The following is a 135,806-nucleotide window of genomic DNA, read 5'->3' on the forward strand; positions in this document are numbered from 1 at the left end:
TCAGATGCTCAATTATGTCTTGTTTGCATTTCTCTAAGAAAAAAAAATTTCAAGAGATGTAGTTGTTTTGTAATATGCAGAATCTGAGCAGTTGAGTTTTTGATGAGACTGTGAGGGGCTTCCAACTCTCGCCTTCCTCTTGTGAGGGTCTAAACCCCACCCCTTTGAGCTTTAGTTTCTAATTTTCCCCAGGGACTGACAGGTCTGGAATGACCACTCCCCACCTCCTACCCCCTGCTACTCACTTTCTGGATTATTTTCCTCTTATTTCCTTTTGATGCCCTTTCTGCAGCCTCCTGTCCAGCAGACTGAGGCGCAGAACCTGGGGGTCCCCACATTCATTCATTCCAGAGTTTCAAGACTTCCTGAGGAGGGAGGAGAAGGCATGTGTGCAGGGTGAGGGGGTGAAGAGAAGGTCGGGGGTCTGTTTACTCAGAGTCCATGCTGACTGCAGAGGCACAGCCACTGGGACAGGGCCCAGCCCCCACCCTCACCTGCCCTGGGGGCCTTTTTCAGGGTGTGTCTGGCGGCGACTCCAGGAGACATGGCCAAGTTTGCCCTGAATCAGAATCTGCCTGGTGAGTGTGCAAAATGGAATATGTGTGTGTGCACAGATGCACACTTGGTGCCTGCACGTGGACAAAGCCCTGCGGTTTCCCCCTTTGCACAGCTGCCAGAGGCCCTTTCTAAATGTCCATGGGATAATGTCATGGTCCTGCCCTAACCCGCCTATGGAGTCCTAGCGTATGTGGATGTAATTGCCACTCCTCATAGCGATCCAGGAGGCCCCCCGAGTCCGGCCCTAGCTCACTTCTAATCTTAGCCCCTCTTCCTTCACCTTCCGGGGCACCTTCACCCCTGCCCTGCTGTTACCCCAGCCCATGCTGCACCCTACACCCCAGGGCCTTTGCATGGCTGATTTCTTGTAGGAACTTTCTGTCCCCGGCTGCCTCCTCCTCATTCGGGGCTCCATTTAGTGGTCCCCTCCGCAGGAAACCTGCCCTGACAGCCTGGGCCAAAGTCACGCCTTTTCTAGTTATTCTCTTTCATCTTATTATTATTGCCTTCAGCATCGTTTGGAATGATCATGTTTATTTATCTCTCTCCTACAACAAGGGGTGTTTGTGTCTTGTTCATGCTGTGTCCCAGCGCCTAGAAAAGTGCTTGGCACACAGTAAGCGCTTAGTAAAGGCGTGATTGCATGACTGGGTGCAGAGAAGAATCTGAGCTTTGGGAGTGCGTGTGCACTATTGCAGCTGTACAGGGTTTGGTGCAGGTGGAGCCAGGCAGGCCTGTCATGAGGCGGTGGGGGACGCGCTCTGTGGGTCCAGTCACTCCCAACCACACCTGACGCCCCCCACTTCCCTGTCATGCCTGCAGACCTGGGAGGCCCTCGCCTGTGCCCCGGCCTAACGGGGGGCGTCCGCAGCCCAAGCTCGCCCTACTCAGTGGAAACGCCCTATGGCTTCCATCTGGATCTGGACTTCCTCAAGTACGTGGAGGAGCTGGAGCGCGGCCCCGCCGCCCGCCGCGCCCCCGGCCCCTCGCCCGCGCGTCGCCCCCGCGTCCCCCGGGCCGGCCTCGCAGGCGCGCGCAGCCCCGGGGCCTGGACTTCCAGCGAGTCCCTGGCCAGTGACGACGGGGGAGCCTCGGGCGCACTGTCCCCGGGCGCGCCGCCTGGGTTCCTTCTGCTCCCGCCGTCGCCGCGCGCGCCTGTGCGCAACCCGCGCGTGGAGCACACGCTCCTGGAGACCAGCAGACGGCTGGAGCTGGCGCAGGCGCACGAGCGCGCGCCCAGCCCTGCCCGCGCGGTCACGCGCAGCCCGTGCGGGTCTGGCCGCAGCAGCCCCGCCCCCGGCTCGGCCCCCACCCCCGCCTCCCCTGGCCCTGCGCAACTGCAGCTGGTGCGCGAGCAGATGGCCGCGGCGCTCCGGCGCCTGCGCGAGCTCGAGAATCAGGCGCGCGCGCTGCCCGAGCTGCAGGAGCAGGTGCGTGCGCTGCGCGCCGAGAAGGCTCGGCTGCTGGCCGGGCGCGTGCAGCCGGAGCCCGACGCGGAGGCCGAGGCGCGCCCGGACAAGCTCGCTCAGCTGCGGCGGCTCACGGAGCGCCTGGCCGCCTCCGAGCGCGGCGTTCGCTCCAGGGTCAGCGCCTGGGCCGATGGCCCCGATGGGTTGGCTTCGAGGCGCAGCGAGAGCGCGCTGCACGTCCTCGATCGGGCGCCCCAGACGAGGGAGGTGGGCGCCCAGGCTTCGCCGGAGATCCAAGCTGCGGAGGCCCAGGTAGCGCCGGAGACCCGGGAGGCCGGTGCGGAGGCGGCCCCAGAGACCCTCGAGGCGGACGCATGGGTGACCGAGGCGCTGCTGGGGTTGCCCGCGGCCGCCGAGCGTGAGCTGGAGCTGCTGCGCACCAGCCTGGAGCACCAGCGCGGAGTGGGCGAGCTCCTGCGGGGCCGGCTGCGGGAACTGGAGGAGGCCCGTGAGGCCGCGGAGGAGGAGGCAGCGGCGGCCCGGCCCCAGCCGCGCGAGGCTGCCACCCAGACCCCGTGGGGCTGTGCGGAGAAGGCCACGCAGACCGAGCCCCCCGAGGAGGCTCCTTCCCTGACGCAGGAGAACCTGCCCGGGCCCACGGACGGGGACAGAGCCGTGGCCCCTGCGGGTGAGTCCGGACCCCTGTCTGAGCCCTGGCTGGCCCGCCGTCGGAGTCGAGCTCAGTACCTTTATCTGCTGCCCGCCAGGCATCCTCAAATCCATCATGAAGAAGAGAGACGGTACGCCTGGTGCCCAGCCCAGTCCCGGACCCAAGAGCCTGCAGTTTGTTGGGGTCCTCAATGGAGAGTGAGCACTTTGCCCCTCCCCGTGGCAGCCCCCGCGGGGACAGACCGGGGTTGGAATCCCAGATCTGCCCCCCGGCCCCCAGTGTGGTCTTGGCAAGCCTCCCTTTCCTCATCTGTAAAGGGGGACAGCTACCCCCACCTCGCGAGAGTCCAGAATGAGCCCACGGGGGGGGCTCAGCCGCCGCCTCCCGACCTGCCCCAGGTACGAGAGCTCATCCAGTGAGGACGACAGTGACAGTGACAGCGCGGACGGCGCTGCCGAGCCCCCGAAGAGCAGCTCCTCGGGCTCCGGGGATGACAGCGGCGGGGGCTCCGACTCCGGCACCCCCGGCCCTTCCAGTAGTGGCGATGTCCGGAACTCCGAGCCTGGTGCGCAGGGGAGGTGAGCGACGCCAGGGGCACCGGGTGGGGACGGCCGCTCTCTCGCGCCCCCGCAGGTCCCTGACCTCTCCCTGCTCCTCGGTAGGTGCGAAATGAGCCCGCGTTTGAGGGAGGCGTGCGCAGCCCTGTACCGGCAGCTGAGCCGACCCCGCGGAGTGGCCCGTGATGGCGTGAGTGTCTCAAGAGCCCTTCCCAGCTGGGGTCGTGGGCCCCATCGGGGTCCTCCTCTGACGCCCTCTTAGGCAAGCGCATTGCGTTTGCTAGACTTGGAGATCCCAAATTCCATCGCGCCGCGCGTGAGGCCCCACCGCTCCCAAGCTCTCCAAAGGGATCTCCGCCCCAGGACTCGCCGATCTTTCCCTGGTTCCCCAAAAGGGACCCGCCCCAAGCCCCAGCCCCACTCCGCACTCCCCAAAGACAAGCGGTTGCCGCCTTCCTCTACTCCAGGTTATCCCCCAGAGCCTGGGACCCACACTGACTGGCCTCCCTCCTTGAAAGGGGTGTGGCCCGATGGGTCCCCATGGCTCCCCTCAGACAACCAGTGACCGTCCTCTCTTGCCTGGACTCCCAGCCCTGCCCCCACACCCTCTCTGCTACCAGGATCTGGGCCACCTGGGCCACCGCTGCACCTTTCCCCCATCCCTGCAGGGCGCGGCGCGCCTGGTGGCCCAGGAGTGGTTTCGAGTGTCGAGCCAGCGGCGCTCGCAGGCGGAGCCAGTGGCCGGAGTGCTGGGTGCCCTGGCGCGCCTGGGACCCGAGCTCCTGGCACACGTGGTGAACCTGGCGGATGGCAACGGGAACACAGCCTTGCACTACAGCGTGTCCCACGGGAACCTGGCCATCTCGAGCTTGCTGCTGGACACTGGTCAGCGCCTTCCTCCAGGGTTATGGACTCCCTCTAGGATGGACTGCCAGGGCCTTTCGACCTCTCCCCTCTCAGCTCTGTCCCCATCTGTCTCTCACTTCGCAGGGGGCTTTGGGATTAGGTAGATGTCATCTTAGGGGGATCATGGACTCCCCAGCCTTAGCTCTCTCATCTAGGAAATGGGGGCGTACTGCCTCCCTCCCCGGGCAGCTGTGGTAAGACGTACAGAAGAGCATGAGGCCTGCAGTAGGGGGTCAGTCAGGGGTCGCCAGGCCTTCTGCCCCTGCATCTCCCGCCCTGGCTTCCACCTCGTCCCTGGGCCCCACCTCAGCCACCGGCCCCTCCGGCCTGGAGGGGAGGTCCTCACTGGTCAGGGGTCTCACTGCCCTCCACCCCAGGACTGGCCTGGGGTCCCTTTCCCACATTTCTATTACTTGCCTCTTACCTTCATTCCCTGCCCAACTCTTCCCCCTCTGGAGCACCAGATACACGTACCCGGGTGTTGCTGAGCCCACAGACATACTGGGACCCCAGGAGGAACCAGTGCGGTGCTCGTTCCCCGTACAGCTTCCTTCCCCATGGGACACACAGCAGAGGGGACGGTGGATAGTGGACTGCCCCCCACGAGCTGTCCTGCCTGGGTGTCCTTCATGCTCAGGGTCCTGGGGGCTGCCTGCAGAGGTGTTTTGCTCCTACTGCAGGCTGAGGAAGGTCCCCTTGTCCCCTCCTTCACCCCCCACTCCCAACAGAGATCCTCCCATTCTCTGCAGGTCCTGTTGACCTGGGGAAGCGGCACTGCTGCTCTGGGCCTGGCAGGGGGCTGGGGCTCGGGAGGACAAGGATGGGACAATGCATAAATTCAAAAGATGTCTCCTGGGCATCTCCTGCCTTCGAAGGGGCCGGGTTCTGGGGCTGTGGCAGGGAGTAAAGCCCTGGCCATGGGTCACAAGAGGCCGGAGGCTCCTGCGTTCAAACCTGATCCAGGTCCTTTCCTCAAAGTCCCCCACTTTGTGCCCCTCCTGCCCATTCATGCCCCCCAGACTGTTCCTAGCCTCGTGCAGTTTCCAGAACAGTGGGGAACATAAGCATGAAACAGTCACTCTGACAAATGTGGTCCCAACAGAGGTGGGTGCTGGGAGGGACACATGCCTGGGAGGCTAACAGAACCAACCCAGAAGCAGCAGAGCTGATGCTTGTGTTCAGCCAGGGATGGGCAGCAGCAGCGAGGCTGTGTCCCAGGGCTGCTGTTAACTGTATACACAATGGGTGGCTTAAAATAACAGCGATCCATTGCCTTGGGGTTCAGACCAGAAACGGTCAGTCAAGGTGTGGCAGGGCTGCTTCCTTTTGAGGGGCTCCAAGGGAGAATGTGCTCCATGCCTTTCCCCTGACTTCTGGAGGTTGCCAGGGACTCTCTTTGGTCCGTGGCTCAAGACAACTTCTCTCTTCCCTGCCTTCCATGTCAGTGTCCCCTTTGTCTCTGTGCCTCTCCTAAGGACAGCAGTCATAGGAAATCAGGGCCGACCGGTGACCTCATCTTAACTTGACTGTATTTGAAAAGACCCTATTCCCAATTAAGGTCACGTTCACAGGTACTGGGAGGGGGGTGAGGACTTTGACTTTTCTTCTTGGGAGACATGATTGAATCTGCGACACAGGCTTGGGGGAGAAAGGATTGCAGAGGAAGGAACAGAAGGTGGGTAGCGGAGGACCTCAGAGGCTGTGGCGGACAGCAGAAGCAATAGGGAGACACGGGAGGGTCTAAATCACATGTGACCGGGCCTGTGATTTTCTGATCTGCTGCGTGGAGCTGGGGCGGATTCAGACACCAGGGCGGACCGGGGGACACCGTTCTCCAGGGAAACGACAATGGTGGTTTGGTGGGTGGGAGCCACAGAAACAGGAACGTCCTTTCATTGAGTACCTACTATATGCCAGGTGTTGCTCTAGGTACTGGGGGACATGGCAGTGAGCCAAACCAAGTCCCCAGGCCAGCTTGAAATAGGGAGTGAGATCCGAGCAGAGGCCTGAAGGAGAGGGAAGCATGTGGCTCTAGGTGGGAGAGACTTCGAGGCAGAGGGAACAGTAAATTCCCTACCCCGTGACCTCCTGACATGATGAACCTGAGGCCTGGCAGGCGGTGACCAGGCTGGGTGGGGCTGGGAGTGTTGGCTTCTCTGTTAACTGACCACCCCCAACCCAGGGGTCTGCGAGGTTGACCGCCAGAATCGAGCCGGCTACTCGGCTCTCATGCTGGCTGCGCTCACTTCTGTGGGGAGAGAGGAGGACATGGCTGTGGTCCAGAGGCTCTTCCACACGGGCAACGTTAATGCCAAGGCCACCCAGGTGCGTGGACCCATCCTCTCTGGCTCCAGGTCCACTTTGAGGGCCAACCCGTCTCTGACCTCCCTTTCCCCGGCACCTTTCCCAGTCCTGTCTGCTTCCTTACTCCCCAGACAGGGCAGACAGCCCTCATGCTGGCCATCAGCCACGGCCGTCAAGACATGGTGGCAGCCCTGCTGGCCTGTGGGGCAGATGTGAACGCACAGGATGCAGATGGGGCCACAGCGCTCATGTGTGCCAGCGAGTACGGGCGCCTGGATACTGTTCGGTTGCTGCTGGCCCAGCCAGGCTGCGATCCCGCCCTCCTGGACAACGTGAGCCACCCTGTGGCTGGTATGGGGCGGCAGGGTATCCATGCCGTGGTCCAGGGACCTGACTGTCCCTATCATTCCTCAGGAGGGCACCAGTGCCCTGGCCATTGCCCTGGAGGCTGAGCAGGATGAGGTGGCTGCTCTGCTGCACGCCCACCTGAGTGCAGGCCAGCCCAGTCCCCCGGTGAGTGCACAGCTTCCTGGATGGTCTGGTTCAAGGAGGCCTCCCTGCTCCCCTTGGGGAGCACCAGGGGTGGGGAACTGGGTCTCAATTTCCCCATGTGGCTGGGACTTCATGTTCAACCTGCAAAATGCCCATGGGTCACACACCTCCACAGGTGAAATCTCCTAAGGGCAGAGTACAGCCATTAGACTTAGGTGAGACCTTCCCCGTTGGGGACTCCTATTACGTTGCAAATACGGGGCCTTGGTAGGAGGACTGACTGGGTTAGAGGATGCAGACTTTACAAGTCAGAGCTTCAGGACTTAAGACTGGAGACTTCCTGCCAGCAGCAGGAAGAGTCCCCAAGGGGAAGAGGCTTATATCCAACAGGAGAGTGCCGGGCTGGCTGTAGCACTGTCATGACTAAAGTCGCCCAATTGGCCTGCTGGTCCTGCACCCTCCCACAGATGTGGGAAAGGAGGCACGTTGGTCACATACCCCTTCCAGGTCAGATAGGGGTGAGATGAGATTCAAACCCAGGCAGCCTGGCTCCACTGTAAAGGGTGGGGTTCCTCCTTAGGCATGACCAGGGCAGACCTCCACTGGGTTAAGTACCCTTGAGTCTAAGGACTGAGACCAGGTGCCTTGCCCACAGGAGACCACGACAGGACACACACCCCCTCTCTCTCACCAGTCGCCCCCTGATTCCCCGATGGCTGTGGCTGGTGACGGATGCAGTGGCAATCGAGAGGACCCCCCATTTCAGTGAGCGGCCTGACATGCTGCACACCTCCACCTGAGGAGTGACCTTCCCCCACCCCTGCTCAGCCTCAGTGGCACAGAAGGGCCAGGGTCGCTGTCCAGATGCTATCCCTGGCCCAAGAGAAAGGCCTGGATCACTCAGTGTCCAACTGAGGTTCACCTTGGGCCAGCAGGCTGAGGTGGGGGCTGAAGAGTGACACAGACCCAGTCCACCCACTCCCCAAACCTTCTCTAATAAAACATTCCTAACTCAGTTTAGGTCTTATTTTGGGGACACAAACACACATAGATCTTCCTCCTCAAAAACAAAGTGCCTTGTGGGGAAAGACCCCACCCCCCACCCTACCCCACTACCACACACACCCAGGTTTCCAGAGTGCAAAGGGTCAGTGACTACCTGGGGCCCCACTGGAAAATTCTATAAACCCAGTGACAATCCACACAAGAACCTGAGTTTACATACAATAGAAATGCTTTATTAACAGTTGCAGAACATCCCGTGAGCCAAGTGGTCGACCTCCAGGACCCTGTAAACAGACGCAAGCACTTCATGCTGACAGGCTCCCCAGCAAATGGCAAACTCCCTCTGCCCCGTCTTGCCAATCTCAGCACACTTCCTACACTACCCACTCCAAGAGCCCCTCACCTCCGGGCTTGGCAAAGCCCTCCTTCCACCAGCCAAGGGTCTAATGGGGGTCCGCTCTGTCCCCCACTCTGGCCCTGGACTCACCAGCCACAAGATCAGCGCAGCCTCCGAGCCTCTCGTTCAGATTCCAGTAGGGTGAGCACGTCGCCCTCGCGCACGGGGCCTTTCACGTTGCGGATGATGGAACGGCTCGTATCGTCCATGAATTCCACGCGCACCTAAAGGAGCCCATCGCGTGGACGGGAAGGAGTCAGGGCCGGCCACTGATAGACACCGTGGCGTGAGCAGTCGACTGGGATTCAGGGAATGTGCCGGAGCCAGTCCAAGGATATTCAGAAAGGGGGCGCGGCTGGGAGGGGCTGGGCGGGGAGAAAAGATGAAAAGGAGGGACGAGACGCGGAGAACAGCTCTCGAGCGTCAAAAGCAGCCACCGAGGAGGGCAACTGCAACTCCGGGCGCCTTGGGGGCGGGAGCACACTTGGCAGAGCGTGAGCCAGCAAGCGGGCATTGAGCCCGGGCAATGAGGTCGATGGAGCTCAGACCTGGGCAGCGTCTTGGGGAGATTCGGACCCTCCGGGGGCCCTGCGATAAAGGCGGCGTCGGTTCTCGGGTCCCAGTCGGCAGGGCAGGCCTAGGGCACGAAAGGGTCATCAAGGCTCAGACCCCGGGGCGCCCCGACCCGTCCGCTCACCTGCGTGCACTGTCCCTGCGAGCCGGTCCTACCCAGCACCTTGGTGACCTGGAGGAACGAAGCTGGGGTCAGACCTCGCCTGCCCGCTCCCCCTACTCCCTCCTCCGGGCCCCCGCCTCACCCTGGCCAGCTTGATGGGCTGCACACGACTCGTGTCCATGATGGCGGCGCGGCGGCGGCCGGTCGGAGAGGAGTCACGTGCTCCGGGGTGGGCTTTTATAGAACGTCCAGCCCCCGCCTACTTTTCCTCTCGCGAGACTGTAGGCTCGCTTCCCAGCAGCCCTCGCGCCACAGACGGCGCTGGCGCCCTTCAGGGCGGTCGGAAGATGGCTTCCGCCACTCGTTTCATCCAGCGGCTGCGGAACTGGGCGTCAGGGGTGCGCAGGGCCGCCCTGGAGAGGCTGTGGGCTCGGGGCAGCCCCGACTCGCTTCTGCTGCTCCCTTCCCTCCTGCAACCTTGGGATTTGAGGCCTTTAGTGCCGAGACCCCCCTAGGCCGGGACCTCTCCCTCAGCCCGCCGCTCCCGACTGGTGACCCCTTCAGCCCCGGACACATCCACCTCCACCCCCAGCCCTTGACCCTCCCTTGGCCGGGAACCCCCTCACGCCTGAGATCTGCCTCGTCCCGGATCTCTCAGCCCTGGTTCCTGCGGCCCCAGCCCCCGGCTTGCCTCTCCACCGCCGGGGCCCATACCGCTGTACCCGACTGCCCATCTCTGGCCTTCCCTTCATCTGTCCATTCCCGGGATGCCCCTGTCCCCTCTCCCTCTCCTTTCCTGGGGTACCCTGCGTGCTGACCGTTCTCTCCTGCTCCCACAGCAAGACTTGCAGGCGAAGCTGCAGCTGCGCTACCAGGAGATCTCCAAGCGGTGAGCAGGCCCCGCTCGCTGCCCAGCCTCCAGCCCTGTCCTGTCCTTTCTCCATCAAAACCAAAATCCGTATTCCTCTAGACCCCTGGAGTGCCGGGCCGAAATCCTGCTTCCAGTCCTTGGCAGGCAGTGGAGGCAGGAGGCAGAGATTTGCTTTTAACTCTGCTGGACTCCCATCAGAGCCAGCTGCTCGTGGAACAGCCAATGTGGGCGCGAATTCGGAGTGGGAATCATGTAATTGTGGTCCTCAATGTGGTACTGCCAGTTAATGCTACATCCCCATGCTACACATGAAAGAATATGAGGCTCAGGGAGACTAAGTCATTTTGCTCAAAGTCACTCAGAAGCTAAGTGTCACAAAGTGACAGCTGGGATTTGAACCCACAAGTGTCTTGATTTCAAATTCATTTATATCCAACAATTACGTGACGTTTATAAAAGCCCCTGTTATGTCCTCAGCCTTGGGGATGCTAGTGCAAACAAGAGGAGTTCTTATCCTCATTCCCTTCATGGAGCTTATATCCTAGGGATAGAGAAACACAGTCAAGAAAAACGTTTCTGGGCAGAGGGGTCAGCGAGTGCCAAGGTCTGACAGAGCCAAAAGTTGGAAGGAGACCAGTGTGACTGAAATCCCCTGAGAAAAGGGGGAGAGGAAGTGAGAGTGGGAGGGGGCCAGGCAAAAGGAAGGCGACCATTAAGGGTTAGCACGAAAGGAAAAAAACATAGCACTAAAATAACCAGGTTTACGTGAATGCCTACATGTTGCAACCGGTTCCACGTATCAAAAGTTTTATATTGCCTTACCATCCGTAGTGGATGGGCCAGTTGAGCAAACAGTTCTATTAAATTTGAGTTCTTCGTGGTAACACTGCCCCCTAGTGATATGTTTGGGCCTTTCAGTTGGGCAGGGGTTCTTAATCTTTCTGTGCTGGGTTGACAAAAACACCTTGGCAGACGCTGCCGAAGGTCCTCTCTGCGCTCCAGGGGTTAAGCAGAAGCTAATTTCCACACAGCGTATTGTTTTCATGATCAGATTTTCAAACTTTGTTTTTATCTGTATTTCTCATTTTTAAGAATACAATGACTATCACTTGTTTTAAGAAAAACTTGAACCCTGGCAAAATGGTTCTCAGACAAAAAAGTTGTTTTAAAACATGGTTGAATGAAAACCCAGTCTTCTTAAGATTTTTCCTAGCTTTTCTGCCTTGCCTTTACGCTGTTTTTTCAAGGAAGCTCCTTTTTTTATTTTGAGGTTAGTTCCTTTTTGGGCCTCAAGCTTCTTTGTAAATGTACCCCGGGCTTTGGCCCAAGCCAGGACAGAACTCTGTTTAAGCACCCTCTGGCCGCTAAGACCAGGAGGTGCCAGGAAATGCAGAGACCTCTGAGGACAAGGTGCTCTTTGAGTAAAGAGGTTTGACTACAGCACGCTCCTCAGAGAGCTCCTGCGGTAACAGGAAATCCAGGGGTCCTGCAGTCTGGCCTCTGGGGACAGAGCTTCTCAGGACGAGCCAAGTCTGGGCTGTCACTGGGTAGGTGTTGGGCAGAGCCTCAGACTCCGGCCTTTTGAGTACCTGCAGATGCAGGTGAGGCCAGCTGCCAAGCTCTGGGTTGGGGGTGGGGGTGAGGGAACAGGCCTGGGTGTCCCGTCTGGGCCTCCTCCATCCCCACTGCATTTGGGACAGGCAGGAGACCCGATGGGGCACACCAGGCCTCGCCTTCCAGCACCTTCGCATCTGAAGCAGGAGCTGCCTGCTCCCTGCTTCTGGGCCCAGGGTGACCCCCCACATCCCCCAGTCATAAGTCCATGCCACTGCACCAAGGGAAGCCCCTGGTCTGCAGCCCGTCCCGGGGTCCTGTGACTAAGTGAAGGGCCATGTCAGCACAGCTAGGAAGTGACAGCGACTCACAGTTTGCTTCAATGCCAGTGTCCTCTTTCCCCTCAGAACGCAGCCTCCTCCCAAGCTGCCCGTGGGCCCCAGCCACAAGCTCTCCAACAACTACTACTGCATGCGTGATGGCCGCCGAGAGTCGGTGCCACCCTTGGTCCTTGTGTCCTCGCAGAAGGTGCTGGTGTCGGGCGAGCCAGCGGGCAGGTGAGGCCGCCACAGAGCCCCTCCTGCACCCAGACCTTTGTCCTGTGGGTGCTTTCCAGGGGCCCATTTATGGAGCATCGGCTGTGCCGGGAACTTGCCTTCTGAGAGTCATTTAATCCCCACTCAGCCCGGGGTGAGAGTTAGGGCCTCAGCAGGATACAGAGCTCCAGAGCCCCTCCAAGGGCCCTGGGATAAGACCTGGCACTTATTTTTGTTATTTTGGTTTTTTGAGATATAGTTGACATGCAACATATTAGTTTTGGGTGTGCAACCTAGATTCAATATGTGTATATATGGCACAGTGAGCATCCGAATACGTCTACTGAACGTACATAGTTAAATAGTTTTTCTTGTGATGAGAACTTTTGAGATCTACCCCCTTAGCGACCTGCAAACATACTGTGTAGTTAGAACTCAGCGAACGGGCAGTGTCACAGTCATCTTCCAACTCACCAGGGTCCGGAACCAGACTGTGGCAAGCTGCCCTCCTTCCCCACACCCTGGGCTGTCTTCACTTCATAAGGAGGCCGCCGCCTGCCTCTTCCAGCTCCTTCAGGCTTCTGGGAGGTGGAAGGGCCTGGAACCCCTGCTCTGGGCGGTCGGGCGGTGGGGGGCTCCTCTGCGATGAGAGCCTGCACGCCTGCCCCTCTCCTTCCTTGCGAGCATGCGCAAGCCTCTCAGGCCCCAGGCCCCAGGGACTCGGGTGTTGGGGAGGCCCTTGCCTCAGATTTTACAGTGTCTCCTCGGGGCTCACCCTGTGCCGACCCTGGGTGTTCCTCAATTGCACAGTGACCCTCAGCCCATTAGCCTGGGGCTGGGGCCTGGTCTTACTAGCGCTGTGCCCACAGGCAGGGCCTGCCACATAGCAGGTGCTCAGTACCTGAGAGAAGGAGGAGCAGTGGACACACATCACTGATTGCTTGGCCCTTTTGCCAGCATCCTGTTATGGGGTGACAGGAGTGGGGTGCCCATCCCGCCTGGGGCCTCCAGTCCGGGCCCAGGGGCTGGGCAGGCCAACTGGGGGCCGACACTGGGTGGGGAGACCCCTCTGAGGGGGTTGGGCATTCTGAAACACCCCAAACTCGGGCCTCTGGATCCACGGTCTCAGCAGGCGTGCTTGTGGGGGGCAGGAGCGGTCTCTCTTGGTCCCCTCCGCGCTGCTCTTTGGAAGCCTGGCCCTAAGCGACGTGCTGATCTTCCAGCTCCGCTGCAGCTGCTGTTGAGAGGGAGGCCGCTGAGAAGAAGGCAGTGACGCCGGCCCCTCCCATAAAGAAGTGGAAGCTGTCGGAGGACCAGCCTTACCTGTGACGCTGCCCTCGGCCACCTGCAGCCTTTGTCTCCTGGGATTCCCTCTGGGGACAACATGACCTAATTTATGACAAATAGATTGAGCTCTCCTGTATCACTTCCGTTTTTACCCCTGGAGCAACATCCAGCTGCTTGGACTTGGGGTGAAGCTGGTGCTGAGTCTCTTCTTCTGTCAGTGCTCCAGGAGCGGGGCAGGGCTAGTGGTTCTCAAGAGTGCAGGGTGACACGCTGTCACGGGCCCAGACGTGTCACCTTCCTTCCATCCCTCAGGGTGGCGGGGTGGGCCCCAGGGCCTCTGGGTGTTCGGGGACACTGGCTGAAGGACAGCGAGGCCGAGCACGACTGCTCCCTTAGGTCTCTCGTGAGCTCCCCCGCCACTGCCGCCCCACCTGACATCGACTGGCCTGCAGCTCAAGGCGGACGGCAGAGGACAGTGGGCAGCTGCCAGGGCAGGCCTGCCTAGAGCGGGTGAGGAGAGCTCCCCCTGAGCCACACCCTTTCAGCGATGCCTGGGGGACTAGAAGGTCATCCAGGAATGGAGGGCTGGCCCTGTGGAGGGAGGGGCAGGAGAGCAAACGCTGAAAAGGGCGAGGCTCGGGTCTGGGCACGGGAGCAGTGGGGACCTACGCAGTGGGGAGTATCGTGGTTGCCCTGTGGAGGAACCCCGCAGCCCATGAGTAGGGGAAGATGAGCTGTGCGCCAGGGGAGTGTTGAGACTGCCCTGCCCCCTGGAAGGGTAGAGTAAGGCAGGAAAGGTCACAGTACCAGGCCTGAGGTATAAGTGCCCTAGAGGGCTATCCACACGCTAAAGCTCATCAGAGAAAGCCCGGTGGGCTGAAGACCCTGGGAAGGCTTCCTGGAGAAGGTGGGATTCTGCCTGGAGCAAAGGATGAATCCGTTTCAGAAAGATTGGGAGGAGGAGGAAGGTGGGGCAGGGTGTGCAGAGGCCACAGGGAGGGCAACCAGGCAAGATGTACCTTTGAAAGTCACTGAATAGTTAGTTTTATGACCCAGAGTTGACATTTGGCAAGGGGGTGGGCTAACATCCCCCGAGCTCCTGTGTGCCCAGTGCTGAACTGAACACATTCTACCCATGATCTCAGCCCCACCTTGGAGCAATCCTTTGATGACTGCACACAACTGCTACAAATTCATGGCTTCTTCAGCCCTTATCCCTTGTCCCCAGGCGCCTCCCTCACCAAGGTGCGGCTTCACAGGCAGTGGCAGTCCCCTTTGCCACCCTTTCCATCTGCCTCTGCCCCTGTACACCTTTGCCTCTTGCACGGTTCCCCTGGGGATCTGGGAGATTTTGAAAAAACAAAACCCCCAAAGTAGCTATAACCTCCAACATTTTCAAATAGTGAAGCATGCCAGTCAGTTTGCAAGCAGAGCCCCTTCTGGGACAATCTGGACGCTTCAGTGTTGCTTCAGGAGGAACCTGGGAGGGCTGGGACACCGGCTTGCCTGGAGTCTGCTGGCAGTCAGATGCACTGCTTCCGAAGGCAGAGCTGAGGATAAATACTTTCTAGAAGAAAATAACAGCAAGCCGACTGGAAAGAAAGCTTGCCAAAGTTTGTATTTCATGCGCCTACTGGGTGCGCCTGAGAAGGGAAAACCGAAGATCTGCCTTCACATACCTCGTTTCCGAAGTGGAGACTAAAGCCCACCTCCCTCTGTGGGCCGGGAGGGGGCGGGAGCGCATCCGGGGGCGAGGGGCAGGGCCGGAGGGAAGCCTGGAACTGGAGAGGTCTTTGGTTTATCCACCAAATAGTTAAGAGCCTGCCACGCGAGGACACGTGTCCTGGACACGCTCCCTGTCCTGGAGCTGCAGTTCTGGGAGGAAGGCGGGTAATCGGGCATTAAAGCAAATTAATTAAAACTTGGAACCAGTCGGGTGCCGGCAAGTAGCGGGAGGAGGGGCGGTTGGGGGGAGCCTGTCTGAGGGGCGTGGCTGCCGTATTAAATAGCATGGCTGGGCAGTTCATTTGCTGCAGGATACCTGTGGAACGTTAAGTATTGTAAGTTGACATCGACAAATTCAGTTCATCCCCAGAAGTTTCTAACTTCAAGTGGCCCCCACACCTTTCAATATGCTTTGTCCTTGAGAATAAGACCTGCAAACTTGGGGATCCTCCGTATTCGAGCATTTACGGTAACCCTAGCCGCGGGCGCCGCGGATTCGCCAGGCTGGGGCCCCGGCCCCGCCCCGCCCCGTGTGCGCCGGCGCGGGGAGCAGAGCGAGTGGCCCGCGGCGTGTGGCCCGTGCCTCGGCGGGGACGCGCGACCAGCCGCTGGATGGCGCCGGACGGAGCGCGGTGCACGGCGGTCCTGGGATTGGCGCTGCGGCTGCTGCTCGGCTTCGGGATGGTCGCGGAGGCCGCCCCGACCCGGTCCTTGGCACACACCCCCGGTGAGTTAGCTCTGCGCAGCCCGCGCGCCGGCCCCCTGGCAGCCCATCCCCGCCCGGGCGCCGGCAGCGCCTCTCCATTGGTTGCACCGCGCGTCCGTCCCGGACACTCCCCCGGCACTTCTCCCCGGACTCAGCCGCGAGCCCGGCCTGGTGCGAGCCGCGTCCAGCGCGGGACCCTTGGTCTGGGTGGCTCTGCCTGCCTTTGGGCCCTGCTCCGTACCTCCTCACACCCCACACTCGCTTTGCTCGGTCGGGCCCCGTTGTCACCTCCCGGACACCTTTCTGCCCAGCGTAGGCGGGAAGGGTAGGTGCAGGCTCTGGCCGGCTGACCTTTAGCCGTGCGGGGCCGAACACCTGGTGCCTCCAGTAGCAGCTGCATCTTGCAAACCTTCGCGCCCGAGTTGGAGGCCATGTGGCTGAGTGTCCTCAGCGACGATCGCCAGCCCTCCCAATCTACACCTTCTCTCGCGGGCCCTTCGTGTGACCCCGGTTCCTCCGACACGTTTGCCCTGCCCTGAGTGATCTTGGTGGCCCTCCATGAGGTTCCCAGAGGCAGCTGGGCGGGTTAGAGTGCCCTGCCTGTGCGCACAGGTGCCCTGACTTTCAGCTGTGAGCTCAGGTTGACATCCTTAACCCGTTCCTCCGTGCGTTCCCTTCTCACCTAGCTCCCCGCCTCCCCATAAAACCCCTGCCTTTCCAGGAGCAAGGTTCCTGGTTCCTTCAAGGGGGCAGGACTTGCATTAACCAAGCACCAAACTCTTTACTCAGCAGCCTCCCCTCCCGAGGGCACTTAGGTGGGGACACTGAGGCCGGGAGGGGAAGTCACTGTTCGCTGCAACTCCTGTCCACTCCCCAGCCCTGTGAGGCCAGGTCTCCTCCGCTCTGCTGATTACTTTAAAGGGACACACACTTAGTAAACCAAGGAGGGAGTTCAGAGGTTGTCAGCCTTCAGATAGGCCTGGGAGGAAGCCACCCTTAGAGGGCAGGGAAGGAAGTCGGCTCCAGGTGGTCTACAGCTCTTCCTGGCTCCATGGATGTAGCTGGGCTTGGAGACTTTCAGAGGCTCTGGCTTTGGGGAGTAGGGGGTTGGGAGGCTCAGATCCCTGCGACTAAAGGTGGAAGGGGCGAGAAGAGGCCAGGACTGAATGGAGTGGGGTCAGGCGGGGGCCCAGCCAGGTGTTTGCCCCGCTGCACTCAGGATGCAGCCCTGAGGGTGCCGCCCCTTTCCTCCGTCCATCAGACCCCCGCCTACTTGCCCAGGTCCCAGCCCTGTGTGCCCCTCCGGGTCTGCGTGAGGCTGGAGGCTCTCTGCCCAGCCTTGTCCGTGAAGGCTCAGATCTTATCTGGACTTAGCCTAGACTCCCCTGTGATTTGTGTCCACTTATTGTCTGGCACCACCCTGGCCCTGCAGTCACAAGGTCACAGCTCTGGCCTGTTGGAGGACCATTGTTCTAAGTGGATGGCAGACCTTCAGGGCAGGAAATAAGCTGAGATCTGAGGGCCAAGGAGGAAACCACCAGGTGCTCAGCGGTGGGAGGCCAAGGCCGGAAAGTGGAGAAGAGCTAGGCCTCTAGGGGAAGCAGTGTGGAGGCCAGGAAAAACAGAGACGGAGGTGAGGTCCGGGAAGGGTTCATGGCCGGGCCAGGCCTTCCGGGCCACGCAGAGGGGGTAGGGTTTGGTTGTGAGAGGCTGGGGGTCAAGGGCAGGTTTTGAGCACAGAGGACCCAAGGGTGGGGGGACCCAATGATGTGACTGACTGGTCTCCAGTGCCTGGATGGAGATGGGTGGGGGCCTGGTGAGCAGGTGGCTCATTTAGGATGGGGGAAGAGGCCAGGTGTGGGAGGAATGCAGGAGGTGAATGGACGAGGCTGGGGGATGAAGCGGGTCCTCTCCCCAGGGCCACCCCTGCTGCCCTGACTGTGGGCCCTAATCCAGGACAGGTTCAGAGATGGTCCCTGTCCCGGTGTGTCTAACCATGGATCCTGGGGAGGCCATCTGGAGCCTTGTAAAGACCTCGAGCTCAGCGAGACCTGGGTTCGAATCCTGCGTCCGCTGATACCTCTGCAGCCGCGGCGTTTCCTTCTGTATATGGGGTCACAGTAGGGCTCAAAAGGGTAGCCACCAGTGTAGGTCAGCGCCCTGGGACCCAGCCTGTCTCCTGGTGGCGGCAGCCAGTGGCCACTCTGCTCCTGGACAAGAGTCCAGACTCAGGCCTGCGTGGCCTCACTTGTGTGCATCCTGCAGGCTCGTGCCCGCCCTCCCACTTCCAGTGCCGCACCCCTGGCTTCTGCGTGCCCCTGGCCTGGCGCTGTGACGGCGACCCGGACTGCCCCGAACACAGCGAGGAGGAGGAGTGTGGTGAGTGGCCTCCGGAGGAGTCTGAGGGTGCATGGGGGACGGGGTGGGTGTTAGGCTTGAGAAGAGGGTGGTCTCCAGGGAGGCGGAGTTAGTGGAAACTTGGGAAGAGGGGTTACAGGGAGGCAACTCCTTGGAAGGTGGCGCCCACATGCAGGGGGCTGGAGCCTTCAGGGTGGGCGGGCTTTATGGGGTCAGCTGTCCTTGGGAGGTGGGGCTTCATGGGGGGTGGGGAGTACCCTGGCCTTCCTGGTAGGCGATTGGGACCTGACTGATCCTGTACCGCAGGGACGGAACTGTGTGCTCAGGATGGGCTGTGCCCGCCACCCACTGGCAGCCCCTGCTCTTGTGACAGCATGGATGACTGCCCCGATGGCATCGACAAGAGCCTTTACAACTGCAGCAGTCGGCCCTGCCCGGCCGGAGAGCTCCGTTGCCCGCTGGGCACTGACTGCATCCCACACACGTGGTTCTGCGACGGCCACCCCGACTGCCCCTCCTCCAGCGACGAGCTGGGCTGTGGTGTGTGCCGTGGGACCTTGGCGTGCCTGTGGGGTGGGGGGCAGGGATGCCTCACATCTCCTGGTGTGTGACCAGGCGCATCCCTGTGAGGGCAGTCTGGGTCGGACGAGGGGCCCCACGAGGTCCCCCTGGGCATCCTTTCTCCCTCCATGCCCGGGGACCCGCTCCCCCAACTGCTGAACGCCTGGGCATTATCACAGGAACTGACACTGTCCAAGAAGAAAATGCCACGTCCATGGGGACCCCTGTGACCCTGGAGAACATCACCTATGCCACAGCCACCTCCCCCAAGGACCAGGACTCAGGGAACCCAAGTGCCCGTGCAGTGATGGCAGCTGCCGGTAAGCCAGGCAGGGAGCCAGGGCCGGGGAGGGCCGGGCTGCAGAGCCCCCTCCCGCACATGCTGGGCGGGCGTGGGGGCCCCCACTGACTCCTGCGTGTGCCCCACAGTGATGCTGAGTGCAGGCCTGGTTGCCGCCGCCCTGTTTGTGCTGTCCCGGCTCTGTGCTCAGGGGCGCCTGTACCCGCTGAGGCTGCTGATGAAGCGGTCCGTGCTGCTGTCAGCGAGGAGGACCTCGCTGCTCTGAGGATGAGGTGCCGCCACCATGTCCTGGGGCCCTGAGTGTGGCCGCTGTGAGGACTAGCCCGTGGACGTGGGTTCCTCCAGCCACGCAGCCGCTCGGACCTGAGCTCCTGCAGATGCAGCCCTGGCGGGCAGGGGCCTGGCCCCTACCCCTGGATACGAGGAGCCGGCGTGGGGAACAGGCCACAGCCAGGAGCGGCCGAGGCCACTTCGACACTCCTGCTGCCCCATCCGCGGGTGGAGATTAAAGCTGCTTCCCATCCTCTGCCTGCCTCTGGGCCTCTGCCTTCCTCTGCCCGGGCAAACCGTCCTCCGAGGTACAGCACCCAGCCAGAGATGGGGCAGCTCGGGCACATAGCCCTGGCTCCCTGGGACCCAGAGCTGGGCCTGGCAGCGTTAGTCTGCACTCCCCGCAGCCCTGGGCAGTGCCCCCTGCGTGCTGGGGGTGGGTTCCATCCCTGCGCGTCCTGGGGCGGTTCTTCGCTCTGCCCTGTTTTAAGATACAGGTTTCCTGTTCCTCAGGTGCGGTGAGGCCGCCCGTCCGTCCGAGGAGGACTGCCAGGCAAAGACAGTTTCTCACAGATCAGGAGGAGGGGGCACAGCGCGCCCCGGGGGGCGGCGCGGCATGGGGAGGCACCCGGCTCTGCCAGGAGGCAGGGAGCGAGGGCACACGTGGGAGGAGCCTGTACTGTGGTCTGCGTGGGAAGGTGGGGCCAGGCGGGGTAGGCGGGCTTCGGATTGGCTAGTGCGAGTGATTTCAGCGCGCGCTGTCCATGTGGGGCTCTGCGCTAGGAAGGCCTGGGACACTCCCCTGGGTCCGCGCTCCTCATGGGAGGCCCCCACTGACGTGGTCCCCACTGGAGCCGAAGTCGGGGCTGCACCGGCCCTCGTGGTTCTTACTAGGATCAGAGGGCGCACTGGCAAGAAACCATCAGGGCGCTTTGAGGAAAGAGGTACAGGCCCGGCGGGTCCGATGCTTTTCTTGTTTTGAGGTTCTTCTCCTTTGTGCTACAGCTAGGCCCGGCGCCGGAAGCAAGGGGCGGCGTGCACCTGGGGCTCTGACTGCCTTTATTAGGGACTGAGCGTGGGGTGCCCTGGGTGGGAATTAGGGCGCAGGCAGAAATGCAGCCCAAAGGTCAGCTATCTAGGTCGCCTGGGGCTTTCTGAGGGACCCTCGCCAGGCGGCATGGCCTAATTCCTCACCCGGCTCCTCCGCTGGTAGGAGTCGTGTCACACAGCTGGCAGTGTTTATTCAAGACGAATGTCCCCATCAAAGGGAACACCTGGGCCTCTACTGCGCTGTCCCTGGTTGTCTGGCCCAGGGCACAAGGGCAAGTATTCCCGGCTCCGAGGTGGGCTCTGGAGTTGATTTGCGTATGAAAGGCAGACTCCTCTGGTGAGTGGCTTGCAGTCTCCAGCCACCGTGAACCCCTGAGGGACAGTCCCTCCGGTCAGCCAGCAGGCCCCAGATGCCCCAGCGTCAAGAAGACAATGTATTTGATACACACCAGAATGGGGTGTGCAGGCCCCCGTGGTCTCCTGCTTGAAGGGGAATAACTTCCCTGACACCCCCCACCCCCTTGAAGGAGGTGGACCAGGTGTCTGCCACCAGCTGGGCCTATGCAGCCTTGTGCTGGCGGACACCCAGGGCCCCACTTGGGCTCTTGGGGCTCCAAGGCCTGGCAGGCAGGGAGCCGGCCCCTACTGGTGAGACACTAGGTGGGAAAAGAGTGAAGAATGGGTGTGCCAGGAGGCCTCCCTGGGGGTGGTGAAGGTCAGCTTCGGGACCCCACCTGCCGTGGGGAAGGTAGTTGAGGCAGGTGTTTTAGAGGCTGGGTCTAGAGCATGTGGGCAGCTGAGATCCAGTTGAGGCTTGGAATGTGGGCGCAGCCAGGACGGTGGAGCAGGTGCCCTGCCCCCTGGGGTGGGAGGCCTTCCCTGGGCACCTGGTGCAGGTCTCCGAATGCTTCCTGTCAGCAGGAAAGCGTTAGACCAGAGAATAGGATTTTCTTGTTCGGAGGTTTTTCTCCTTGGTGCTCAGGCATGGTCAGCCTCAGGAAGTCGGGCACAGGTGTCAAACACCACCGAAGCACAGGCCTGGGAACTGGGGCTCCCTGGTGTCACGGGGCTTCTCAGTTACCAGGGGAGCCAAGCGCCCCTGCCCAGGTCTCCAGACAACCCTCAGGCTGGTCGGTGGCCCATCTGTTCCGCATGGATGGTGGCTGCTGCCCTGTGAGGGCTGAGCTGGCTGGACATCAGGGTGCTGTGTCACACCAGGGCTTCGGAACAGCTGCGCCTCTCCCTTTTCCTGCGGCCTTCCCACATGGCCACCTCAGCAGGATGTCCCTGTTCCTTGCATGGCGACCAGGGCCCCCCAGGTGCATCGCCGAAGCCGTACAGCCCAGGACAGCCCACACCAGGCCCGTGCATCCTGTGCGTTTTGCGGAGTCCCCAGGCAGCCCAGGTGTGTGCGAGGGGTGGAGGTGGGGCCGGTTCTTGGGCAGGAACCAGGGACAGGCTGAGAGGGGGACTCCCGGTCCACCCTGGCCAGTGGGCAGGTGGCGTTCCTCACTCAGGCGACTTTTGTCATGGGCCCGCCAGGCAGTCACAGGTACAAATACCCATCATGTGAACCTGTGGCAGTTCTCTGTCCCCTCAGGCAGGGGACTCTGCCACCCACTGTCCATCTTGTCCCCGGCGGCAAGCCCAGGGAGTCACTTCTGGGAATGTTCCAGGAGGACATATGTTAAAAGGGAGGGATGTTGGGGGAGCCCAGAGGGAGGGGGACATGCATGGGGTGGTCCCAGTGCCTGGTGAAACTGGGGGCTGGGGGAGGGGGCTGGAGGGGACGGGGTGGCGCGGGGGCAGCAAGGCGAAGGCCAGGAAGGGGACAGAGGGGTGTGTGCACGTCTACCTTGTACACTTCTTGCTGTCCCTCCTTTTTATTGAAGAAAAACTCACAGAACGTGAAGTTAACCTTTAGCTACTTTAAGCAAGTGACTCACGCATGCCGGTTACATAGGCAGTGCTGTGGGACCTCCATCCCCGTTAGCTCCGGAATATTTCCATCCTCCCAGAGGGAAACCCGTCCTGTGAGCGGGCGCTCCCTGCCCCCTGTTCCCCAGCCTGACAGCCACGAACCCGCTTCCGTCTTTGTGGCTTTGCTGGGCATTTCGGATGAACGGAGTCCTGCCCTAGGAGGCCTCTGGGGTCTTCGTTCTTCCACTGAGCATCAGAATTTCAATGTTCCTCCTTAGAAGTTGCCTTGAGCTCCTTTGTATCCCCTGTTCCCCAATTACCTGGGTAACCACTGATTGTCTTCTGACCCTGTAGACCCATTACCCTTCTAGAATCGTAGCGTGTAACCTTTTGTATCTGGGTTTTTACTCGACACAATTATTTTGAAGATAGACACCTACTGCTGCACACCCTTGGAGTTCACTGGCTCTACTGCTGAGCTGTATTCCACCGTGTGGCTACCCCGCGCTTCACCTGTCCGTGGTATTTGGGTAGTTCCCAGCTCGAGGGTTATTACAAATCTGCTATGCACGTTTATGTATAAAGCTGTTCACAGGCCTTAATTTCTTTTGCATAAATGCCCGGGAAGAGAATGGTTGCATCATGTGCTAGGTATGTATTTAATTTTAAATTGCCAAAATGTTTTCCAAATGAGGTGTATCGTTACGTGGCCTCCCCCAGCAATGTATTTATTCTTAAAAAAATTTTTTTTAAATTCCAGAATAGTTGACATACAACAGTATATTAGTCTCAGGTGTGCAACACAATAATTCAGCAATTACTGTGCTGAGCATTCTATACTGTGTAAGTGTGATGACCACGTGGCACCCTACAAAGCTCCTACAACACTACTAACTCTTCCCCAAGGTGCACCTTGTATCCACTGGACGTCCGTACCTGCTTATCCCCTGCGCCTGTTTTGCCCCAGGAGATTTACCACAGTTAGTAACAGCTGCGTGCAGGTACAGTGCGTTCCACATAACATCAGGACACCTAGGTCAAACCTTAGAAGTTCTTCATGTATTGGAAACATGTCTGCTGCACACGAATGGTCGAATGGTCGAACGGTCGCAGCCACACCATGGTGACAGCCAAAGCGTGGAAGTAACCGGAAGGCCATGAACGGTTGGCTGGATCAACGAAACGTGGCGTTTTTCTCACACGCCCCAGTGTGGAGCCTTGAAAACATCCTGCCACAAAAGCAGCAGAAGTCAGAGTTGCCTGATTCGCTCATAGGAAATGTCCAGAGGGGGTGAATGTGCAGAGAGAGCAGATTAGGGGTTGCCAGGGGTGAGGTCTGCGGGGATAGGATAAGGGGTGAAGGCTGAAGGGGTACGGTTTCTCTTCGTGGCGATGAAATACTCTGTAATTGACCTTGGTGATGGTCGCCTGTACCTGGGAATACACTAAAAATCATAGAATCACATATTTTCAGGGGGGTGTGAATTCCATGGGGATGGGCTAAATTGTGCCCCCTCCAAATTCCCATGCCACAGCCCTAACCCCCATGACCTTAAAATGTAACTGTTTAGAGACAGGGTTTGGAGAGAGGTGATTAAGTTAAAATGAAGCCATTTGGGTGGGCCCAGCTCTAACCTGATTGCCGGGGATGCACACACAAAACACACCCCGTTTGTGAGACCCCGGGAGGAGGATACACCTAGAAGCTGGCATTCTTCAAGCTCAGGAGAGAGGCTCCCACAGGCACCAGCCTCACCAAGGACACCGTGATCTCGGACCTCCAGCCTCCAGAACCATGAGCCAATGTAATTCTGTTATTTAGCCCACCAAGGCAGGGAATTTTATTATGGCAGCCCTCGCAGAGTAAAGCATGCGTTGCATCTCAAAAGCTGTTTTTAAAAAAGGTTTGTTGACTGGCGCCATGTGTTAGGCATTCTTCTAGGTGCTCAGATTGCAGCTGTAAACAAGATTGGCCAAACAAGGTGGGGGGATCAGAGGCATGCAGAGGCGGAGCGCAATGGATGGTGGCCATGGCGGTGCAGGCCACAGGCTGGGCTGGGTTCTGGAAAGCCAGACCTGGAAGGAGACACGGACTTAATATCGTGTGGGTCCTTGGCGACAATGGTCCAGACAGTTGCATGTGGGGGTGACTCTGCTTTGGGGGCAAAGGCTGGAGGGAGAGGGACATTCAGAGAAATGCATGTCTTCCTTTTGGAGGGAAGATGCCCACTAGAATGGCTATAATACTGAAAAATACTTTGGCGAGGATGTGGAGAACATTTCTTATCCACCACTGGTGGGAACGTACGACAGTGCAGCCACTGTGGAAAACAATTCAGTGCTTCCTCAAGTTAGGCATAGAATTACCCTATGACATGGCCATTCCATGCCTACGGCGTGCCTCAGAAGAACTAAGGTATTTGAACGAATACTTGTACATGAATATGGTCATGGCAGCGTGATTCACAAACGCCAAAAGACGGGGGCAACCCAGGCATCCGCCAATGGGGGAATGGATACATAAGTGGTGGTCTGTCCGTATGCAGGAATATTATGTGGTCATAAACAGGACACCCTGACACCTGCTACAATGCAGATGAGCCTTGACATTGTGCTCAGTGAGAGAAGCCAGACACTAAGGGTGCATGGCGCGTGATTCCATTTTATGAAATATCCGCAGAGACAAAGCAGGCCCCTGGTTGTCGGGCTGGGGGAGGGGGAATGAGAAGCAGCTGCTTAGCGAGTAAAGGGTTTTATTTTGGGATGATGAAAACATTTTTTAATGACTCTTTTAAGATCACTTGTAGGTTCACAGCAACAAGAAAAGGAAAGTAGAGAGTTCCCATACACCTCCTACCCACATTATCAACATCCCCCCCACCCCCTGGAGGGGTCCTTCTGTTGCGCTTGATGAACCTATACAGACATCATCACCCCAAGCCCATGGAAGACATGAGGGCTCATCATTGACAGTGTACATTCTGTGAGTCTGGACAAATGAGTGGCATAGATCGCTCATAATGACATCATATACAGTATTTCCACTGCCCTAAAAATTCGCTGGGCTCCACCTATTCCCCACTCCCTCCCCAAGCCCCGGGTAGCCACTGTGCCCATAGTCTTGCCTTCCCCAGGGTGTCCCACAGTTGGGACCCTACAGCAGGTAGACTTCTCAGAGTGGCTTCTCTCACTCAGTAATAGGCTTTTAAGGGCCCTCGTCTTCTCAGGGCTTGAGAGCTCATTTCCTTTTTGCACCAAGTAAAATCCCACCGTCTGGATGTCCCACCGTTTATCCATTCACCTACTGAAGGACATCCGGGTTGCTTGCAAGTTTTGGCATTTGTGAATAAAGCTGCTGGAAACATCTGTGTGCAGGTTTTTGTGTGGACATAGCTTTCAATTCCTTGGTGTAAATACGCCAGGGTGCAATTGCTGCATCCTATGGTAAGAGTATGTTTAGCTTTGTAAGACATGGCCGAACTCCCTTCCAAAACGGCTGGACAGTTTGCGTTCCCCCCAGCGATGAACAGAGTCCCTGCTGCTCCCCATCCGTGCCCGCATTCGGTGGTGTCGGTGTCTGGCTTGGGGCCATTCCCATAGGTGTGTGATGGTCTCTCGTTGCTTCCGTTTGTATTTCCCGGATGATAACTGATGGGCAGCATCTTATCATACATGTATATGCAACGCCATCGAAGGTTACTTCTAAATAGTTCATTTTATGTTACGTGGACTTCACCTCAACGATAAAACCCAACCAAAAACCCAGATGGCAAATGAATCAGCATCTTTGCGTGCTGGTGGGAATAATCCAGTACAGGGAGAAAGGTGGGGCAGGAGCTGGGGGAGCGGTTTGCCTGCATTCACGGCAAGGGGTTTCCTCACCGCAGCAGGTAGGGAGGCTGGGCTGGCAGGTCGGCAGGTCGGGGGCGGTGGTGGCCGTGGAAGTGTTTCCGCCGGCTCCTGTTTTCTCGCTGATGCCCTCCGTTCTGCCAGGATGATTGGTAAACGGGAATGGAGGTATGTTTGAGGAAATGTGGCTCCCAGACTCCGGGGAATTTTCAGCCCCTTGAAAATGCAGAGAGCCACCAGTAGGTGGCGCTCTCCCTGCAACCTGATTCCCACCCAGCCCTGGGTTTCCGCCACCTGCTTGCTTGGCAGCGTTCCCAGCGTGTATCCATTTGCTCGCCTTCCACCAAGTGACCTTCACCTACGTGGTTTTTTAATTGCAAAATATACATAACATGAAATTTACCGTTTTGACCATGTCTAAGTGCGCAGCTCAGGGCATGAATCACTTTCACACGTCGTGCCGCCGTCTTCACCTCCCCCATCGGCAGAACTTTCCATCTCCCCAAACTGAAGCTATGCCCCCACGAAACACTCACTCCCCACCCCTCCCTTTCTTTCTCTGTGGATGTGGGTCCTCTAGGGACCTCCTGGGAGTGGGATCAGACGGGATCTGCCCTTTGTGTCCGGCTTACTTTACTTAGTGTAATGTCCTCAGTTTATTTACATCAAAGCATGTCACAATTTCCTTCCTTTTTAAGACTGAATAACAATCCGTTATGTTTTCCCACGTTTAAAAAACTTCACTCCAGTGATTTGCATGTTCAAATCCTGCAGGCCCCTTTCCTGCCCTTGTTCTCACTGAAATTTGGGATAAGATTCACTCTAAAAAAATACCTCCACCCATTAAACAATTATTCTCTATTCCTTCCTTCCTCCAGGACCCTGGCAGCTATCAATCTGCCTTCTATTTTTATAGGTTTAGCTATTCTAGATATTTCATATAAAAGGAGCCATGAAGTGTGTTTCTGCATCCTGTAATGTTTTTCAGGTTCACCTATGTTTGTAGTGTGTATCCATTATTTCCTTTTTCTGGCTAAATAGGATTCCTTTATATGGATAGACTGTGGTTTATTTACCCAGTCTCCCATTGCTGGACATTTAGGTTGTTTCCATCTTTTGGTTATTGCAAACAACGCTGCTATGAACATTCAATTCTTTGGGGTCTGTACCTAGGAATGGAACTGCTGGGTTGTATGGTTATTCTAGGTTTGGTTTTCTGAGGAATTGCCAAACCATGTCCTATACTGATCAGCCATTTCTACAAGCCCACCAGCAATGTACACTGGTTGTTAAAATTTTTCCACATCCTCACCAACACTGGGTTATATTTTTTTCCTGTACCCATCCTTATGGATGTGAAGTAGGATCTTAAGGTTTTGATTTACATTTTCCTAGGCCTAATGATGCTAAACATCCTTTCATGTGCTTTCCTGGCTATTTGTTACCTTCTTTGGAAACGTCTGTTCAAGTCCATTGCTGATCTATTACTTTGTGGTTGAGTTACAAGAGCTCTTTACATTTCTGGATACTAGACCCTTTTTGGGTATATGATCTGCAAATATTTTCTCCCATTCTGTAGGTGGTCTCATTGTGTGCCCCCTTTAAATTGTACTATTAATATGAATATTAATAGTATTAATATGAATATGCGTATCTGTCACAGCACCTCACAACTTCAAATGCTAGAATAGTGACCGTAATTTATTCTGACTACAATCTCATTGCTTTGCCTCCCAAATTAGAGGTAACATCACTCTTCTGAATTCTGTTTTTTAGAGAAAATACTTCTACTAGATGTATTGCTCAGGCATGAACGTCTGTCATTTTGTTTTGAGTTGCTTCTGAACTTTAAAGGATGGTCAGTGATTTTACACGATGCCGAGTGGTTTACCGAAATGACTGTACCAACGTACGCTTTCCCCCGGGAATACTTATTGAGCGAGATTCTTATTGAGCCTTATCTTCTCCAACACTTGCTTTGTCCCGTTTCATTTTTGCTAATCGAATGGGTCTCAAACGGTGTCTCAGTCTTGCTCTGCATTTCCCTGAGGATGGAGATCGTGTCTCTGTATGTTAATGAGCATCTTCTCTTCTGCAAATGTCCGATGTGTCTTTTGCTCCTATTTTAGGTCAGTTGTCCTTTTCCTACTGATTGTAGGCATGCTCGGAATATCTAGATTTGTCTTTAGGGGTAAAAAGGAGAAGTATTTGTATTTGTAGTTATTACCAGATTGACCTTTGGGGCGGGAGGGGCAGCATAAGAGGCCCACATTCCCTGCAAGTCTCACCAACAGAGTCGCGATGCTCTGTCCTTCCGCCAGGAAAGCAGGTGAGGACTGGTATTTCCACGTGGCCCGCCTTTGCACTTTGCTTGTGTGGGGCCAGATGGAGCATCCTTTCACCTGCTTCAAGGCCATCTGCGTCTTTCCTGTGGACCCGCATCCATGCCACGCCTCCCTTGAGTCGGCTTCTCTCTTCCTAAATTCTTTTCTCTTTCTCCCTTGGTCTCTCTCTCCTCTGCCCTCTTTTCATTTCCTGCCATCGCCGTCTCTCCCCAGGCCCTTTCTGCTCCCTCCTCCAGCCTCGTGCCCCTGCTGCCTGCACGCCGTCTGTTTCTCTGGCACCCATGCCATCACCCCTTGTGGAAACGGACAGACGGTGGCCCCGCCCCAACCCACCCCCTTCCTGACGCCGGTCTTCCCGCTGTTCCGGCTCCTCCTCCGTCTCTGCTTCCAGCCATTCCTCTTCTGACCTGCCCCTCTCAGCCCCGTTTTCTTCCTCCGCCGGGTGTCTTCCATCTGGGACGCACTGCCTCTTCCCTGCATCTCACCCTGTCCTCTGCCACCTACTGCTTTTGTCTATGACTCGCTTCCTCCTTGGTGACTCCCTGAAGGGTCTGCTGTGGGGCCTGGTGGCTGGGATTTCTGGGGCAGGGGACACAGGCCCCTCAGCCTGTCCCAAAGGGACGGGGTACCTCCCTGCAGGGCCCCCTGAGAGCCAGTGGTTGCGCCCAGGCAGACCCTTGGGGAGCCTGCAGGGATGCACCCCCCAGTCCCCACCTCCACTCCGGGGAGGCCCTAGGGACCACGAGGGAGTGCTTCTGCCAGCCTTGAGCAGGGGCTGTGGGACACCTGCCGGGCCTCGGACCCGTGTGACCCTTGGCAAAGGGCTGAGCCTCCTGAGTCATGGGCTGGCTCTGTGTGGCTGGCTGGACGCTCTTCCAGGGTTGAAGGGGGCGGCTTGGCTGGGAGTTGGGTGGTGGTGGTGGGGGGTCTCCATGAGCTGCTTGCTGTCTGGGCCCCTGGGAGAGGGCCTGTGTCTCAGGGTGACAGTGTGGGTCCCACCAGTGGGGCAAGTAGAATCGCAGGCTCTCTCGGAGCTTCCCGGAGTGCACAAGGTGCTATCTCAGGGACACAGGCTCCCAGGCAGAGAATCTGGCTCCGTTCAAGTTTTATTGGACCCCTTTTAACCTGGGGCTCTTCACAGTCCCCAGGTTGCAGCCTGGAGGGTGGCTCTGGCAGGTCACAGCGTCCAGCTGCCACCCCCACCCCCCAGCTCTGTCCGGTTGCCCAAGGGAAGGAGCGGGGGTGGGGCAGAAGGAAGGGGCTGCAGACAGATCATTAGCCCGGCCCCAGGCCCCCGGCCTCGGGTGGGGCCCTCCCTGTCTCTGCAGAGCTGGCCTAAGGGCCGCCCCTGGGCACATGGGGCGGCCCCTCACGGCCAGTCCGGGGCAGGCTACGTGGCCCGCGTGTGCCCGTTGGCTAGCCGCCCGACCGCCCGGCTCCGAGGCCCGTCGACGGCGGCAGCCCCGTTCTTCAGCTGAGGCCCCTCCGGGGCAGCCTCCCTGTCGCTCGGGTCTGACTCCTCCATGTCACTGCGAATGTCCTTTACCTGCGTACAGGGAGGGGGCGTGAGGCTCAGGGCGGGCTGGGCTGGGGCTGCAGGAGGGGCGCCTGTGAGCCATCTGGGCCCTCACCTGGCCTTTTATGGCGAAGTTGCAGATCATGCGAAGGACGAGGTAGGACCAGAAGACGTGCAGCAGCTGCAGCGTTGCCAAGAGTGCGTTGAAGAAGTAGTAGCCAAAGAAGGGGCCTGACTCAGCGATGGACTCGAAGAACGTGGTGTACAGGATCCTGTGGCAGGCGGGAGAGGGGGGCCTCGCCGGCTGCTGCAGCCCAGTCCCAGAATCTCTAGCCTGTATGACCATCCCTGCTGCAGAACCTTCTATGGCTCCCCAGTGCCCCCTTGTACCTGGTTTATTCAAGTAGTAGAATGCACAAGCTTACTAAATGTCCCAGTGTGGTCCTTTCACACCTTTCCTTCTTCTCAGAACCCCTCCCCACCCAGCTCCCTCACGCAGATCTGCTGCAGGGTCACTGGTGACTGGCCCTGCTCGGGCAGCAGGCACCCACACCCCCATCTCCCTGTGTCATGGCTGCTCCTTCTCCATCTCCTTTGCAAGTTCCTGCTGACCCTCCAAACACCAGGGGGGGGTGCCCAGGACTGGGCCCCAGGTGACACCATCCAGTCCTGTGGCTCCAGCAACTCTGAGCTCATTCCCATCTTCTGACCCTGGTGTCACCTTCCGCCCCGAGTTCACTCACTCCCCTCACCTGTCCCGGTCCAGCTCCGTCCCTGACCACCTGGAACCTCAGAGTGGTCTCTGCCCTGCCCCCAGCTCCAGTTCGGCCTCTCACCAACTGTTCTCCCCGCAGCCACCAGAGAGGGCCGGTGAGCACCCAAGTCAGGTGAATCCACAGCCATTCAGACTCCCACCTCCCTCTGGGTCAGAGCCCAGTCCTCCACAGGGCCCACGAGGTCCTACACCAGGGTGCTGCCCCAGGGCCTTTGCATATGCTGTGACCTGTGCTGGGGACACCCTTCCTTGCCTCCTCCTGGAAGCCTCCCAGCCAACAACCCCCAGTGCCCTGGGTGGCAGGGTAATGTTGTGAGTCAGGTCGGGATTTCAGGCAGGCCCTTCCACCCACCCCGACTCCCACGGCAGGGCTGACTCACTGGGTGGGGAAGAGCACGAGGCGAGTGTACAAGAACACCAAGGAGAAGATGACAAAGAGAGCGTCGCATATATGTCGCCGGTGCGTGTAATTGAACATCTTACAGGCCTGGGGAGGGAGGCAGAGAGAAATGGACTCTTGGTGGCAGGTAGCATGCAGGAAGGGTCCCATTTCAAGGGAAGGCCCCATGAGGCCGGGCCCCGTAAGTGGGGCAGAAACTTATCTCCAGGAACGGCCTAGAAAGGCAGAAAAGTCTGACTACGAGAAGCTTCATCTCCTTGGGAGCCAGGGGGCGGGGCCTCACCTCGCGGGAAGCGGAGGGGGCGGGGCCTCCCTCCCGGGAAGCGGAGGGGCAGGGCTGCTGGGAGGTGCCAGGGGCCAGCGCACCTCCAGCAGGTAGTCGGAGGAGTCGTGCAGCAGCAGAACCAGCGAGCCGATGCGCAGCAGGTTTGAGCAGTAGGAGAAGGTGATCAGGGTGATGGCCACGAAGTGGTGCACCAACTGCTCCCTGAAGTCCTGCGGGAGAAGCCGGCTCACAGCTCAGACCCGGCTGGGGCCCCGGCTGGCGTCCGGACCCCGTGGACTCCACGCCGCCTGCTCTGGGGCCCCAGCAGGACCCCAGCGTGGCCTCACCTTGCGCTTGATATCGAAGGGCAGTGTCATCAGCAGTGAGATGTAGAAACTCAACTCCAGGAGATAGTAGCAGTACAGGGCCGGCTTCAGGGGCTGCGGCGGGTGGGGAAAGGTTAGCTGTGGGCGGGGGAGGCTCCTCCGGGGCAGGGGAGTGGCTCGGGGCCCTTACTGATTGCCCCAAACCAGGACCTCTGAATCCCCCTGAGTGAAGGAGGCATGAGCTCCCCATCCCTGCAGGTAATCAAGGGCAGTGGTTTTGCAGCAGCTCCTGCTCCGGGTTCCCCAACTCCCGGCCCCTCCGCATCCCGCAGGGCAGGCAGAACTGGAGACGGGCTCGGAATGATGGCAAGTCGCCTGGGTCTGGCTGTCCCGCCTGTGGCCACGGGACCCCCGACCAGCCAACCCTCCCCCCAGCCTCCGGGCCCCCTGCCACTCACCTGCTTTGGGTAACTGTCCCAGCACAGTGCCGGCGTCCACAGCCATGACTCCTGCGGGGACACGGGAGTCTGAGGCTGCCGGAAGAGGGGAGCCCAGCCCCCACCCCAGGCCGGGGGCCTCTGGGGCAGCGCTCAGTCCGGCCAGTGGCTCTGGCGCACATCTGTCTTCCCTGGGCGTCCAGCCCTCTCCTCTCCCGTGTTTTCCCCTCCGCCCTCAACCCTCCACCTGCTGGACCCAGGCCGGTGCGCAGTGGGGGCCCGCAGAGTAGGTGGGACAGGGACACTCACGTGGTACAGCAGAGAGAGGCCGCAGAGGAAGGAGCACAGATAGAAGGCGAACCTCCAACTAGAGAAGGGGCGGGGCCCCGTGAGCGGCTGGCGAACAGGCAGACCCCCGCCGCCCGCCCCCAGACACCCGCTCCCGGCCCCACCCTGGGCTCACCTGGCCTCACAGAACTTCTTGGTCAGGCAGGGCCGGTCCAGGTTCCGGCGTCTCCGGAACCAGCGCTGTGTCTGCCGCAGCGTGAGGCCGCACTGGGCGGCTAGGAGGGCCATCTGGGGCTGGGGAGGGTCACGGGCGCCGGGGTCAGCGAGGTGGCTTCCTGCTCCGTCTCAGGACAGGACGGACCCCGGGCCCCCTCCCCCTGCAGCCCCATGCCTCACCTGCGGGGTTGCCTGCCTACGGATGGGGGTGGCGGGGTTCACGACCCCAGAGCAGGCCTTATGAGACCCCAGCTCAGCTCACGGGAGGGCCAAGCAGGCTGATGGGGGTGCGGGAGGGGCGCAGGGGGCTCTCACCTCCTCGGGTCTCCACCCTTCCTGGAGGAAGTGCTTCTCCAGGGTGGCGTTGGGCCTCACGGGCCTCCTGGCCTGACTCCGCACACCCAGCCACCGGCTGAGGGGCCGGCCCACAAACCTGGGTGCAGGGAGACACGGCCTGTCAGCCCCGGTGGGGAACCCGAGGCTCGCGGGCCAGCTCACATCCTGGGACCCTGACAGGCCAAACCTCAGACTGGCAGTTGGCCCGGTCTCCGGGGTGGGGTGTGAAGGTCAACTTGTGGGATACCCAGATACCTTCACTCAATCCGCTCACTGCCGGGGTGCTGGCCTGCCCCTCCGCGGGGGTGGGGCTCTCCATCAGGCCTCCCTCCTCCCAGCGTCCCCCATCCAGGGCTGCCGCATGGAGCCCAGCCCCAGGTCGGTGTCCATACTGCCCACTAGGGGGCCCCCAAGGCCAGGGTCAGGACTGGATTTCAGAGTTACGGTCCCAACGCCACCCTTAATTGGGGAAACTGAGGTTCAAGAGCTGATGGGGGTTGGGGAGCAGGGCACTGTTTACCAGGAGCTTTCGATCTACCACGCATGGGTCCAAGCCCACGTAATGTACTGGCTCACCTGACCCTATTATCACCATCCCCACTGCCCTGACAGGTAAACTAAGGCTCAGAGAGGTCAGAGATATACCCAAGGTGGCACGGCGAGTGAGTGGCAACCCAGAATTCAAACCCAGGATTCACTTTCCTTTAACAAAGGAAAAGCTCCGCCCACCCCCACTGGCCCTCTGAAGGGAATGCCTTTGGGACGTGGTGGCACCCCATCTCAGAGGAGGCCATCAGTTAAATAAATATGCCTGGTACTGAACCTGGGCACCGTCCCAGCCACCTGCAGGGAAAGAGCCTCACCCTTCAAGGCCTGGCGGAACTGGGCTTCCTGGAATCCCTCAGGCAAAGCCTCAGTCCCTGCTGACCTACCAGCTGTGTGACCTCAGGCAGGTCTCTTAACCTCTCTGTGCTTCCCTTTCCACTTCTGTAAAATGGGGATAATAACGGTACTGCACTGAGGGTTAAGACACATGAACTGCCGAGTACAACAGCTGGCAAGACTAGGCACTCAAACGGTGTTAAACACCTCAATGGGCACTGCCAGGTTCCTGGTATCCAGCCTGTGTCCGGGGGGAGCTCAGACAGCAGGAAGCTCCTCGTGGCTGGGGAAGAGACAAAGCCAAACGCAGAAATCTCCCAGGTCCCTGTGGTCAGGGTGGGACAGAGGGAGAGACCCTAAGTTGGGGCTGGAGGGGGTCAAGGGGCTTCGAGAGGGGTAGGGCAGGTCATGGGGGAGGGCGGGTGGGGGTCTGGCCAGAAAGGTAACTGGAACCACAGTGTCGGTCAACAGGGGCAAAGGCAAGACAGAGAGGGTATCCCAGGTGAGATGCCCAAGCCCAGAGACAGGCAGAGAGGGAAAGGGGAGGAAACCCAGTTCTGAGCAGTGGCCGGGTCTCAGGAGACAGGACAGGAAGTCCCCAGGGTCTGGCCGCCAGGAGGCGGCATGAGGCTGGAGTCCATGAGGCTGGAGTCCATGCCAGTTACTTTGATGGAGGGGGGACGGAGTGGGGACGGTGTCAGAGGGAGCCAGGAGTGGGGATGGGGAGGAGGGATGGGGTGGCATTTGTTCGCTCAGTGCCTGGCCCCCACAGACCTGTCCTTGGTCAGCAGAGCAGGCATATGCCCCCAGGGCCCACTGAAGGCACTGTTCTCACAGACCAGCCATCAGAGACGTACAAGCAGGGGTGGCGGCAGCTGGGGGCAGGATGGGGCCCGGAAAAGCACTTCGGCTCGTGCCAGACTCCATCCAGAGACAAAGGAGGACAAAGCCGTGCACACATCCACGTGCATGGCCCGGCACATACTCACCTCTCGAAGGTGAAGCGCACGGCCACCAGGGCCAGTGCCAGGGGCAGGGCCGCCAGCATATCCCGGGGGTGGGCGTACACCAGGCCATGCTGGTCCTCCAGGTCAGCCCACGAGCTGTTGGGTGGCAGCCAGAACCTGTCCTGCCAGAACCACTCGCTGATGCTGGACCACATCCTGGGGACACATTGCAGTCAGGGCAGAGCTCAGCCCACAGCGTGGGTGCAGAAGGGGACCCCTACCCCACCCTTGACCCCAAGCGCCTACAGCCTCCAGTTCTTTATAGCCTGTCAGGGACAGACTTAGCCTGTGTGTCCTCAGACAAATGACCTGACCTCTCTGAACCCCAATTTCATCTGTGAAAGGGATAGCCACCTCTCAGCCCAGGCTGGTAAGGCTCACCAACTGCTCTGCCCAGTCCCCGCTGCCCCTTAACAACACAGCACCTGGCAACGGTTATTACTTTGCACTTCACAGAAGCAAACACGATGGCCAGAAGTCAAGGGGTGGCTGACTGGGGTCTTCAACACCAGTTCTCAAATGTCTGGGAAGGTTTCCTGCCATTGCCGGAAGGTACAGCCCAAAGACAAAGAACCTATGGAAATCTGCAATTCCCTCACTGGCCCTTCCGCAGACTCGCTTTGAGGTGTGGATGTCGGCTCACTCGCTATCCCAGAGCCTGTCAAAAGAACCTACCAGGTGACTGAGCAACTGGCAAGGTGAGCTTTCTTTCCACCAGCCAACTTGGAGAGCTTAAACAGCATCCCCCTTTCCCAAGATCTTAAGCAAGTGGCCCAGACCCCCACACTAGACCCCACTTGGAATGTTTGTTCAGCCATTCACCCACCTATCCATTGCCCACTCACCTGTCATATCTGTCTCATCTACTCATCTGTCATCCATCCGTCTGTCCACCCACCCACCCACCCACCCATCTATCCATCCATCCACCCATCCATCCATCCACCCATCCACCCATGGGCCTACCTGTCCATTCATCTACTCATCCACATTTTCTCCATCTTATATATGCCAGCCTGGGGCTGGGTGTTGGGCACCCAGCAAAGAACCAGTAGACACATTCCTGTCCCCATGGACCTTACAGCCCAGCAGAGAAGGCAGCCAATTCACAAGTAAACAGATTCATAAATAAATGAGGTAACAGTGATGCAGCGCGATTGAAAATAAACAGGACGGTGTGATGTTAAATGAGGTGACCTGGGAGGGTCTCTCTAAGGAGATACCATCTGAGCTCAGACCTGAACACGAGGAGGGTTTATGCAGAAGCGCATAGTGGTGGTGGGGAGAGGCTTTCCAGAGAAATAAGCAGCAGATGCAAAGGCCCTGGGGCAGGACCGTGCCTGGCGTGTGGGAGGAGCTGCGAGGAGCACAGTCCGTGAGGAGAGGGACAGAGGAAGGAGCGGAGGGCAGGGAGGGGACGGGGCAGTCATAAAAGAGGCTGTAACTCAGGAACAGCCACACGGAAGAGGTGGTGCATGGGGGCCAGCAGTGGGGCAGGGGCTGGGGCTTCCTTGCCCTGCGGGCGCTCACCAACCCGGAAGCTCTCCGAACCCCCACCCTTTTGGGTTCCTATGGAAGCCTCAGTTCTCAGGAGGCTTGATTAAATAACTGCCCCCTGGTGATCACTTCCACCTCCAGCCCTTCTCCCCTCCCCAGAGGTCAAGGAATGGGGGGGGTGGGGGGGGACTGAAGCTCCAGCCCTCTAATCACAAGGTCCGGTCGGGGCCCCCAGCCCCCAGCCTCAGGCTACACAGACGCTTTCCTAAGTCACTTCACTGAAGTAACAAAAGACACCTTTATTGTTTTCAGCACAGAAAATTCCAACAGGTTTAGGAGCTCAGTGCCAGGAATGGGGACAAAGACCAAATATACATTTCTCGTTTTAGACCACAATATCACAAGTCAGAGAACAGAGGAAAATTCTCCGAGTCTGGGGAAACTGGGTCAACAGGCTTTCCGGGCGGAGTCGGCCTCCGTGTTGATCAAGACAAACGTCTGGGGACCTGCTTGTCTTTTTTTGGGGGAGATAAGTCAATTTTATTGTCCACCATTCTGTTATAGAAAAATCTAGAAAGGATTTGTAGAGGGGAATCAGGTGAAAAATAAGGGAGACAGAAATAACTTAAATTTGAATCGCCTTCCATGATACTAGAATGAACAATATTAGGATAATATTCTGGCTTCAGATTGGTTTTCGTGGAGCGGCTGAAGCCTGCCATAAAATGAAGGGATTCACGTCTTGTCTGCTCTCCCAGCTCTTGACAAAACCTCTGAGGTCTTGGAGAAATGGGATGTACCCCTCATGCTCCGGAGCTGGCCTGAGCAGGGATTCTTCTTCAAAAGTTTCGTCTACCCCTTGGTTCCCAAGGAACATTCCCAGGTGGTCGCGTAAGGACCAGTCCGGGGAATCTGCGTTGAGTGTCTAAGTCGTGTCCTTCCATGCAGACTCGAGTGCTGGGCTGAAGGCTCCCTCCTCAGATGTCCCGGTGGACACCTGGAGGAGGTGGAAGCTACTCAGGTGTCGGGCTGGGGTGAGGTGCGGGAAGACCCGGGCAGGACTCTTTGGGGTAGGGCTGAGGTCTGCACCCTGAGAGTGGATGAATCCTTCAGGAACCGTACAGAGGGAGGAACAGCCCTCGGACTACACCACGGCGCCCACAGCGTGCAGGTGTCAGGGAAGGGATGAGCAGCGGCCGCCCTCCCTGGACGCCGGTGGGAGAGGGCCTTTTGGGGTTTGACAAATAGATGTCACCCAATCGCTCCTTCTCGAGGATGTGAGTACAGACTGGTGAGGGCTTACGTGTTCTCTCGCTGAGTAGAAGCATTCCGATGTCGATGGGCTGTGGCCTCAGCAGCCACGGAAAGGCTTTTCGAAACAATTTTGCCGACATGAGGAAAGCCCGCTAGCCTCCGTGGCATCCGGGAAACCCACCGCACGGGACAGATTCCACAACAGGCATGTGAGGCTTGGCCCATGCTACATACTTCCATTATGCACATAGACCACAGTCCCCTGGCCTTGCAGAAGGGACAAAAGGGGTGACTGAAACTCCAGTAAAACTGTCCTTGGCAAACATGACTCGTCTCTCTTTGAAACCATTCCTGGTATACCTGTGAGTCTGGACAAAGAAATTTAAGAATCTGCCCTACTGAACAGAGACCTCCTGACCTATTGTGAAGAACTTATAAGAGCCCTTAAAAATAAGGCAAAGCTCGTCGAGACATCTTTTCACAGCACGCTGCTTGGAGGTGCCAGGTCTTCAACACCACAACCTGCAACCTGGAGATTTTGTTCATTGGAAACGTCACCTGCACAGAGGCGGCCTTCAGTCCTGTTGGAAAATCCATATCACTTACCATATTGCTGCGAATTGTAAAGGCATGACTGACTCATGGATTCCCATTTTTTATTTAAAGAAAAAGTCACCCTCCCCTGACTGGACCTCCCACCCCACTGCCGATCTCAGACGTCAAATACCCAGAGCCGACAGCCTGGGTGGGCAGCAGATGGCACCGGAAGCAGACAGCTCTCCCAAGAAGACACGCCCGCACGACCTCACCACAGACCCTCATGCCTGAAATACATGAAATATTTGGAACAATCCTCCTTGGCATAAGCATTTTAGCCACCTTGTTAATCCTATTTCTTATACCCAGTGATTTTGGCTGCCTGAGTTGAACTGGCTTTCAAACATGAAATACTTTCTGATCCTGTTTTTTATTACCAAGTTAGAGGGACTCAATGATGGGGAGACACCGCAAATAGAATATCCAAGCCAGAGAGAGCTCTGGCCACCTTGCTGACGGCTGGGGATACCGTTTTCAGCCCACTCCTGGCTGTGGGAGATCGGCTATGACTGCGTGGGGAGCAGCAGGACAGAACCTCTGAGGCCTCTAAATCCCCCTGTTCCTCTTACGTTAATTCCTAAGGAGACGGCTGGAGAACTAATCACAGAACAGAAAGCAGTCTCTGCATTATACGCGACTGTCCAGAAGATGGCCCCTCTAAAGATAAAGATAAAAAACCCGGCATTCTCAAGACTGTGACCTCCCGGGAGAAATCGACCCTAACCATGGGGAGTAGAGATGATGTGGAATGAATCCATGATCAGACATCTCTCCCGCACTGCCAGGAGACGCACCATGTCCACAGCCTGACCCACAGAGCCCAGAGCCCATCTCGGTATGCTTCAGCTCATGTTGTTCTTGATAACCGAATTGTGTGACACTAGATTGTCCGTTTGCTGTCCGACGTGGAGCCTGCACCACTGGTAGTACTTGCTGTGCGGGGATAAATACTTCCCATCAAACAGAATTAGAAATGGCTGAGGTTTTGAGGCTCGGCAAATCTCTAAAGGGAATCCCACCATCTGAGACTTTTGATTGGTTCAATAGCAGACTCCCAGATATTTTTAAGTTGACTCACGGGCAGAATCGGGACCAGTCTGAGATCTGCGCAGAAATGATCTGACTTATATTGTTCTAATCTGTTCTAGAGTCAGCACTGTCAACCTGCTGATGCTTCCCTTAACCCAATGCCTCACGTCTTCTGTCGGGACTCAGGGGACTGCCCAAAGACTAGGGGTGACGGACCACGCTTTCCATTTTGAATGAACGTCAGCTCGCTTCCGCTGAGATCCTCATTGAAGACACCTCTGTCCACCCCGCAGAATCCCCATTTCTCACATGTGGCTGCGGCCCGATGAACAGTACTCCTACTCAAATGACACCCTTTTCCCCATGACAGAGGATTTGACACCCCCAGAATGAGCCTTCCTGGTGAGAAGGCACCAAACATTCCTGACAACTCTAACCCTAAATAGTTGGTCTTTCCACAGAAAAGGTCTCAACCAAAAGGGGAAAATGTGAACAGCAACATCTGAAACGGGGTCAGGAACACCAGGGGGCCCTACAGTGAAGCCACTGGGGAAGTCGGTCTTACGCACGCCCACACCTAGATGGAGCGCGAACTTGTGGACACTGTCGGCCACAAACGCCCACATCTTGTTGCAGTTCTCAGAATGGGGCTTATTTCACTGACTCCCAGAGTAGCAACTAACATAGTAACCTATCCTATAAAGGCCCATGTGAGTTATTGCCTGTTAACCATAATTCTTTCCAAACAACTTAAGTGAGAGGCTGTGGCCTTTGCCTTTATAACCTGTGTCTTCCTCCCCTCCCCCGGGTTCTTCCTGGTATGTCTCCCGGGATCAAATTCCTGAACCCCCCAAATAAACTTCGGCTTTGCCTGGCAGCCTCGATTCTTTCTTGCTTGGCATGTTTATGGTGACAGAAGGGCACGGATCGGAAGCAAAGCAATACCCTGAAATACCCTGACCCCGGCGCCTCCCCCGGCTTCGGCACAGTTCCTGCTGTGAGCCCGGCTCCCCTGAAGGCCCTGGGTTCTGGGGGTGAGGCTCCTCGCTTCTGGACCTTCCTCTCTTAGGCTGAGGTTTGAAGCTAGTTTTCTTCAGGTGTCTTTCTGGTGCTGGATTCTGTCCACCTGTGCAAATTACTGAGAACTACAGTTTTCTGTCTGATGGGCACGCAGGGGTCTTTGGTTTCGAACCCTTCCTGAGAGTGGCCCCTGTCCCGGAACCCCAGCTGAGTTCCATGTGGGAACATGACAGGTCCAATTCTTATCAGTTTCTGTCTCCTTGGGACCCTGTGACCAAGCACAGCATGACCGGTCATCACTGCGGCCACTCTGAGATCCCCAGATCCGTTTGTTTGTGAGCATAACTGGAAACAGAAGGGTAAGCCAAGCAACCTGAATGGAAAGCACATTTCGGTTGGTGTTCGGAGGCCACCAAGATGCTCAAGGACTAGGACTCTAAGTTTGCTGCCTTATGAGAAAATGACTCAAAACTTTCTAACACTCACGCTGACCTCTCTTAGAGACTATGTGAACTAGAAAGACTTTCTGAGACTTCTGGGCTGCATACAGAGCTCCTGACCCTTCTCCGCCTTCCCTCCCTCCTCTCCACCTATGCATCCTCGTTTAGCTGAACTTCTGATCCGTAATGACAACCCAGAGGCTCCCCTGACCCTCCAGCCGCCCAGATCTGCTCCGTTACTTACACGCCTTGGACCAAGGACCTTTCCCAATGCCCTTAAAGACCCTCTAGGACTCACTAAGGAATTCACTTCAGTTATTCCAATCTGTGAGCCATTATTCTTATCCCTTATAAACTTATCCATGTCCGTCAGGCTCATGCAGGGAGTGGAAGGAGAAAGTGCGCCAGGCAAAGCCTTTTGGTGATTTTTCTGTGTGAAAAGCTATGGATCAAACCAAAGCCTTTAAGCTAGTCAAAGAATTCCATAAAACCATCCCTGAGGTTTTTCCAAAGACTAGGAATTGGAGGAAAATGCTATAATGTTCTCCACGGCCAAATAATGAAACTGTTTTTGTGTTAGGATAGGTCAGAAAAATCTTTTGACTGATACCCTGACACGGACAAAAATTAATCATGAAACTACCTTTTTAATTTAACTTCCTGGGGCCAAAACATTAACAATAGCCCTTATATGTTAGGCCCATGAGACTCTATTTTACTACCAAAATCATTAGCTAGAATTAACATTCCCAGCCACTCTGTAACAAGCACAGAGGAAAACGCAGGTGAGCACATGGCAGATGCGGCTGCGAAGGCTGCTGGTGCGACGAAGCCATTCCATCTTGAATTTAATGTTGACCACTAGTGGGGATGGTAAACAAATGACCAGGAACCCTCCACAGAAGGGCACCTTTAAGAAAAAGAAGGGATACATGGTCAGGATCAAATTGCAAATTTGACTCAAATATCCCTCTTTGCTGTGGCCAAATGGACTGACTGATGGTGCACAGAAAACTGGTTCTAGAATTTGTTCACAAAATGACCCACAGGGGGGCACAGACAAAATGATAGCTACCCTTGACATCCATCAGCCCAATCTGTCCAAACCGTCACCCCGGGAGCCCATGCCCAGCTCCACGGGGCCCTTCCAAGCGCCTCCAGGACCCGCCGAGCTGTGGCGGCTGGATGGAATCCGCTTCCACCCTCCCAGGGTTATGAATGTGCGTCAGTAGCGATGTAGTCCCGCTGGGTGGAAGCTTCCCCTTGCCTCGGGGCCACCGCATCAGAGGTAGCCAAGGGGAGATTTGAAAAAAATTATTCCCCACTGGAGAATCCCAGCTGTTGCACAGCAGCGAAGGGACTCATTTTACCAGGCACGGAATTAAGATAACCTGTCGTGGGGCCATTTTACAGCGATTCCATCGCGCCTGCCACCTGCAGTCATCAGGATGGGTAGAAAGAGTAAATGGTATAATTAAAACCCAATTAGCTAAATTGACAGAAGCCTTGAACTCAATTGAGCCTAAGGCACTAATGATCCTGTCGCTTAATTCCGGAAAATAAAGTGCTGTCTTTAGAGATCATACCCAGGAGGTCTTTATAAGACAAGTTCAGGAATACACAAACCTTCCCTAATTAAGGAAGGAGGAATGTTTGGATATGGCAGGGGAATAAGGATCTTAAAGAAAAACACAGGCCTGGGGGAGAAACCTTCCCACAGCACCCTCCGAAGACAAGGCACCCTAAGTCACGCTCTCCAACCTGGAGATTTTGCCTGTTGGAAAAGACGTCTTCTTACAGGTGCTTCGTGGACAGGACCTTCCCAGGGACTCGGGCCAAATCCTCCCACAGTTAAACTCAAAGGTGTGGCCTCTTGGCATCCTGTTTCTGATGTGAAGAAAGGTCTAATGCCTGCCTGGCAGTCTGTCCTTCCTGGAGAAGGACAACCAGACTGTTGGGTATGTGGAGAGCCTCTGTCCCTCGCTCGTGGGGATTAGCGGGGTGGGTGCCACCCCTCAGTGGGGACATGGAGGGCCCTGAGGCAGCACACTCAGGAAGGGCAAGCTGAGCGTGGCACCCTTAGTGCATCTGACATTGCGGACGTGACCCCGACACCTGGCCCGTGACACCCCCATGGGTGACATGGCGCCATCTTTTTCTGCCAACCAAACTACACAGGTAGCCCATCCACTTGTTAACCAAACATAAAGCAAATCTTAAAAACATCGCTGTCGGAGCCGTGGGTGGCGATCCCCAGATTCAGGAGGGATTCATGTGGTTTACCCGGGGCTGTGGGCCGTGGAGCCCCCAGGGCACCCCCATCTTGGAAATAAGGAGATCACTGTGAATAGAACCGACCCAGTTACACCTGGGACTTGGGGCGCATCTCCCTGGATCCGTGTGAGCATTCCGTGACACTAAAAGGAATGTGACTGGTTCGGTACCAATTGGTCGTGCCAGCCGGGTGTTTACCAGGCAGCCCCGAATGGGACTCAGGGGTGACGCAGCACCAATCTTTGCCCATTATTTCCCCCGGACGGTTAGGCCGTGGCACCCCGGGCTCTGCCTAGACACATGGGAAAGATCATTCTGTTTTCTGATGTAGGGCATGCAGAAGCCCTTCCTAAATTTAAAGGATAATCAGCAAAAGCCTGTCCCTGCTGAATGCTGAAAGGTCTCTAAGGAGAAAAGCTGTCCTCCAGACAGAATGGCCTTAGACGGTACCACTGCTTCACCGGGGGAACCCCAGCAGGATGCTGTGGCCTCACACCCAGGGCACCACGGCAGGGCACCCTGACTCCGCAGGAAACAGGTGGATGCCCCAGGCAACCGACCCCGGGGCCCAGGAGCCCTAATAACGGATTACGGGGTTCACTTTAAAACCGTCTTACTAATCAGGCGTATCACCCTGCTTTGTCATTATGCTTTATAATCTGGGCTTGTCACGTATCCCATTCTTACAGAATTGACATACCCTCGAACATCATGCTAGCCCGATGCTTTGACGTGATGTCTAAGGCTTATGATTTCGATAAAAATAAGCCTTGAACTGTTTTTTTCTTTAACTCATGAAGAGCTACGGTGCCGGCTGGCCTTACCGAGCCTCTCACAGCACCCCGCACTGAAACAATGTGCAAACCTGTTAATTCTGAATGTTTAACTGGGCCCACCTGGTCGCCACCGACCCTGCTTAAAGCTCCGTGGGCCCCAGGTTGATCTGTGCTGTTTTTTCCTTAAGAAAAAGAAGAAGATGAAGAAAGAAATCTCTATCCAAAGGGGACATTGTGGAATTGTGTAAGAATCCTGGACCTGAGGCTTCTTTGGGAGAAAAGCTGTTTTCCTCTCTGCAACAAATGGCTCATCAACTTCTGAATTGGGCAAAAAGGCCTTTGAAGTGGCAACTGCTTGACAAGCAGTTCCCTCTACATCATCAATGGGACAGCTGACGTCCGACCTTAGAACCCGCGGGGCGTCGTAACCAATGCCCGCCAGGAGTCGTCTTAATCACCCCCCCTTCCATCTTCTCATCAAAGCCCCTCACGCTCTCCCCACGTGTGGGACCCGTGCTCCCTGAATCGCAAATCTGAGACCCCAAATAAAGCCCTTTGTTCTTGCAAAGCAAATAAAAGCTTTGTCTCCTTTTCTCGGTTTATGTCATTTTCACTGACAGGAGAGGCTGGCTAGACCCCCTGCACCCACTGGGGCACTGGGGCACATGCCCAGCTTGGCATTCCTGGACCCACCCACCCACTGGCAGAGTTGCAGGCAGATTCCAGGAGGCTGGACTGCCGGCCCCACGTGCTCCCCCGACCTCTGAGGGCACCCACGTTGGGGTGCTTACAAGTCATGCTGAGCTCAGGAGATGAGGGAGAACATGCAAGAGCCAGACCTCTGCGATGCCCCAACCTCAACGTTCATTCACTGCCTGATGCTCTCCGCTCCCGCCCCACCATGTGATTTCACACACCCCAGTTTTTACGAATGCTGGCCTCTGCCTAGAATGTCCATCTGATACATGCTGCCTTGTGCTGGGTGCTGAGGACAGAAAATGGTGGGGAAAGCGGGCAAGGTATCTGCCCTCACAGGGCTTACACACCTTCTATGGCTGTCTGGAAAACTCCTATTCATCCTGCAAAATCCAGTTCAGTTGTCCCTTCCTCCTGAGGGCAGCTTCCCACCTTGGACCTTCCCCCAGCCCTGCCTCGCTCACCGTGGCACGGGAGCGAGCCACGTGGTCTTTTTGAACCTCAGTGGACAAGAAAGGAAGCATGACCAGCCTTGAACTCATCTCCTCAGCTGAAGAAGGCCCAGCCCTTCCTGGCCCCCAAGTCAGAAAGGGGAACAGAAACGCACTGTCCAAAGCAGCAGCCCTCCATGGAGGCTTCAGACAGACATGCCCTGATTGCAGAGGTCTCGGCCTCTCCCTTCAGCCTCTGTCTGGTTCCCTGCCTCCTATACCCTCTGAGACTGCGGCTTGAGAACAGAATAGGCTCTGGAGTCCCAGGCACAAGGCTCTCGAGCCCTGGGTTGCAGGTGCCCTCCTTGAAGGGTGGCCCAGCAGACCAGAGATGCCGCATGTGGAGCAAGCAGGCAGGGCTTGGAGCTGGAGCTCAGGTACAGCTGCAACCAGGTATCCACGGCCAACAAGGACAGACACCCTCTCCCTGCCGACAGACACCTTCTGCCTGAAGGAATGAGGCTCAGGGTAGCATGTCGCCTCTGTTCATGTTCTATTTGGGACCCCAGCCCCTCTGCTCATTCCCTGGGACACTGTCCACCTGGGCCTCAGCTGCCCCATCTGATAAATGGGCACAGCTAGCTGCCCTGCTTCTTTGGGCCGTGGTGGGGGCTCAGGAGCCTGGGCAGGTTGCAAATGCTCCATGCTGGCATGGCAACATTTCAGCTTCCTGCCCCACCCATTTTACCAGCTGTGCAACCTCTGGCAGGTGACTGCATTGCTCCATGCCTCGGTTTGCTCATCTGTAAAATTGGACTAAACCAGCCCCTCCGGCATGGGGTGGTTGCAGGTGACATCTGGAGCGGAGTGAACACTAAGGAGTTTAGTTACTCATTACCACGGTGGAGGGAAGCATGGTGGGTGGCAAGCAGCCTGGGAAGGGTGCTGTCCTGTAGCAGGTTTGGCGTGGTTCTTCCAGGGTCCCCCACCCAATCCACTGGCCTCTGCAGCCTTGTTTTTTTTTTTTTTTTGGTGTCATTAATCTACAATTACACAAAGAACATTATGCTTACTAGGCTCCCCCCTTCACCAAGTCCCCCCCCACATACCCCTTCACAGTCACTGTCCATCTGCGTAGTAAGATGCTGCAAAATCACTATTTGTCTTCTCTGTGTTGCGCAGCCCTCCCCGTGCCTCCCACGCACTACACATGCTAATCGTAATGCCCTCTTTCTTTTTCCCCACCCTTATCCCTCCCTTCCCACCCATCATCCCCAGTCCCTTTCCCTTTGGTAACTGCTGGTCCATTCTTGGGTTCTGTGATTGTGCTGCTGTTTTGTTCCTTCAGTTTTTCTTTATTCTTATACTCCACATATGAGTGAAATCATTTGGTACTTGTCTCTCTCTGACTGGCTTGTTTCACTGAGCATAATACCCTCTAGCTCCATCCATGTCGTTGCAAATGGTAGGATCTGTTTCTTTCTTATAGCTGAGTAATATTCCATTGTGTATATGTACCACATCTTCCTTATCCAGTCATCTACTGATGGACACTTAGGTTGCTTCCATATCTTGGCTATTGTAAATAGTGCTGCGATAAACATAGGGGTGCATGTGTCTTTTTCAAACTGGAGTTGCAGCCTTGCCTTAAAGCTGCAGCGAATGAGCTCAGGCTGGGCTCCGCCTGGGCCACCGAAGGGCCATGTGGGGAATCACCAAGTGGGTAGCTGGTCCAGCCCGACCGGCCTGTGCCTCTATCCCAGGCATCGCCCCCCCAGCCCTGCTCTCCCAGCCTGGCTACGTCTTGAAACCTCTCTGGACTCACTCACAGCCCTGTCCCTGCCACCTGGGAGCCAGGCTCTGATAATCCTCTTAGTGGCTAAAAATATCTCTGTATTGGAGGAAAGAGAGATTAGTTTTGTGCTGACATAGGGGTTTTGGAGGTGGGAAGGGCAGGATGAGCAGAGGATGAGCACGCCTGACTCCTACTGCCCCCCACAAGCCTCCAGACATTGCCCAGCAGAGCAGGCTTGTTTTGTTTACTTTAAGGCTAGCTGGAACCTGGAACTTGCCTGGGTTGTGAAAAAGGAAATCGGTGCAGACTCCAGATGTCTGGACCGCCCAGGGGACAGATGGACACACAAACACTCATGGGGCCCGCAGCCTGGCCTGCTGCCTGGGGTCGCCTGACTCCTGTGGCTGGAGGCCCAGGCAGAGAACACATGATATCCAAGAAGGGACTGTTTGCAGATACCACAGCCGCCCCTGCGCCAGTCCTGCGCTGTCTCCTCCACTCTGGGCCTCTCTGAGCAGGGCTCCTGCGGGGTGCTAATGACAAGAGATGCAGAGAGTCCAGGACACGCTGCCATGTTGCTCCCTGCAAAGACCCCGGGGGGCACCCCAAGCCTGGGGCTCTGCCTCAGCCCCTCACACTCAGACACTCCTGCCCTCCACACACTGGCTCTGTGGGTACACCCTTGCTTGCCCCACCAGTTCAACTGGCTGCAGTGGCTGCTTGCTTCCAATCCACCAAGCTCATTCCTGCCCCAGGGCCTTTGCATGAGCCATTCTCCTCCACATTTCCTTCTCAGATAAGCCTCCCTGGATCACTACCAGGGAAGCCACCATATTATTCCATCTCCTGACCCTGTTTTGTTCCCTCAGCCCTCCTGTCCCATGTGGTCTATTTTCTCATATACTTGTTTGTCTGCCTCATCGCAAAACAAGGGAGCCCTTTTAGTCACCGCTGTATCTTCACTGGGGCCTGGCACAGTGCTCAGGCCAACTAAATGCTGGGAAAGCGGATGAATCAGTGGGCAGAACAGACCCACGGACACATGGGCTGATGCAAGGACTTAAGCTCAGGTGGTCAAACTTTCTAGACAAAGAAGCCACCTGCTTTTCACAGGCAAGGTCAGTCTGATCCTCACACCAAGTAGGTCCACTGTCTCCCTCTTTCAGAACTAGAAAGCTTCAGCTCAAAGCAAGATGCCACCCAGCCACCAAGGGAAAGAAAGCACCAGGGCTGGAAGCTCCCCAGGGCGGGGGGCTGAGGGGGCTGGTCTGCACTGCCGGTGGGCTCAGGGCTCACAGGACTGTGAGGCTCCCCAGGCCTGCCCCTGCCCAGCAAGTTTCCCAAGGGAGCAGGCACCTACCCGCCTTCCCACTAAGCTTCCTGGGTTAGCCTGGCACACCACCTCTTAACTTCTACACCTCCCAGGCAGGCAGGGTGAGCCGTGGGGTCCCCAGCCCCTCTCCAGCACCCCCCGCCCCTCCCACTCTCCTGGCACCTACTCAGAATACCCCTTGTCCTCACCCCCCTCCCCACAAAATAGAACAATGAACAGAGGGTGGCTCTGCAGGTCGGGCGGGCTCCCAGGATCTGCCCCGCCCAGGACCTGGGTCAGATTAAATTCCCTACTTAAGAGGCCTTCCCACCCAGGGCAGGCCCCCTCCCAAGGCCACCCCACCCCTGGGCCTTTCTTCAGTCCTAGAGCTTAGCAAGCCAGCTGGCTCTGAGTCTAACCCCTCCAAACAGTAGGTCCAGGCCAGGGAGAGACCTGTGGGGTCCCCAGCACCACCTTGTGTGGGGTGTACACTGTGGGGTCCATCACGGAGGTTTCCAGAAGGATTGAGGAAGGTTGGGGGGCGGGATGAGCAGTCCCCACCCCAGAGGCAGCTGGGGCCAGGGGCTGGGGGAGAAGGGGTGGGGGTTAGTGTTTCATGCGGACAGAGCTTCAGTTTGGGAAGACGGCACGTTCTGGGGATGGGGGCTGGGGACGGCTGCACCATGATGTCAGCGGGATCAACATTACTGAACTGTGTGCTTCAAAACACTCAAGACGGAACATTGTATGTTACCTGTATTTTACCACAATTAAAAAAATGCTTTTAATCTAAAAAATTACAGAAGGGCGGAAAAAAAGAGGAAAAGCTACGCTCACTGACTTGGGAGGATTGTTGAGTTGAAAAATCATAAAAGCACAATGCAGAGAGACGCTGATGGCCTGACTCGTAATTTCTGGAACAGAAAGCCGCCCGAAGAGCTCAGCAGCTGTTAGCCGCATGTGGCTATTTCAATTTCAATTCATTAAAATTAAATGAAATTTCAAATTCACTTGCACCAGCAACATTTCTAGGACTCAACGGCCGCCTGGGGCTCTGGGGCTCCCCTCCTGGGCAATGCAGGTATGGAACATTTCCATCACTGCGGAAAATTCTGGAAGGTACTGGTCCAGAGAGGAACCCAAAATAGGTAGACTTTGGAGGGGAGCCTATACTTAGAAAAAAGGAACAGCATAGGGTGAGTTCCCCATTTTTAAAATCATTATCCACCATAATGTAAGTAACAGAAAACCATCAGAAGAGTTGTGGTCCAGGAGCCAGATCCCACGCCCAGCTGCTAGCAGTCCCCAGAGCCTCCCCACTGGTCTCCCCCGATGGCAGAAACTGGCTTGAAAAATGAGAGTCCAGAGAGATTGCCACAGCTCAAGAATGGAACAGACCAGGTAGGAAAGGTAACAGCCAGAAACAGGGAGTTTCCAATTCTGTAGGAGAGAACTCTGTGCAAGCCCCTTGCTAACCCACGCACCGTGCATGCGAGGGGAAGACGCCAACCAGCCCAGCTAGGGCGGAAAGAAAGAAACTGAGGTTTCACCTGCCACCCATCCCAAGGAAAATAAGACTTGGAGCTGGAGTTCAGACAGGTTCACTGCCTGACAAAAACAAAAATGAAACTTCACAGAAAAGAAAGCCATGCCCTTCAGAGGAACACAACAGAATTGAGTCTCTCCATCTTTCACAATGTTCAGACTACAATCCAAAATTACTTGACATATGAGGAAACAGGAAAACATGACTGGTACTTAAGAAGGAGGGAAATGAATGGGGCTGTCCTAGAGGGGATGTAAATGTTAGAGTGAGCCGGTAGGGATGCTGAAGCAGCTATTCACATTCAAGGGTGTAAAGAGAAATTAGCTCCTAATGAATGAACAAATGAAAAACCTCAGTGGAAAAGTAGGAAAATAAACCAAATGGAAATTCTAAAACTGAAAAATATCTGAAATTAAAAAGTCACGTGTGGGCTTGAGAGCCGATCTGAGATGACAGAAGAAAGGGTCAGTGAATTCGGAGAGAGACTGCAGCAAATCTCCAAACCGAAGGACAGGAAGAAAAAATAAAGATCGACTAGAAAAATGCATCTGGAAATGGATGGTGGTGATGGTTGCACAACGTGGTGAACATACTTAATGCTGCTGAATCGCACGCTTAAAATTGGAGAAACTGGTAAATTTCATGTTGTGTATGCTTTACCACGATTCTTGAAAATGTGCAGTCTCAGTGACCTTTAGGACAATATCAAAAAATTGTGCATGCAATTGGAGTCCCAGAAGGAGAAAGAGAATGAGGCAGGAAAAATACTTAAAAGAAACATGAAAAAAGCACCAAAGGATTTTTTATTTTTCCTTATGGTCACGTACATGTAGACTTGTAGAAAAAGGCTATAAGGCTGTAAAGATATAGTCCACGCTCAAGGGAGCTGTATCAGAAAGTCAGGGCAGCGGGGAGCTGTCAGCTTGTTTTGTGATTCACTGATTTTTATAAGAAGTGTGTTTCAGGGGGACTTAAAAATTGTGGTAAAATGCACATAACAAAAATTTACCATCTTCACCGATAAGTATCCAATTCCGTGGTATTAAGTATAGATATTGTTGGGTAACCATCACCCCATCTTCTTTCAGAACTCACCTTGCAAAATCAAAACTCTGTCCCCATTAAACACTAACTCTCCATCTCAGGCCCCAGTCCCTGGTGACCCCTATTTTCCTCTCTGTCTCTATGAATTGGACGATTCCAGGGACCTCCTAGGAGTGGAGTTACACAGGATCTGTCCTGTGTCAGGCTTATGTCCCTGAGCACAGTGTCCTCGAGGTCCCTCCACGCTGCAGCAGGGGTCAGGACGTCCTTCCTTTTTATGGCTGAGTAATAGTCCAGGACATGTACATATTAAGGGTGACTTTTTCAATAGAAAATTGTATTACTACAAGAGAAAAGAGAAGGTTTCCACTGAAGGGGTGGTTGGCAGAGGAGACAGGGGCTCAGAGGGGGCATTTCTAGCTGGCAGTGAGTTCCCCCCAGCCCCAGTTCACCATTTAAGAAATCAGTTTGCACAACAGCTACTCACAGACTCCACAAAGGGACTAACAATTACCAAAGGGAGGAGGGGTGGGGGTGGAGGGAGAAGGGGATTAAGGGACATTACAATTAGCACACATAATGTAGAGGGGGGCATGGGGAGGGCTGTACAACACAGAGAAGACAAGTAGTGACTCTACAGCATCTTACTACGCTGATGGACAGTGACTGCAATGGGGTGGGGGTGGGGGACCTGATAATGTGTGAATGTAATAACCACAATATTGCTCATGTGAAACCTCTGCAAGATTGCGTATCAACGATATCTTAGTAAAAGAGAATCGGTTTGCAGTCAACGTCAGTGCCTTTGGAAATGCCACTACCTACCTTCCAGGGTGGAGAGAACTGTGAGCTCCAGGTGGCACTCTGGTGGCATCTCTCCTCTGCCCAAGCAGGTCTAACATCTGTCCTGCTTCTCCCACCAGCTGCCCCCCTGGGGACGGCATTCACGGAGGCCAGCGGCACAAGCCAGCCTGTTCTCTGGGACGGCGGGCCTTGCCCACACCCACCAGGGACTGCCCACCGCACCTGGGCCACGTGGTAGCTTGCCAGGCGTCACTCACTGAGGCTGGCCTCAGGGCCCTGCCTCCCTACCATGGAAATGTTAGCCACATCCTGAGGAATATGCTGGTAGGGTGCCCATTTCACAGGTGAACTGAGTCTCAGAGACATGGATACACCCACCTGGGGTTAGATAGCTAGTAAATAGCTGGAATTTGGACTTTGCTCTGAAGCCCAGGCAGTCCAGATGGACACAGGTCCACAGAACCCCAACATGGCCACAGCAGCCAGCTGAGCATTCTCAGGACCTGCTGCTTGGAAGCCTGTCTTTCACTCCATCCCCACCCCCGACTTTGGACTTTGCCTGGGTCCCCAGTGACCCTCTTTCCAGCCCAGCCCAGTAGCCAAGTCCCTGTCCAGGTTTATGACCTCCCAGTGGTGTGCCTGACCCTGTCTGTCCCTCCTTCCGAGAACTGGCACCACAACCCCCCCACCTTTGCTGTTTTGTCCCCAATCCAGGCTGGCCCAGGTGGAGGCCGGTGCTGGGCCCTCCGGGGCCATGTGCTCCTTGGGAAATCTCACCCCTGGCAGCCACAATCCGCACACGCTTGCTGCCCGTTCCCAGACCCCTGCGGCTCCGAGGTTTCCCTGCCCGGTGTCGCACCTGCTAAGCCAAAACCACCCCTTGTCTGGACGCATCACCTTCAGGTCATTCCGCACCCAGTGTGCTTTCTTCCTCCCGAGGCTTCTCGGTCAGGATCCCACCTTCCACCCAGTCTCTGGGGACAGGAATCTGGGAGTTGGCACACACCCTGGATGCTAGCTACTCACCAGCTCCTTCATGGCATCCACACCCCTGTGACTGCCAAGCGACTCCCTTCTCTGCTGGTTGCCACGGCTGTGACCCTGTCCGTCATGGCAACCACTGTGGTCTGTGCCCGGGCCACCTCCCTCCCTCAGCATCCAGGCCACCCTTCTAACGTGCACATCAGAACCTTGGCTCTACACGAGGGTGCTCCCACCGACCCAGCCCTGCCCTCCCAGCAAACCCCTGGGGCCTTTGCACATGCTGTTCCCCCTACCGGTAATGTCTTCCGTTCTACCAGCCAGAGTCCTTCTGGTTAACCCCTCATGACTCCGCTCTACAGACACTACCTCCAGGAAGCTCTCCTGGGGCTGGGGTAGGGGCCCTCCCTCCATCCTTCCCACTTCAGCCGTTCCTCGCCCACCTACTATTTGGCACTTCCAGGCTGCTTCAAGAGGCTTCCTTTTCTCTTATGTATTTTTATTTTCAAAAGAAACTTTCTCTTCTGCCTGCCCCAAAGGAGAAAGCCAGCATCGGTGTCACGTGCAGATGGCGGCCCCGTAAGACACACACAGTGACACTCAGTTCCGGCCAGGACCTGGGAAGTGTCTGTCACATGGGCCTTAAAGACACAGCAGCAGCCAGGGGAGCCTGGGGCCTCTGTCACCGGTGGAGGTGATTCTGTGACCTCTCCGGGCACATGGCTGTCCCCGGGATGCCACGCCTAGGGAAGGGCCGTTCCAAGGGATCACCAATGGCTGGCATCTGGGAGGGGACAGGGGCTGGGACAGGACTGGGTGGCGATAGAGAATTCAGGGCAAGCAGTCTGATCTGGGAACTACTGCTTGGGCAGGAATTGGGGGGACCCATGGTCCCAGGGTGGGGAGGTGACGAGAACAGCCCTCCTGGGCACATTCCAGGGGTGGGACTTGGAGGATGTGCCTTCTGAGAGGAGCCACAATGTGGGGCGGGGGGAGAACAGCACCCCCAAGCTCTGCCTCTTCCCCCGCCCCGACTTGGCATGACATGTGGACCTGAGAGTCTGCAGACCTTGGGGGATGGCTCCTGCTGGGCGGCCTAGGGCCAGCAGCACTGCGTATGAGCCTGAGTCACCCTCCCAGCTCCGCCTGCCTGCTGAGGAGGGCGGGGAGCCCTGTGGCACTCCGGCTTGGGCTGGGGTGGCAAACCCCTCGGGCCAAGGCGGAGAGGGTCCCAGCTGGGGCTCTCAGGCTGTCTGTCCCTGGGCCCTTTAAGGACAGAGGCGTTTGTGTAACAGAAGGCAAAACACTTCCTCCCGATGACCTCGAGGGCAGCCCCTCCTCCGGGATGATGCCGGTGAAACAGCGGGAGGGAGGGTGGCTGGGGGCTCAGGCCAATGCATCCCTCGCCCCCCCAGGCTGGCTCTCACAGTACCAGCCTGTCCTTTGCCCCACTCGAGAGCGCCAGGAGGGCTTCCTGCAGCCACCCAGACCCTGTGGTTCTCAGCTCGGAGCCCGGGGCTGGATTCCCAGGGTCTGCTCCAATCTCAGAAACGTCCCCTCACCTAACACCTGGATGCCAGGCCTTGGGCCTGAGTCACTCACTATCCACCCCATTCCCCTACCAGGTCAAGTAAGCAGCTTTCTGTTGCTGCTTCCAGGAAGCCTTCCGGACATGCTGGCGGGGGTCAGGCGGCCTGTGGTCCCTCCTTTTGCCCTGGAGCTGCCCGGGGATGTGTCAAATAGGGGCTCTGGGAGGGCAGTCAGCAAGGTCCAGATCCTACCAGCGTCCAGCGCCAGCCACGACGCAGGCCCTGGCTTGAATATTACCTCCCCCCCAGGGACGCCAAGTCACAAACATGCGGGTAGAGCAATGCCAACGCCTTGGCAAAGCACAAATGTAATGTCGCTAAAATTCTCCAAGGGCGGTGACTGCAGATGACTTCAGTAACGACAGAGATTCAGCCTGTTTCTTAGCAAAGAACTATTTGGTGGCTACACCTGTAATACCTCTGCCCACGACCTGTGTTCTCTGGGATCACCCAGAGTCCTAAAGGCACGACCTTCTTACCCGTTTCCAAAATTTCACTTGGTTACGCCCATTCCAGCCCTGCATGAGTTCGGTCCCAGGCTGGAACAGGGGGACCCAGGTGAGCAGTTGTGGCCCTTTGGCTGGCTCGCGTCTCGACGCAGAAGTCACCACAAGAGACTTTTTTAATTTTGGCAACTCAAGCGCCAAGACTCTTGCTGGGTCCTGGGAAGACGCTGTGAGAACCTAACCCCTCAGGACCAACCTCACTAAATCTAGGACCAGCATTGGGCACACCCCTCTTCCCAGTGCTCACACAGGCCCCGGGGTGCAGTAAGCACGCCCCACGCCTACATCTCAGGACTTCGGCCAAATCAGGAGAATCCTGTGTGTAAAACAGCCTGTGCTTCAAAAATCCCAAACCGCTACTTGGCCAGTGAGAACCATGTGAGGGGAAGCTTGTGGGTGCCTGGGTGCGACCCGACCCCTTCTCCGAGAATCGCCATCTGAGCTGCAGGCCAGGATCGCCCTGAGCTCTCATTACACAGGAAAACATGACACTTGGCCGTGGAGGAGAAATCAGATTTTACTGTTAGAAGTTTGCCCTTTGGAAAATGGTACAGACAACAACATCTACCTTCTGGTCATGGCATTTGTCCTGGAAAATGGTCTATGGAAATCATTTTTGTATCCTAAAGGGAAAGATTCAAAGTCCATGAAGAGGATTAAAAAATAAAAATGACCTCTTCAGAGGTTCTGATGGCCCTCACTTTCCACACACTTCTAGAAAATTCTGGGAAGACATGGGAATATTTCAAGTGTCCCGTCCAGGGTCTAAAGTACCCCCAATGGCTTCTAGTCTCTGGCCAGACCCCCAGAAAGCTGTAACAGATGTCCAGTGCCATGTGCCGCTGTTGTCCATGTTTCGCAGCTGGAGAAACAGGCATAGTCGCCCGAGGGCACAAAGTGGGAAGTAGAGGGTTGGGATGTGGACCTAAGGCCGCCTGTCTTCACAGCTGACCACCCTGCCACGTCACAAACACTTACTGGGCACCTACCATATACCAGGTCAGAAGGGTCTCTCCCTACGAAGGTAATGTCGGAGGAAAAGGCTAAGAGAAGAAGCTGTGGGGACACAGCATTCTGGACAGAGGGAACAGTCCCTGCAAAGGCCCAGAGGTATGTGCCAGGGTGGTAGCTTCAAGACACAGAAAGGAAGCCCACGGGAACAGAGGGCTGCGGGGCAAAAGGGGAGGGCAGGGAGGTGCCTATCTAACCAGCATCTCAGGTACAGAAATGAGACCCAGAGGCAGACATGTGCAGCGCTACCTGCCTGCTCCCCCTTCCCGTCACTGTCCTGGTCCCTCCCCATCACCCAGTAGCTCAGTCCCACTCCCCGCCCAGCTGGGGCTCCCTCGCACCTGCCAGGATCATTACCATGCCTGAGTCAGGGCCAGCAGGAGCTGCCCTGAGGTGCACCCTCCCCTAGTTTGCACAGTATAGTCGTGGTCACAGTGTCTCGGCTGAGCAGCAACTCCCATCTAGGTCCTTGGGTCTGAGTGTACATCCCCTCAGGAGAGCCTCTGAAGCTGGAGAGGTCTGGGGCACAGCTGGGTCGGTGCGGGGGGACGGGAAGGACGTCCAGGCCCAGGCAACCAGGCCCTTGCCCACACGGGGCACAGGGAGGGAAAGCTGAGTCCTTTCTGCTCCATCTGGTGTTGGCCGGCTAGCCGAACCATCCTCAAAATACATCTGCTTTGGTTCCTGCTGCTCAACCCAAGGCCCAGCCAGCCGGGCCCCTGCCTGCCATTCCTGCGTCCCTTAGAGCTCTTGCCACGGAAGAATATCCTGCTGCAACACCCAGCTCTGTCCTGCCTCCTCCTCCAAACCTGCCATCAGCGCCCCCCCACCGCCCCGGCTACTTCCTGCCCCCAGCCGAGGGAGTCTCTCAGGCCAGCGGAGCCCACCAAGTGCAGGGTGAAGTGGAGAAGCCTTGCCCACCAGGAAAAAGGGGTGGTTTTCTCTTCTTCCTCCTGGCAGCCTCCTTGCCTTCAAGGTCACGGGATGACTGCTGCACACAGGGGACAAAGTACCAAAACAACCCCCCTGGAAGCCACAAAGCAGCAGGGCCCGACAACCCCTCACTCTTCCAGCAAGGACCCTCCTGAGGTCTGCTGCTGCTAGTCTGGGGGGCCCTAAGACCCTCGGTCTCTTTGTCTGCCCCTCCTCCCTCTATCCCGCCTCTGGCCCCACTCACTCTGCTCCAGCCATGCAGGCCTCCTTACTGCTGTTCCTCCAACATTGCCAGGCCCGGTCCTGTCCCAGGACCTTTGCACGTGCCAGTCCCTTTGCGTAGAATGCTCCTCCTCTAGATGTCCACCTGTCTGGCTCCTTCTCATCATTCAGGTCTCATCTCCATCCCCAAGTCCCTTCTCTGAGAACATCCGCAACATGGACGTTTTCTGGCAAGGGGCAGTGAAGCTTCTTTTTGTTCCCAGCTAGTTCCCAGCACTGCCCAGTCCAGGCACTTCATAAACATGTGCTCAATAAATAACTGACAGATATGGAAGGGAGGCAGGGCCAAGCACGAGGTAGAGGGGGCCTCTGGGAGCGTGCCTGGCAAGGGCTTCACCCTTCCTCAGACACACAAGTCGGTGGGACCCTGAGGCAAAATAGGGGGTTGGGAGCCCTAGAGGGGGAGGGGCGATAGCTGAGCACGTGCCAGTTGAGTGTGAGGAACTGGTTTGACAGCATCACATTAATGAAGGTATAAAGTCCAGATTGAGGGAGGAGAAAAGCTTCCTCTATGCCGCTCTGAGCAGGGCAGGGTCAGAGGGCCTATTCAGGGGCAGCAAAGTAAAAAAGCCCACTCTGAATGGCGTGAGGTAGGGGTGGGGGTAGGACAGCCAGATAAGGGAAGAACACCCCCTGCCTCCCCCTGAATTATCCCAGCAGGGGATCCAGAAACCAGCTGGGCTGACCATTTCCTTTTTTTTGAAGCTGTGGCTCCCGAGGCTTCTGTCTGGCCACCCCCTCCTGGTTTCCTTCCGCCCTGCCCGCTCCAACCCCCTGGGTGGGGAGGTGTCCCCAGCTCCAGGCTTTTCTTCAAGGTGTGCCCTGCACCCCACGCCCACCTGGGCATCTGGCAGCATCGCAGTTTCCAGATGCCAAGAACACTGCGGCCTTGCCCTGCATCCTGCCTGCCTTTCAGTGGCTCTTCAGCCGCCACACCCTCCTGCCCCACCTCCAACCTATGCGGGACCCATTTCTCTCGCATCCTCTCCTCCCCGGGGTCCAGCTTCCACAGTGCTCACCCCGCTTCTCCCAGGCGCCCTGCAGCTTCTCTTCTCCCCTCCACAGCTTCGCTTACTGGTCTCTCTGCCTAGTAACGCTTAATCATCCTTAGTAAAGTGCCCATGAGTGGCTCCCTCCTCCAAGAAGCCTTCCTTGACCTCTCCTGAGGCTGAATCAGATCACTCCTGACGGCCCCAGCCCTCCAGGCACGGGGCTCTGAAGGTGCTAACTAACTGCTGGGCATTGTGCTGAGGTAATGACTGCTGTTAGTCCCTTTTTACAGGGGAAGAAACAAGTGTGGAGGGCGTGATATCACTAGCCTAAGGACACTGAACTCCCAAACGTCAGGACAGGACCATATGGCCAGCGGAAACCGGCCAGTCTGCAGGGCCCAGATAAAAGAGAGGCACAAACCTGCAGAGTCTGGGCACGTGGCCCGGCGCCTGCTTTCCTGTGGGCATCCCGGGGGTGCTGGGAGGCCTGCTGCCTCCTGCCAACCAGTCACCCCAGGGGCTCCTGTGCTGGGTGATCACTCCACACGGGGCGCTGGGCCAAACACCTCACCCGCCCGACTCAGTCAAGCTGCAGAAGGCCCTGGGTCTGGCGCTCAGTTACGCAGGCCTCCCGCTGCTCAGAGCAGAAGAGGGAGGCTCAAGGAGCTGCGACCTCCTCCTCCTCCACTCCCCCAGGTGTGGGGTTTCTGCGGAGGGCAGCCAAGCCCTTTCCCAGCCCAGGCTTCCTCCGAGCTCAACATTCCTGGGGGCCGGTTTACTACCAACCCATTTTACAGATGAAAAACTGACGCTCAGGAAACTTCCCCCTGGGTCCACAAAGCCAGGTCAAGGACAAAGGCTGCAAGCTTTCTCCACCGCCTCTTCCCTCCCCACTCAAGACACCTCCACTGGCCGTAGGTAAACCAGAAGGGTGGGCAGGAAAGGTCCCAACTGCTCCTGCTGCTGCCTGGTGGGGCCTGTGGGGTCCCTGGGGTGCAGAGAGAGGCTCTGGGCAGCCCCCCTTCCACAGCTGTGTTTATGCCTGGCAGCTGCTCCTAGATGGGGGCTGACTTGAGTGTAGGGCCACTGGGGTCTTCAAAAATAGTCCCACACTTCCCGAATTTCTATCTTGGGACGGCCCCATGCAACAGAGCCAGGTTGCCCCAGCCCGGCCGGCTCGGCCCCTGTGCTCCACCGTGTGGGACCCCCACCTGGGCACAGAGTCCAGCTCCAGGTGGCATCTCACAGGTTTTTTTGCAAGTCAGACTCACTCACAGCACCAGCATCCCCAACCAGTTTCTCCCCCACGCTTTCCACCAAAGCAATGAAAGGCCCAGCGCACTCCAGCTGCCACACCCGACATCTCCCGCGTGCCTCGCTCCTGGGCAGGCAGCGAATGCACACAACGTTCTGCCGAAAGGAACCCCCGATTCCCCATTGCTCACCATCCCTTCCGTAGGGTCCAAACCAGCAGCCCCCCGCCGGTCTCCTGCCCAATGGAGCTACAGGATCTTCTGAAGACACAGCGGACCAGGTCACTCAGTTTGTTCTCAGCCTGCCTGGTCCCCGTGGACTTGAGAATGTAATCCACACCCTTCTCGCCATCTTCGAGGCCTGGGCCAGCCTCTCCCCACCTCTGACCCTCGCCCACAGTGCTTCAGCCACGCTGGCCTCCTTTTTGCTCTGCAAACACACCAGGCTGGGCCCTGCCTTAGAATCTTGCTGTTTCCTGGGCCTAAAAAGCCCTGGATAGCTCCGCTCAGGCCCAGGTGACACCTTCTCCGAGAAGCCCTCCCAGACTCTTACCCATCTGCCTAATGTGAGGTCTTCCCCGTGCCCAGCACCGGATGGAACGATCTGTTTATGCGGTTCCTAGCAGTCTACTCGGCCAGGCTGCGACTGCATCCCCGGCCCTGGCACGTAGGCCGCACCCGGTGGGCGCCCCGGATGCATTCGCTGAGGACCCGCCGACACCCCCGCCGCGCTCCTCGCGCTCACGCGCCCGGATTGCCCCGCGTCACCGTGCCAGGCTCGCCCCCACTCCCTCCTGCCCGGCCCGCAGCCGCGTCCTCCGGCGCTCGCGGCGCCCCGGCCCTCCGGGGAGCGCGGTCTCTCGGGGGAGGCGGCCTGGGCCAAGGTGGGAAGCCCCGAGAGGCCGTCCCTGGCGCGGCGACGGGGTCGGACAGGGGCCGCCATGGCCGTAGGGGCGGGGCGGGAGCTCGCCGCGCGGGTGGCGTTCCGGGCGGCGCGAGGGGCGCTCACTTACCTGGGGGCGCAGGCAGCCTGCTGCACCGGGCGCGGGCGGCAGCTGCGGACACCGCGGGGACGCGCACAGCCCGCACGAGTCAGCCGGACTCTGCTCCCTGCAAAGGCTGGGCGCGTGGCCCGGGCTCAGGGTGTGGGGGCGGGACTGGGGGCAAAGCCGGGGGACGTGGGGCGGAGCCTGCGTGGGCGGGGAAGTGGGCGGGGCTGCGGGCCTAGGGATGCGAGGCCGGAGCTGCGGGGGCGGGGCCTGAGGGCCGTGGGGCCAGCCGAGCTGGAGGGCGCGGGGCGGAGCCTGCGGGGCCTGGGGGCGCGGCGCGGGACGGGGCCTGCAGGGACGGGGCGTCCCCTCCGGGTTTTAGGCCGCTTCCCCGGCCCGCGCAGACTCACCGCCTCCTCCCCCACTACCCCGCTACTTCGGAGGCGCGCTCGGCCGGGATCCAGCCGCCAGCTTCGCCCGTGCCTGATCTGTGGCCTTTGAACCCGTCACTGTCCGCTGCGTATTCAGTCGGGCCCCGCTTCTCTGCTGGCCGCGCGGCCCCGGGCCCCGCCTCCCGGCTCGGCTCTGACCCGCGCCTTTGCCTACGCACTGAGGGCGCCCTGAGCCGCCGGAGCGCGCGTCTGGGCCTTCCCGGGGAGGCCCGCACTCCACCTCGGGCCTCAGAGGCCACCCCCAGGTGCCCCGAGTCTGGGAACTCGGTCCGGCTGGCCCGCCAAGCCCGCCCAGTACGTGGTGGTGGGGCAAGGCGCGCGCCAGCCAGGCGCAGAGCTGGGCGCCGTAGGGCCGCCCTGGAAGTTGGGAGGCATGGAGGGTAGCGGGCTCGGGCTCGGTGGGGTGCAAGGGTCCTGCGGCAGACCTGGTGGGATAGGGTTGGAGATAACCCAGTGAGGGTGGTGGCGCGGCCCCGGGACCTCCTGCCAGGTGGAACGGAAAGTGACCTGGAAGTAACCCGTGACCAGCAGCGGGTAGGATCAGGGAGGGGCCAGCCGGTAAACCGAGGGTGATTTCTGATCATCCAGGGCCTCACGGTCCAGGTGCCGTTTGAAGGGAGGGGAGGATTCTGGAGCTGCCGTCCAGCCACGTGTCATCCAGGCCGCTGGCTTCACCTTTGGACAATGAGCCTATCCCAGAAGCGGACCCAGGCCCAGGTGGGGGAAGTCTGGGGCCCTAAGTAGGTTGCCTCACACCGTAGGGATTTGATTTCCACAGCGGGAAGGGGTAGGGCTTCGAGAACCCGTCCCTCCCCGTCCAGGCTCCGGCTCTCTGCCCTTGCTGTTTGCTCGCCACTCTCCCTTTCCAAATGTGTGCATCCCTCTCACTCAGGCCTCAGCCCCCTCTCATGATGCCCTCCATCCATTGACCCTTTTATTCGCCCTACCGCCCCCCAAGGCCTCCTGGACACACAGGGAAAAAGAAGCTGATGCAGCCACTTTTCTCAGTTGTCACTAGTAGCTCCTTTTTACTATGCCTGGCACCCTGGGGTGCTCAGAACACGCCACTTATAGTAATAGAGACATAGGTGACGTGGCAGCATGTCATGCGGCGGTCCAGGTCCCAGGGGAGAAGCAGAAGCTCTCTGGGAGGGGGCGGCCCTCAAAAGAGGATTCGGCTGAGCCGAGGCCTGGGCCAGATTTCAGGTGGGAGATCCTGTGCGGGCAAAGGTGGGGAGGCTGGGGGAAGTAGTGAGCCTGGCAGAAGGGACACGGGCTGGATTTTCTGCAGTTGGACTGCTTCTTGCTACCCCACCATGTCTTCCTTCCCCTGGCCTCCTGCCACCCATCCGTATTCAGCTGGGGAACTGTGGAGGCAGAGCCCGGAGTCTTCAGGGCAGGCTTCCTGGAGGAGGTGACATCTGAACCCTGAGAGATGAGTGAGTCCAGGGGATTAAGCTGAGCCAGGTGGTGGCAGGGGTGAGCAAAGAGAGGACAGCAGGACTGGGAGGCTGACCAGCCCCCATCCAGGTGGAAGATGTTCTACTGCTGATTTTGAAGGAGGAGGAAGGGACCATGAGCCAAGGAACGTGGGCGGCCTCTAGAAGCTGGAAACGGTAAGGAAACCCACTCTCTCTAGAGCTGCAGAAGGAACGCAGACCTGCACACACCCCGATTTTAGCACAGGGACCCACGACAAGCTCTGAGCTCCAGAGCTATCAGATACCGAATGTGTGTTAAGTTTGCCATGATTCGTTACTGTGGCCCTGGGAGACTCATACAGACCCCCCGGCCTGCTAGGGTCCTGCCTGCGCTGCCATCCCCTCCCGTCTTGACCCCATCAAGCCCTCCCCACCAAAGTCATCTCGATCCTGTCCCCAAGTTGCTGCATCCGAACGTCCTGAGTCAGGGCTTGGGGAGGGGACAGGACAGGGAGGAGGGGCAGTGGAGAACCCTATGTTGTGCCCTCTGCCTGGAACGCCCTTCCTGTGTGTCCACAGGGCCACTTCTCTTGCCCTCTGGGGGCTTTAGAGAAAGCCCACCCTGCCCCAGCCATCCGACCATCCCCGCCCCAGCTCCGTATCCTCAGTCCTACCTGCTTTCGGCCCTGTATTTATCCTGATCACTGACTACCCCCGCCCCGGAGAGTGTCTCCCCGACCCCAAGGGCAGGGGGTCTGCTTTGATACCCCTGTGACCCTAACACAACAGGGCCTGGTACACAATGGGTGCCTGTGTGTGTGTCTGTCTGAGTGTCTATAGGTGTGTGTGTGTGTGTGGCTGTGTGGCTGTCTGTCTGTGGGGGTGTCTATGTATGTGTCTGAGTCTCCACGTCCTCTGCCGAGCAGGCGCTGAGTCTAAACTCTTCTCCCCAAGCAGCCCCACCTCTCCACCCTGCTGCTTCCCTCCTGCCAGCGCCTTCCGGCTGCCAGAGCAGCAGGCTAACTGGTTTGAGTGGGTGATGCCAGCCAACCAGCCAGCCTGCATTTCCTGGCCGCTGGGTGGGGGAAAAGCGTGACCAGGTTGGTGCCAGATGCTGTGCTGAGAGCATTGCAGACATAAGCTTGTCCAGTGGTGTCTGTGACGCAAATGCATTTGACAGTCCCATTTACTGGGTGAGCACACAAGCCCACAGTGGGGCAGGAAGCCACCCCAGGCCACACAGCCAGGGGAAGGAGGCCCCTTGCAACCCAGCCCCTCCTGAAGGCTTGTTCTCTGTCAGCCTCAGCTTTCTCTCCCTCTGCTGTGTTGGGGCTGTGGGGTACCAGGCTCGGGGCACAGAGGACCCCCACTCCTTACCTGCTCTCACCCGAGCAGACTCAGATCCCTGGCTTGCAACATCCACACTCATCCATCTGTGCAACAAATTAATAAATACCCCGGGCCAGGAGGTACTGTGACCACCAGTCCAGTGTGCCTGGGACTCCAGGCCTCCTGTTGCGCAGTCCTGAGCACACTGTGACAGTTTGCCATCCTGTGGGAGGTGAGGTGACTCACTGGGACACCGCTGGGACAGCAGCCTCCATGCCAATGACCCAAGACACCATCCCCAACCCTAGATTAGATTAGAAAAAATCTAGGGAGTTTTATCTTTAAGGGTTTTTAAAATAGGAGCTAATGTCTGATGCTCGTTGCAGTGTTTTGAAACAGTTCATACATAACATTCAAAAGCTGTTGTGAGGGTTTCAGGGTGGAGGGAAGATTCCCAGGCTGCAGCTTTACCCCCGGAGGCTCCATAAGTGGCTTCTTACACCTTACACATTCTTGTGCACCTTTTGTATGAGGTCCCTCATAGCAGTGGACTCATACACCATTTCTCCTTTTGTGCCCGGCTTACTTCACTTGGCACGTTTTTAAGGTTCATCCGCATTGTACCATGTATCAGAGCTTTGTTCTTTTCTATGGCTGAGTAATATTCCATGGAATGGACGGACCACATTTTATTTATCCTGTCATTTGTTGAGGGACACTTGGTTGCTTCCACTCTCTGGCTCGTGTGAATTGTGAACACGGATGCACAGATATTTCTTTGACACCCCGCTTCTAATTCTGTAGGGTACAGACCCAAAAGAGGAATCGCTGCCTGATATGGTAGTTCTCTATTGAGGAAGCCAGAATTTGTTTTTTAACTTAATATTCCAAGGAGCTCTGCTGTATTAACACATAAAAGAACCCCCCCTTTTTTTTTTTGAAAGGGAGAGTGTTTCATTTATTTATTTATTTTGGTAAAACCTTTAAGGATAGAATTCACACCTGCTGTCCAATTCCCCAATTTACAGTGTTCAAGCCAAGATGTTTTAATACAGTCACAGAGTTGGACAGCTTATCAACACCTTGTTCTTTTAAGGAAACCAGTCCCTTATCAATAGACAAGAAGGTTGCTTCTAATCTAAGCAACAATGTAATGAATAATCTGGTGCAGAGATAATGTCAAGACAGTGTGAATAGATCTCCATAAATTCCTAGAAGTAGAATTCTGGTCAGAGGGCATAAATGGGTATAATTTTGATAGCTATTGCCAAGTTCCCTACCCTTCACAGTAGCAGTGCTATCAAACTTTGCTCATCTGAGATGTTACAAATGATGCACCTCTACTTTGCATTTTTATGAAGCTGAACAACTCCCTAGTCTTTAAAGCGTGGATCTCATTTGTTTTCCCAGAAAAAAAAATTTCTTTTAGTTGTCAGACTTTTAAAAAAATGATCTATAGAGGCTCTTTTAAAAAATATTTTGATGAAATACACCTAGAAGTTCTTTTTAACACTAAGAAAATTACTTCTTATTCTCTGATACAAGCTGCAATACCACCCCCCACATACTTGTTGTATTTTTATCTTGTTTCTATCTTTTTTTCCCACGTGTCTATTTGGATCTTTAGAAAGTTGGACTTACCTATTTCTTGTGTGGCTTTTATGTTTTTTTTTTCTTAGAAAGGCTTTACCTACTTCTCAAATTATTATTTTTAAAAGGCCTCTCATGTTTGTTTCCTAGTACTTTTATGATTTCATTTTTCTCATCTACCAGAAATTTATGAGGTTAGGTGTGAGGTAGGGAATCCACCTTTAACTCTACTAGTTAGGTGAACAGCCTACACTGCATTACCCAACTTTTAGTGGTGCAGTTTGGGGAGCTCCCTAAGGCTGTCAGGTCCCCAAGAAGGGTCGTCTTCAGGTACAAAAGGAAGCTGCATTGTCAGTGCGATGATTTAGGAAGTCAGTCCCCACCTGAACCCTCCAGGTTTGTCTGCCACTGCACCCAGGGAGTGTGGCTTTTTTCTTTCTTCTTTCTGTTTGGATCAGTCATTCTCTGGTTGTGAGATGTTGCAAACATCCTTCCCACCCCGTACCCCCCACCCCCACCCCTGCCAAAACAATGTTAACACAATGCAAGTTGATTGCAAAATTATACCACATGTCTTGCAACTTGGAGGGACCGAAAACACAGCCAAGCTATGGACCAAGGAAGACTGCGTGGTCAGGTGGAGGAATAAGTAAACATTGAGAAAGTGGCGGTTGGTAAAGGCAAGACAGGCTGCTCCAGGGAGAGTGACCTGACCTTCGGGTAAGCCAGAGCAAAACCCAGGTGTGTCTCCCTGGGGCTGCCGTACCAAAGCCCCGCCAGCTGCGTGGCTTCACCACCGGAGATGTATTCTCACATTCTGAAAGTGTGAAGTCCAAAGTCAGGGTGTCCGCAGGGCCATGCTGCCTCCGAAGGCTCCAGGGAGGGATCTTCCGTGCCTCTTTCCAGCCTCTGTGGCTGCCGGCAATCCGCGCTGCTTCCCTGCTTGTAGACCCGCACCCCTGACTGCCCCCGTCTTCGTACAGCCGCCCCCTCTGCGTGTCTGTGCCTCTCTGTCCAAGGGTCTCTTGTAAGGTCACTGATCACTGAATTTAAGGCCCTTGCTACTCCAGTAGGACCCCACCTTGATCTGAGCCTGGCTGCAAAGGCCCTACTTCCAAATAGGGTCACAGGCCCAGGTCCTGGGGGGAGGACTTCACCGATTCAATATTCTCCAAGCATTTTGTGTTTTGTTTCCTTTGTGTGTGTGTATCTGTTTTCCCCAAAAATGACTCTTTCCAGAATCCCATTAAAATATTACATGTGAATTATTAAACACAAATGGGAGCGGGCATGCCCCCCCTCCAAAAAACCCTCGATGAATTCTTCTCTTTTGTTCGTTGCGAGAATTGGCCTGTAATTTCGGTCATCGCTCACGTGGTGTTAGCTGTGAAGTAGGATGAACTCCTTGTCATAATCCGTGCTCTGTTTTTCAAAGAAACAGTTCCTCGCAATGAAGGCTTTGGTTCCTGCTCCGGGCTTTTGGTGCCCATGCTAATTGGAGGGGCTTTTCTCTGGGACCAGTGAGCTGCAGCTAACCAGGAGGCCCCTCGGTAATTCCGGGCCAGTGTGTGGGTGAGAACAGGATGTTCAAGGCATGGGTAGGGGATTCGGGTGACCTTCCCAAGGGGCGAATGCCCCTCAGCTGAAGGGGCAGGGGGCAGGGGTGCGGCCGGGGCAGACAGGGGGTTCACTGAAACAGAAGCACAGAGTGACCTGAGGGGGCAGCCTGAGGGAGACTGTCCGTCTGTCTGTCCGTTCAGGCCTGGGGGCCTGCGGCTCAGACTTCACGGAGCCACATTCGGGTTTTTGGGGGACAGTGCCACGCTCTGATTTGCAATCAAAAGGCTCACCAGGGATGCAGTGTGGGAGGTGCACGGAGAAAACAGTGAAAGGGGTCTCTGTCCCAGATGACGGGGACTGGGGGTACAGGGGGGGAAACAGGGAGGTAGGAGGGAGGTCCCCGGTGGGCCTGGGCTGTGCACCTAGCGTGATGTCCCTCTCTGGTTAGGTGGCCGGAGGTGCATGGCACATTTGGAGGGAAGGGGCTGGGTCGGACCGGAGAAGTCCAGATGTCTGTGGAAGGCATGCACCGGCAGGCAGCTCGGTGTGTCTGTCTGAGCTGGAGGGGCAGTGCCCCCGCTGTCAGCTCAGGGGACAGGCGTGGGATGGTAGGAGGGCCCATGGGTGAGAGCCCCCGTGCCTGAGGACAGAGGAGGGGTCATGGGAGGAGCCTGGGCCGCTGCCCTGGCCCCCCATTGCAGTCGGAGCAGGGGAGGCCCCTGAGCTGCTTTGCTGGATGGGTGGGACTGAAGGGCAGCAGTTGGAAGGTGGACTCGGACCTAGAACTTGGCCTCTAGAGACCATCCTGGGGCAGGGACAGCGTGGGGGCCATCAGGGAGGGGGAGCGAGGAGGAGAGAACGCTGGAGATGAGCCATTTCTCCAACACAGGGCATGTCCTCCCGTGTCGCTTCTTAAAAATGACAGTAGTCACAAACTGTCACAGGGCACATGTGTGCCGAACGGCTTTAGATGAACTCATCGGATCTCTCAACAGCCCTGTGAGCATATGCTGCGCATCCTGTCACGGGTGAGGACGCCGAGGCACAGGGCACTGGCCAAGGTCGCACAGCCTGTGAGCGGCCGAGCTGGCACTGGAACCACGGTGCCTGCTTCCACTCTCCGGACAGTGGATGGGTGGCTGCAGGAGCCCCGCGTCTGTGCGAGTCTAGTGACCCTGAAGGGAGCCGCCTGGTGTCTGTTCCAGCGGGGATATGGGAGGCGGAGTCTCCCAGACGTGTGCAGGAGCTCTGGGGGTGTGAGCCGGTGATGGGACTCGCTCAGGCCCCCATCCCTGGGACCTCCCCACCTGCCCGGACTTGCGCTCCCACAGCCGCTGCGGAATGGGGGCGGGGGACAGTCGTCTGGAGGTGGGTGGTGGGCGGCGGGGGTCAACTGGACAGGCAGAGCTGGGGGGAGAGGGGTGGGGGTGCGGGGCGGGTTGGGGGACGGGGCTGGGGGGCGGGCGGGGGGTGGGGAGCGGGCGCGGGGTGCAGACACTGGCGGAAAGAGGCAGGCAGTCACGCTCAGGACCTTTGGGGGCCCTGCCTTCCTCTCCACTGGGGGAGGCGGCGGCGGCCTTTGTGGAAGCCTGGGGTTTCTTCTTTTCCCAGCCCAGGAATCCCCTGGATTGGCTCTGAGGGTCGGGGCTTCCCTGGAGGACAGGACCCTGGGGTCAGCACCTAAGCATGTTTGCATATTACTCAAAGCCTTTCCTTTTGTCTTTTACATGAAAAAAATCAACCATGGGCTAAAAGCCCCCTAGACCCGAGTGGGAGCGAAGGGAAGGATCTGAGGTCGGGGAGCCCTCCTGCGCAGAGGCCCTGGAGCGGAACCGCGGAGGCCAGAGCGTGTCAGGGTGGTCAGGCCGGGGACAGCGGGCGCAGAAGCCTCGAGGGTTGAACCCGCATGTTTTGGACTGAAGGTCAACTGAATGGTGCAAGGGCAGCGAGGGTGGGCAGAGACGACACTGCATAAGAAGCAGGGTTGGTGCCAAGAAAGTCCTTAAAGACTTGGGATTTATCTGGGGGCAATAGGGAGCCTGGAAGGGTTTAGGTCAGGGAGGGACACGGAGTTATTTCTGTTTCAGAGATCCCCTGGGTGCTGGCCGGAGGACGGGCTGGGGAGAGGGGAGAGAGACAGGGGCAGAGCTAAGTAGGCCTAAAGAGGGCACTGGGGTGGAAGGAAGGGGGGAGAGTTTTAACTTTCAGAACATTTATTCAAATCTAGCACACGTACGGAAAAGCATGCGCAAGTCCCAAACGTAGGGTGCCGAGTTTCACGTGTAGTCAGCACCCAGGTCAAGGGCAGAAAGCCTGCAGCCCCTAGGGGCCCCCGCTGGGCCACCTCCTTGTCCCTCCCACCCACGGTAACCCCCAACTTGACTGACTAGCATTGAATCACTTAGTGTGTTATTTGGACTTGATATAAACGGAAGCAGGCAGGATACCCCCATCCGCCTGGCCACTCTTGCACTGCATGAGGTGGGTGGGTTTCATCTGTACTGTTCTAAGCTGCCGTCAAGGTGCTCGTGGCTGGAGAGTGGAGTTTCTCACCACTGCTGACATGTAGGGCTGAATAATCCTTTGTGGTCCCACCCCCTGGAGCACCTGGCTTCTCCCCATGGCATGCCCGCAGCGCATCCCTCCAAGTCCTTATGATCAAAAATGTCTCCAGACATTGTCAAATGCCCCCTTAGGGGCAAAAATCACCCCCAGTGGAGAATCATTGCGACATAGCCTTCTGTTTTGTGAAGTCAAATGCAAAGTGGTCTTTTTTGTGAAGTCAAAAAACCCATCCCTTGTTTTATTGCCCTTGTCTAGCTTGGATTAGCACTTAGTCTACAGGCACACACCTGATCATCTACATTTGCCCTCTTACAGCACTAAACTATGCTTTCTACCTTTATCTTGTAACTACCTACTACTTCAGCATTTTATTAAAAATAATAATAATAAAGAGAGAAATGTGGTATCCACATATAAATCAAGTATAAAAATCAAATGAATATTCATATTTGAACTGACTGTTTATAGTTCATAATGCGTGAGCAAAATCAAAAACCTCTGTGATGACTGCCCTTGTACTGTTCACCATGTAACTTATTCACTATGTAAGAATTTGTTCTCCATGTAAGAACTTGTTCGTTATGCTTCAGAAGATTGGAGCCTGACGAGAATTAGGCTTGGGGTGGATTAATGATTGTGCATTGAGCATTGACCCCCCCCTATGCAGAATTTTATTGTGGTTAACAACCATTTGATCAATAAATATGAGACATGCCCTCACAAAAAAAAAAAAAAGTACACACTTCCAATTGTAAAATAAATAAGTAACCGGGATGTAATGTATAGCATAAGGAATATAGTCAAAATATTGTAACAACTTGGTATGGTGATAGCTGGTAGCTAGAATTATCATGTATATAAATGTTAAATCACTGTGTTGTACACCTGAAACTAATGTGATCCTGTGTGTCAACTACCCTTCAATAAAACAAACAAACAAACAAACAAAAACCCATCCTTGTGTTGAGAGCATTTACATGGTTTCTAGTTTGGGGCTGTTGAAAGCAGAGGTGTGGTGACCGTTCTTTCAGGTGTTTCGGTGAGTGTAAGTGTGCGTTTCCTTTGAGTTTCCTCTTTGGAGTCATAGGGTAGGTGTTTATTCAGCACTGTGGAGACTGCCAAAGAGTTTTCCAAAGTGGTTTGTCATTTGACACTCCCACCAACGGCGTAGAAGCGTTCCGGTAGGTGTGGCGTGGCATGGCATTGTGGTTTTACTGTGCATTCCCTGGTGACTCGTGAGGTCAAACATCTAATTTACTAGCTATTTGGAGATGACCTTTTGTGAAAAGCTCACTTTTCCTTTGGGGTTTCCTCTTTTTTTCTTGTTAATTTTCAGGAACTCTTTATATATGATGGACACAAGTCCTTTGTCAGATGTTTCTACAGCAGATATTTTGGAAGAAGTTTTAGGAGGCATTCCGGAGGTAAAGCCGACAGATCTAGGTGACTGACTGGGTGGAGAAGGAGACAATGAAGAATGATGTACCGATCGTTGGCTGAGTGTCAGGGTGACTGGTGCGGCCACTGCTGAGGTGGGGTCATAGGAGGACCCGCAATTAAGGAAAGTGCCGAGGGTTCACTAGAATTTGCCCTGGGTTTCCATGGACAGGGTGGGGCTCCACAGGAAAGGGTCCCTGGGTGGGCTGCAGACCCTGGAAATTGCTGCAAGAAATGCAGCCTTGAGCATTTTTGTGAGCATCTGGAAACTTCCAACAAGTCCAGACATGCCAGCCCTTGATTCAGAGCACAAAACACCACAGGGACCCCGAGGACAGCTGAAGATCTGACAACAGGGTTTTCTTTTTCGGCAATGAAAAAAATGGACTTGCCCTTTATGCAGCTCTGTGAATTTTAACATGTGCACAGGTTTGCATCACCACCACAGGCAGGATGCAGAACAATTCCATCACCCAGTTCCCCCAAGATTCCCTCCCACAGCCCCTTTAAAGTCTCAGCGCCCCCCCTCTCCCCCAGCCCCTGGCAGCCACTGATTCTTTCATTGTCTCCAGAGTTTTGTCTTTTCCAGAATGTCCTAGAGTTTGGAATCATACCGTGTGTAGACTTTTCAGATTGTCTTGTTTCACTTAACAATATGCAGTTTAATTTCCTCCCTGTCTTTTCAAGGTTGATGACTCATTTCTCTTGAGTACTAATATTCAGTTGTCTGGATGTCCCACCGTTTACTGATCCACGCGCCTACCGAAAGACATCTTGGCTGCTTTCAAGTTTTGGCAATTATGAATAAAGCTGTCATAAACATCCGTGTGTGGACATAGCCTTCAACTCTGGGTAAATACCAAAGAGCGTGATTGGCTGGATCCCATCGTAAGAACAGGTTTAGTTTTGTAAGTAACACAGCTCCCAGAGTGGCTGGACCATTTTGCATTCTCACCAGTGGTAAATGTCAGTTCTTTTGCCCTGTAGGTAACAGGATTCTAAATCACAGAAAAATCTAGAAAAAGAACTGGATTCCATCTGCATGCAGCTTTTATTCTTAGATGTTATGAAAACACTTTCCAAACAGTTAAAAAACAATCTTTATCATTAGGAAAGCCTTTCCATATTGTTGAAAATGGGAGAAACACTTTTAAATGACTACAGAATAGATTTTATCACGTCGTTGTTCTGGAGTCTCCTTAGCTGCGCACCTTGGGCTTTCTGCTATTATGAGAACGCCACCATGAGTATCATTACGTGTAAATGTTTGCCTGCTTCTCGTATTTCTCCAGAATGAATTCTCAGAAGTGAAAGTACTGGCTTGAAAAAGATAAACATTTTATGATTCTTGCTCTACATTGCCCAATGCTGTCCGGAAGGGTATAATTTTTGTGGAAAGCAACAAGTTAAGGCAAGATTCTGTAGTTTTAAAAAAAGTCACTGTTAAAATAGACAAAAATAGTTTCATTTTTAAGCAGCGGTTGGTGTCTTCGAGTATTCGTGAGCCTGAATGAGGGGTCTCAACACGGCTGGCTTCCCTGGCTCACCAGGAGTATTTGTGATTTCCCGGTTTGCTGGCTTTTCCATCTCTTGGTTGAAATATTACTACAAATTGATTTATGTAAGCTTAAAGATGGACACGAGGACATTCCTTTCCCATTTGTCACTGCTCTTAAGCTTAGGAAGAGCTTTGAAATCACAGAGTTTTGCAATTCTTTTACTTCCTTCTGTTTTCTTCTAGTCCCGTGCATGTGCGTAGTTTGCTTTTTAGATACTTAGCTCTCCAGGTCATCTTTGTATTTGTTAGCTATTGCTGCAAAGCAAGTCAACCCAAAATGTAGTGGCTGGAAACAGCAATAGAACAGCCATTATCTTCCCAATAGTCTGCGGATCAGGAACTCGGGAGCGGCTGGGCCAGGAGGTTGTAGCCCAGGCTTCCTCGGTGGGTGGGGGCGGTCACGCTCAGATGTCATAAAAGGCTTGGCTGAATTCATTTTGAAGGTGGGTCGCTCACGTGGCTGGCAAGCTGGTGCTGGCTGTGGGTGGGATGCCTCAGCATTGCAGCATATGGGCCTCTCTCCGCAGCGTGGCTGGCTTCCACCAGACGGAGCAATTCAGAAGACCAGGAGTGGTCAGACCACAGCCTGTGGGATAATCCGGCCCACTGTCAGCTTTTGTAAGCTTAGTTGGCACACAACCAGGCCTGTGTGTTCACACATTTGCTGTGGCTGTTTTTATGCTGCGACAGCAGGTCAAGTCATTGTGACAGGCAGGGTATGGCTCGTGAAGCATAACATTTTTACTACCTAGCCTTTTACAGGAAGAAGGTGCCGAGCCCTGCAAACGACCAAGGCGCGGCCGTGCCTTGCAAGTCCCACACTGTCCTTTTACATAATGTCCTTGGCCACAAAGGTCACCCACCTCTGATGTGGCATGGGTGGGGGACTCGACTATCAGAAGGTGAGGGCTGCAGCAGGTCATCTGGGAGGCAGAGTGTCACACCCCTGCAATTTGTTTGCAGGTATTTTTTCAAAGATGCTTTGCTGCCTGGTACTCATTTTCCCTTCTTCATTACTAAAAAAAAATTGATTTTGTCTGGAGCAGCAACATGCTCAGTTTAAAATACAACTGTCCCCAGATTCCCTTGTAGCTAGAAGTGGCCGTGTGACCTGTTTGTGGCCAGTGAGATGTAAGTGGACATGGATGGTTGGGCCTCTGAAGAGCTACTGTTTTTTTTTTCTGATGAGAGAGGAAAACTCTGCCATTCCTACCTTTTTTACACATAATCCTTCCCTTTTCCCACTGCCTGGAGGATGGTCATAATGGCTGGAAGCACAGCAGCCATCTTGAGATCTGAGGACAACAGGCACATATCTAAGGATGATGATGTAAAAACATGGAAGGAGTCTAGGTGCCGGCCGGCACTGTGGGGGCGGCACAGCAACGCTAGGCTCCTTATGTTCAGACTTCATGTTATATGAGGAATACCAAAATGTTGCCTAATGCCAAAAAAAATATAATGATTTTTTTTTTTTGGTCGTGTATGGCTAAATGCAATCCTAAAGTGGTTCTGAGGTAGTATGAGATAAGGATCTTTCCCCAGTCTCTCAACAGTGAACTAACTGTCATATCACCATTTACTGATCTGTGATACCGACTTAGTTATGCAAAAAATTACACAGATGCAACAACATGCATGCAAGATTTTCTTGGTCCATGACTGTCTCAGAGCTTATTGCGAGAGCAATGGTGTTTTGATCATTCTAGGCGTACGATGTGCTTCCATGTCCACGAAGGCCTCCTTTCTTCTCTTAACTGTGTTACCCTTCTCTTCACCTCTTCAGCCTTCCCTGAACTTCCGAGATGATTTTGTCAGCCCCCCACCACATCTTCGGACCGTCTGGTATTTCAGGACAGCTTGTGAGGCGTGGTGCCGGTCAGCTGTCACTTTCTATCGTTGATTTTCTTTTCTAGACTAGTTACAGGGTCTGTGCTGGATCTTGCCAGACCCTGGGCTAAAGGCTACCCACCACTGTCTTGTTTCATTTGTACAGTGCTCGCCAGATGAAGGTACTGTTATTTCCTCCATTTGTCATATGTGGCCACTGAGGCTCAGAGCAGCTCCCTAAGTTGTCCACTGTCATGAAGCTAACAGAGGGCTAGCGGTATGGTTCAGATGTGGACACGCAATGCTGAAGGTTGTTTGAACTCCTACACGGTCCTGCCTTCTGTTCCATGTGTCCGTACCCTGGAAAGGCACTGGTCTCACCAACAGTCAACTCACGGGGTGGCAGATAGCCTCACCCGGTCACGAGAAGCCATTGAGGCCCCTGCTCTCTACCTTCCCCCACCTTGTGTTTCTAGCTTCCCAGAGGAAACTGAGGCAGCCCTGGCAGCCAATTCCCAGGAAGGAATCCAGCATGTTCCCGGGCAGAGGGAAAAGGCGGGACCCACCAGGTAGGAATCTGTTACCTAAGGGCACAATGCCCAGAGTCCCCCCAGCTGCAGAGCCCCCCGTGTAAGAGGGCTTCCCCCAACCCCAGACTCCCACTTCCCGTGACCTGTACCCACTAACGTTCCCGCGGCCCCTCGCCTCTCCTTCCCTCTTATCCTCACCGCTTTGCCCACGCCCTCTGAACAAAGCAGCAGCAAACACGTGCATTTAACACATTCACAGACATTAGTGGAGCAGCTACTGTGTGCAAGGCCCGTGCTGGGGATTCAGCGGCGACAAGCCAGAGCACAGGTGTCGAGGGCTCTCCGCCACGGCTCTCCAACTCGAGCTGGCTCAGTTTGGATTGTTCCACTAGCCAGTCCCTCAGTAGGCGCGCCCTGCGGACTCGGGAACCCCCTGAGGGAGTCGCTGTTGGCAGGTCCGCTGACTGTCTGCCGGGTCCAGTTTAATGGTGCAATATAGTGAATGAGTCATAGGAAATACGTATCTCCCAGGTGTATGTGATCCTCATCCACGGTCCCTGAAAACACTGCAGTCCTAAAGGTGAAAGGGTGTCTTGTCACGTGAGTGAGAGACTTCTCATAAACTCCCTGTGCAGAGCTCACGGCTCTCTGCCTGCTCAGGTCTATTGGACCCTGCTTCTCAGTCAGAGAGGGCTTCCCTGCTTGGGGAGCCAGCGCACCTCGAGGTGCCCAGAGCCGGGCCCCCAGCTCCCCGAGGGCAGAAGCTCCTTTATTTGGGACCTTGCCCTGTGTCTCTCGTCATCTGGCTGTTAACTAGTGTCCTTTACAGTATCCTTTACTAAACTGGTAAGCAGAAGTGTTTTCCTGAGTTCTGGGAGCCACGCTAGCAAACTAATTGACCCCAAGGGGAAGGTCGTGGGAACCTCCAATCTGTAGCCAGTAGGTCAGAAGCACAGGGAACTGCCAGGGGCTTGTGACCGGCATCTGGAGTGGGAGGTGGAGGGCAGTCCTGCAGGACAGAGCCCTTCACCCGGGGATCTGGTGCTGTCTCCAGGCAGAGAGCATCAGAATTGAGTTCTCGGACACCCTGCTAGTGTTCGAGAATTGTTTGGTGGTGTGTGTGGGAAGACCCCCTCGCACATACTTAAACACACTGGAATCAGGTCCAGTAACCTGAATGGAGTTGTACTATCACTGCTGGGTATAATACTGTTATTGTTGCATATTTCTGTAGGAAAAGAACACATAGCAGATGGCCAGCCCTGGGTTCCCCAAGGGCCCCAGACCCTGGCATCACCTGGCTTTCAGCACCCACCCAGTGCACAGAGATCAGGTCTCACCCTGTACCTGGGGTTGTTCACTAGAAAGTGCCTGGCACCCAGCAGGTGGCTCAGCGCACCCAGTACTTGTCCTGAAACATCCCAACAGTTTTCTGAAAAGTCCTGTGTTCTGAAAACTCACACTTGGAAACACTATGTTATTTATATATTTATTAGAATAGAAATAATACATTGTTTCTATTACAATGGGATAGCAATAATAATGACATTTGTCGGTCCCCTCTCTGCCTCTGACCAGCGGATAAGGGAGGAGACACGATGAGACATTGAAGGTCAGAAAGGGCCAGCCAGGGGACCGAAGGCGTCACAGCACAAGAGTAACGCCGAAAAGGCACTCTTCATATTTATTGAGCAAATGAACCAAACATCCAAAGAATTTTGAGTAGGGGGTTCAACACACGATCGACACACAATCATGATCCGACCTTGAGTCTAGCCCTAGGGCATCATGCTCCTCAAGGACAACAAAACTTTGTGAGGGCGGTCACGGGTTGTAGGAACTGTTTTGTCTTTACTCATTTTGTTATTGTTCATGCATCAGGAGTTGTAGGAGAAACAATCAGGTTATATGCATTTGTACATTTGATTCCTATCAGAAATCACTGGGGAAAAAATAGGGTTGAGAGAGGGCACAGCAAGAAAACCCACAGCAATCTGCCCAGAGTGCTAACAAAACCGGCTGGTGTCCTGATCAAACTCTCCTGTGGGAACATCTCCCAGCAGCTGGGCCAGGCTTTCCTCTCCAGGCTGAAACACGGGGTGCCTGCCTCCTCCTCTGAGAAGAAAACATTCACTCTGAAGACACTTTAACCCAGTTCAAATCTGATCCACGCTAGGGATGTCATCATGCATTTATTGTTTGAAACTAGGGCAAAATGCCTTTGCATAAGCGTCACCTGAACTTGGAACTTCCCCAGGCAAAGAGAGCAGGTGCAGAGGTTCCCGAAGCCTTACATCAGCCACAGGGCCCAGCCACTAAGTCACCCCGAAGGAAGGTGTTTTTCTTCTCAGATAAGATTTTGTATCTACCATTAAGGTGTTCCATACTTACAAAAAAGTGCTAGGAAGAAAAACCCCGTGTGGACCAGCACTTCTGGGTTATTTCGACACCTCCCTGCTCTTTGTCATTGCAAACTGGGTGATTTACCAAAAAAGTGCGCGTTGTGGGAAAATGAGCTGTGGTTACTGAATTTGCCAGTGGGGACGGGATGCCCACGTGGCATCGCAAAACCTCTTCCTGCTTCTAAGACGTGACCCAACTGCCCATAGATGACAGAGAGGTGGCGCCATTCCCAGCTGGGCAGTCAGGCAAATTGCTTCCTTGTTTCGTCATCTGTGAGATGCGACACCAAGACCACCATCCCTAGCCGGCGGGCGCGTGCCCGCGCTGGTACCTCAGACGGCCCCACCCTTGGTCTCAAGCTCCGCACCTGCTGCCTGGAAATCATTCTTCCAGCTCTGCTGAGACACAACCGGCAGGGGACATTGTGTGGGTTCAAGGGGTACAGTGTGTCGGTTCGATACATTTATAAAGTGCAATATGATTGCCACCGGAGAGGCAGCTGACACTTCCATCCTGTTACATGGTTACCATTTCTTTTTTGTGGTGAGAATATTGAAGGTTTGCTCTCTTAGCAACATTCAAGAATGTAAACAGTAATATTAGCTACAATCATTGTGCTGTACCTGCAATCCCCAAATTTGCTAATCTTCTAGCTGAAAGTCTGTGCCCTTTGACCAACATCTCTGGTTTCCTCCAGCCCCCAGCCTCTGGTAACCACCTCTCTACCCTCTGTTTTTTACAAGTTTGTCTTTTTTATATGCTGTATAGAAGTGACATACACGGCATCTGTCTTTCTCTACCTGACGTCACTTGGCATGATGCCTCCACCTGGAAACTCTTAATCGCTTCACCTTTGAACTTGTGCTTGTTAAGTGAAGAGCGTGGACAACGGAGGCACACAAGTGAGCCGAGGAGCTCAGCTCACAGTGTTTGTGTGACGCCCCATGAACACAGAATCCTCACGGACCCACGATATCTGCTGGCTCAGGGAGTGTCAACGTGCGTGTGAAGCGCTTAGGGTTGAGTAAGCGGACACACTCACAGCCTCTGGGGTCAGTTCCCTCCCTGCAGGTCAGAGCTCACTTCCAGCTCTGAAAAAGAGCAACAGTGTTCCAGAAACAGCGATCAAGAAACCCCATTAGAGCTTCCGATGCCTGGTCCTGTTCCCATACTTGCCAACTACATATGTGGACAGGGGTGTGACACAGACCTAGGAAAGAAGGAGCAACTCACGGCTCCCTTTCCGCCCAGCCCAGCCTGTCACCAGGAAGCCGCTGTAGAGCGCCGGTAGGGCGGCACGTATCAAGAAGTGACACAGCCGCCATTCTGGTTAAGAATGAAATACGCGCCCAGATGGGCTATGAAATCTGGCTTTTCTGTTTGAATTCGGAAGGGTCACCAGGCAATATAAAGGATGGTCAAATTCACTCTCACAATTTAACATTTCAATTCCTTGTTGCTTAGAATGATATGGCAGGCGGAAGACACGGGGGCGGGGGCGGACTCTGTTCCCTGTCCTTTTGTTTATCACCAAGGGACCTCACATTTTCATTTCACACCAGTCCCTGCAAATTACAGAGCCTTGTGTCCGACCTGCCCCTCGTGGTGGGGCTGTGAGTGCACGTAAAATGCCTGGCCCAGAGCCTGGCCTGGGACAGGGCTTCAGTAAAGATGACCCTCTGCCATCCTCCCCCGCTTCCTCTGTGCCCCCTGTGTCATCAGCTCACCCACCTCCAGACCCCTGACTGCACCTTCCCCTCCCCATTGGCCAGTTGGGCCTCAGGGACTCCCATGACCCCTCTGTCCCTGCCACCTTTGACCCCTCTGCCCATCCCTTCAGGCCACAGCTTGCCAGCATGGTGCCACCCACCTCTCCCTGCCTTCGTCCTTTCAGCCAATAGTCCTACAGCAGCTCCAGGGGCACAGTCTGGGTTGGCTGGGCTCTAACCTTCCCCCTAATCAGCCCCTCTCCCCTTTGCCCACCGAGGGTCACCGCCAATCTCACTGAGCTCCAGTGGCCTCTCACCATCTGAAGACCCACAGTGAAAGCCCTTCTCCAGCCTGGTACCCCTCCAGCTGCCCACAGTCCTCATCCCTTTAGCAGCCAGCTGCACGTTCACATCCCGGTCCGAGAGGAGACTGCACCCTCCCGTGCCACCACCAGCCCAGGGCTAGCTCACCCAGGACCTCTGGTTCTCTGCAATCACCAGCAGCCCCTTGGCAGCCCCAGCCTCTTGCAGCACCTGGCATTGACCAGCTGGGCTGTTTGAAATCCTCCTGCCTTAAAATGTGCCCAGCATTTGTTTCACGTGGGTGTGGTTAAGACACGCAGACATGCAGAAATGCCTGTCATGAAAGAGGAAGGGATAGAGCCCTGGGGGCAGGAAGCCGGGCAGGCCACACAGGGAAGCAGCCAGCCGGGCAGGAGGCCAGGAAGCAAGAGGGAGTGTGGGCAGGAACCTTTATGGTGGTTCCCAGGGGAAAAACCGGGCAGGACAGGGTAAGATTCACAACTGGCTGGTTTGAGTAATTTCAGCCAATTCTGGGGCGTAGGGGCTGTTCTGAGCGGTCTGGTACCCGGCCCTGGTGTGGCCGGAGCCGGGGGATATTGGTGCAGAGTGAAAAGCCTGATAAATTACCGGAGGTGGTTTTGGATGTGAATTTTGCTTGGCTGGTTTGCATGTGAAAGGCGTGCTCCCTGGGGCTGTTACCTCCAGAAACGGGCTAATCCTAGACAGGTCAGGGCAGGGTCCTGGGATCCGCAAGGCCCCAGCGAGGCAGGGCATCAGAACACACAGCAGAGCAGGTCATGATGGGCATACTCGCTCACCCGGGGGCCCGGCTCACTTCTTCCCCCGTGCGCCTTTCACCTGTGCCCTGGTCCTGAGCCACCACATCCATTCTGCGCCCCTGGTTCCCTGCCAACAACTCATCTCAACGTTGTCCACCCACGCGGGCGAGGCCCCAGCGTCACCCGGGATGCCACCGTGTCCCTCATCCCCTGCAGCAGGCTGGCCATCCGGCTCTGATGGGTTCTGGCTCCTTAACGTCTCTGGGAAGTTCCGTTTGCTCCACCCCACAGTCTTACCACCTTCATTCATTCTCTCAGCGGATGCTTAGCAGCCCCTCCGTGCACCAGGTCCTGGGGATCCTGATCCCTGACATCTGTTTCTGGTTTGGGGCCAGCTTCCCGCCTGGTGCTTCCGATTCACCCCACCTCCGTGCCCACCTGCCCCCAGCAGCCAGAGAGACAGCTTTGATAACACACGGGGTGGCCTTGCTCACCGCTGCCTATGCTTTCACTTCTCAGCTGCTGAACTGGCCTTGGAATGATTTGCTCATCTTTCCTTGTCGTCTTAAGCGCTGTGTCCCACGTACACACAATCCCTGCTTCCTCAGCACACCTGAGCCTCGCCTGTCTCCAGACCAGCGCCACCTCCTCTGTCTGCCTCAACGTGCCCTCGTGGTCCTCCCTGGTATCTGATGGGCAAAGAGCAGAGTCTCAGGGGACACGGTGGAGGCAGCCCCGGGGGCAGGTGTCATCGGTCACTGCAGGTGTGACCGGCCCTGGGAAGAGGCTGGTGGGAAGCAGTCAGAATCCAAAGCTGTAAAACTGTGAAATGCACCTGCCCTCGGGCTGGCCGTGAGTCCTAAGGGTGACCTTGGACACGCAAGGACATTCACAGGAGGTGATTCCAGGCTGCATCATTCAGGGTGGCAATGCCTAAATGCCCATCCATCACGGGTCAAACAAAAACAGTGGCCCCTCCATGAAACAACCCTATGGAGCGGCCACGTGGGAGCAGGTGGACCAGGACGTGCAACTTAGAGGCACCGCGCTCTGACCAGTGCTGGTCCTGTGGCTGCGGCCTCTCTTCATATGCGCTGAGATGCTCGTCTCATTTAGTTAGATCTGGGAAGTAGGTGCTGTCAGGGGGCTGAATGCCAATCTCTGAGCTGGGCCACCCCTGAGGGCGACCTCGGAAAGACATCCATCTTTCAGAAACAAGGGACGCTTATGTAAAAACGTGAGCTTTTAGGGGAAGCTGAGGATAGGGAATCAAGGGACTCTGCCCTGCCTTTCCAACTTCTCTGTAGGCTTCACATCATTCCAAGATAAAAGTTTATAAGAAATAAAAGTGCTTCCAAGATGTTTGCACTTCCAGGTTCACAGAGGCATGATTCACAACAGCCAAAAGGTGGGAGCAGCCCCAGTGTCCATTGGCAGATGGGTAAGCAAGACGCAGTCCGTCCATACTGTGGAGTGTCGCTCCACCTTAGCAAAGAAGGACACCCTGACGCCTGCGACAACGTGGGTGAACCTTGAGGGCACGGTGCTCAGTGAAATGAACCAGTCACAGAAAGACAGATCCCGTCTGACCCCACCCCTAGGAGCCCCACCCAAGGAGACAGAAACTGGGTGGTGGGGCCAGGGGCTGGGGAGGGGGTGGGAGTGAGTGTTTCATGGGGACAGAGTTTCGGTTTGGTTGATGTCCTGGAGATGGAGGTGGGGCACGGTTGCACTGCAATATGAATGTACTTAGTGACACAGTACACTTAAAACATGCCCTAGTGCCAGCTCTGTCCCTGGCAGCATCCGTTGGTATTTGCCAATGACATTATCTGCCAGCATACTGGTGGTGACAGAGTTGGCTGGGGCTACACAGCAGGGCTGGGCCTGGATGCGGCTGACCTCCAAGATATCTGGGCGCATGCATCTGGGCCGGTGACCAGATCACAGACGCTTTTATCTCGGCACAGATGCCCCACGACAGAGAAACCTCAGTGTCTGGCCAGCTGCCAACAGAGTGAAGGAGAGAACAGGGCAGGCTGCCTTTCCCAAGGGTGGAAGGTCACCTGGTCAGAGGGTAGAGCCAGGGCCCAGGCTGAGAAGGGCAGAGTTTTGCCTGCAAGGACCCCTCTCCCATCCCCACCATCCCTTCATCTCTTCCAGGGCAGATTAAAGAGCATTTTTGCCCGGAAACCAACCCTGAACCACAAAGCCTGGGCCTGGGAGTGCCTGGGGTGTGGGAGGTTCTCAGAGTCAGTATGAGGCATTGGCTCTGCCCGCCCCCAGCTGGACCTTGTCAGGTCATGGCAGCAATGATGGCCATGGTGATAATTAATTGTAACTTATCTCAGCTCCCCCATGGAAGGGGCAGGAAGCCCCCTGTGATGACATGGGGTGCCTCTAAGTTGCAAAGAGTTGTAAATCCCCCTTCCTGCAGGAGCACACAGGAGCCACAGCTCTGTCAGCTGGGCAGACACGGGCCAGTGAGTCAACTCCTCTGAACTTCCAGGTTTGCATTTGTGCAAAATGGGGTTGCCTGCAGTGCCGGCTGGTTGTGTGGGGCAGCTTGGGAACTGGGTAATATGTGGAAGGAAGAAAGGCAGTGTCTGGTGCAGAAAAAACACTTCCTGAGTCTCTCTCTCTCTCTCTCTCTTTTTTTTTTTTGTAGTTGACAGACAATATTACATTCATTTCCGGTGTGTGGCACAAGGCCCCTACATTTGTGCATGTTATGAAATGAAATGAAATAAATGAAAACATGCAGACTCTGATTCCAATAAAAAGCAAAATTGCCACCAGAGACAGGAAGAAACAGGAGGTGAATAACCCAAAAGCATTATTTTGTGACTGGTATTAGTGTATGAATTCCCCCACTCAGATGTGACCTTGAATAGGCAGAGATTACGGCTATTTGCATTTTCCAGATGGAGCTCAAGACCCAGAAAGACTGAACCTGAGAGCCGGCAGCTGTAGTGTGACAGGAGAGGGATTTCGTCCAGTCTGCCCACCGCCCCAGACTCAGGGGCCTTTTCCTTCTCCCTGACCAAAGCCCCAGACGTGGAGGGGAGGCCGGGCATCCGGTCCATGAATGGCAGCAGAGGAGCAGCGCCCATCAGGACAGCCTGAAGGGCCACGGCTGGGTCCCCTCATCCAAGCCAGAGTGTTCTGATTTCTGGGTTCCAGGAGGATGGTTCCCTGTGTCCTACACCCACACATCAACAATGCCAGTGAGCCATAGCCACTCCCCAGTGCCACCAGGTCCTAGTCCATCCAGGCTGGGGCTGCAGGCTAGACCACCTCCAGTTCTCGTGGCCAGTTTGGCTGCTGCCTGTGGATTTTTCCCTTAAGGTACCTCCCCAGGATGGAGAGTTCAGCCAGGAGTCCTACAGGCAGCTGGAGGTGACAGATGTGATTTGCAGGAAATAACAGGGACGGACCATCCCGACAAAGTGCCTCCTAAGAGCTGAGAAGTGGAAGCAACCCGGATGTCTATCAGCTAATGAATGGGTAATAAAATGTGGTCCATCCTTCCACCCAAAGGGCCATTATCCAGCCACAAAAGGTAAGGAAGTGCTGATACACGCTACAACATGCACAAAGCTTGAGGACAGTACAGTTGGTGAAAGAAGCCAGATGTGAGAGTCCCGTTACTGCACGATTCCATTTATACCGAATGCCCACCCCAGGCAAATCCACAGAGACAGAAGGCAGATCGGTGGCTGCCAGGGACGATGGGAAGAGGGGCATGAGGGGCGACAGCTAAGGCGTATGAGGTCTCTTTGGGGGGGATAATGAAAATATTCTGGAATAAGATTGGGATGATGGTTGCACAACCTTGTGATATAGTGAAAACCACTGAATCATATGCATTAAAAGGCTGTGACTATTTAGCTCAAGAAAAGAAATAAATGAAAACATGCAGATTCTGATTCAAATAAAAAGCAGAATTGCCACTAGAGACAGGAAGAAACCAGAGGTGAGATAAAGCAAAGCCACTGGAGTCGATATAAAACACACACACAGCGTACAACACCCATCCTGCAGAATCGGGAACAGAGGAAAGGGTACACCCCGCACTCTGGGGTGATTGGGATCCTAGAGTGGAAAGGATAAAGGGAATAAGCATTATCCCTCTCATAATCCCACCCCAACCCCCCAACCCCATGGTCACTCTGCCTTCCCCAGACAAGTCACTGACAAAGGCCAATGACCTGAATGACAGCTGACACCGAGAGGGAACTTCTATTCAGAAAACAGTAACATGTCATACCCAAATCCCCAAAACTGGTCGAACTGACCTGTAAGAATTGTTCAGAGCATTACTAAAGAAAGCAGAAGTGAACGCTCTACGTACTTCTCTGAACAGAGTGGATACAAGGAGCAAACACAAACATAGGCAGACGGAATGGAGAGAGAAGGAAAGTTGACATGAGTCACATGGGGGGCAGGTAATACATGGGAATCTAAGGGAAGAAAAGGGAAATGATGATACAAATAAAACAGTAAAAGGAGTTCAAGGAATAAAAGGGGGAAAGGCAATAAATCAATGAAAATATTTATTAGGTAAATAAATAATAAATTGAAAAGGTAAGTAAGGAAGTGGGTTCTTTGAAAAGACCCGTGGAACAGATGACCCCTCACAAGCCTGGCTAATTTTAAAAAAAGAGTGGGAACATAAGCAAGTTAAGGGACCCAAAGGAGATAAGGTCTTAGCATAGATGTAAACAGTTAAATAAAGGAATTCTATTTGAAGCTCCAGGCAACAGTCTGGAAAATCAAGACGAAACAAATGATTTTGGAGAAAAATCCACCTTGTGATCGCTGATCCAAGCGCCTTAGAAATGCAAGTGAGAAACACGACATTTACATTGCCAAACCCAAGGTCATCAATATTTCAAAAAGCATTAATGAGGTATGCTACATTATTTTTCTCTTATGAAGTCTTCAGAATCCGGTGTGTATTTTACACTTCCATCTTGATTCGGACTGGCTGCATTTTAAGCGTTCAATCATCCATCATCATCATCTGTGGCTTACTGGCCAGCGTGCAGCTCTGGAGACAATGTGTAGGAAGACTTGAGTGCCCCCTAGTGACAGATTTAATTAACTCCACCCTTCTGGAAGCTCAGTCCTCCAATACCAATCAGATGGCGTGGCTCCTGCCTAGAACCCTCCGTGGCTCCCTGCTGCTGCCGGGTTACAGCCACATTGTCAGGTTTACCTTTCAAGACCCCTATTAATCTGAGTTCCGCTCACCTTTCAACAGCCAGGTCCCACACCTCCCCTCAGCCACACGGTCCTTGCCCACCATTCATTCGTTCACTGGTCCACTGACTGGCTCCACAAATGCTCACTGAGGACCTAGGGTTACCCTGGAACTTGTGCATCTTCTGTGAGTTTGCTTGAACTTCTGGGTCCAACAATCTGCACGTAACCAACTGTCTCCTTGGGCCTCAGTCCTTCCATCTGACCCTGGGCTTCATGCCCTCCTTAGTTATTGGTGGGACTCAACATGATAATGAATTAAAGTACCCAGCACACAGTAGGTGCTTAATAGATGCTGACTGAACTAATGGCATCCTGGAGGTGTGGGGCACAGGACAGAGAGCTGTAAGCAGCAGCTGGGGGATGGATGGGACCATCAAGGGAGAGGAGCGGGCAGGCTGGGCACATATGGGAGCCCCAGAGAGAAAGGTGCAGCCAGAGGGCTAGGGGTGAGTGCCCACCCCGGCACGAATCCATGGACTGATCCTCACTCACCTGGACCAGGGCTCCCAATCTTCATGGAACCCATGTGTGGTCACCACTGCATGAAAGCTCTTGAAAGCTGCCTACTGATCTTAAAATAGCAAGGACATCCCCATAGATTGCTCCTCATTCCTCTCTTTGCTCCTTATGTTCTGGCTGCTCAGATCCACACAGGACCTTTGCACATGCTGTTCCCTCTCATCAGAATGTTTTTCCCTTCCTTTCCCAAAGTTTAACTCCTCCTCATCTGCCAATTTCATAGCAAGTGTCACCTCCTGACCTCCCAGCCTAAGTCAGGCCCTGGGGCACCAGCTACCTCCCTTCTGTGGCACTTACCACTTCTAGGATGTGAGTTCCAGGGATCTCTGTTTGCTGCTGTGTCCCTCCTGCCCAGCACCCAGAACAGTGCCTGGTACACAGATGTTCAGAGGAAGGCCCCCAAGACTGATAGAGTGCAGGAGGGCAGGGCCTGCGCCGGTTTCTGCCTGCCCTCCTTTGCCAGCGTCTGGCGTACAGCTGACCCATAAATGGATCAGATGTGGATGATGACCTCAAGCCCAGGGTACTGGGTACCTGTTTCTTGGGTCACCACGTGGCCACCACGCCTTTCCACCAGCCTCATCCCCTCTGACTCTCCCAGGCAAATGACCAGAAGAGAGGTTTTCCTTCCCATTTTGAAGACAAGGGAACCGAGGTCTGGGGGTCGCGACACACAGCTCGGACTCCTGGTAAATACGTTGCCTAACGCGGGAACCTATTTGCAGGTGGGATTGAGTCAAGGATCTGGAGATAGGGGCTGATCCTGGGTTATGCGGCCCGGAACCCACGCACACACACACACACACGGGTGTACACTATGCAGGACAGCCCCTGCCATCTGGCCAGACGTCCCAGCCCGAAACCACAGGGACCCTCGAGTGCAGCACCCAAGGGTGGGTCTGCCCCGTGGAGAGCCATGGGGCTACAGGCGTGGTGGAAAGACCCAGGGCCCTGATGGAAAGCTTTCCCTCAGTGAAAAATGTTACGTGTGTCCAGATCCTGCCACCTCTCACCGCCTGCACTGCCCCACCCTGGCGCGGGCACCGTCGCCTCTCTCTGGGCGGCGCCTGCCTCCACCAGCGCGCCCCTGGGCAGCCCTCTTCCCCACCCAGCAGGCTGTTCTCCAGGCCGCCAGAGGGCGCAGGCGAGCACCTGCGTAGGCCCCCCTCGGGCCGCAGCCGCCAGGGCTCCCACCTCCCTGGGGGCAGAGCCCAAGTCCTCCCCAAGGCCCCCAAGACCCTGCACCACTGTCCCCGGCTCCCCCTGCCCTGTCCGCCTGCTCGCCCTCCCTCGCTCTCTCTGCTCCCGCCACACACGCCACCTCGCGGGGACTCAGAGAAATGCGGGCGTACGCTGCTCTTCGCCCGGATTGTTCTTCGGAGGCACCTGCCCGGGTGCTGCCGCCCCTCTCATCCTCTTAAAGCCCCTGCCCGGACACTCCCCGTCCCCGCCCTGGGCCCTTCCCCTCGGCTCTTACCCCTCTCACCCTGGCCACACTCATTTATTTATTGTTTGTCCTTCTGCCTCAAGGGGGGCATTGGGACCTGGCCTGGTGCCCGGCCCAGGAAGCACCTGACCAATGTCTGTCCGGGGAACAAACACCAAGGCGGCTGCCCACCTCCCCTGGCGCCTGGACGAAGTTCAGGTCACCATGCCTGACCACAGGTGAGGAGCGCAGGTGAGGCCGCCCCACACACTCCGCACCCTCTGTCAAGAGTGTCACATGGGCCTGAACTGAGAGAGCCCCTGATGTGGATCACCCCCCACAAGCCTCATGGAACCCATTTTACAGATAATGAAACTGAGGCACAGAAGGGGATGACAAGCCCAAGGCACAAAGCAGGGGCAACAGCCTGTGCAAATCTGCAGGCGCTCTTTCACCTTGAAACCACACACACCGGGCAGCACCTTGCCCAGGGCCACTGGGCTGGACAGTTGTCCAGTAGGATCTGAATCTATCTTCTGGGTCCAGGGTTGCGCTCAGGGGTCCGGTTTACCTCCTCCTCTCTCACTGCCTGGAGGGTTCCCATGGAGTAGACGGCAAACTTCTACTCATCCTTCAAAACCCGTGGATTCAGGCCTCTCCCCCTCCAACTCATTACCTGGCCTGGCCCAGGAGACCTGTGATAATGAGGTCAGTGTCCCTTTGTGACACAGCGGGGCCCCACACGAGACTAAGTTGATTTCAGAGAAAGGTGGAAAGAGGTGGAGATGGACATAAGCCTTCAGCCCAAGGCCAGGGCCTCCACCATGCTGGCGGGGCCTTGGAGGGGCCAGGCTAGGCTAACAGTGGGGCCCGACACCCACACCCCAACTCCTTCACATGGCGGCCACAGGAACATGGCCAGGCCCCGGGAGATCTGCTCCTAGTTCTCACGTCCCTGAGGACGGAAGATGATACAAGGAGGAAGGTCCCTTTTGGGCCCTGCGCTGTGTCCCGCCATCCCCTCAACTCCCTGCCCAGCCCCACCCCAGCAGTACAGCCTTGGGGTCCCCTCAGCCCCATCGGTTCTACCCTGGTGTAGCCAAGAATCTCCTCAGCCCCTTCAGACCAGGCCTGGCCCTAAAGGCTTTGTCACCAAGCTGGGGGACACTCCTCAGACTGCTCAAGTCTCCTGGCCCAAGGGCAGCTAGTGAGGAGAGCGGAGGCCGGAGCAGGGCGAGCGCAGGAAGGCCCGGCCGCCTAGGCCATCCTGGCACACGGTGCCCAGCGCAGGGGATGGCTGGCAGGGTAGTGGGCGGGCTGGGGCTGAGAACGGCTCTGTCCAGGGCACAAACAACCTGCTGTCTTGGAGGAATAAAGGGCCCTTGAGGACACGGCCCCCAGCATCTCCACAGAAGTTGGTGGCATCACTGGGCAAGAAACCGTCCCCCTGGACACTCCACTCAGCTGGCAGAGCAGGCAAGTCCGGCTGACAAAAACAAAGAGCTGGCACCTCCTGGAAACCTGGGTCCTCGGGCCACCCCCTCAACAGTGCGGTACCCCGGGGGCAGCCCTCGGACTCTCAGGCTCTGCCACAGCTATTTCCTGGGGAGCCAGAGAGCAGAGGGCAGATGCCCAAAGCCAGGGCACAGATAGGGCCGCCACCTGCCGTGGGTGAAGAGAGCGGGCCTGGGGGGGGTCCCTGCCTGGGCTGCAGAGCCAGGCACCTGCCTCAGGGGCACTTGGTGGGGAGGGGCGGGCACAGGCTGGCCCCTTCCGGGGAGGCAGCTACCCCTCTCCCCCACCTCCTTTCCCGGAAGGACCCCTAGGTGGGGCAGGGGTGCCCACACCCAGAGGAAAGGGCCCCAGGCCCCCACAGCAGCTTCCCACCTCAACCCGTCCTCTGCTGGAGGTTCTGCGAAGGCCTGCAGCCCTGGGGACTCGGCTCCTGCCCGTGGACCCTGCCGCCTGGTCCATCAAAGGAGGGGGGATGCCGCGGGGACCAGACCTGGGGCCAGACCGGCAGGCTGGGAAAATGGCCCGGGGCTGGAGGAGGAAATGTTAGCAGGATAAATGGGAGGCTCTATAATTAGGTACAAACAAACAACCTCGTTTTAGGGGAGGGGACGTCAGAGAGGAAAATAAACAGCTCGTGGGGAAAGCACCCAGGGGAATCTGTTGGCCTTGGTGTTGGAGGTCAGGGGGGCCAATGAGTGATGCGGTGGGAGGGCTGGACAGCGGGCAGCCCGTGTCCCAAGGTGGAGGCTTGGCGCCTCTGAGCCAAGGGCAGGGCCAGGGGAAGGTGACTGACGCCTGGGGGAGGCTGGGGGCTGCTGCCCACTCCTCCAGGCGGCAGGGTTGAGAAGGGGGGCCTTTGCCAGCCCTTCTGGCAGGGTCGTGTCTTGGCCTCTCAAATGCCCAGACCTGACCCCCTGGGCCACAGGGTCTCACGGGGCTCTGGGGAGCAGCGCATTCGTGTCTCCGACCACCCTTCACGTTTGTGGCAAGTGAGATGCAAGTGGCCTGCCTTCCCATTTCCTTTCTTCCTTATTTGCCACAGCCACATACAGCTTCTTTTTCCCGTGTAAGCCAGGGAAAAACTGAGTGGATTTAAAGACAAATGTTGAAAGAAAACAGTGGGTGTTCCTCCAACAAGGTGTGGGTGTGAAGGTGAGGTCTCAGACGCCTGATCTGGGAAGTGTGGACGTTCTGGGCTCCTCGACTTGTACTTCCAACGCAGCTTGAGGTCAGCAGAGCACCCGCTCAGACTCAGAAAAGGAGGCCGGTGGGGGAGAGCAGCCGGGCAGGCGGCCCCCACCCCCCAAGCGCCCTGTGCGGATCGCTGCAGGATCGCTGCAGAAGCGGGATCGTGTTTCCAGGAAGTACACAGCCGCCCTGCTGCCCCTGGCCCAGTAACTGTACTTCTGGGAACACACTTCAAGGAAATAACCCAAAGAGCGAAAGACGACTCATACAAACACTTGCAGCTGGGTTATTTATACTGGGAGCAGTTGAAAGTAACAAGTGGGGAAAGACCACAGAAACCTGGAGGTAGCCACAGGGGGCGTGCCCGCTGCCTGGCAGTGTCTCGTCCAGGTGGGCGCCCAGCCAGGACGTGGCAAGCAGCCGCCTCAAGGCCCCATGGCGCTTTAGGACTAGTGTCCAGGCCACCCACTGTCAGTCTCCAGAGACCTGGCAGAGCTTCACCCGCCTCGGTGACGTCAAGGCTCAGCAGGCACCAGGGGCTTGGCCTGATGCCTACCAAGAACACAGCCTCACCTGCCAGTGATATGAGTGTACATGACCCCCCGAGCCCACGATGCTGTGTGGAGACTCTGGATCTTTCCACAGGCACCCCCTCTTCCCAGAAGCCTCTCACCACATGGATACCCCAGGTAGGGAGTACTCCGCCCCACTCTCTACATAGCCAGGGTCCCCAGGCTCCCCCAAAGCAGAGAAAGTTCGAACAGTTGGCTTGGGAGGCAGACCGTCACGCAGCAGGCAGCAGAGCAAGGGTGCCCCGTGTGGGCCCTGGGGTCGGCTCTCAAGGGTGGCCACTGTCAACCAGTCAGGACAGTGGAGCCTGGCACAGGAGGTCTGGCAGTGGATGAGTGCAGGCCATGGCAGGCCTGTGCCAGGGGGCCAGCTGCGTCAACACTGTGGGCTCCTTCAAGTGCCACTGCCCAACGAGACACCGGCTCCGTGACAACAACAGCAAATGCGAAGGGGGGCGAGGGGCACGTGGACACCCGGCTCCTCTGTGCCCTGCCGCTCAGGCTCCCCGCCACGCAGGGGAGGCGGCCAGGGCTGGGGGGTCCTGGCTCCGACCTGGCATGTCTGCACAGATGTGGACCAGGGTCTCAGCACGCCAGGCTTCTGCTCCAGGGGCAGCTGCACCAACACAGCCGGGAGCTACGTGTACCTCTGCCCCTGTGGGTTTGCCAGCAGCCTGGACAGCAGCCGCTGCCTGGGTGAGCCGGGCGGGGCGGCGGGAGGGCGGATAGGAGGCAGGCCTCTGGCTTGTGTTTTTCTGCAACTCGCTGGCCCTCGGGCTCCTCTGGCTCTCCGATCTCTGCCTTCTGCCTCGCTGGAGGTCTTTCTTGCCTCTATGCCCCTCCGAGCCTCTAGCCTCCATCTCGGTGTCTCTTTGACCCTCTAGTCTCCTTCTCTGGGCCCACTCTGGCCCTCCAACACCATCAATACGCCCCCGCTTCAGACCCTCCAGCCTCCAGCTTGATGCCCTTGTCCCCACAGCCTCTCGGGCACCACCTCTATATCCCTCTTCAGTTCCCAAACCCGTCTTAAGAGCCCCTCATCTTCCCCTGCACTCTGAGGTAGGGAAACTGAGGTGCAGAGAGGGGTGACAACTCAGGTCCAGAACAGATGGATGCCCTCACCCACCTGCCCTGCCCCAGCCAGGGTGGAGTCCCCGGGTGCCTGCAGTCCGGTCCCTACACTCCGCCTGGTGGGGCAGGTGAACCCCTGGGTTCCCACCCCCTGTCCGGCTGTCTTGACGGTCACTGGACTTTAGAAGCTGCCGGTGGCCACCAGGGTCGGGCTCATGGACACTTGTGGCAGGGATGGCCGGAGCCCTGGTCTGGGGATAAGAGAAGGGTTCAGCGGTGACGGCGTCACTGACCCTGGCTGGGCCTCACCAGGTGGTGCTGGGACTGTTGTGTTTGGAGCTCTGCCAGTGGGCTGTGGCCCTGCATCCCTCCACCGCAGGGGCCACCATGGAGGACCCCCCTGGGCATGTCCCCCTGGCTGCGGGGGCCTCTGCCAGCTACCAGACAGCAGAGCTTAGATTTGAACCAAGGTCAGGTGGCCTCGGAACATGGTCTTGGGATTCAGTGCTGGGTTCCAGCTACCACCCAAGCTGCTTGCAAACTCTGTGACCTTGGGTGAGTGACTCACCCTTCCTGTGCCTCATCTGTAAAATGGGGCCGACCACAACGCCTGCCTCACAGAGTCGAGGATTCAATGGGATCTGTGGAGCGGCCTGGCCAGTCTGGGGGTCGTGGGCACTCAGTCTGCATGCACAATCAGGAGAAAGTCGGGCTGTGACCCTCAGCGGCTCTGAGCACAGTGGGTGCTCCGTAGAGCAAAGGCAGTCATTTTGGTTCAAATTCCCATATTCTGTTTCTGTGTTCTCTACGGGAGACGCAGCTGCTTGGTCAGGTCCCCTGGGGTTTGGGGATCTGGGTTCCCACCCTCACGCCCACTTGGTAGCTCTGTGGCCCCGGAGGAGTCTGTTGACCCCGTCTGGACCGGCCCTGACTCCGCGGAGGGCCTGATGTAGTGCTGGGGATGCAAAGCTGGGGGCGCAAAGCTGGGGGTAGGGCCAGGTCGGTGGAAACCTTTGCGTGATTTCTCAGCCTGGGGCGGTGGTAGCAGGGCTGTCGGGGCCTCCCCAGCTGTGGGGAGAGGTTTCTCCACTGTGGGCCACCAGCCAAAATTTGTGGGGTGTTAAACCTAAAAATATGCTCTGTGAGCCTGAGAAATCTGACCACCATGTGAAGCCACTGGACTTGAGCCCACATGGGGAGGTGGGGTCCTGCCTGCAGCTCTCATACCTGGGGAGCACAATCTCCGTCTCCCCAGGGGCTGTGTGGTCCATCCACCAGTCTTCTTAGGTTACCCCGGAATGCCCAGGGCTGGCAGGTAGTACACAGCTGGAGAGCCTGGTGGGGAAGTGCCCCAGACCCAGGGCCCTCCCTCAGTGTGGCCGAATCCCCGCAGCCAGGGGGGAGCTCGCTGCATTAGGCTTCGGACTGCCTTAGCTTGGCCTGAACCCAGATCTACCTCCCTGGGGTGACTTGGAAATCCCGGTAATAAGATCCTCACTCCGTGAGGATGGGCCAGGGGCCAGGCACAGCGCGTTCCACCCTTCATCCGGGCGACAGTCCCCCAAGGCGAGGTGGATGGGGAAACTGAGGCACATTGGCAAGGATCCCCGTCCTGCAGGCAGGGCTGGTGGAGCTGGGAATTGGACCAGGTCTGTAACGGGCCCTCCCCACCCCCACCCCCCATTGCAGACCAGCGGGCTGGCACCTGCTTCTGGGTGCTGGTTGGAGGCCGCTGTGCCAAGGACCTCACCGGCCACGACACTGGGAGGCAATGCTGCTGTGACAAGAGCAGGTGCTGGACGGCTGGCCCGGGCCCGAGCTGGACCCACGCGCCGCTCCCTACCCCCTCCGCCTCCCACAGACATCGCTGAGTGCCGGACGCCCGGCGCCTGCGCGAACGGCCACTGCCCCGGGAGGGGGTGGGGGTGGGGCTGGCGGGGGGCGCGGACGGCCGCGGGTGCCTGGACACCCACGTGCGCAGCGCGTGCTACGGGACCGAGAAGGGCTCCTGCGCGCGCCCCTCCCCTGGCGCCGTCACCAGATCCGAGTGTTGCTGTGCTAGCCCCGACCGCGGGTTCGGGGGGCCCTGCCAGCTGTGTCCAGCCAGGAGCTCAGGTGAGCCTCTGCATGGCCGGCCCCCGCCTGCTCTGCGGGGCCCAGCTGCTCCCGTTCATCATCTGGGGCGGGCCGGGGCCGGGGCGGGGCCGGGGGCGTGTTTCCGGTGGGGGCCGCAGGCAATGGCTCTCTCCGCGGCTGGGGCGGGCATCTTAGTCCCAGTCTGCTCAGCACCGAGGCGCCGCGTTGGGGGTGTGGCTCAAGGTTCGGCAATGGCCTGTGACTCCCCTTGCCCTGCTCCTGCCCCCCAGGCGAGTTCTGGTCCCTGTGTAGCCGTGGTCTAGGCGTCCCCGCAGAGGTCAGAGGTGAGTGGTGGGGGGAGGGGAAGGGGCGCACGGCGCGGGGCTGTGGCTGGGCACTGCGTCTGGGACACTCCTGGGGCTGCGGTAGCAGAGTGCCCCAGGGTGGAGGGCTTCACCACCAGACGTGCATCCTCCCACGGTTCTGGAGGGTGAAAGTCCGCCGCCCTGATGTGGGCAGGGCTGGTTCCTTCTGTGACTGTGAGCGGGGCATCTGTCCCACGCTCGCTCCCTGGCTTTGGGCTGTTTGCTGGCCATCCTTGGCTTGTGGAAGCTTCCTCCAATCTCTGCCTCCGTCTTTCCATGGGGCTCCCCGTATGTGTGTGCCTGTTTGGCCAGGTTTGAATTCCCGCGCACCTGTTTACTGACGGAATACTCTCGGGCAAGGTGCCCACCCTCCGTGCCTCAGTCTCCTGGCCTCAAAGGGGAAATAGTAATAGGAGCCACTTCAGGAGTGCTGTGAGGATTCAGGGAGTGGAGGGGATCGGTACAGGATGGTAAGCCCCCATCACGTAGTGATCGTGATTCATGCAGCTGCTGCCCAGTGTCCAGGGAGTTCCAAAGTGGGGACATTTCTGCCCCCCAGGTGCATTTGACAGTCCCTGCAGAAATGCCAGGGAGGGTGCTGCTGGCACCTCCTGGGTGGAGGCCGGGGAAGCTGCCCAGGAGCATTGTGCATCCCCTGTGCACAGGACCCCCCACCCCACCCCAGCAAAGAATGATCTGGCCCCAAACATCCGCAATACTGAGAAACCCTGAATGTGAGGGAGGTGGGGCAGCGTCTGGGCTGGAGCTCTGGCCCTGGAGGGCCTTGGTTTCTGGAGGTTCCCCGGTGAGCCGGAGTGGCCGCTGACACCCTCCCCCGGCTGCAGACATCAACGAGTGTGCCCTGGACCCTGACAGCGGTGCCAAAGGCATGTGCGAGAACAACTGGGGTGGCTACCGCTTCATCTGCAGCCTGGGCTATGAGGCAGCCATGGCCGGTGGAGGGAACAGGGGTGAGAGAGCCCAGCGCTGGCAGGCAGGTGGTGGTCTGTGAGCTGGGACGTCCTGTTAATGTGCCTTCTGCCTGCGTACATGTGTTCTTTGTGGCCCAGCGTGTTCACGGACATGTGTGCCTGGGTGCACCCCGTGCCGCTGAGCTCCAGTGGCCACCGCGGCTCCCTGCTGGACCAGGATGGCAGGACCTGCAGAGGTGACATCCCTCCCTCCTACTGTGCCTGGTGGGGCTGCGTCCCTGCCCCCTCAGAGCTGCCCCAGGCATGCGTGTGCTCTTCCATTGCAGCCCCTCCCCACTGCACAGCGTCTGACACCACTGCCAGGGTCTCCGGTGCCGGATGGCCCGCCCTGAGCCCATTGGGCTGTCTGGGCTGCAGACCTGGACAAGTGCACCTCCCGGCTTCACAACTGCCAGTTCTTCTGCATCAACCCCATCGGCGCCTTCACCTGCCGCTGTCCCTCGGCTTCATCCAGCACCAGCAGGCCTGCTTTGGTGAGTCACAGGGTACCTGACCCCAGCCTTCACTAGTTTGTTTGCCAAAAAGTAGGGAGCATCTAGTGTGTGCCAGACATCGGGGCATGGGGGCGAGGGGAACAAAGTTTGCGCCCTGTCAGTGCTCACACCCTGGTGGCGTCTAGAATGTCAGTCTCCTTCCTGCCCTAGGGGCCGGAGTCCAGCAAGCTCTCTGATGTCTTGTCTTCCAGGGGCACAAATCCCATCCTAAGCGCCCCACCCTCCTGACCTGATTCAAACCTATTCACCACCCAAACACCCCACCTCCAAATACCGTCCGTCACTTTAGGGATTAAGGCTTCAACATACATATTTTGGGGGGACCCACAAATCAGTCCGTAACACTAGTTGACATCCCACAGGAACCACCAGGTGCCACGGGGGCTGCCCTAGGCATGGGGCACAGTCACTGTAGGAGGAAGCCAGGGGCCAGACCAAGGGTGGGAGCACCGGACTGCGGGTCCCGGCTTGTCCCCATGGGGTAGCACCTGCCCGGGCCTTGCTATACTTCCTCTGCCCCTCTTTGCCCTTAGTGGGTCTTAGGGGACACCCAAGCACCCCAGTCACTCCCAAATTACAGAATTCAAAGGTGGCAGAGCAGGGATTCCCGGGCTATGCCACACAGCCTACTCTTTATGGAAAACCTGGGTCTTTGTGGCCAGGCATCCCAGCCTCCAGGGCATCACCACCTTCGGAGACCATCACTTTACATTATGTCCTCAAAAATCACTGCACACAGAGGCTCACCCCTGTCCCCTGCAGACAGCTGGGCCAAACGCCTTCATTCCACAGTTCATGTTAAACCCTTAATGTGTGCTGGGTGCTATAATGGGACAATGGTGAACCAAAAAACACCCCCAAATCCCTACCCTTGTGGAGCTGATATTCTAATAGAGACAGACAGGAAATAAGTAAAGCAGGGTATTTTATAACACTTGATAAACACTACGGGCGAAATGAAGGCAGCAGTGTGAAGAATGTTGGTCTGTGGGTCCTTTGATAACAGATTAATATGAATGTATAACTCTGCCATCATTTTCCCTTCTGTTTTTTTCCTCTTTCTGGGAGAAATGGTGGCTGTGTATATGATCCCACTGTCACCATTATTTTCTTTAATCATCGCAGGGGTGGGGCCTGTGTCTGTCGGGTTTGCGGCTGTGTCTTCAGCCCTTGGCACCTACTAAGAGTGAGTGGAGTGATGGTCAGGGGTCCTGTGGCTTTTCCTGCAATACCCACAGTGTGCGAGCAGGTGTCAGTGTGAGCATGTGTCTGTGCAACACGCCCAGGAAGGGCTGAATGCTCCAGTCCTGGGGGCTGGGAAATAGGAATAGCTTTCATTTTCATGCAGCAGCAAAACACATGGCCAGCATGTAAATTAGGCAGAACACACACTGCCCTGCCCCAGGCAAAGGAGATGAAAACACAGATGACCTCGTGTAGGATTGGACACATCATTCAGCCCCCGTTAGCCTGCCGGCTTATTCAGGGCCCTGTCCCGCTGCCAGGACCAGGAACATGCTCAAGGGGCTCAAATAAAGAGGGGTTTGTTATGTGCACACAGGCGGCTCTCACAGAGCCCAGATGCAGGAAGGGCAGTGCCCCCCACCCCGCCTCCCTGGGACCGGAAAGCTAGAGGGCAGCTCCTCTGTCTGGCCCGTCTGCCAAGGGGATTTGTGTTTCACTGCGTGGGCTCCTGAGTCCTTTCTGGAGCTTTCTTCTGCTGCCAGGCCCTCGGTTGTGACTCCAGCCACCCCTGCCACCTTTGAGTTGCATTAGGGCCGTGGGGCCCGATGCCATCTGACTCCTGGCTGTCATCTGAGGGCAAATCCTTCAGCCTCCACCCAGGTTGCCAGGGATCTAATTAATGAAGGCCCCTCAGCCGGGCTGTGGGGTCTGGAGTCGGCATGTGCACCGGCTTCCCACCTGGGAACCGCCTCTGCCTTACTGCCTGTGTCTGGAGCCTGAGCTGACTGCTGGCCTTGTGGATGGAGGCCTAGGAAGAAGCCAAGGGCAGAGAGTGTTCCTATGTTCCTCCACTTGGCTGTGACCCGGTGGCGGCCTCCCCACACCATCTTCCAGCCTCTGACCAGCATCCACCTGGTCTTTCTCTCCAGGGAAGCCTGGCCAGCCTTGACGCGGAGGCCCTGCTGACCTGTGGCCTGAACCTGTTGTGCCTGGGCCGTGCTGAGCACGTCCTGGAGCTGCAGCCTGTGCTGGAGAGTCTGGGGCACTGCATGCGCTACGTCACCGCCTACGGCAATGAGCGAGGTTTCTCCCACATGCATCACTTCCGTGGCCTCAGCTCCCTGCAGCTGAGGCATCGGAGGCCGGAGCCTGGGGTCTACCAGCTGGAGGTGGTGAACACGGCAGGGCCCTGGGGCACCCGGCTGCAGGGGTGCCGGCTGGGCCGGGGGACGGGGCTTTGTGATTGAAGGTAAGGCTCCGGCTGGCTGCGGTAGCTGAGAGAAGCCCGTACCTCTGGCCTGGCCCCTCCCGCGACACCCCGCAGGGGCACCGCGCAACCCTACCTCTTCCCAGGGGCTCTGGGGAACCACTGTGCATGGCAGGGAGAGCCCGGTGATGAGTCCTGGCCTCAGTGGATCTCAGGGCCCCCAGGCTGTCCTCTCCAGAGCTGAGGAATTCTGGAGCCAGAGGCCTGGGTCCCAGTGGCAAAGGCTGACCGGTGGAGCCCCGACGCTCAGGAAGAGTAAAATGCTACACTCCAGCCACAGGCTGGCCTGGCCTCTGCCCGGGATTGACCCTCAAGTCCTCCTGGGGTCAGCAGGAAGCTGCAGGCGCACCCTCCACCACCAGCCAGGGCCAAGGCAGGCCCTGCGGCTCACTGCGAATGCTCCGTCTCTGGGCTTAAATTTCCTCACCGCATGAGGCTAGCCCCTCCCAGCAGAGGGGCCCTCTGGGGCCCCAGACAATTGGCCACACAGTCATGTTCACACCCCTGCCTAGAGTTCCAAGGATGCTTTTATATGAGAAGCAAGACAGGAATAAAGTTACTTTGGGTTAAGTCTGCCACCTTGGCAAGTTCGTGAACAGACCTGGACCTTGGGCCAGGCTCACACGCATGGCAGAGCAGAAAGCCCCAGAAGGACGGATCGCTTTGGGAAGGATAAACTTCAGCCCAGGGCTCCGAGGAGAACGCGTGTAGGTGAGACATGGGTGAAGACTACCCTCCAGTGGGATAGGGGACACAGCCCCAGGATGCCAGTCGGCTCTGCCAGCTTCACACCTGTGTATTTGGCACAAAGATGGGTGTGAGTGGCAGCCCCTGCAAGCCTTCCTGGGTTCGCCCGTAGTGATGACGGTGGCTTGTCTCCTCACCGTGTGCTATGTACGGGGCACTGCTGATCATTTTACAATCATTGACCCATCCCGTCATCACTGCAGCCCCATGGAGTAGAGGCTGTTGTTCTCTACCGGAAAGAGGTTAAACAGTTTGGCCAAGGTGACTCCAGGTTACAGGTAGGAGAGCTGGGTTCAAAGTCAGGCAGCCATGCCAGAGTCCCGGCTACCACCCGCCACGCCATTCCTGCCTGGTTCCAGATGCTCTTAAGAACGTGGTTTGCTCAGGGTCACTGGCTGGACTCACCTGGTGTGTGGCACCCCCCCAGGAGCCGTCTGCTGTGGGGCAGGGGGCAATCACGTGGGAGTCAGTGCAGACCAGGGCAGCGCCTTGCATCCCATAGTGAAACGTGACAGACAGGAGGACCTCCCACCCAAGGTTTATTTAAAATTTGTGGAGAAGGCTGTGTGTGGACAGACGGGAGCTTTGCAAGGAGCCAGGGGGACATGGGCAGGCATGGCCCTGGGTGGGTGGCAAGAGCTGCAGAGGGTGACATGTCCCGGTGACCATCTACAAGGCCCACTGCGCAGGCTGACTCTGGTTCCCAAAGCAGGCACAGGGCTTGAAATAAGGTCAGCTCCCTCCTTCCAGCTGCCTGAGATGATGGGGAGCGAGCCAGCTCGGGTTCAGGCACCACGATGGACATTCGGCCTGACGGACACACGGACGGGGCAGCCGGGGCCGCGGGGCGATGGCTGTGGCGGAGAAAGGTCCAGCCCTTCCTGTGCTAGCTGACCCTGGACGTGCACTCAAGGTCCTGCAGAGGGATCGAGAGGGGGCAGGTGGTGGAGACGAGTGCAGTCGGGACCCTCAGCTTCTGGTCCACACCCCTGGCAAAGACCCCTGAGCTGGGCCAGGGTGACCCGCAGCCACCTAGGACCCTCCCGTGTGAACCTGCAGGGCTGGCCAGCCCTCCCTGCTCCTGGAGGTGGTGAGCCCCTGCACCAGTGTGGGCTGGTCAGCCCTCAGCAGTGGTGATGGTTACATGATCTGGGTCCTTACCCGGCTGGACTATTGGAAGGGAGGCTTTCCTGTTGCTTCTCGTAGGACGACTAAAGTTGGCCAGCGTTAGCCTAGAGATCCCAGAGCTCAACTTCCTAGCTCCAGAGTGAGAGCCTGTCCCGGAGACAGGAACAATAGGTAAGAGCTCTGCCAAGCCCTTTGTGCGCCTGGATCCAGCCACACCTGAAGCCATTTGAGCCAATGAGCTTCCCATTTGCTGGAGTTTTCTACCTCTAGCGATTGCAAGTGTCCTGGCTGAAGGAGTTGCTCGTTCATTCAGTCTCTCAGTCACCAGCACCTGGCTGTCTCTGGGGTTGGGGGCTGCTTTCAGCACCCTAGCTTCCGTTCCCTCCTGCAGCAGGAAGGACAGGCCCCCTGGATACTGGGCTGTAGTCTCACATACCTTGGGAGGCTCTCTGGGCACCTTGGAGCTTTTGGAGATTTCTGTTCCGAGCGTCCAAGAGTTTTACCCCATTCCGCACCCACCTGGCCCGTGGGTTCCCACACACCATCCTGTCTGTGTGGTGCAAGACGAATCTGAGGGGGGTGGGGGAGGAGGTGCCCAGGTTAGGGTGCAAGTGGGGAGCAAAGTTGTGTGGAAGCTCCTCCCAGCTCCCCGTCCCACTCACATCACGGCAGGCAGATTGCAGCTCCCGCTCACCTCCTGGAGCAGGTAACCCCGGGCACGCCGGAGCATGGCCCGCCCAGTGTGCTGGTGGTAGGCTAGACAGCAGTCCTCAAAGACACCTGCAACCACACAGCCGACCACAGATGCACTCACGCCTGTATGTTTGTGGAAGTGCTGCGTGTGCACCCCACAGACGTAGGCACCCGCAAACATGTCACAACCTTCCCAGGCCTGGGGGAGGCTGAGAGCCCAGGTGATAAGCCACTTGGCACACCTTTGGCCTTGACCTGGGGACAGTTGGTGGGAGTTCCTGCAGGCCTGGCTGGAAAGGTACCAAGACAGCAAAAATCATGGGAGACCAAGGCCGCTCCCATTCTTAGGCTGGGGCAGAGAGCAAGGGAGACAGGCGCAGCACCCCAAGCAGGGACAGGGGCCGCCACTCCTGAAATGCCTGTCTGCTCCTGGTGTTCTGGCCCTTGCTCCGGGCTAGTGCTTGCCCCCCCCGGGGCCATCTCAAGTACCTCCTCCTCTCTGGCCCCATCAGACTGAACACTGTGGAGTCACCTGTCCAGAAACCAGGAGGGCCCTGTTTGTTTACCACTGGTTGGACAAAAGCATTTAGAGTTCCCACCAAGTGCCAGATATCTAGACAAACAGAGGGGAACTGGACCCAGTGCCATCACTGGGGACCTCCCAGCCTGGTGCGGAGCCCAGGAGGCCGGTCCGCCCTGGGGAGGGGAGGGGCAGTGGTGGGGCGGGGCTTGGAAGAGGAGGTCTGGTGCCGGGAGGGCCTGGGGGCACGAGCAGGTGGGATGAGCAAGGACTGAGGATGCAGAGCCCAGTGCGGAGGCTCACGGTCCTCCAGAGCCCACCGCCTGCTGACTCCTGTCCCCAGGGGCTGCGTCTGAGTCTTGGCAGAGTCCAACCAGAAGACTGGCAGAGGCAGAGGGCTGCATCCCCCAACCCTGGGCCCGGGGGCAAGGGGCAGTGGAGTCAGGACCCTGGGCCAGTGCCAGGCAGGCAGTTCTCGAAGTTGGGGGCCACCCTGCCTCACCCCAGGATCAAAGGGCCTGGGCTGGGCCTGCCTCCTGGAACGGGCCTCTGATAGCAGGACAATGGGAATGAAACCCAGCACCCTCCTGGGCAAAGGCTAACGTCTGCTGGAGGCAGGTTGAGGGCCTCTTGGACTCAATGAGGGGCAGGTGGGGCAGTGGGGTGGGGCCCTGCTTAGCCAGCTGCTGAGGCTCAGCTGTGTCCCCTGTGCCCATGGGAATATAAGACACAGTGGCATTGCTTCTGGGGACACTGCAGACCCAGAACCAGCCACCCAAATCCTCGGACGCCTGACCCAGGGAGAAGCACCTGCTCTAACAGTAATGGTTCTCCGTGTTGCTGGGCACGGGGCTGATAATTTTGCGAGCATCAGCTTCACTGGGTCCCCACATCCTGTCTCTGCAGCAGGAATTTCTCACTTGGCAGGTGAGGAAACAGGCTTATAAAGGCTGAGTAGCAACGCGGCTGGACCACACAGTAGCCCAGGATGGGGCTGGGGAGCAGGCATGGGGGCCACTCCTATTGGTACCCGGGGCTCCGCAGGGTCAGGTCACTGCACTGTGTCCCTGGCGGTAAGCGGCTGTGCCACCGCTGGGAGCCACCTTCTGCTCCCCTGGGCTGCCTGGAGTGCCTGCAGGAGGCCTTGGGTCACGGACTGTGGAGGAGGCACCACAGGGGCTCTGGAAGGACCAGCTGGGGGCCCTGAACCCCTGAGGAGCTGTGTGAAGGCCAGGAGTGTTTGCATGCCTAGGGGGGGAGCTGTCTGTGCTGGAGATGGGATCCTGAGGCTTCCGGGGGGATGGGAGGGCAGACGGGGTGGGGGGCAGGACAGATGGATGTGGACAGGGGACACTATGGGGCAGGGCAGGTATGGCCCAAGATGGTACCTTGTGAGCAGACAGTGGGGACCCAGGCACCCACGAAGACAGCCACCAGGCAGGTCAGGAGCCATAGGTTCATATTCATAGTGCAGGCTGGTCCTCCTTGGGCACCTTGAAGAATAACGGGGAGACAGTGGGGTGATGAGGATCCAAAATGGACAGCAGCAGGCACTGCGAACACCTGCCCCTGGAGCCAGGCCCCAGGGTGCTTGCTCTGCAAGGGGTGGGTGGCACGGAGCGGGGCCAAGCCGTGATGCCAGAGGGACCTGCTGGCTGCTGGCCTCAGCTGTGGGCAGGGGGAGCGCTCACCAAAGCCGGTGGGGTCCCGGGAGCCAGCGCCTCTGCGGTGGGCCTGAGCTTCTCTGTCAGGCCAGCAGGCTGCACCCTTTATAGGCAGAGCCCCACCCCGCGGCCACCTGCCCTGCCCCCTCCCTTTGGGCTTCTGTTTCTCTTTTGACCTCCTCTCTGCAGTATGGGGGTGCACCTGGAGGGAGCTGTGAGCCACTGGGGACAGGAAGGTCCAAATCAAAGAACCAGGCGGGAAACCCTGACTCCCTCAATAAGTACCAGGATGCAGGGCGACGGCCTTGGCGATGCGAGACGAGGTGGACGAACCTGGGGACAGATCCAACCTTGACCTCAACCAGCCTGGCTGCCCTGCGACCCCCTCACCTTCCCCCCACACCCAGTCCTCTCAGCAGCATCCCTAAGTTCGGAAGGGCCCTTTCTCCTGCTGCTCGGTTCCCTCTCCCGCTGCGCACCTGGGGGCACTGGCTTCCCCCAGGCAGGCTGCACAGAGCCGGGAGAAGGGCCTTCCTGGCTGCTCCCGCTCCCAGGCCACCTCTTCCTGGGGGGCCCTGGCTTCACCTCATTTTCCTCTCCTTCCCCACAGTGGGGTGACTTTTACAGTAATGCCTTGGTTTTGCAAACGTGCAAACCCATAGAAACATAAGGCCAACTGTCTGGGGCTGGGCGGCGGGGAAGGTGGGAGTGGCCGCTGAAGGGTTGGTTTCTTTCGGCTCCGAAACCAGATAGCGGTGAAGGTCGCGGGATGACACACTTTCAGTGGGTGCAGCCGAGCGGTGTGTATTTTCTCCCGTATTATCTGGAGAATAATCTCAGTGAAACTGTTACTAATGACCGCCACAACACAGACGCGCTCTGGTGTTGGGATAAATGCAGGGAGCCCCAGGTGACCACGCCGGCAGGAAGCAAAACAAAAGCCCATCTACATGTTTTCTTTCCCCGGTGGGCGAGGCCCACCCAGACCACGGCGCCGAGGTGGGCTGGGTTGGTTGACCCAGGAGACCGCGTGTAACGTGCAACTTCATCGCCGGCGTCCTCACTGGAGACCCCTCCAAGTCCTCGTCCCGCCCGACGCCCCGTCCCCTCTGCCGCTCGCTGGGAGCCCCGGACGCGGACCCCTGCCCCCCAACCCTGGGCCGAGCTGGGCGGGGCTTAGCGCCAAGGGCGGGGCTCCCGCTCCTAGCCCCGCCCGCCCAGCGGCTCGGAGCCCGGGGGTCCTGCGGCCGTGGCCTCCCAGTCCCTCGGTCTTCCTCTCTGGGACGCGGTTCCGCGTGGCTGCGGGCGTGGGGACGCGGCGTGGCGGGCCGCCGCCCTTGCCTGCCCCGGCCGAGGCTCCCGGCGCCCACCTGTCCGCCCCGTCCTCGCTGGTCAGCAGCTCCGGCGATGGGGGCCGGGGCGGGTGATCTCCAGCCCGGAGCTGAGCCGCACTCAGGGGCTGACCTCACGCCAGGGCCTGCGGGGTAGGAAGGGTAGGCAGAGGCCTTCCTTCCACGAGCACCGCCCAGCTGCGGGAAGTGCCCTCTCTGGGCCGGGGTGCACCCCCAAGGCCCCACTGCAGGATAGGGGGGACGGCGGGCTCCGCGAGGGTAATTGCCCACCGCTCCTTTTGGGATCCGGGGACCGAGGACCCTCCCAAGTGCTCCACGTTGGCTCACACTACAGAGGAGGAGACAGGGTCAGGAAGGCCCTATGGGTTATCGGGAAGGACACAGGGGCACCGGGGAAGTGCCACCAGCTGAAGCGGGCACCCATCTGCAGCTGCTTTCGCCTATCAGAACCCTCCCCTGCAGGTCCACTGAACGGGGAGGGGGGGCCCAGGTCCCGGCCCATGCGGCCTCTGAGAGAAGCAGGTGCCCCCCCCCCACCTTATGCATCTCGTGGAGGAGCATGCCAACCCCAGGTGCCCTGTCTGCAGGACCCGGACTCCTGCTGTGCCCAGCTGCCTCTTGCTCAGGTCCAGATGCCCAGGGTTGCCAGGCAACTGGAGGAAGGGAGGAAAGGGGTTTTCCAGGATGTGTTGCGAGCCTCTGCCTGATTTTCAGAGACTTGGTTTGCTGACTGGTCCCTTTTGCTGTGTTCCAGTGGGGTCAGCCCTGCTGCTCCTGGAAGGTGGGCTTTGAGGGGCCCCCTCCCCAGGCTGACCAGCGGCCTCTGTGCTCCAGGGAGCAGCCCCAGCAATGGACTGGGCGGGGGCCGTGGCCCTCCAGAGGGACATGGGCCACCAGCCCTGGTCGTGGCCTCGCCTTCTCCCCACCTCACGGGATGTGCAGGGGCCCCGGCCAGCGGCGCTGCCCCAGATGGGAAGGTGGCCTGATGCTGGCCCTGCCAGGCTAGGGCTGGAGGGAGGCGAGCTCTGCAGACAGTCCCACAGGGCCATCTTCCAGGCCCTCTTCACAGGTGCTGAGCCCCATTCACCCCTCCAAACAGGTCTTCTAGGCACCTCTTCCGTACCAGCCACGTGCTGGGCCCCAGGGCGACAGCTGTGCACAGGCAGATGTGTCCCAGTCGTGAAAGATGACAGATCCTGAACAGCTGTTGGGGGCCCATTCACTATCTCACGCATTCACTTAGCAAACACTGAGCAGGTGCCCGCTGTCGGCCCGGCCCTGGCGTAGGAGGCAGACGCCCGAGAGCACAGCAGGCAAACAACGAGGCGATCTGCTTTGGGACTGGGGTCTCGGCACAAATCCTGGCGTGACAGGGACACACAGGGACATGCTGGGCTCCTTTAAACAGAGTGGTCTGAGGTGACAATAACCCTATATATATTAGCATTTATCCCTATTTTACAGGGAAAAACAATCAACCTAGAGAGGTTTAGGTGTCAGTACACGGGGTCTGATTCCAGGTCCGACTCCTTCACTCCACATACACTGAACAAGTGCTGTATTAAGCATGTCTTTGTAAAAAAAAAAAAATTCAATAATGTATTTTATTTAACCCCATCTATCCAAAATGTTATCATTTCAACATGTAATCTCAAATAACAATGATTAATGAGCTCTCTTCCCTTTTTTGCATAGTAAGTCTTCCAAACACGGTCTGCTATCTGCCTACAGCACATTTCAAGTGCCAGGAAGCCCCGCGAGGCTGGGGACCACCTGGCTGGATGGTGGGGGCAGCAACTGCCGCCAACCGCCAGTTCATAATTTTGTATCGATTCTTTTTTCTTTTTATTCTTTATTAAGACTTTATTATTTTTTAAGAGCTGTGTCATTTTTCCAGCAAATCTGCGGGTAAGGTCCAGAGAGATCCTACGTGCCCTGTGCCCCCTCACACGCACAGCCCCCAGCCCATCACAGCCCTCCCGAGCCAGAGTGGCGCCTGTGTTCACCACGACGGACCTGCAAAGACACACTGCCATCACCCAGAGTCCGCGGCTCATGGTAGGTTTGCTCCTGACCCACCGTCTGTGGTTTTGGGAGGAAGGACACCGACACGTGTCCCCTATGACGGTTCTGTGCAGAGTATTTCGCTGCCTGCAGAATCTTCTGTGCTTCGAGCAAGTCTGTTTCATTCTGGGGTTTGTGATAGCTGGGGCCTAGCTGAGCCTGGAGGCACGGCCCCTGGCAGAGCCAGCAGAGAGCTAGAGACAGGACGTGGCTCACCCACAGTGCACACCAGCCAATCCAGAGCCCACACCCTCCCCATCTTTGTTACCAGGCACTCACACTCAGGGCCACTGGCCCCCGGCCTCGATCACCCCAGGGCCCGTGCTGGACAGCTGGGACAGCCCATATGCCCTAGAGCCCCAGAAATTCAAACTAGAGGTACTAAGCCTGCTTACCCTGCCTCACCTGTGCCCTTTCTCTCGCACCATGCGTGGCCTGGCACCAAGTTCTGTTCACGAATTCTGAGGGCTGTCCAGCCCGGCCCCCGGCCCCTCTCTGCCCTCCTCTAGGGGAGCATGGCCTCAGGATGCTGATCTTCCTGTAAAATGGGCTAACAGGACCCAGCTCAGGGGCTTACTGTGACAACCAGACTGCAGCCACACGGTGCTCAGCCCTGGGCCTGGGAGCCACTCTTACCCCAGATTGGGGGCCTCCTGTTTACCATTTCTAGTGGATGCACAATTTGCCAAGCCAGCCTCCTCGCCGGGCACCCAGATCACAGCCAACCCAAGGGCAACTCACTGAAGACTAAGAAACGTCCTCCTGAGATGGCCCTTCCACTGGTGGCTCAGGATGCTTCTGGTGGTATAACCACAGGCTAGGCTAGGCTATGCCCTCTTATCTGCTGGGTAGGGGTCTTCTGACGGGTCTTTCCGATGTAAGAGGGCCTCCATTCCTGAGGAAGGCCAGTGCTGGGATCCTGGCAGCACTGGAATGAACTTCACCTTGACCTGCCCACACCCACGGGCTCCCCTTGACAACTGGTAGAGCTGCTCTGACCTTTGTTGACTCTCTTTCTCCCCCTACAAATTGTCTGTTTCTGACCTTTGCCCCTTTGGTTCTTATCAATTTGCACGAGCTTTCGTGAGGCTGACAATGCCTGGCTTGTTCATCTCACACAACGTGCCCTTAACCGCACAGGGGCACGGTTCTGTGTGTGTGCACGGCTCCGAGAAATGCCGCTGGGTGTGCTTCTGGGCCGATCGCCTGGGGAGCTGAGAGATCGGAGGGTTTTCAGATACCTCGAGTGCGGGAGTCGCCAGGGTGGCGCAGAGGCCGGTGATGGGAGCCCATCTCGGGTGCTCCTGCTAAGGCAATGGGGGACAGGCAGGAGCCACCTTGCAGGTGGGCTTTGGCGAGTTTGGCAGCCCCAGGCCTGCACCTGTGGGTTGCTGGATGAGGGGTAAGGCTGGAGAATTGTCACAGCAAATGGTCCACCTGCCAACAATTGATAAGCATGAGGCCTTCACCTCATCTGTGACATAAACAGTGGGGAAACCAGACCGGTGGCCTTCAACAAGTTAAACACGGTTACCAGGGGACCCAGCCATTCCAATCCTAGGTATTTCCAGGAGAAATACCCATATTCATATGAAAGCTGTCCATGAATGTTCACAGCGGCAGGATTCACGGTCACCAAAAGTGGAAACATCTCAAATGCCCACTGGGTGATGAATGTCTGCGCACACTGTGGTCCATCCACACGGTGGCATATTATTCAGCCATGAAAAGAGTGAAGCACCGATTCCAGCTGCAACACAGACGAACCCCGATGACACAGAACTCAGCAAGGGAAACCCAACACGAAAGGCCACACAGTGTATGGCCCCAGTCATATGACATGATAGGGCTTCTTCCAAAAGCAGGGACAGAAGAGTTCTGGAATGAAATAGTGGTGACACTTATGTGACTTTGAAACATACTGAAGACCACTGAATTTGCACTTTAAAAAAGCTCTTAAGAGCAGCCCGATAAATACAGGCAGAACATCAGACAAAGCAAGGAGCTAACTCACAGGGCATGAAAAAGAACAGTCAGATTCAAGACCCAGAAATCTTAACAGAGAAAGACAGTGACAGTGGTTACAACCTAGTCACGGGTGGGAACCAGAAGTGACCCCGGGAGGACCTTTGGAAGTAAAAGTGGCCACATCGCTGTTACTCCACGACCCTGGGAATCAGACCTTTGACATTAGTGGGCAATAAAACACCCACTGCTGTTCTTGCTGAGCAGGATGGTTATGGGTTAGATCCTGAAAGGTGTGTCTAGAAAACCAAACCGGCCCAGCTTGCCCAGGTCAGTGACCTATGTTAACGCACCTGGTGGCATCCTAGGAGCCACAGTTCTTAGACAAGCAGGGAGGCCTTCCTGCTCCCTGGGGTGTGGACCACAGTTCTCCTCGCGGGCCTGACGTGGTGGCGGCCTGGGCAGTCTGTATGTGCGTTCCCAAGTGGTCGTGCCGCCTGCTTCTTACAAATAAGCGCGTGGGCCAGGGAAGTTCCTGGCTGGGCACCTCCTGAAGGAAAGCCCCGTGCTCCTGTACCCGCTCCAGGGCCTGGCTCTTCGGGCCAGAAACGTGCGCAACAGGGACTCAGATGGCCTGAGCCTGGGAGGAGCCGATCGCCTTGGGAATTTGCTCCACCACTTCTGAAGTAACAGGGACGTGAACCCCAAACTGCTGCTAACCCCAAATTGGCACAGCTGCCCCAGAAAACATAAATGAAGCTTCCTGGTTTTCCATTCAGCTGACCTACCTGGCACTTGATGGAACTGTTGGGCCCCCAAAGAGCACCCATGCCAGAAGGTCTTTTGGGCTTGCTCAGGCTGCCCAGCCTCTGCTGTCAGAGTGAACGTTCTGCTTTGATGCTGCGGCTCTGCTTGGGAGCTGACCGGTGACTGGCTCGCCTGATGCTTACACCCCTTTATTTTGTTCCCAAAACATCCCCCACCTGCAGCCAAGCCCTGGGTGTGGTTACACGTCACAGCCTCTCTCCCCATCACTGTGCCTAGTCAATCGCGCCACCTTCTCCAGGTGACAGGCAGCCTGCCTGCACGGGTCCCATCCCCAGAACTGGATTCCCCCTCTCCCTTCCCTAACCCACACCTGCTTTGATGACACCCTGGGTGCCTGACGTCTCCCTCCTTTGAAGTGTGTATACCACCCCTGATTCCCTTCCTTCAAATAAATAAATAAGGGAGCACAGAATCCCCTAAGTCTCACACTTACAATTCCCTTTGGCTAAACGACAAATTCTTTTGGGTGTGCTGTGTCCACGGCAGGTGTATGAGTTCCACACGGCAGGTGGCTGCTGTAACAAGTCCCACTACCTAGGTGGCTGATGACAATACCCGGTTGTCATTCAGTCCCAGAGGGCAGAAGTCCGGAACAAGTCTTACCAGGTTGAAGCCCAGGTTCTGGCAGGGCTGTGGTCCCCTGACAGGAGCTGCTAGAAGAAAATGAGTTTCCTTGCTAGGGGCCACCAATAGGCCAGGACTCCTGTCCCTTCCTCCACCATCAGACCCATGGAACACCACAGATCTTGGCTCCTGTCATCAAGCTTCCTCCTACTCTGACCCTCCGCCTCCCTCTTGTAAGAACCCTTGATTACACGTCCTGTGTGGATAATCCAGGCTAATCTCCACACCCCCAGACCCTTGACCTTATCTGGCCAGCCAAGTCTGTTTCGCCAGGTTAGGTAACGTAGTAGCAGGTCTTACGAGGTTAGCACGTGGGCCTCTTTGGGGGGCTGCTCTTTTGCCCTCTGCAATAGGACCGGCATCCTTCCTTGGAGCAGGGCCCAGTGGTGAATACTTTACTTAGGTTTTGCGGGCCACGTGGTCTCTGTCGCAAGGACTTGCTACATAATCTTCAGGGCCTGGTGCAAGATAAACACGTGGGGCCCCTTGCTCACAGGTTAAGAGTTCCAAGCCGGTGGCAGTGGAAGCCTGCACCCTGGGCGGCTGACTACACAGTTGGCACGGGCACGAGGTGGGTCCTGCCTGAGCCATGGCCTCTGGGGCTGTAGCTTGAAGGCAGCTGTGGGTGACCCGCAGTCACAGGTGTGGCTGTGTGGCTAGTGACCCTGTTGGACACTGGGCTTGCACTTCACAGCATCTTCTCAGGTCACAGAATGCTATTCTTTTTCTTCCTCAACCATTTGAAAATGTAAAACTCATTCTTAACGCTGTATGAAAACAGGTGTGGGCTGGATTAAGCTGTAGCCTGCGGGACAAAGTCCCTCCGCCCATCAGCCGCCCACTCCCGCTGGGCTCGGGCCCAGGGGCCACCCTCCACGAGGGGTGGTGTTCTGGGCCTATCCCTTGCCCCTGTGACTGGAGTCATGTGCCTATGTGTCCTTCTCTCCCACGGGGAGCGGCCTCCTTGAGAGCAGGGACCCAGGCTGTCTCTCCTCTCTGGACCTCCTGACCTCACAGACCCTCAGAGATCCTGCTTACAGGCGCAGCAAGGACAACCTAGAACTCCAGTGGCTGCAGTGTCCTCTGCTTCGGACCCCTGGTACCATAGTCACCACTACGCTTCTCACCAAAATAACTCAAAACCAAAAACCAAGAATTTCCTATCCCAAATCCGGACCAGGGAAATAGGGTCCCTGAGACTAAGCAGCCCCGGGCTCACACCCCAGCGGTGTCCTTATGAGATCACTGCGTTTGGACAAGTCACTTCCCTTGCTCTTAGGCCCAGACCTCAACCCCCCACGGCCAGCCAGGCCCTGTGTGGCCTGCCCCTTCCAACCCCGAGGGTCCCCTGTCCTGCGGGGTCTCTGCCCCCGGCCTGGTCTCAGTCCCTAAGTGTGCCAGGCTCCTGCCCGCCGCGAGGCTCTGCATTTGGTCTTTCTGCCTGAAACATCTGCCCGCCTTCATCTGGTGACTCACCCTTCCTGCCTCGGCTGCAGCGCCACTGACTCGGGAAGCCGGTCCCGGTCACCCCCAAAAGGGGGTCCAGTGCTCCCGTGACATGCTCTGCTGACACTCAGAACCTCTGCAGATTCTGCTTATTTGTGTGATTTCTTATTACTACTACTAAGAGTAAGACTTAGCAAGCACTTTATTTGCCAGGCTCTAGAATCTAAGGATTTTAGAATCTAAAGGATTTTAAAAGTGGGTGATTTCATTTTGATTCTCACAGGGCCCCGATGAGGTATTCCAATCACCCCCATTTCACAGACGGGGAGGCTGAAGCTCAGAGAGATTACATAACTTGTTCAGGGTCACACAGTGAGTTAGTGTTGGAATGGCCCTCTTAAGCCTATCCCTGGAGGTTGCCTGTGACTTCCATCAGGGCACATGCCACACCTGGCATGGGCACATTGTATCCCCAAGGCTGAGTGCCTGGTGGACGCATGGTGGATGGTTCATCAGTACTGGTGATGTAAAGAGACAACACCCTAGTAGAAATGAGCACTCCGACTGCCCAGATCTTGGCCTCTAACACCATTCCCTAATAAAAGGAACTGGACTTGGAGAAATGGCCGATTACAGGACCATGGCAGGAAGTGTGTGAGATGAGCCCAGGGCATCTTGTAGTGCCAGAAAGTAAGGAAGTGCTCCAAAGAAAACAAAACAAGACAGATAAACCCCAAACCGGAACCCATCGCTGGGAGGGCCTCAGCCAACTGCAAAGGGCTCCCAATGGCCAAGGTGGAACAATCAGAAAGACAGAATAAAGCATCGCAGGGTAATAACCAAACAGTGAATAAAGTAATAAATGGGGGAGAAGAGAGAAATCTCCCACGCAGAAGAATTCCAAACAATTTACATAGATATCTACCTTAAGAAGGGGGACCATATGTCGTCACTCTTTAGCTGTGGGCCACACACGCGATTTCTGTCTGAAGTACACAATAAGGAAAGGAGTAGGGAAGTAACTTTATAGGGCCTCCAGGCCCACAGCAACAGGCATGGACAAATGCCGATGATCTGGACTTGACAGGAAGTGATGAGAGTGACACTCCACCTCTGGTCTTCCTCCTCCAAACCCATCACCCCAGCCTTTATCATGAAGAAAACATCAGAAAAATTCCAACACAGGAGCATTCTGCAAAAATCCCTGGCCAGTCCTCCTCAGAACCCTCAGGGTCATCAGAAACAAGCAAAGTCTGAGAATCTGCCCCAGCCGAGAGAGAAGAGGGTGCATTGTAAAAGTTCTCATCCCGAGAGAAATAACATTTGTGACTATGGGTGATGACGGAGATTAACTAGATTTAAGGAGGGACTCATTTTGCCCTATGTCCGAAAATCCAGTCACTGTGTAACACACCTGACACTGATACAATGTTACATGTCAACTACTTCTCAAATAGAGACAAGGACACCAAAGGTAATGGGGCATCCCGGATTAGAAAAAGGACACAGGGTAAAAACAAAGGAAACATAAATGAACTATAAACTTTGGTTGATAATGTATCAATATCAGTTCCTTAATGATTACAAGTGTATCATTCTAAGGAAAGATGTTATTAATAGGGGAAGCTGGGCATGCAGAAAATAAGGACTCTGCTTGGCCATGGCTCTGTACAGCTAAAACTGTTCTGAAAAATAAAGTTGCTTAGTGGTAACATTATAAAGCATAGATGGATAAATGAAAGCACTTCGTTCTCCATTGTGGCAACAGTGATTATAGCTCGCTTCCCAAAGAGCTATCGCGAGATTTACATGGGAGAATGTACAGAAAGCATTTTGCACGCAGTCACAGCATTTGACACCCGTCTACTAAATCTGTGCTCTGCCGTCTGGGAGTCACAGGCTCTATGTGACTACATTTAAATGAAGTAAAACTTAGGCACATTAAAAATTCAGTTCTTCAATAGCACCAGCCACAGGTCAAGTGCCCCAAAAGCCACATGCAGCTATAGCTACTAAATTAGATTAGTCTGATATTGAACATGCCCATCATCACAGAAAGGCCTACCAGGCAAATGCTGTTCTAAACAATTATTGGCGTAATTATTTGTTCCATGTTCTCACCTCCTTCAGGTCCTTCTGCAAAGGCCATCTTCTCAACCTTCCCCACTGCCCTTTCTCAAACTGACTTTTCTTCTTATCACTTTTCACCACCTGATGTGGAATCCACTTGATTTCTTTTCTGCCTCCCCACATGGCACGGAGGGTCCAGTGCAGTAGCTGCGGGCAACATGTGGCAGGTGAGCCCTTGCAATGGAGCCAGTCCCCCTGGAGATGCGCCGTGAGTGTAAAACAGTGGAAGTCAAAGGTGTGTTTGGGGCGTTAAAGAAGGAATGTAAAAGATCTCATACATGTAGAAGTAACTTTTTGGACATACGGGCTTACATAAAACACATTGTTAAAAATAACATCACCTGTTCCTATTTTTCTTCCCCTTCACATGACTGCTAGGAAATTTAAATTACGCCCTGTGGCTATCACTCGCGGCTGGCTTATATTCTGCTGGACAGCGCTGGTCCCATGTTACCTGTTAGAAACTTTAAAGATACCCACAGGGTTTGCTTATATTTCTACTGGACAGTGCTGGTGAAGGATGTCACCCCAACAGAGGCAGGTGTTTTTTTCCTGCCCACGGGGTGACTGGCCCATAGTAAGCGCTCAGTAAAATTTTAATGAATGAATGGCAGGCTGAGCCCCTCGAACTCACCACCTCCGAGTCAACACTGATGGAACGCTGACCGCAACCCACGCCCCGCCTCCTCACCACATCAGATAAGGAAACTGAGGCACGGCGAGGTGACATCAGCTCCTGCCAAACCGCACGTAGTGCGGAAACGTCGGGGTCAGCATTCGAACCCGGGTCCTGTCCCCACAAACTTGGCGCGCTGATCTTTCCTACCTTGCTGGGAGGCGGCGGTGGCGGCAGCGGTAGCGCCGGGACAGACAGGCGCGGGGCACACAGCATGTGCCTGGCGAGGGGCGCGGCTCTCTGTTCACCGCCTTGCGCCCGCCCCCGTGGGCTGGGCCCCAGGCGGCCGCCGCGGACATCGCCAGCCACCCGCGTCCCCGCCGGCCGCCGAGCTCTCTGCAGGCGGCGCCGCCCGGAAGTCCCGCCCCCCGCAGGGCGCCCCGAGGCGACGCGACAGCCAAGCAGACCAATGGGAAACGAGTCTTGGCTGGCGCAGGCCAATTGGCGCCCGCGCCCAGGGGGCGTGTCCGGGCCGCGGGCCGGAGCGGGTCGTGCGCGCTGAGGAGGAGCCGCCGCCGCCGCCGCCGCCGTCGCCGTCGCCGCTGCCGCTGCCACCGCTACCGAGGCCGAGCGGAGCCGTTAGCGCCGCGCCGCCGCCGCCCTCCCGCCCCGGAGCAGCCCCGGGCCCGCCCGCCCGCGTCCAGGTGAGGCGGGGGCCTTCGGCGGCGCCCGACGGGGTAGGCCGCGGCAGGCCTGAGCTCGCCTGGTCGGGCCGCGGGCGCCCACGGGCCTGCCCCGGCCGAGGCCCAGGCCGCGCCGGGCCGGGAGGGGACGCGCCCGGGCCGCGGCGAGGCGGCGGGGTCCGGCCGGCGTGGGCGCCGGCGGCAGGCCCCGGGCCAGATTCCTCGGCCGCCGCGAGGGGCGGGCGAGGGGGACACGGCGTGGGCACGCGCCCGGCGGCGGGGCTCGGCGGCCAGGCTCCGGGCTTCTTGCAAGCCGGGGATCCGGGGGCGGGAGAGCGAAGCCGGAGTCGAAGGAGTGGGCTGAGCGCCTCCAGCACGCAGAGGTCACGGCCCACGGGCCCGCTCGCCCGGGAAACCCTACAGATTCTTTTGTGGTCGTTGTCAGAGGCCCGCGGCCGATTCCAGGTCCTTTGAGAAATGTGCAGACCCTTCAGTGTGTAGGGAGGGGGTCCTAGGAGAATGTGTATTTTTTGAACGCCATCTCTAACAAAGCTGCTTTTGGGGCGTGGGACGTTTGGGTTTGTAAAATGTGTGTGTTGAAAACACAAACTGCTCGCAAATGAACAATGGGGGATGGATGCTCTTCCTTCCTTTTCCGGCGTCCTCTGCTGCTAGGCCTATTAAAATGGTTTCTGACACCTACTGTGTGCAGGGCAGGTGGGGAAGAACTTGTGCATACGCTGCCCGCCAAGGGACAGGGCCCCTCTTACCGAAAGCATTCAAGTGGGGTCCGGATGGTCAGTACTCCTGGAGTGGGAGGCGGGAGAGGCTGGAGATGGGTTTCTCATTTCTCAGCTTGATTACTACTGACGGTTTGGGTCCGATCGCTCTTGGTGTGGGACGTCCTGAGCATCTTAGGATGTTGACCAGCATCCATGCCCTGTACCCAGAGTATCAGCAGCCTCCCCATGCCTCCCAGTTGCAAAGATCAAAACTGTCTTCTTCATGTAAAAGTTCCTCCAGCTCCATCTCTGACACCTCGGAATCCAGACCCCCAAGACTTTGAATAAACTCACATGTGGGAGCCTCAGTTTTCTTTTCTGTAAAGTGGGACATGCAAGAATATTGCTGTGCAGATTTAAGGGTGTGGGAAGCTTATAGCATCTCATGCATAGCCTGATGTGCAAGGTAGGCACTGAATAAATCAAATCTTGTTATAAATAACCACTAGTATTTAGTGAGGCTTTACTAGGTACTTGACACTTCACAGACGCCTATTGCCTATCTCCAGCCCTTGAGGTAGGTGCTGCTCTAATTTTCCTTTTAGGCACAAAGAAATGAGGCTTAGATGGGCCACTTTTCAGGACCAGACTCACACAGTAAAGTGGCTGAGGATGGATTTGAACTCAGGTCCTCTGACTCAAACTCCTTACTCTTTTAACCACTGGGTTTTACTACTCTTACAATCATAAGGGTCCAGGGGACCCCAAGAGGAATTCCATTCACTTGTCATGGAGCATCTGTGGGCAAAGCTGTGATTGCATCTGCTTACAAATTTCTGTGACTTCAAGGCCCACGAAGAGGCTCAGATACGTGAACATCTCAAAAGGCAGAAATAAATAATGTTTATGTTGAAGTGCTTGTTTTGAGGAGGCAGAGTCTCGGTTTGGACCTGTTGAGTCTGAGGCCTTGGAGCAGTAAGTGGAAAACGATGGAATTAAGGAAGTACCTCTGTGTTTCTGCTGCTTGCTTTATTGCCCCTTCAGCCCCTGCCTCCTGTCTCTGTCCTGTTCCCGCACTCCAGCGAGAGCGGTCTCTCTTAAATGCACATCTGATCATGTCACTCCTGATGAATTAAAAGTCTTTGCTCGGAAAAAAAGCAAATTAGTTGTTTAACCTCTTCAGTGGCTCAAAAGCTGAAGTGTGGAACACCAGGTCTTGCACATTCTAACCCTCCCTCTCATTTGCATACAGACCCAAATCCCCCCCCTCTTCCTGTCACCCCCACTAATGGGAATGCCGTTCTCCTCCAACTGGAGATCTCTTCCTCCTTCTGCGTGGCCCAGCTCAGGGCTCACTCACCATTTGGTGCCTCCTCTGATGTCCGCTCTTCCTGCGCTGGAATCAACTTCACTCGTTTGTGTCTCCATCCCATTCAATTGAATCAAATTGATGCTGGCCAGTGAGAGACGTGCCATTGCCGCCCATCGCCCCTAGATGGCGGTAGTGAAGCAGTGAGGCCGACCAGAGGCCGTGGATAGGGAACCAGACTAACAGAAGGGAAGTGAGTCCCGCTTCCCTCCGTTAGCCAGCTCTCCTGCTCTGCTGCTGTGTCCCAGGTCCTGTGCCGGCTGTGGGGAGGCAGTGGTGATTGCACCGTGTGCAGCGACCATTTGAGCCCACTCTGCTGAGTGCCTTGATGGCTCCCCGCTGGCTGCTGTGGAAGCACAGAAAAGGGAACTGATCCTAGGCTTGGTGGGCAGAGATCACAGAGTGCTTCCTGGAGGAGGTGAGGCTGGAGGGGGGCCGGGAGTTGGCCAGGCACAGACGGCGGGGAAGGGCTTTGCAGGATGCAGGAACAGTGCTGGCAAAGGCATGCAGGTGGGAGCTCTCCCTGTTCAGGGAGCCCCTGGGTCTAGTGCTTCAGGGGCAAGAAAGGTGGCATGAATAGTGACAAGAGGACGCCTGTGGGTGGTGTGCAGGGTGCGGAGGGCTCAGTGCTGCCCTGCAGACCAGACCTTCACATCTGCACACAGAAGGGAAAGTTGGGGGTGGGGTAGTGCCAAAGGCCAGTGAACCAGTTCGGAGGTGATTGCTTTGTTCTAGATGAGAAAAGTTGTGAATATGACCTGGGGCAGTAGTGGTAAGGCGAGTGGGTGGGTTTGAGATGGGGTTTCGGTGGGGTGGTGGGGGAAGATGCAGGCCTCAGTGGGCTCTTAAACATGGGACACTAGCAAGAGAGAAGGGCAGGGGATGATTCGGGGTCTCTGCCTGGGTGGCAGTAGGATGGTGCCCACTAAGAGGAGCAGAGAGCAGGAGAGGGAGGTGCTTGGAGTGTGGATGTCCGCCAGAAGGCGCCCAAGGAGTAGCGTGTGTGTGTGTGTGTGTGTGTGTGTGTGTGTGGGCACAGACAGGTGGGAAGGCGCCGGGGGGCACTGGCATGTCCACGTGTTGGGGATCTCGCTGACAGGATCACTGTCCATTCCCACTTGACCGAGGCCCCTGTGTGCGTCGATCAAGTTGACAGTCAGACTTTAAAAGGCTGAAAGCATGAAATGTGACTGCTTACTCAGCGTCATGAGGAAGACACTGCCTCCTCGAGGAACGCACACCCTTCTGTAGGGAAAGAAGATGCAGGCACGTGCGACCAGGTAGCAAAAGGATGAAATGGATGATGACAGCGCCGAGGGGTGTTGGAACGGTTGTCCGGTGTTCCCTGGGTAAGTTTGATGAAAGAGCTGGTGTCCACAGTGAGGGCTGTGCCCAGACGGGTGTGTGCAGGAGTCCCCGGTGCAGCCAGTGGCCGGGTGAAGGAGAGAAGAGAGCACAGAGAGGTCCAGAAATCCAAGGGGACTGCTTTGGGCAGGCAGAGGGTCAAGAAGGTGAGCGTGGCAGGAAAGTATGCTGGGGTCAGGTGGTGGGAGGCTTCTGGGCACAGTCAAGAGGTGGTCTCGGAAGGTTGCTTTTCTGGGAGAGAGTCAAGGATGGACAGACCAGTCAAGAGGCATTTTTGGTACTGAAGAGGCCTGATAGCCTGAACTTGATCGTGACAAGGACTGCTTCTTTATCTTGCAAGCCCAGTGCCCTGATCTGTGCCTGACACGTGGTTGGCATGCCATGTGCACTGGGGGAAGGGCGGGCTGGAATGGAGCTCAGACTAGTGCCTGGCTCCAGCCACCCGCCAAAGAGACATTTTCGCTGGAGGGCAGATTCACAGCGGAGGGAAGAGTCCAGAGTGTCCCATTTGCAAGACGGATGTCATCATGAACAGAAAAGGGGACACAGAAGGCAGAGGAGTGATTTGGAGGGAAAAGACCCAATTGTGATACACTGTGGCTTCTGTGGAACTCAGGTCCATTAGAAACGCATCATTTCGAGGGTCCCAAGGGAAACAGGTCAGAGGGCTCCTTGTGTACCTGGAGGTGCGTGGTCAAGCCTCAGGAGCCAAGCGTCAAGCTGTGCTAGGAGCTGCCAAAGTGGAAACATACCCCCTTCACAGACGAGGAAACTGAAGCTGCAGGGAGGGAGGTGATGGATCCACAGTTGTCAGCTGGTCCACAGTGCTGGAGCTCAGGTCTGTGAGGCTCCAGAGCCCGCAGTGTTCCTGCTGTGCTGGAGGGCCTTGCAGTTCTGGAGAGCCCTGGACCGGCCTCCACCAGCCAGAAAGAACCCAGCGCTCGCAGCAGGGCTGTACGGCCGACCACACCCCCTTGCACCCATGGGGCATTTCCACGGGGCCAGAGCTGGCTGTGCCTGGTCTGTGTCTCCCCTGGGCTTCCTGGCCTGGTGGGTCTGGAGGGTTGGGACTTGGCCGGAGCTGCCCCAGCCAGCGGCTCTCCCCCCTGTGGGCTGTGGGCAGGAGCGAGTAAGGGAATGTGTACCACATCCACTGAGCCTGCCCATGGGGCAGTTGTAATTGGGTCAGGTGGTGTGTGCAGTTTTTTCTGGCTCTGAGCGTTTGTTTCCCAGGTGACCTTACACTCCCAGGGCTTTTACCTTGAAGAACTCCAAGTCTGACTTCTGGAAGGGACCTTAGAAGTAAGTAATCGACTCCAACCCCCGTCCTATGATGTGTGAAGGGTCAGGTCGAGCCTGAGGATGTATTTGACTGTTCTGGTTTTGTTCTGGCCCAAGTAGTTTGGAAAGCCTGCTCTGTGACTGTAAGATAAGACAGATTCTCAGGGATGCCTAGTGGAAAGCAGTCTTGCTGCTTAAGTATGTATCACCTAGGCACGTTTTAATGTCATGTATATACAGCTCCATGTTCATACATATACTAGGTGTATCACTGGTGTGAACAACATCTCTGAAGTCCCACAGACAACTGAGATTGTTTGAAACAGTGCAGTGGGGCCGAAAACACTCAGATCATCTGAACAGGACTTTTCCGTGATTACGCAGTGACTGGAAATGTTTCCAAATCAGCAGGAATCGCTTTGCCCAGCTAAGTTTCTCTTTTGCTCTCTGCAGTTGCCTTTGATTCTGCGGGATGGGGTGGGATGGGGCAGAATGACCCTAAGAAAGTAAGAGCCTGAATGTATAATAGACGGTCAGTACAACTTCTGGCCTTCCTACTTTAACCTAAAGAATGTACCAGGTGAAGGGGGGAGAGTCTAGTATACATAATGTTCCTCATGTAATTGTAGATTAATGATACCAAAATAAAAAAAAAAGAGAAAAGAATGCACCAGGTACAAAGGATTCCCCAGGAGCCTGAGACCCAAGTGTCTGTTCCCCTCATCTACTGTGGGTGTCTGTGCCACACATCCCCAGTGTGGCCCTTAGATGACAAGTGATGTGGCCTTAGCCAACCGCAAGGCCCTTGCCAATGATGTGGCTGAGAAGCAAAAAATTACACGACTCAGAGTGATTCATGCGGTAACAAAGGTTTACACCAGTGGTGTGTGGGCACGCAGAACCAGAGGCACCTGGTGTCCTGGGGGACTTTGTAAAGATAAATGAGGAGGTGTTGGAAGGGACACATGATCCCTGAAGAGAGAGCCAGCAGCCAGAGCCAGGGCCTGGAAATGGGAGGGCCTGCAGCGTGCTGGGGAGGAGCTGGGGCGAGGGGTGGAGTGGAGGCGGGGCCCGCTTGCTGGAGCTGGACGTGTTGACCTGGCGTCTCCAGGACGTCCAGTTGGAGGCGCTTGCTGAGAGGCGCCCATGCGTTGGGAGGCCTCGATTGTCAGGCAGAGGTGAAGGCCCAGTTGTGGTTGGTGCTCGTGGGGACTGAAGCTGGCCGGCCCGGGGCTAGCAATTCAGATTTGGGAAGGTGAGAGGACGGGAACCAGGGAGCGGGATGGAGTGGCCTGGAGCACCGACACGCCGTGCTCCGGGCTCTGATCTCTTCGTCATTGCCAGTTGACTGAGGACTGGGCCTGCAGGGGACCGCACAGCCTTGCTGGGGGTGTGAGGAGGGGCTGGCATTGCTGTGGAACAGGGCTGCCAAGCAGAAGGGTCACTGTGCAAATCTTTTTAAATTTATATTTTAAGTCACTCATTTTGGCACACTCCTTTGAGATTTGACAAATGCATAGACTCACGTGACTCCCGCCATGATCGAGCTGGCAGAAAGTTCCCTCACCCGAGAGACAGCCTGTTTCCCTAAGTTCCCCCCGTGTGGTCGACCCTGCCCCTGGCAACCACTGGTCTGTCCCCATGGTTTTGCCTTTTCTGGAACGGAATCACGTGCTATGTAGCATCTGCATCTGGTTTCTCTCCCTTTGCAAGATGTATTTGGGATTCATTCAAGTTGCATGACCAGTAGCACCTTTTCATTGCTGAGTAGTACGCCATTGCATGATGTACCAGGGTGTTTGTTACCCATTGGTGGCTCGAAGGGCATTTGGGTGGGTACAGTTTGAGGGCAATTATGAATAAAGCAGATATAAACATTTGTGTATTGGTTTTTGTATGAACACGGGTTTTCATTTTTCTTCACAGTCACTAGGAGAAGGGTTGCTCAGGTCACATGGCAAGTGTATGTTTAACTAAAAGAAGCTGCCCATGTTTTCCAAAGTGGCTGTGACATTTTTACCTTTCTCTCAGCAATGTGTGACAGTTCTGGTTTCTCCACATCCTCACCGGAGCTTGCTATTGTCTCTGTTCCTGTTTGCTTTTATTTTAACCATTCTGAATAGGCAGCGTATATCTCGGTTTGCATTCTAGATGGACAGTGGTATTCGGATGTGGTTTAATTTGCATTTCTGCAGTAACTAATAAGGTTGAGCATCTTTTCACGTGTTTTCTTCAGTGCAGTGGCTGTACATTTCTTTGCCTTTTCTAAAATCAGGTTGCTTTCTTACTGTTAAGTTTTGAATATTTCTTAAAAACAATTGTTCTGGATACAAGTCCTTTTTTAGATCTGTGATTGGCAAATATTTTCTTTCAGTCTATGGATTATAATTTTCCTGGCACTGTCTTGCAAAGCAAAAGTTTTAAATTTTGGTGATACCCTTTTTATCCATTTGTTTTAAATGGTTTGGGCTTTTGGCATGGTAGCCAAGGCATGTTTGCCTCACCCAGTGTCACAAAGATTTTGTCCTAGAAATTTTCAATTTTTATATTTTAGCGCAGAGGTCGGCACACTTTTTCTGTAAAGAGCCAGATGGCAAATATTTTCAGCTCTGTGGGCCATATGGTCTCTGTCACAACTACTCATCTCTGTCACGGTAGTGCAAAAGCAGCATCAGACAACACATAAACAAATGAGGTTAGCTGTGTCCCAATAAAACTTTATTTTTACAAACAAGTGGTGGGCCAAATTTGGCATGCAGGCCGTGGTTTGCAAACCACCGTTTTAAGAAGGTAACTTCTTACCGGCAGAGCTGACACCCCACTTTGGATAATGAGGATGGGGTAATTACCACCCAGCCCATCAGCCGTGAAAGTGGGGTGAGGGAGAAGGTGGAATATATCTGCCTGGCTCAGAGCAAGGTGGGGGAGAGGGAAGGATAGAGAAAAAGGAGGAAGGAAGAAGAGAGATGTAGAGAGGTGTTTGAATCACATTTTGAGCAAACTTCAGTGTGCGCTTTGGTCTTTCAGAGTCAAGTCTTGCACTTCGGTTCATTCAGGCTTTTGTCTGCTTTGAGCTAATGGTCTGTCTTTAGGTCTCGTGGGGACAGACAGTTTAACAGATTCATGGAGGTTTTCATGATCAAACCTTTAATGCTGGCAGTCCTGTGCTTCCTACTGAACATCGGTATTTACTCATCCGCCCTCTATTAATGTGTAGTTAGATCACACCTAGTGTCTCCAATGACTGTTACAGCCAGGAGGTTGTGTGCTTGCCTCACACGTAGTTCCCTGCACGGGATTATTTCTGTAGAACAGATTCCTACAGTTCTGAGTCAGAGGGAGGTATTCATGTTAAAAATTTTGGTAGGCACTGCCAAGTGTGGTTCTCCAAAAGGGTTGTACCATCTCACGCTTGGGTCAGCGGGTGAGAGGACGTTTTCCCTCTTATTTTTAACTGTGCTGATTTTTGCCCACCCAGGATTGTACTCATGTGACTGATAGAAGGTAGCATCTCCATCATTACTTGTGAACTTGAACTTCTTTTCATGGCTTCTCAGCCATTTGAGTTGCTGGCATGGATTAGCAGCAGCTCGTGTCCCTGGTCCCCTTCTCTATTAGTGATGTGTCTTTTTTTTACTAATCTGTAGATGCTCTGAATCCATTTTCCTTATTAACCTCAGTAATATTGGCATTTTGGCCTGGGCAATTCGTGGTTGTGGGGCTTGTCCTGTGTGTTGTGGAGTGTTTAATAGCATCCCTGGCCTCTGCCCGCTAGAAGCCAGTGGCCCACCCCCACCTCAGTTGTGCCTACCAAAAAATATCCCCAGCCGTTGCCCAGGGTGCCCTCGGGGCAGAATCACCCAGGGTGTGAGCCACCTCCCCGAATAGTATAACAGGTGGCAGGTATTTGCTCCCAGCCTGCTGCTCGCTGTTTGTGATGCTTTTTGCCACACAGAACCTTTTTAATCTCCGGAAGTCTAACTTCCCAACCTTTTTTTTTAAATGGCTTTTGATGCTAACCTACTTTATAAAGAGTAGGGAACATAGGACATGTTCAAGTAACAAGAGAAATGTAGGGAGATAGGACTAGCGTCGCACATTGTAAAGGGTCTGAAGCAAGTCAGAGGCGGGCGGGGAGAGAAAGACCTGGATGCTCCCGCAGGAAAAGCGAGCGCACACCCAGGCCCGCTCAGCCCGGGCTCGGGGCTGGGTGGGAAACCGCCGTGCTCACGGGCTCAGGTCTTCATGTAGCTGCCGGCAAGGCTATTTTTAAAGAAGGTTGAACGCTCTGACCGCGGGCACTGCGCTTTCAGACCTAGAAGCCGAGCTGGGCATACCCGGGGGCACCACCTCCAGGCTGGCTGCAGCAGAGCTTCCTCCCAGCGGGGTCTCAGCCCTGCTGGGGGGAGCGCCGGCAGTTTTAGAGGACAAGGGATGCCTGAGGTGGGCGGTGCCTCCCCAGACTCCCTCAGGCCCAGCGTGGGGCCTGCTTTGGGAAGAGCTTCCTGACGTCCTGCGCTGATTGTGACTCGGCCCTGAAGCCGCCCCTGTGCTCCGCTGTGTGTCACAGGAAGTAAAGGTTTCCGCAGGCTGCGGAAGGCTTCCCAGAGCCCGCAGGCTCTGAAGACAAGTCCCCTGCCCGGCAGAGAAATCCTAACCTCTCTCCTACTCACGGCTCTGACCTCTGGGATAAAGGGACTCAGAGAACCGCCGTCTGCCTGCTGGAGGACAGACAGGGCGCCTGAGCTGCGGGGCCCCTCGGTGTCCATCCGTGGTGCACGTGGCGGCGAGGGAGAGCAACCAGAAATCCTGGGGATGCTTGAGAGGCGACCCAGACCCTTTCCCAGGAGCTGGAATCCTGACTCAGAAATTGGGTTTGGGTTTTGGGGAAGCCCTCTCCGCAAGTGGGGATGATTGAACTGGGCGCTGCTTTGTTTTGTTTGACTTCTCTTTAGAGCAGGGCTAGGTTAGCAGAAAGCTCCCGACACAAAGTCTCCTCTGTGCCCCACATCTTGCATGAGGGTGATACTTTGTTGCAATTCCTGAACCAACACTGATCCATATTGGCTGAGCCCGTAGGTTACATTACATTCCTCCCCCCCGGATCTAGCAGGGGATTATTTTGTTTTTCCACTTACCTAGTGAAGGGCATGTTGTTTCCAGTTTAGAGGCTATTACTAATAAAGCTGCTGGAAAACTCCGTGGTGGGTTTTTGCTGGATGTAAGCTGAACTTAAAGTGTGGAAAAGAAAAATCCTAGGTGCCAGTCCTCCGTTTTGCCTTAATATTCTGCAATATGAGCATTTGGAATTTACTTGATTTTTCCTTCCCTCTGCAGATTTTTAAGAAATACAATGTCTAATGGTTATGAAGACCACATGGCCGAAGACTGCAGGGATGATATTGGGAGAACAAATTTAATTGTCAACTACCTCCCTCAGAACATGACCCAGGATGAATTACGAAGTCTGTTCAGCAGTATTGGTGAAGTTGAGTCGGCAAAACTCATTCGGGATAAAGTAGCAGGTAAAGAAACTCAGACGTGTTTGTAAAGGGGGGACTTGCGGCCGTCCTGCTGAGTGCTGTCCTCTCTGTGACTCCACAGCGTCCCTCAGGGCAGAAGAGCCACAGCCTTGAGACAGTGGCTGTGAAGTTCCATTTTGTGTCATACGTTTTTGCCACCGCCCTGGTGTTAAGATCGGACATGGGTTCCCAAAAGAGGAAAAATCCATCATAAGATGGAAGGCATGCCCAGAGCAGGGTGGGTGGGGTGGGGAGCAAGGCACCAGAGCCGGACTACTGAGAGCTGGAGGGGCCCGAAGACTGACCCTGGCCCTGCTTGGTCCCACTGTGGAAGGGACGCTGGCCGGCACCCTGCCCAGGACAGGCACGGGCAGGCCCATCCCGGTGTGCCCGGCCCCTGAGCAGGGTCAGGCCTGCTGCAGAGTGCCGAGTCCCCCAGGCAGCCCTTCTGGGTTTTGGCCGTGATTTTTTTTGCGTGGGTTGTTTGCTGTCAGACCAACAACTTGAACATCTGAAACCCACTGAGCACCTCTTGGAGGGGTCCTCCAGGGGGGGCCTGCCAATGGCTGGCTGAAAGCCCCACTCTCCCCTCCTTCCACGTGTGACCTCTAAGCCTCTGTCCCCATCTGTAAAGGAGGATGGTGGCTTTTCCCTCCTGACGCAGACCCCTGGAAGACTCCTCTTAAAGGGTGGGCCCCCTTCCTTAAGAGCAGGGTTTTGAGGACCCTGGAGAAAACACGGGAAAACCAGGTGCCATGAAGCCCTTGTTCCTTTGCTCCCCAGGAGGAGGGTTGTTTTCGGGAGCTGCCCTGCCCCCCATGCGGTGCTGGGGAGAATTTAAAAGGAGAAAGGCACTTTGATTATGGAAATGTAGTAACATCTTATTACATCAAATGTACACAAAACTAGAGTAACATTGAACCCCACGTGCTCATCATCCTACTTTGGCAGCTCAGCTTTTGCCAGTAACGTGCAGACTGTCCCGGGGTGACCCCCTAGAGGCTGGCTGACCCACACAGGGAATGAGCCCACCCGTGGGGGGCATTGAGCGCTAAAGCCTTTTAAGGGCCCTTCCAATTTGGAGCCTGTGACTTAATAAATGACTTCTAAATGGGAATTGTAGATAATATCCAACTTGAACAGTGTTGGCAGGTTCTAGAAACTGCTGTCTCTGCCCTGCTCCAGGAGACCATCCTGAGCAAGAGGCCTTGTTCAGAGGCGACTTAAAAGTCTCCTGTGCTACTGATGAGCCTCACCTTTCTCCTTTTACGCTCTGGTGGAAGGGAATTTTCGCCGCATTGACACTCCGCAGCACGGCTGTCCGGTTCTGCGCCAGTCCTCATGGCACCCAACGTCTTTGTCCCCTGTGTCTGGGTTTCAAAGGAATGTGAGCTGTGTTAGTAGGAACACCTAGGTTTGGCATGATCAGTCTGGAGAGAACTGGTTTTGAGAGCCAGGTGGAGGTGGCGAAAGCATAATGTGGAAATTACTTCAGTTCAGAGATGAACTCTCTTCTCTTTGGCAAGATAAGTGTGATGTGCGGGAGACCTGGGGTGGTGGGCCTGGGCTTGCATTTCCGCTCGGCGTCTTGCTGGTTCTTTGAAGGGAATGAATGTAGCTTTATTGAAAACACATGGTTCTCCAGCTTTCTCCTCCTGCCCCTGGTGTGGGAAGACTTTGCTGGCTGGCCCCGGGGCTATGGCCTTCATTACACTGTTCTGGTGGGACCCCAGGAGTGGATATGTTTGTCCGACTGCCTCCTCCCAGCCGGCTGGGCTCGGGCTGCCCACCCCAGACAGGGTCCCATGTCTGGGCAGATGGGCATCCTGGTGAATCAGATGCCCAGCTGAGCTCAGCCTGCAGCCGAGCCAGCCCCATGCCCACCAGCAGTCCCTGCAGCCCACCTGTTCTTCTTACAGCCCCTTCCCTGGCTGAAGGCGGCCTCCTGCTTGGCAGTGACTGCAGCCACCTCCACCTTTGGCCGCAGGACCGCCATGCCGCCATTCAGACAGTGTGGTGTCTGCTCCTTGAGCAGAGCCCTTGCGAAGATTCCCTGACTCCCTCTGGCTCAGGGCTTCTCCACTGGGGCACGGTTCACATTTGGGGCTGGTAATTCTTTGGAGGACCATCCTGCACATTGTAGGATGTGGGGCAGCAATCTCGGCCTCTGCCCACCCAATGCCAGGGCCACTTTCTGAGTCGTGACCACCCCACAATGTCCCCAGACATCACTAAGTGGCCCTGGGGGTGAGAGGCCCTGGGTGAGAACCCTGCTCCAGCCCTTGTCCTCCTCCTATTCACAGGGCCATCAGGTGATGGTCTCCTCTTCCTTCTGGAAGCTTCCTCTTCCCTGGGCTTCTGTGAACTACGTGCCCTGCCTTCCCCCCTCCCAGGCCTCACCCTGCTGCTCCTGCAGCTCCTTCCCGGGCGTAAACTTAGGTGGGCCTCAGGGTTATGCCCAGCCTCGCCGCCTCGGCTGCACCGGGGTGAGCGGAGGTGCCCTGCAGCACGGGCGCGGCCACTTCTCTTTCTCCTGGAAAGCCCCGCTCAAGCTCCGGACCTCCACCCCTCAGTCTCAGCTCTCCACATGGACCTGGACTCCCCCCACCAAACTGTCCTCTTGCTGCCAGCTTGCCCTCCTTGGCAGATGGCAACACTGTCCACTCATCTCCCCAGGCAGAAATCTAAGTGTGACCTTTGACTTCTGTCCTGGCCCCTGGTCTCTGTACAGGTGCCTTACAGCCCACAGAGCCACCGTCCTAGACAGGGCCACATCGTCCACAACCACCTCCACCCTCTTGGACTGTCATGCCGGCCACCCTGTCCCCAGCCTGCAGCCCCTCCGCTTGGCCTCTGCCTCACTGCTGCGCACCTCCGGTCGGGGTCCAGCCCACAGCCCCGTCTGCAGCCCCTGACTGTCCTCCCCGGCCTCCAGGGCCCCCACGCGCCCTCCTCTCGGGCTGGGCTGAGCTGCTCTCCCACACTGGGGTTTCACAAATACTGTTCCCTCTGCAGGAATGCCCTTCCACACCCAACCCGTCTGGACCATGTTTTTTTTCTCAATATGAATCATTCTTGTTCCTTATAGAAGAAAATTAACATGAGACCAGCAGGAAGCAAAGTTTGAATGACCAGTAATCCCACCACCGTTAGCTTTCGGTTCATGTCCTTCCAGACTTTTCTTTCCGTATTCATGGTCGTAAGCGATCGTATGATTTTACAAAGTTGGGCTCACACCACCCCAGGTGTGCGGGACGCTTCCTCCTGTGTCCGTAAGCATTTTTCCTTATCATTGAGCCGAGCTGCCTCCCCATTGTGGTTGCGCCGTGTTCTGCTGTGGGGGGGCTCTGGGTTTATAACCGGCTGTAACATCTTCCCATATTTAGAAGCCCAGCTGAGATAAATATCCTGGCACAAATCCTTGCTCGCTTGCTATTGCTGTGGAGTCTTCCCATAGGTGAGCACGGCCTTATAGAAGCTCGTGACCCATGTCACCAGCTGGCCCTCGGGGGATCTGCAATTTACACACCTTTCTTCCTGACCCACCCAGGGGCCGTCATCGTTGTGAGCTGTGAAACCTGACATTGGTCCTGGTGGTTATTCACTCCCCAGTAAAGTTCATCTGTTTCTACAGATCTGTAGCTGTTTGTACTCTCCTTTGATTAAATACCCTACTTGTCCTTTGCCCCTTTTCATTCTTTGGGGGGCATTTGCTGTTTCTTACTTACTGCCTAATGAATGCACTTGCACCCACACACCGAGACTTAGGTCCCTCCTTTGGCGAAGTCGTCCCTTGAGGGCCCACAGACCTTAAAGGAAGACCCCGGCCCTGCCCACCCCCTCGCACTGCAGAGAAGGCCCGTCCGTGGGCACTTGCCTCCCCTGCTGTGCGCACTAGGCCAGCTTGAGCAGCCTCAGGGGTCTGTGCGTGTCCAACAGAGGGCCAGGGACCGGCTCCTGGCAGCGGCCTCGACCTGGCTGGCACTGGAGTTGCTGGGGAGCTTTAAGAACTACTGGAGCTGCCCCACTGCTTCCCCTGACGCCCCCCTCCCCCCCCATCTCACCAGTCTGGCTGTGGCCTGGGCGGTGATAGTTTTCGGTGCTGCCCTGGTGGTTCCATGGATCAGCCGAAGTTGAGAGCGACTGGCTGGCAGCTGGGCAGGTGGAGGTGGGCTCTCAGCGCAGTGCAAGCGCTTTTCTGTGGCCCCATCTGGGGGCCAGGCTCCCCTTTGTGGCTCACTTGCCTCCCCTCTGCTGCACACAGGGCCACCGCAGCGGGTAGAACAGGCTCTGCGGGGACAGCCAGCCCTGGGAAAGGGGTGCGCAGAGATCCCTGCCCACCTGCCTCAGACCCAGGAGGCACAGTCTGGGAGCACTGGCAGGAGGCAGGGCGCTGCTCTGGGGCCCTCAGGGCGCTCGCCCCTCGGGAGCTCCCTCCCTCCTGCTCAACCACCTGCGGGTCCTCCCGCTGGGTCTTCCTATGCCACCTGCCCCATGCTGACCCAGCAGCCAATGTGGCTGCTCACCAGCAGCCTGTCGCTTCCTGCAACACACCACAGTCATCTCTGCCTCTGAGATGTGGTGTTTGCTCTCCTGTCTGCGTGCTTCCCCAGCCACGTCTTCAGCAGACACCGCTTCCTCTGGGGCGCTCCTGGCCAGCCCGCACCCACCGGCCCATCCTGTCGGCCCTCACACTGCGGCGGGGGTTGTCCCTGTGGCCCCTGCTCGGCAGCTTTGTTCGCTGGTTTCTTGTTGGTCTGTTGGCTGACTTGCCCACTGGGACATGAATTTCATTAAGACACCAGCTCTCCGCCTTGTGATGGTCATCAGAGCCCCTGGCCAGTCCGGCACAGGGCCTGACACATAATGACCTGGATAGGAAGGCCCAGGGAAGGAGGCAGTGGCTGTCTGGGTGTGTGACTTCCTAGGTGACATTACAGGCATGGGCACACGGGTTGCCAAGGAGGTCCCCTAGCAAGAGTCAAGAGTGCACGATGGAGACGGGCAGAACCTTGGGGACCATCCAACAGAACGGGCAGAAGACAGGGGCCGAGGCGGGTCAGCTGTGGGGAAGGAAACCTGGCATGCTCGTCGCACCCTGGAGGAGGTGGCGCCCTGAGCTGTTCAGCAGGGCCCAGTGCTGCTGGGAGTAGAGACCTCATCCCCAAACTGTCCACAGGGTGGCACTGAGGGTCAGGCAGCCTTGGTGCTGGCGGTGCTGGCAGTCAGCAGCCGCCTTCCACACAGGGCACTGGCTGGAGCTGGGGCCGGAGCCCGCTGGCGCCCATGTGCCATGTGCTGAGAGGAGCCAGGTGCCGCCTGAGATGCAGGAGCAGGGCCTGCACACACACCCTCAGCAGCAGCCAGCTCCCCACAGTAGGGCGCCCAAGGCCCCGGCAGCGAAGGACACAGGCAGCCCAGGGCTGGGACTGGCCTTGGGAGGAGCAGGAGGTCCCCATGTGGGTGGTGCGGGCGGTGGCGGGGGCAGGTGTCTGGGGGTGGGCTTCCGACAGGGCTGACGTTTGGGTGGGAATCCACAAGCCTTCTGCATTCTGAGCTTTAACATCTGTGGTCTAGTCCGCGAAGGGCCCTCAAGTTCCTGCGCGGAGCTGCGTGTGGTTCTCTGAGCTGTGAGCCTGAGTCTCCTGCCAGAGGGGCCCAGCCGCCCAGACCTGCTGCTCCGGGACCCCCACCATCCAGGGCTCAGGAGCTGAGCCCCTGAGATCAGTGGAGTTGTGTTAGAAACACGGGTCTGCAGGGTCAGGCTTTGTTCTTCTTTAAAAAGGAAAGTGGCCTGTGCAGAATTGCAAATATAACTGATGAAGCTGCTCTGCCCTGAAGGCACTGGCTGGAGACACTGCCACCCGCAGCCTAAGCCTGGGAAGGGGGCTGGGGGTACCTCCCAGTGGCGCACCTGGCAGACCCAGCCCTCGACCAGGGGCAGGGGCAGAGTCAGGTGAGGGGCTGACAAGGGCCTTCACGCCGCGGGCTTCCTCCCAGGGCCCATCCTCTTCCAGTCTAACTGCAGAGATACCACCAGAATAACCCAGGTGGAGAGATTCTACACAATCCTGACCTGTTCTCCTCGAAACTTGCAAGATCATCGAAAACAAGGCAAGTCCAAGAAACCGCGCCAGCCCGAGGACCTAAGGGGATGTGGTGTCTGAATGCCGCGCCGGTCGGCAGGTGTCCCCGGGGCACAGGAGGCCGGCCGGCAGACTCGGGCCGTGCTGATCCACGCACACCGTGCACCCCGAAGGGCGCATCCTGGCTCCTCAGTGTGACAGGCGTCTCGGCCGAGGGCACAGTGTCATTAATAGGGGGGATGACGGGGGATGTGGGAACTCTGCTCTTTGTCATTTTTCTTTACATCTAAAAAATAAAGGTTTTCTTGAAAGTGGCAAAACGCACAAGGCTCTCCACTAGGCTCCGGGCTTCATATCGGCAGAAGGTCTGGGCTCAGCTGGCCCGCTGGCGCCGCTGCCGTGGGATCTCTCTGTGGCTCCAGGCCTCATCAGGTGTTCGGGCTGCCCCTGTCACTGCTCCAACAGGAGGGGCGGAGCAGAGCGCGGAGAGGGCAGTGAGGGCATGCTTTTGTTGTGCTTGCCGCGGTGGCCGTCCAGGCGCAGTGGGTGCCTGCCAGCGTGGCGTCGGAGGGTGAGGCATGGGCGTGGCAGGTGCTGCGGTCTGGGCTTCCTGCTCCTCCCACGCAGTGATGGAGCCAGGCTCCTTCCAGCCCTGCCGGCAGCGTCTGCTTCCCCCTGGACCTCTTGGGGACCACGGCACATGCAGCCCATGCCCGCCTTGCCACGTCCTTCCGTGGTATCCCGCCGCTTCTGAGCCCTTCCAAAGAGGGGGCAGCAGCACCCCACCTGTAACCCTGGGTTTCGTTGGGAAGAGCTCAGGTGTTTGCATCCCTAACGATGCCCCTAGGTGTGGCCACTGATGGCCGAGGGGTTCCTGGAAGCTTAACCGGGGCTGGTGGCTGGGCTGGGCCTTCTCAGCTCTGCCATGTGCTCTGGCGGGCCCTCATCCCTAGCTTCTGGGTCACAGGCTCAGGAAAGCGGGGGTGGTGGGGGGTGGAGGGTGGGGGGGTAGGGGTCTGGAGGGGGATGGGGGGGGTGGAGAACCAACACTGGGTGGCGCCAGAGCCCGGCCAGGTGGCGGAGAAATGGCTGGACGCAGCTGGTGGTCGGGACTCCCCACCCACAAGTGTCAGCCTCTGCTGGCTGTGACTGACGCCGCAGGCCCCCATGCAGCCCTGCAGAGCAACTGGCCCGGTGCCAAGTGGGAGCCAGGATGGTCATTGCTCTGGTGCTGGGTTCCACTGGACCGCCACTGGCAGCACCCAGCTTCTCTGTAAATACCCTTTCTTTACTTACAAAAGTAACGTTTGTTCACTGCAGAAAGTGTACAAGCTTGCCCAAGACATGTAACAGAGAAGCTGCCAGTGTAGACTGTGACCATCCGTACAGAGAAGCTGCCAGTAGAGCAGCCCTTGGTCCCTACCGCACTTCCCACGGCCGAGACCAGGCTCCAAGTGGCCCCTGGCTTTCCTTCCCCTTTGCTCCGACCTCGCCCCTGGAGCCCAGTGGCATGTGGCCTGTCTGTCCTGCCTGGCTGTCTTGCCCGTGCACACCTGGTTCACTGACACACGTGTTCTCCCACACAGGACACAGCCTGGGCTATGGCTTTGTGAACTACGTGACAGCAAAGGACGCAGAGAGAGCGATAAACACTCTGAATGGCCTGCGGCTCCAGTCAAAGACTATTAAGGTAAACAGGTGCGGTCGCTGCCCCATCCATTCCCAGCCCGCCCGGCTGCTGTGCCCCACCCGGCCCAAGTGGGCCACTCTGTCACTCACCGCTGTGGCTGAGGGGGCCGTGGGCACAGCCTCTCCTTGGGGCCCAGGTGCTCCTGGGGTCTGGGGGCCTCCTGTCTGTTCACAGTGAGGCATCCCATGTCAGACGTGTGGTGGGGGATGGCCACCCAGGCCAGTGACTCTCGCCCGCTCAGCCTGCCAGTAGAGAGGGTCCCCGCGAAGGGCGCTAGCGCACGGGCGGGCCCCTCCCCAGCCTGGGGTGTCCCGGCAGCGTCGGCTCTCAGGCAGCCTGTGTCCTCCCAGCCCCCTTGTTCCCCCAGCCAGGTGAGGGTGTGGCCAGCCCCCTCCTGCCCCCTCCAGGCTTCCTGTGGTGAGACAGCAGCACTGTCCCTGGGGGGGTTTGTGCCGGCGTCAGGGTCTCAGCCTCCTCTCGGTCTTGCCGCTCAGAGAGGGGTCTGTGTGGGTCCGCGTCCACGCCCCGCCTCCACTGTCCCCCAGCCCCCTGACTCGGGTCCGCTCCTTCAGAGGTGCTTTAGGCCCCCCCCCAATCCCCCATCCATGGGCAGAGGGGCCTTGTCCCAGCCGCTCCTTCCCACAGGTCCCATTCTCCTGGCCTGCAGGGTCCACAGGGCCCTTGCCCGACCCGGGGAAGTACCACGGGCCTCTCCTGGACGCTGGCCACTTCAGCCTCGCGTGTGCATATGTGCCATTTCATCTGAGCCTCTGCAGAGGTGGCTCCCAGCCTTCCTTCAGTTCTTCAAAACCACCTGGTGGTGTGGATGCTCAGAGGTCCTTTGATGCTGAGCGCTCAGGGGTTGCTCTTGGGGTTCCCCGGCACTCCAGGGCTCCCGTGGCGAGCGGTCTGTGGGCAGGTGGGTGTCGTGCTCCCAACGGCACCCAAGTCTTGCTCTACGCCCCGGGGCTCACAGTCGGGCCGGGTCAGCCATGGACGGAGAACAGGCAGCAGGGTTGGGGTTCAGCCCTGCGCTGAATGCTGTGGGCCGTCCATCTCCCGGCTTAGAGAAATAGGAATAATGTTCGCCTCGTCGGGGACTGAGGGCCAGGGGAGAAACGTGACAGGTGTCTGGCCGGCTACCTGGCCTGGGCGAGCTGCCTGGGTGACGAGAATGGGCACCAGAGTGGACTTTTTCTCACCCCAGAATTTAGCATACACCTGTCCTAACTCCAGAAAGCGGTTTTGTTTTCAAGGTGTCGTATGCTCGCCCGAGCTCCGAGGTCATCAAAGACGCCAACTTGTATATCAGCGGCCTCCCGAGGACCATGACCCAGAAGGACGTGGAGGACATGTTCTCGCGGTTCGGGCGAATCATCAACTCCCGGGTCCTTGTGGACCAGACGACAGGTACGGCGGGCGGCAGGGACACACAGCGAGGTGCTCCTCCAGGCCTGGGGCCAGGGTTTCTAGGGAAGACACATCGCTGATCTTAGGTGTCAGTAGTTAGTGCCAACGAAGACAGAATCAGAATGAGAAGACAGTGGCTTTTGTTTTGTGAGGCCGGGAGGTAACGTGGCATAAAAGCAGCCCTTGTAGTCACTCAGCATTTTATAGTGAAAACATCAAGAGATCGCGATGCCCTCGCTGAGGCACCCGCCGGCCCAGCCATTTGCTGCCTGTTGCAGGCAGGCAGTGTGCGGGACGACAGTCTTACTCCTGGTCCAGAGCCCTGGCTTTTCACTGCCCAGGTGTCCTGGGAGCCACTCTCTAGGCCCCATGATCTGGATGTCCTGGGCGGGTAGCTTGCAGGCAGTTAGTCCCTCTCACACAGTCCAGCCCCTGGACCAGCCCCTTCCTGGTCACCTGCGTTGGCAGCTTTGGTTCTGGGCTTTGCATAAAGCAGCCAGGCGGCAGGTGAGTGGGCCTGAGGCTGGCTTCCAGCCCCGATGGTGCGGCCTGCTCGCCTGCTCACCTGCTTGGCCCACCGGCCTCGAGGCTGGCATCAGGACGTCCCCACCAAGCCCCACGTGTGACTTGGGGGAGTTGGGGGTGGGGGCCACTGCTCCAGGTCTCAGTTCTGCTCCCACCCCGAGTGGGAATCTGCTGATGAGCTGGAGGGGAAGGTGTGGTCCCAGAGCTCAGCAAGCCGGCAGGATTGCCTGGGGCTGGTTCAGGCTCAGGCTCTTCCTACACAGTGTGCTCCCCACCCCCTGGTTCATGCTATTAAATTTGGGGCAGTGGGGTCACAGCAGTGGGGTCACAAGAAGGCCTGCACTGAGTTGCCTCCCGAGAGTCCAGCAGTGCCACCGGGGGACTGCAGGGTAGACCACAGAGTGCAGGTGGGCAAGGCCTTCCTGGCCTGTGACAGCTGGGTTGGAGGTGCACACCATGTGCTTTGGGGCAGGTGCCCTTCCTTCTCGAGCCCCAGCTGTGGGAGCTCAGCTTGGCCCTGCCTGCTGTCCAGACTCCAGTCCCCCAGGGGCCTGGGGAGAAGGGGCTTCTGGAGTGGGGTCTGCAAGCCTGGCATTTCATGGGAGCTGGGGATATGCCCTGTGGCCTGGCACCAACCCCTGCTCCAACACCGACCATGCTGGAGGGCCGCGGATCTCCCACCCACACCACCTCCCTCGTTCTGTCCCTGCTCTGGGTGGGCAATTGAGTGGGGAGGTCCCTTGACTTGACATAACCCTCCGCTCCGCCGGGCTGCCCCGGAATAGATTCCTGGCTCCCTGAAGCCCTCCTTACTTCCCTCCAAGTGCCGATGAGAGCGAATGATCCAGCTGGCTGGTCAATGCACGTATTCATTCCTGCCCCATGTGGGAGCAGCTGAGTGGGCCACGTGGGTCTGGAGCGGGTGACGGTGTGGCCCGCATTCTGCCTTCGTGGCCCTCCTCTCCCAGACTCTGCGTGTTCCACGTTGCCTCCCATCTCTGTGCAGCCCAGCGCTGCTGAGAGGGCCCGCTCCCTCCGGGGTAGGCCTCCCGCCTCTGAGGGCAGCCCCTCTGCCACTCAGCCCCCCCCCCGGGGCTCCCGCCATCCCAGGGAGGCCACCTCTGCAGGCGTTGGCAGGGGATTCCGCCTCCTTTTCTCCGGTGAGGCCAGGGGCTCTGCGGTGACCTCTCACACACGGGCCTGGCCCACACCTCTGTCCTCAGAGTCCTGGGGCGGGGCAGAGAGTAGGGAGCTGTGGGGGGCCCCAACCGGACTTCCCTCCCCTCCCTCTGCTCCACCAAGGGCTCCTCTGCCGGGACCCCACAGGGGCTGGGGCAGAGGACAGCGTGGCAGGCGGGCCCCGTGTCGGGTTTGCCATCACATATGTGCCCAGAGTATTAAGGAAACAGATGCGCTACGCTCTTAAGAAAGCTTAACTTCCTTAAGAAGTTGATGACTGAGTCTATCCTTAATGAGCCGATAGATAGACTGAATTTTTAAAAAATTTTTGTATCCATTTTAATTGTGAACTTGATAGCTTACCCATCTATACATGGTGCCATTTATTGTTCTCTGCTCTTAACTTAGAAAATACTGGAGGAAAAAAACACACAGAGCAACCTTTACAAGTGCCCACTGATGAAATCTTTAGTGGATTTATATTCCCTTTTCTTGGGTTTGCTTCATTTCACTGGGGCGGTTTTCATCTGAAAGTCATTTCACAAAACCACCCTGGGAAACCGCCCTTGGACGCACACTCTCAGCTTTACGGCGGGGTCTTCACAAATGGAGCGGGACCGCCTGCCTGGAGGCAGCCCCACCTTTCAGTCCTGTTTGCCTGAAGCTGGGTCTGTGCCCAGGGCCCCTCTGCCACATGTGTCCTTCACTCCCATGTGAGAGTAAATAAAAACTGTGTCTGCCAAGGGCATGTTTTCGGGTGCTCTCCTGAACTGAAACTAGAAGCCCGTCTGGGCCCTCGTGCGCACTGCCAGGTCTGGTCTCACTAGTCGAGTGACTGTCTCTGGACCTATGGATTTTAAATGTACGTTTGAACAATCACAGGGCCAAAGTGGGGGTGGCTGCGTGGCCTCCCAGGGCCCTGTGCAGGGGGCTCGTGGAAGCCGTCCTGGCTGGAGAGTTGGGGGTGCTTGTGTTAGGACTCGTGTGGTG

At 56.6% G+C, this 135,806-nt stretch overlaps 8 protein-coding genes and 1 long non-coding RNA gene across 22 annotated transcripts in view; 5 read left to right on the forward strand and 4 right to left on the reverse strand.

Annotated features, from left to right (window-relative positions):
• Window positions 1-313: 313 nt before the first annotated feature.
• Window positions 314-7,912, forward strand: KANK3 (KN motif and ankyrin repeat domains 3). 2 transcript variants are annotated; one of them, XM_037018433.2, is made up of 11 exons: window positions 314-396; window positions 517-578; window positions 1,381-2,655; window positions 2,735-2,834; window positions 2,955-3,215; window positions 3,300-3,384; window positions 3,863-4,079; window positions 6,283-6,425; window positions 6,536-6,736; window positions 6,819-6,917; window positions 7,552-7,912. In XM_037018433.2, exons 1-11 carry the CDS (start codon window positions 386-388, stop codon window positions 7,663-7,665), a joined length of 2,568 nt encoding a protein of 855 aa, XP_036874328.2. In that variant the 5' UTR covers window positions 314-385; the 3' UTR covers window positions 7,666-7,912. The 2 variants fall into 2 exon arrangements, with proteins under 2 accessions (XP_036874328.2, XP_036874329.1); XM_037018434.2 differs by having other exon boundaries at window positions 316-396; window positions 3,036-3,215.
• Window positions 7,913-8,112: 200 nt separating this feature from the next.
• RPS28 (ribosomal protein S28) lies at window positions 8,113-9,220 on the reverse strand. Its single transcript, XM_017645264.3, has 4 exons — window positions 9,117-9,220; window positions 8,996-9,043; window positions 8,389-8,522; window positions 8,113-8,185 (listed from the first exon to the last, which is right to left on the reverse strand). The coding sequence occupies exons 1-3, from the start codon at window positions 9,153-9,155 to the stop codon at window positions 8,400-8,402; spliced, it is 210 nt and encodes a 69-aa protein (XP_017500753.1). The 5' UTR covers window positions 9,156-9,220; the 3' UTR covers window positions 8,113-8,185; window positions 8,389-8,399.
• Window positions 9,221-9,243: 23 nt separating this feature from the next.
• On the forward strand, window positions 9,244-13,341 carry NDUFA7 (NADH:ubiquinone oxidoreductase subunit A7). Its single transcript, XM_017645263.3, has 4 exons — window positions 9,244-9,372; window positions 9,814-9,863; window positions 11,807-11,956; window positions 13,159-13,341. The coding sequence occupies exons 1-4, from the start codon at window positions 9,322-9,324 to the stop codon at window positions 13,262-13,264; spliced, it is 357 nt and encodes a 118-aa protein (XP_017500752.2). The 5' UTR covers window positions 9,244-9,321; the 3' UTR covers window positions 13,265-13,341.
• A 2,130-nt stretch (window positions 13,342-15,471) lies between these two features.
• Window positions 15,472-19,399, forward strand: CD320 (CD320 molecule). The gene is made up of 5 exons (XM_017645254.3): window positions 15,472-15,674; window positions 17,919-18,032; window positions 18,318-18,551; window positions 18,752-18,892; window positions 19,002-19,399. Exons 1-5 carry the CDS (start codon window positions 15,560-15,562, stop codon window positions 19,136-19,138), a joined length of 741 nt encoding a protein of 246 aa, XP_017500743.2. The 5' UTR covers window positions 15,472-15,559; the 3' UTR covers window positions 19,139-19,399.
• Window positions 19,400-29,395: 9,996 nt separating this feature from the next.
• Window positions 29,396-59,976, reverse strand: CERS4 (ceramide synthase 4). Of its 6 annotated transcripts, none has more exons than XM_073220575.1 (12): window positions 59,831-59,976; window positions 34,738-34,911; window positions 33,956-34,073; window positions 32,846-32,963; window positions 32,490-32,608; window positions 32,336-32,393; window positions 32,048-32,098; window positions 31,611-31,703; window positions 31,365-31,493; window positions 30,979-31,085; window positions 29,939-30,095; window positions 29,396-29,853 (listed from the first exon to the last, which is right to left on the reverse strand). In XM_073220575.1, the coding sequence occupies exons 2-12, from the start codon at window positions 34,823-34,825 to the stop codon at window positions 29,698-29,700; spliced, it is 1,194 nt and encodes a 397-aa protein (XP_073076676.1). In that variant the 5' UTR covers window positions 34,826-34,911; window positions 59,831-59,976; the 3' UTR covers window positions 29,396-29,697. The 6 variants fall into 6 exon arrangements, with proteins under 6 accessions (XP_073076676.1, XP_073076677.1, XP_036873932.2 ...); XM_073220576.1 differs by having other exon boundaries at window positions 34,738-34,899; window positions 59,831-59,960; XM_037018037.2 differs by lacking the exon at window positions 59,831-59,976 and adding an exon at window positions 59,371-59,755.
• Window positions 59,977-75,553: 15,577 nt separating this feature from the next.
• On the reverse strand, window positions 75,554-78,839 carry LOC140845726 (uncharacterized). The gene is made up of 2 exons (XR_012124565.1): window positions 78,662-78,839; window positions 75,554-76,876 (listed from the first exon to the last, which is right to left on the reverse strand). It is a non-coding gene; the product is annotated as an uncharacterized lncRNA (long non-coding RNA).
• Window positions 78,840-86,638: 7,799 nt separating this feature from the next.
• On the forward strand, window positions 86,639-97,906 carry FBN3 (fibrillin 3). The gene is made up of 11 exons (XM_073219518.1): window positions 86,639-86,724; window positions 88,926-88,978; window positions 89,331-89,394; window positions 89,579-89,697; window positions 90,328-90,453; window positions 92,518-92,607; window positions 92,701-92,943; window positions 93,195-93,241; window positions 94,115-94,437; window positions 94,528-94,734; window positions 96,870-97,906. Exons 1-10 carry the CDS (start codon window positions 86,639-86,641, stop codon window positions 94,550-94,552), a joined length of 1,176 nt encoding a protein of 391 aa, XP_073075619.1. The 3' UTR covers window positions 94,553-94,734; window positions 96,870-97,906.
• Window positions 97,907-97,930: 24 nt separating this feature from the next.
• CCL25 (C-C motif chemokine ligand 25) lies at window positions 97,931-113,403 on the reverse strand. 7 transcript variants are annotated; one of them, XM_073220581.1, is made up of 7 exons: window positions 113,195-113,402; window positions 112,360-112,515; window positions 101,684-101,788; window positions 99,745-99,862; window positions 99,519-99,652; window positions 99,116-99,229; window positions 97,931-98,870 (listed from the first exon to the last, which is right to left on the reverse strand). In XM_073220581.1, the coding sequence occupies exons 2-7, from the start codon at window positions 112,385-112,387 to the stop codon at window positions 98,863-98,865; spliced, it is 507 nt and encodes a 168-aa protein (XP_073076682.1). In that variant the 5' UTR covers window positions 112,388-112,515; window positions 113,195-113,402; the 3' UTR covers window positions 97,931-98,862. The 7 variants fall into 7 exon arrangements, with proteins under 7 accessions (XP_073076682.1, XP_073076683.1, XP_073076684.1 ...); XM_073220582.1 differs by lacking the exon at window positions 113,195-113,402 and adding an exon at window positions 113,003-113,082; XM_073220583.1 differs by lacking the exon at window positions 112,360-112,515 and having other exon boundaries at window positions 113,195-113,403.
• A 121-nt stretch (window positions 113,404-113,524) lies between these two features.
• The window catches only part of ELAVL1 (ELAV like RNA binding protein 1), a 27,452-nt gene continuing 5,170 nt past the window's right edge, over window positions 113,525-135,806 (forward strand). Inside the window, exons 1-4 of one of the 2 annotated variants that reach the window (XM_073220578.1) lie at window positions 113,525-113,688; window positions 123,742-123,929; window positions 131,599-131,702; window positions 132,959-133,112. In XM_073220578.1, coding sequence (XP_073076679.1) covers window positions 123,758-123,929; window positions 131,599-131,702; window positions 132,959-133,112 — 430 coding nt within the window. In that variant the 5' untranslated portion in view covers window positions 113,525-113,688; window positions 123,742-123,757. The remainder of the gene's footprint in view (window positions 113,689-123,741; window positions 123,930-131,598; window positions 131,703-132,958; window positions 133,113-135,806) is intronic. The other variant, XM_037018237.2, reaches the window with a different exon arrangement.

Source organism: Manis javanica, chromosome 13 (genome assembly GCF_040802235.1).
Source record: "Manis javanica isolate MJ-LG chromosome 13, MJ_LKY, whole genome shotgun sequence".
Classification (NCBI taxonomy): domain Eukaryota; kingdom Metazoa; phylum Chordata; class Mammalia; order Pholidota; family Manidae; genus Manis; species Manis javanica.

Bases quoted from the DNA above. Each gene is read 5' to 3' on its own strand.
- CCL25 (XM_073220579.1), bottom strand. From the start codon at position 108,372: ATGGGGAGAGAGGCTGTGACGTGTAACCACACCCAGGGCTTGGCTGCA. The intron at 99,653-99,744 runs GTGAGTGGGACG...CACCCCCCTCAG, and splicing joins TGCAATCTGCCTGCCGTGAT to ATTCGTCTTGCACCACACAG. The intron at 99,230-99,518 runs GTATGTGAGACT...TCTCCGGGACAG, and splicing joins TGCCCAGAGAGCCTCCCAAG to GCTCTCACTCTGGAGCTAGG.
- CERS4 (XM_037018037.2), bottom strand. The intron at 31,704-32,047 runs GTGAGTGGCAGG...CACCCGCCGCAG, and splicing joins GGGACAGTTACCCAAAGCAG to CCCCTGAAGCCGGCCCTGTA. The intron at 31,494-31,610 runs GTGAGGCCACGC...CTTCTCCCGCAG, and splicing joins CCTTCGATATCAAGCGCAAG to GACTTCAGGGAGCAGTTGGT.
- RPS28 (XM_017645264.3), bottom strand. From the start codon at position 9,155: ATGGACACGAGTCGTGTGCAGCCCATCAAGCTGGCCAGG. The intron at 9,044-9,116 runs GTGAGGCGGGGG...TCGTTCCTCCAG, and splicing joins AGCCCATCAAGCTGGCCAGG to GTCACCAAGGTGCTGGGTAG. The intron at 8,523-8,995 runs GTGAGCGGACGG...GGGCTCCTTTAG, and splicing joins CGCAGGGACAGTGCACGCAG to GTGCGCGTGGAATTCATGGA.
- NDUFA7 (XM_017645263.3), top strand. From the start codon at position 9,322: ATGGCTTCCGCCACTCGTTTCATCCAGCGGCTGCGGAACTGGGCGTCA. The intron at 9,373-9,813 runs GTGCGCAGGGCC...CTGCTCCCACAG, and splicing joins TGCGGAACTGGGCGTCAGGG to CAAGACTTGCAGGCGAAGCT. The intron at 9,864-11,806 runs GTGAGCAGGCCC...CTTTCCCCTCAG, and splicing joins TACCAGGAGATCTCCAAGCG to AACGCAGCCTCCTCCCAAGC.
- CD320 (XM_017645254.3), top strand. From the start codon at position 15,560: ATGGCGCCGGACGGAGCGCGGTGCACGGCGGTCCTGGGATTGGCGCTG. The intron at 15,675-17,918 runs GTGAGTTAGCTC...TGCATCCTGCAG, and splicing joins GTCCTTGGCACACACCCCCG to GCTCGTGCCCGCCCTCCCAC. The intron at 18,033-18,317 runs GTGAGTGGCCTC...CCTGTACCGCAG, and splicing joins CAGCGAGGAGGAGGAGTGTG to GGACGGAACTGTGTGCTCAG.
- KANK3 (XM_037018433.2), top strand. The intron at 2,835-2,954 runs GTGAGCACTTTG...TCATCTGTAAAG, and splicing joins GTTGGGGTCCTCAATGGAGA to GGGGACAGCTACCCCCACCT. The intron at 3,385-3,862 runs GTGAGTGTCTCA...CCATCCCTGCAG, and splicing joins GCGGAGTGGCCCGTGATGGC to GGCGCGGCGCGCCTGGTGGC.
- FBN3 (XM_073219518.1), top strand. From the start codon at position 86,639: ATGTCTGTCCGGGGAACAAACACCAAGGCGGCTGCCCACCTCCCCTGG. The intron at 86,725-88,925 runs GTGAGGAGCGCA...CCTGGGCCACAG, and splicing joins GTCACCATGCCTGACCACAG to GGTCTCACGGGGCTCTGGGG. The intron at 88,979-89,330 runs GTTTGTGGCAAG...GGATCGCTGCAG, and splicing joins TGTCTCCGACCACCCTTCAC to GATCGCTGCAGAAGCGGGAT.